The 118,131-nt window shown below is 40.9% G+C and overlaps 1 protein-coding gene across 1 annotated transcript; it reads right to left on the reverse strand.

Moving 5' to 3' along the window:
- Positions 1 to 2,584: 2,584 nt before the first annotated feature.
- On the reverse strand, positions 2,585 to 93,742 carry LOC124550942 (serine/threonine-protein phosphatase PP1-beta catalytic subunit). Its single transcript, XM_047125749.1, has 8 exons — positions 93,592 to 93,742; positions 93,211 to 93,342; positions 92,648 to 92,878; positions 67,212 to 67,388; positions 56,094 to 56,245; positions 44,444 to 44,578; positions 19,097 to 19,205; positions 2,585 to 4,632 (listed from the first exon to the last, which is right to left on the reverse strand). Exons 1-7 carry the CDS (start codon positions 93,641 to 93,643, stop codon positions 19,107 to 19,109), a joined length of 978 nt encoding a protein of 325 aa, XP_046981705.1. The 5' UTR covers positions 93,644 to 93,742; the 3' UTR covers positions 2,585 to 4,632; positions 19,097 to 19,106.
- Positions 93,743 to 118,131: the final 24,389 nt, after the last annotated feature.

The raw sequence follows: 118,131 nt of genomic DNA on the forward strand, positions 1-118,131 counted from the left end.
TGTTTCCAAGTATGTTTTGACCTATTTTGCAATGTAGGATCGAGCGTTATCGTGCTGCAAAATCACTTTATAGTACCTCTCGCTGTATTGCGGCTGTTTGTCTTTCAATGCTCGGATCAAATGCATTAATTGCGTTTGATAATGGCACCTGTGATTGTTCCACCTTGTTTTAATACCTCCTAGTACACGACACTGAGCTAGTCCCACCAAATGCAGAGCATGATCTTGGAGCCATGAATATTCGGTTTGGCCACCAACATGGAAGTATGGCCAGGATATCACCACAATTCTTGGTGTTTAGGGTTATCATAATGAACCCATTTTTTGTACCCAGTCTCAATGTGATGCACAAATCCCTTCCGATTTTGCATGCTCTGTCACTCCCATTAAACATGCCAATTATTCTTGAGTTTGATGCGAGTCTTCACTCAGCAATGTCTCCAATTCTGAATCTTCGAAAATATTCTCTCTTCCACCACTATGCTGGTCTACGATGTTAAAGTCGCCTTTCTTTAAGCATTGAAACCACTCACGACACATTCTTTCACTAATAGCATCCTTACCATACGTACTTGAGAGCATTTGATGAGACTCAGCCACTGCTTTCTTCATACTGAAACAAAACAGTAATCCTTCTCGCAAATGACGAGAATTAGGCTCATAAACTGACACTTTCAATCAAGAACAACTTTATGATGCAGACACAAATCATCTTATGTTTGAATGAGGTTACATTGACCGAGGTCCAAGCTAACTGCCCGACATCTGCGATCTTTTCCTTTCAACCGCTACTTACTGTTGTTGCCACCTATCGGCAAATGGCAGAAGCGAAGTTATACACCTTGTATTATCTAAAAAAGGTTATCTGAATTCCTTAATAAGTTTACCACCAATGTAATTGGAACAGGTAACTGTCTGGGAAGTAGAAATGTTTGACTCAATTTCATACATCATAATCTATGTTTTTGGAACCCTGCAACAGTCCTTCATTACTTAAAGAATGAAATACTGCATCAGTTCTGGAGTTTTTCAAGCTTAGCATGACATCTTTTGAGAATTTAAACACATTGCCAAGTGCTAACATTTACACAGGTATTGTGTGTGGTGTTGCATTTGTGCTGTTATCCGTCTCTTTCACTGAAGTCTTTTTGAGATTGTACGGTTGGCCTACTGTACCACCTCCAATATGCAGAAAAATACACACACACACACACAGTGTCTGTGAAACAAAAAGTACTTAGTAAATGTTTGCACTTGATAATGGGAATAAATTCTCAAAATGTGTCTTGCTAAGCATGAAAAAATATGTAGCTAGTGCAAACAGAAAACATTTGAGCAAAGCAGAGAGAGAAAATGAGTGAACTAGCACTACAAATGACCAAACAATGAAACACACGAGATACGAATTAAACACAAAGGTGCCACAATGATCACAACAATCACGAAGTTGTGCATGCAAGTGGAGAGGGTTTGGAAATGGTTGGGACTGTTCATGATACTTTTATTCAAACAAACCTACTGACTCCCATCAGCCATCACCTTGAGTAGAGCTTGGCAGCAACTGGAGATAGAACATGAATTGCTCCAACTTTTACCAAATTAGCTCTTTTGAGTAAAGTGCCCTAGTACCAAGAAACTTAACTACATAATATCTGAAAATATTACATGAAGGCCAATGCAATGCCAACATAATTTTTTGTCTATATCAGATTTTACTTCACTATCATTTCTTCATAAAGCATACATCGTGGGCAAATTATAAACATGTAAAAAAAAAAAAAAGTAACAGACGGCAGCAAAATGTTAGTTCCAGGAATGTAAAAGCTGGGTTGCACTGCAGTGATGTAATATACATCAAAGTGGTTGTGTGTGTATTAAAATGGTTTTATTTGTGTGTTACAACATGTGAAACATAGGTTTAATTTCTATTTCTATTTTGTGTCAAGCACGTGAGCAACAAAACAGCCTGCTAGTAGCATCTTCGATGCAGCTGCCAGAAATGCTATGCTAGCCACCACCACAGCTTACGTGACAACCAGCTATCACAACAAGATCCTGGATCCTGTCCTGTTCTGTCTCTAGTGTCACATATCTGACTCCACTGTCTTAGTTAAAATTCAATAGTACATATTAAAGTGACTGAAGGACTTTTATTGATCATGTAGTATGTCATGTTGAAACAGTTGACTTCCTAGTCAGTAAAATCTCTGAAAATTTACTATAAAGCATTCTCAGAAAGTAAACTCAATCATCCATGCTACATACACATCAACTAAAGGGAATTATCTTTCCTCTTGCAATGAAATAATGAACCTGCAAATACAGACAAACTGCATTTTTACTTCTTCAATCACAGAATTACTGCACCTCAAAGTTAGGAAGAAGTTATTGTTCTGAGCACAATCATAACGCAAAAATCAAATCTTCAGAAATCCAGTCATCGGGTTGCAGATGGCATATTAAAACAACTGATGTTACAATTGTGCTTTCTGCTGGATTCTTATTACCACACTGAATCAGTGAATATTGTTATATGTATCATATATCTGGAGAGTGGCATACTGGAGATAAAAAAGATCTTATAAACATTGGTTGAAATCTTTATTTGTAACACAAAGGCTAACACTTCTGATCATCATTAATACTAATTGACAAGTTTTAATTATAATTATTTTAAAAGCAGTTTCCAATATCTCTAACTATATGAGGAAATGAAAGCTCTGAATTTAACAAATATGAAATCTAACAAGCTTTTCAATAACTGTAACATGTATTATTTTACAGTGACATTTGTGTCCCGACAAAAATAAATGCAACTTGATGCATCACCAATTACACGGAACCATGCACAACATTTAAAGAAAAATATTTCTCTCAAATGACAAATATAAGCTACAGAAATTGAAAGCCAATACATTAGTAATGAATTCTACGTAAGCACAAACACAAGTGCCCGTTCATTACAGGTAACACACAGACATCTCTCAAAATAGGGAATACTTTCTGGTACCACTAACTAACTCTCACAGAGATGTTGATAAATGCACTGTAAACAGTGAACATAACAAATTTTCTACTACAGAAAACTGTTGCAAAATAAACTGAGAAAACATCACAGTGCGTACAAACATGAAAGTATGATCAGCTTTCTTCAATACTGTTATTTTTAATAAACAGACTTTGCACAACATATGCTACAAAAGTCCAAAATACGATTCAATTCAACTGGCATTATAATAATTCAAGTTCACAACATTTATAACAAAAGCAATTTTCCATCTATCTGATGAAATATGCTGACTTACGTGAGTCCACAAACAACTTCATAAAAAAATCAGACTAATAAAATCTGTTTCAAGACTTACTGTATATACACACATACATAAAAAAATGATCGAACCCGGAAAGAAAGCTGTCTATACACTTTACTTAAATCCCTTATGATCATCATATATTGTAGCATAAAAGATACACCACTTAAAAAGAAAACTTTTAAATGCATTTATATCAATATGTTTCTTTGGTACTCATTATTTTCAAATAGAATGTGCAACAAGCTACTTGCAGCCAGTAAGCAATAACATTTTTGTACTTCTGTTAACACATCAATTAAAATTAAAGTCATCTCTTAGAATGTAAAACTGTATGTTTACACTAACAAAAACAGTATATATTTAACAGCAGCATATGCACATTTTCCCTTCAGTAAAAAATTCAGAGTATCAAAGAAACAAACACATTTAAATCAGCATACTTTGAGAAAAAAAAGCTTTCTTTCAAGTCCTTCCATTTCTGCTTATGGTACAGACCAAGTGTGCCTTGTATTATGTAACTGTCCCACATATGAAACATTTGCCAGAAGGGCAGATGTATGAAATTAAAATATGATTTCCTTTTTAAGGCAACTGGCATGTGCCTCCAGTAAGCAACCAAAAATCAGTTACAGCCTGTTCTAAATGAGTGATTTAAAAAAGGCCAAAAAAACACGGCAAACCTTCAAACCAGCAGCTGTGAAATAGTCTCGTAAATGTCTTTTTGAGGTTTGAAAAGCACACTTAACTGACATTAACATCAAGTCTCCAACATGATTACAATCAACTGGTTTGAGGGTCATTATAATGAAAACATTACAACATTCCACAGCGAACAGAAAAGAAATATATTAATGAACTCCAGGAATATAATGAAAAGAAACTGAAAAGACAGTTAATGAACTGAAATACTGAGAAATAAATAAATAAATAATGTACCAGCCATTTACAGAATAAGTAGAGATTTGAATTTAAAGGTTTTTTTTACATAATTAAATATACATGCAGTTTCTCCAGCACTTTGGCAGCAAACAACTTTGGGCAAAAGAATTCACTTTACAGTTGTCATTCGAGGCTACTCTGTTCCACAGCAAAAGTAAGTAATAAGTAGGAACGGCATGCATCACATGAGAGATGTAATGACTGAAGATGTGATGTATATTCCTGGGATGAAGAATACTTTATAACTTATCTCTACAAACAGTGACAGTATCTTGAATTTGTATAGCAAAATATCATCACAGATTGTAGGGCTGTAGCCAGAAAATAGAAGAAACACACAAGTTCTCTCCACTCTCACACACACTGGATTTTTCAGCACCTGTAAAACACAATTAAGGAGGTGCATTAAATCTGGAAAAAAGAGCATAAAATATTAAAAACACACACAAATATTCATCAATTACAGAATAGTGTTGTTAATATATAAATTTTATGCAGGCCGTATCCCACAGCTTGTCAGTATTTTAAAAGTACCTAGAGCGGCTGTTAACTTAATTCAAACTTCCCATCATCCTCCGGTATCATAAAATTATTTACAACATCCCATTCAGTGGCAGTTTACTCTACATCAAATAAAATGAATCCATCATGCATCACAGCAACTTGCACCATGATTCGAAGTACATGTTAAACTGTAGGTCCATCTGTAGCCAGGAGCGTAAGTCAGTTCAAAGGCTGGAGGAAGGCAATGTCATATTACCTGTAATAGAACTGCATCTGGTGAAGCACTGCAGTGTTAAAATCAATCTCGTGTTTCAAGACAGGTTTACCTTCACTTTTGTGGCCGAGAGTTGTATAGCCTACCCCTCATTTTATTCATTTTGAACATTGAGGAAGAAGTAAATGAAACCATGGAGAGATGTGGAAGAGAGTTAAAGATCAGGAAGGAAAACAATCAACTTCTTGATTTGCTGATGACATTGTAATTCTGTCAAAGATAGCAAAGTACTTGGAAGAGCAGATGAACATACTAGACTGTGTTTTAAAAACAAGTTGTCAGAACAACGGTAATGGAATGTAGTTGAGTTAAATCAGATGAGGGTGTTGAAATTAAATTATGATATGAGTCACTAAAAGTAGTCTATGACTTCTTATTTGGGTAGTGAAATAACTGTGGATGGCCAAAAAGGAGAGGATCTAAAATGCAGACTAGCTACATGAAGTAACACCAAATACAGATTGAAGTATGAGGAATTCTTTTCTGAAGTGGTTTGTGTGGAGTGTAGCCTCGTACAGAACAGAAATGAAATCTGGATGATAAACAGTTCAGATTTAAAAGAATAGAAACTTATAAAATGCATTACAGAAGAAAGTTGAAAATTAAATGGGTAGGTCAAATAACTAAAGAGGCTGTACAGAAAAAAATTGGGGGACGGAGGGAGGGGAGAGAAATTTGTGACAAACTTGACTAAAAAAGGGGCCAGTTGATAGGACACATCCTGATGCATCAAGGAATCATCAATTTGGTAACTCAGGGAAGCCTGGGAGTTAACACTGACATGGAGACCATCAGACCTGTTAATCACTGATTCTGATGAGTCTCCAGTGTGTTCTACAGAGACCTGTCCTGAGTACACAGCTAGTGGCTCTTCATGCAGCGGCCCCTAGTTTCTGTGAAAACTAATGTTGAAGTTTTATAGATACATCCTATCCCCACAATGTCAGTCATGTTTAGACAAAACAAGCGTAGCGCAATGGCTAAGGTTCATGGCATCCTTCGGATCAACCGATCGAATGATGTTTGCTTTTACAGACGTGTAAAAATTTTCCAAATAAATAAATAAAATAATTCAAAATGCTCCCAAATTGTGAAGACAAATAGATAAATATCTTTGAGTGAACATTCCATAAAAATACATTCTTCAATTCTACATCAATTTAGTGACCTGCTTTCACAGGAATGGTCAAATGTGTGTGGTTCATATTGAAGATTACCGAAGAAATAACAATAGTTCTGAATTGAAATGAACTGCATTTTCTGGTACCGACTCTGAAAAATTCATGTGCACGTTTCATGAAAGCTACAGTCTTGCAGGCACATGAATTTTTCAGAATCGGTACCAGAATCTGTGTTTCCGTTGCTTCTATAACAAATACCATCCATAATTCTGTTCTAACACAACAAGTGGTAGCAAGTAAGACGATTGTGTTATCTACTCCATAACAAACAGAACACGTATTATTCAACAAAGTTGGCTGTAATGGTTGATATGTTAATGAAATTATTACTGTGAATATGACTACTTTTGAACAGTTTTGCGTGACATTTACTATTTAATGATATTCTGTAAATTATGTAAAAACTGAAGAAAAAAAGTGTACATGCAAGGTTTGAACCCATACCACTGACATCATAGCTGTGAACCTTAACCACTGCACTACACTCACTTGGTCAAAACTTTCAGGTATTGGAGGTACAATTATTTCAAGATTTATTTTCTTAAAAATTAGAGGCTGTAACATGGAAAGCCACTAGACGTGTACTCATGACAGATTCCTCTACAACATACCTAAGACTCATTGAAACCAGTGATTAACAGGTCTGATGGCCCCCATGTCAATCCCAAAACCAAGCACAGCATGTGTGTGTGACAGGCATGCTGCAAGTGTCCCAAGCTCTAGCTCCACTCTTCTTCCTCCATTCACATGTTTTTCACTTCTTTTTGGGTCTGAAACTCTATGAAATGACCTCTGCATTGTGGTGCCATCATGTGGATGTTCCTCAAAAAATTTCGGTGTTCTCAAAGACAACCCCCACTTATCCAAATCCACTGCACTGACACGTGACATCTTGTTATGCTAGCAGTACATTTTCCAAAAATATGTTAGAGGTTTTGACCAATAGTGACCGAGAAGCTTTTGAATGAACCATCTGAAAATTCAGGTTCTGGAGGAGACATTTTTTAAAGCAAACAGTGATTTTGATTCTGATTTAGACTCTGGCACAAAAACAGCATTATTTCAACATTACCATTCCACTGTTCTACATTACTATGCTTGATATATCAGCTATGTAAGTTATATAGAAGATGTTTTACTGTTGAAAAATCTTCAGATGAGGAATTATGATGGACCACATCTGATGAAAAACCATCATTACCTGAATTCGAAGAAGAAAGTGGATCTATGGCAGAAGTGGAGGACAACAGCAGTCCTTTCAATATTTTTTCAACTTTTCTTACTGAAGCAACAATAAATCACATCAAGGCAGAAACTAACAAATATGCGAAATCCATTACAGAAAAATGAGAAGTTCAAAAAACATGAAACCCACAAGCATTTGGTGCACATTGTGGTATAAACTTCAAGAAATGTATTTTGCTCTTTGTTGTTCTAAGCCATGCGTGTCTCGTAATGAAAAACAAAATATGTGATTACTGGTCTACAAATAACTGTTTCCACACCTTTTGCAGATTCAGTTCTGGCTGGAAATAGATTCTTTGCTATTCTCTAGTGTCTGTATCTACAACTACATGTAAATGACATTGCATAAGATCAGACCTTTCCAGAATAATTTGCTTTCACAGTTTCCAGCAGTGCTTTCAACTGAGGAAGATCATATCAATGATGAAGGTGTGTGTAGATTCAGAGGAAGTTATTTTCCACATGTGTGGTGATTTAAAGACAAGATATGTTTTACACAATTAACTGTACATGGTTGAAGGTCAGTTAAACAGCTCACGTTCACTGCCCCGACTGGCTACCTCAACAAGGGACAGTGACAGATACTACGGTTCACCAGATACTACGGTTAACCAATTTTTTTATTTTCTGTGGGAGAATAAATCCAAGGCTATGGGAATGTATGTGTCGAATCAGAATGGATTTCCTAAACAAGGCATAGCCAACAAAGATAGAGAAAGATGACTGTATATTAATGGGGGAGAAACATTTATTGTGCCTGAAGTGGAGGGACAATAGAGTCTTTCTATGATTGTCAAGTCTTCACGAGATGACGCAAACAGAAGTGAACCCAAAAGACAAAGAACCTGACCTGATACCATTCAAGGCTACAATCTTGGCAAGACTGGTGTAAACAAGAATGGTCAACTCATTTCACTACCTTTTCAAGAAATGGCAAATGACATGGTGAAAAATTATTTTCCAACCTTCTTTATAATGGTGGAGTGAACACTCGTGTCATACTGAAAACCACAAAATAATCAGGACAAATTTTCTTCTGCAACTAAGTTTGCAGTTTGCAAAAAAATGAAGCATACATCAAAACACTGCTACTCCCCTAGATGTATGTAGCAACAGATTTCTAGAAAAGCATTTTGCTGATAGAATTCCTTCCATGGAAAAGAAGAAAGAGAATGCAAAGTTTGCACAGGAAAAGCATAACTGTTCACAGGAAAGTAAAGAAACAGCATTATGCTGCCCTGACTAAAGTTACACCATACATACCAGAGTATTTAAAACTGTACCATACAATGACAAATTCTTGTTAATTGCAGTAATAAGAATCCCCACAGATTTTTTCATAAACATGTACTGAAATTTAAATAAAATTTGTGTGCTATATTTGTAGTAAATTATTTTGTAATTATAATATAAAAGAAGCTTTCTAAATTTAAAAAAATTATCCAAATTTGTACTTAACGTTATGATAATGAATTGTTAAGCACTTTTAAGATATGCAAAAAGGCTTGGGATTCTGTGACATGCATGCTGAAAAGAACCAGGACTCAAAATGCCTACTGCACCAATGCCAATTAAAAGTTAGTTCACATTTAACCCTGGCCAATGCAAAATTCCACAGCACCAACCTCTGTTGAACAAGGCAGTTAGTTAATCACAGTTAAAGTTGATGGAGGTTGGAGGCTAGTTTAGGTTATCATGGCTAGAATGAAGTAAAAGTGTACCATAATAAGGTGGTGGTGCATTTTGATGTTTTAGATGGCACAGAAGACGAAGAAATATTATATCTTGACCATGTAAATTACCACTCCCTGGTGTACTTGTGGAAATGGGAAATACTTTTGCAGATTACAGGGGCAGGAAATTTGAAGAAACACTTTGTCTTTCAAAGGAAACAGTATGGTGATTATTATGTCAAATCAACGAGAGGTTGCCAATGAACAGACTTCTAAAGACATTGAGTGCACAAGCATCTGGTGCATTTAATATAGCTATTGGTGGTAGTGCTAACGTACATAGTACAATGTACAGAATTATCAGTGATGTATTGGGGATCATAGCAGCAAAGTCTCCACAATACATAAAGTTTTGTCCTCCAGCAGAATTTACACTTCGAGATGGATGTTTTCAGAGTACTTGATGGATTTCCTGGAGTCATTGGTACTGTAGACTGTACTCACAGAAGGATTCAGTATATTATGGGGTATAATGTGGAACTTTTCCTACAGTAAGAGAACTTATTTGTCATTTAACTGCCAAACTGTCAACGACCACAATTTAATAATATGGAACACTGTTGTTTTGTGGCCTGTTGTTAGACTGTGTTACTGTATTTGACCACACCTCAAGTTTCTCCCTAACACTACACTCATCCATTTTTTTTGCATTCTAAATTATTTACATTACAGCTGTCAGCTCTAAAAGGACATCGGTTTCAAATTTTGAGAAATTCAGCATCTGTTAGTTGCGCTTCATAGTGCAGTAACAATACCCAAGTTATGATAAACTGAAAAGTGTGACCAAGTACCAAGGTGGTTTTATAGGTAAGTACCACAGACTACAACTATTATTATCTGAGCATGTACAGTACCTTTTTCTAACCTGCGTTAGTGCAGTGCTGAGAAAACTTAATCTCAATTAAGATTTAAATGTGATGACATAACTGTAGGACATCTTGCTTTTTAATTGACATTGGTGCAGTTAGCCCAAAGTGTTAAAACTTACTGGGAGAGATTGGGGGGGGGGGGGGGGGGAGGAGACTACGGTTCTAATACAGAAAGCAGACAAATGGATGTAGGATGCTGTAGTTATATAGAGATGAAGAGGTTGGCACAGGACAGACTACAGTGGAGAGCTGCATCAACATCAGTTGGACTTATGACCAAAACATAATCAGGATGTTTTACTATTTACAGTGACTACCCAAATGGTTAGCATCACCGTTTTTGGTGCAGAAGGACCTGTATTTGATTCCCAGTACCACCTCCAAATTTTTTCTGAGCTAGGGAGGTCTAATGGGGGTCCACTCAGACTCATGAGGCCAAATGAAGAGCTGCTTCAATAAAAAAAAAGGGGGGGGGGTCCTCCATCAGACTTCATCTACTGGCAATATTAGCTGAAGGGATCGATGACATGCTAATCGTGTGTCCCACGGTCATTAGGTAGCTCCTCATACTGCCTCGCAGGCAACTATGAGCCAGTTTTTAGGCCTAAGATCTCATCTGTGAATGGTGTCTGTGTGTCTTATCGATAGTATAATGGATTTTACTACTGACAGCAACAATGCACGATTGTTCTTATTTATTTTTTATGGCACAGTTGAAACACTGTCATGCAAGCAATGTCAATTTTCAAAATTTTATGATATCTGAAGATGATCAGAAGATCAAAACTGGTAGTAAATAAAGAATTATTGCAACAGCAGCTCTTTGCAGTTTTAAAAATAAGGCATTTGCAAACAAATTATTAAAAATTACACCAGGGGACTGCAGAGGGCAGACAGCAGAGGATGGTAGTCAGGCAGAGTGTGTAAAGAGAAGGAAGATTAGCGTACGGAGTACAAGCTCAGGTGAGGAAAGGACGGAGAAGGAAATCGACCATGCCCTTTTCAAAGTAACTGTCCTAGTGATTTACGGACATCACTCAAAACCTAAAGATGGCTGGCCAGAAATGAGCTGTCCACTGTGCCACCTCACTCGGTGTGTGTGTGTGTGTGTGTGTGTGTGTGTGTGTGTGTGTGCGCGCGCATGTGTGTAGCAGGGACAAGATGGGGCAGGGGAGGGAGGGGGGTGGGGTGCAGAGGGGAAGGTAGAACACGCCCGAGTAGGATAGGCAGCAAGCAGAGTATGCTATAGCAATGTGTCACTGGCAGAGCCTGAGGAAGTCAAATGTAGCACGTCAAGTGGAAGAGTGGATTTCGAGGAGCACGAATACAGAATGGAACAGAATAAGAGGAAGAATCTAAACACTGTGGGCATAGATTAATGGAGTGAAGTGAGAGACCTAGGGACAGATTTGGAGGTGGGTATGGGATAGGAGCTAGCAAGTGAGAGCACAAAGGGACTGCAGTGTCAAAGAATTGTAATGATTCCCGTCGATGCAGCTCAAAGAAGCTCATTTGGGGAAGGATCTATGTGGGATGGGTTGTGAAGCAGCCATCTAATGCTAGCAGCATGTACAAAACATTCGCAATTTAATTTCTGCATCAAATCTTTAGCTTTCTACATAATCCTCTGTCTTTATCAGGGATGACTGACTGTCAATGAAATTAATACAGACAAAAAGGGACAAAATTTCATGCATGCTCCTCAAAACACTCGGCAAGAAGCTGGCCACTATTGGAGACAATGGAAAACCTTTGGCCACTCTGTCAGTCATTTCATAAAAATTACCGTCAGAAGAAATAAGTGGTGGTCAAAGCACAACAGAACAACTTCATATTTTCAGGAGGAGAGTTGTCTGTCAATAGGTTCAATGTGTCCTCCATGGAAGTTTTGTAAACAGACAACATCCAGGCTGACAAAAATATTGTTAGGGCAAACTGATTTTCCCAATTTTTCAATGAACATTCAAGACATTTTAATACAATTTTTGCAATGGCCATCTGTGGGTGTTATAAGCCTGGTTAGAAATTTGACTAACCTTTAGCTGGGAGAAACCAATAGCACTAAGAATAGGTTGCAACCTACGACCACCTCCATCGATTTTTGCTGGACTGTAAAGCTGGAGAGGTCTAGCAGCTTCATTTCAAGAGTTCTTCACGACATCGTTAAGTAAACCAGAATTCTTCAGCATCTTTGTAGTGATGGTAAGATGTTCCTGACAAAGACAAAGCCGAATTTTGTCTGAAGCTCCATATTTCATCCCGATTTAGACACACATTGTCATCGCAAAAAATTTCGAGCTCTTATCATTGGTGTACTGTGCTTAACAGTACTTTATGGCATTAGATTGTTAACATCGCTTTTTACTACAGTCTGTCAATGGCCACTTGTTCAAGAGGACAGTCTGCTGGTGACTGTTGCCACACAAGGCTGTGCAGAAGTTACAGCAGATCTGATATATGACACAACTTGTTTCACAGATCTCCGGCAGGGTAGGATACATCTATGATTAGAATGTAAGAGACTTAATAATTATTTTGGTCTCTTATCGGCTGTCGACCACTCAGCACCTCACTACACTGCGACCATTTATCTTTACTCATTCCATAATTAAAATTGAATTACTACAATATAGAATACCAGTATGTCAAAAATAATAAATTCGAAACAGATAGATTTTTGTAACTGCAAAATCCAGCCATAATGAAGTCAAGGGAATGTAACTATTTTAACGCTGATTACCCACAACACACTAAATCTGAGAAAATTAGAAGCAAGAAATGCCATTTATATCATTGGAATGAATTTGGCAGGATCTATATTCACATTCTGGAGGCCACTGTGGACTGCGTACTGGAGGTTCTTAGTACCATTGTCAACTACTCCATGTCCTACTCTATTTGAGTATGAATCAAACAATGAAAAATCCAGGATGGAATGTAACAATATGAGAGAAGGAAAGTTGCTACTCACCATAAAGTAGAGATGCTAAGTCGCAATAAGCACAGTAAAAAGATTCACACAATCATAGCTTTCGGCCATTAAGGCCTTTGCCAGCAACACACACACACACACACACACACACACACACACACACACACACACCCCCACACGTCTGCAGTCTCAGAGAGCTGAAATTACACTGCGAGCAGCAGCACCAGTACATGATGGGAGTGGCGACTGGGTGGGGGTAAGGAGGAGGCTGGGGTGGAGAGGGGGAGGGATGGTATGGTGGGAGTGGCGGACAGTAAAGTGTTGCAGCTTAGATGGAGGGTAGGAGAGAAGGTGCAGAGGGGGAGGGGGTAAGTAACGGAAAGGAGAGGAATAAAAATAAAAATAAATTAAAAGACTGGGTGTGGCAGTGAAATGACGGCTGTGTAGTGCTGGAATGGGAACAGGGTGGGGGCTGGATGGGTGAGGACAGTCACTAACGAACGTTGAGGCCAGGAGGGTTACGTGAACGTAGGATTTATTGCAGGGTAAGTTCCCACCTGCACAATTCAGAAAAGCTGGTGTTGGTGGGAAGGATCCATATGGCACAGGCTGTGAAGCGGTCATTGAGATGAGGAGTATCATGTTTGGCAGCGTGCTCAGCTACAGGGTGATCCACTTGTTTTTTGGCCACAGTTTGTCGGTGGCCATTCGTGTGGACAGACAGCTTGTTGGTTGTCATGCCCACGTAGAATGCAGCACAGTGGTTGCAGCTTAGCTTGTAAATCACATGACTGGTTTCACAGGTAGCCCTGCCTCTGATGGGATAGGTGAGGTAAGTGACTGAACTGGAGTAGATGGTGGAAGGAGGATGTATGGGACAGGTCTTGAATCTAGGTCTATTACAGGGGTATGAGCCATGAGGTAAGGGATTGGGAGCAGGGGTTGTGTAAGGATGGACGAGTATATTGTGTAGGTTCGATGCACGGCAGAATACCATGGTAGGAGGGGTGGGAAGGATAGAAGGTAGGCTATTTCTCATTTCAGGGCATGAAAAGAGGTAATCGAAACCCTGGCGGAGAATGTAATTCAGTTGCTCCAGTCCCGGATGGTACCGAGTTACAAAGGGAATGCTCCTCTGTGGCCGGACTGTGGGACTTTGGTACGCGGTGGGAGACTGGAAAGATAAGGCATGGGAGATTTGTTTTTGTACAAGGCTGGGAGGATAATTACAGTCAGTGAAGGCTTCAGTGAGACCCTCGGTATATTTAGAGAGGGACTGCTCCTCACTGCAGATGCGACGACAACGGGTGGTTAGGCTGTACGGAAGGGACTTCTTAGTATGAAACGGGTGGCAGCTGTCGAAGTGGAGGTATTGCTGGTGGTTAGTAGGTTTGATATGGTCGGAGGTACTGATGTAGCCATCTCTGAGGTGGAGGTCAACATCTAGGAAGGTCGCTTGTAGGGTTGAGTAGGACCAGGTGAAGCAAATGGGAGAGAAGTTGTTGAGATTCTGGAGGAACGTTATTAAGGTATCCCCTCACCTTCAATCCAGATGGCAAAGATGTCATCAGTGAATCTGAACAAGGTGAGGGGTTTAGGATTCTGGGTTTTTAGGAAGGATTCCTCTAGATGGCCCATGAATAGGTTAGCATAGGATGGTGTCATGCGGGATTTGTTTGTAGGTAATGCCTTCAAAGGAGAAGTAATTGTGGGTGAGGATATAGTTGGTCATGGAGACTGGGAAGGAGGTAGTTGTTTTGGAACCCATAGGGATTCTGGAAAGGTAGTGTTCGTTAGCAGTAAGGCCATGGGCATTAGGAATGTTAGTGTACAGGGAGGTGGCATCAATAGTGACAAGCAGGGCACTGTGTGGTAAAGGGAAAGGAACTGTGGGGAGTCAGTCGAGGAAATGGTTTGTATCTTTTATATAAGATGTTAGGTTCCAGGTAATAGGTTGAAAGTGTTGGTCTACGAGAGCAGAGAATCTCTCAGTGGGGGCACAGTAACCGGCCACAATGGGGCGTCCTGGGTGGTTGGGATTATGGACTTAGGAAGCATATAGAAGGTGGGAGTGCGGGAGTGGTAGGGATAAGTAGAGAGATGGACTCTGGGGAGAGGTTCTGGGATGGGCCTAAGGATTTGAGTAGTGACTAGAGATCCTGCTGGATTGCTGGAATGGGATCACTGTGGCATGGTTTGTAGGTGGAAGTATCTGACAGCTGACAGAGTCCTTCTGCCATGTAATCCTTGCAGTTCAAAACTACGGTTATGGAGCATTTGTCTGCAGGTAGGACTATAAGATCGGGATCAGTTTTTAGATGGTGGACTGTGGTTCTTTCTGTGGATGTAAGGTTAGTATGCGTATTAAGGGATTTGGGGAATGATGGTGAGGCAAGGTTCAAGGATAAGAAATTCTGGAAAGTTAACAGGGGGTGGGTATGGAGGAGTGAACTGATTTAGGCAAGGTTCAATATTGGTCTTTGATTGAGTCTGATTGGTTGGGTTGGCGGCAAAAAAGTGTTTCCATTGTAGGGACCGGGAGAAGGAGAGAAGGTCTTTAACTAGTCCTGCATGGTCGAATTTGGGAGTGGGGAAAAAGGTGAGGCCTTTGGAAAGGACTGATATTTCTGTGGCCAGTTACTGTGCCCCCACTGAGAGAATCTCTGCTCTCGTAGACCAACACCTTCAAACTATTACCCGGAACCTATGTTCCTATATAAAAGATACAAACCATTTCCTCGACCGACCCTCCACAGTTCCTTTCCCTTTCCCTTTACCACACTGTGCCCTGCTCGCCAGTATTGGTGCCACCTCCCTGTACACTAACATTCCTAATGCCCATGGCCTTACTGCTAACGAACACTACCTTTCCAGACGCCCTATGGATTCCAAACCAACTACCTCCTTCCCAGTCTCCATGACCAACTATATCCTCACCCACAATTACTTCTCCTTTGAAGGCATTACCTACAAACAAATCCCGCATGACACCATCCTATGCTAACCTATTCATGGGCCATCTAGAGGAATCCTCACCTTGTTCAGATTCACTAATGACATCTTTGCCATCTGGATTGAAGGTGAGGATACCTTATTCACGTTCCTCCAGAACCTCAACAACTTCTCTCCCATTTGCTTCACCTGGTCCTACTCAACCCTACAAGCGACCTTCCTAGATGTTGACCTCCACCTCATAGATGGCTACATCAGTACCTCCGACCATATCAAACCTACTAACCACCAGCAATACCTTCGACAGCTGCCACCCGTTTCATACTAAGAAGTCCCTTCCGTACAGCCTAACCACCCGTGGTCGTCGCATCTGCAGTGAGGAGCAGTCCCTCTCTAAATATACCGAGGGTCCCACTGAAGCCTTCACTGACTGTAATTATCCTCCCAGCCTTGTACAAAAACAAATCTCCCATGCCTTATCTTTCCAGTCTCCCACCACGTACCAAAGTCCCACAGTCCGGCCACATAGGAGCATTCCCCTTGTAACTCGGTACCATCCGGGACTGGAGCAACTGAATTACATCCTCCGCCAGGGTTTTGATTACCTCTTGTCATGCCCTGAAATGAGAAATAGCCTACCCTCTATCCTTCCCACCCCTCCTACCATGGTATTCTGCCGTCCATCGAACCTACACAATATACTCGTCCATCCTTACACAACCCCTGCTCCCAATCCCTTACCTCATGGCTCATACCCCTGTGATAGACCTAGATTCAAGACCTGTTCCATACATCCTCCTTCCACCATCTACTCCAGTTCAGTCACGTACCTCACCTATCCCATCAGAGGCAGGGCTACCTGTGAAACCAGTTATGTGATTTACAAGCTAAGCTGCAACCACTGTGCTGCATTCCACGTAGGCATGACAACCAACAAGCTGTCTGTCCACACGAATGGCCACCGACAAACTGTGGCCAAAAAACAAGTGGACCACCCTGTAGCTGAGCACGCTGCCAAACATGATACTCCTCATCTCAATGACCGCTTCACAGCCTGTGCCATATGGATCCTTCCCACCAACACCAGCTTTTCTGAGTTGTACAGGTGGGAACTTACCCTACAATAAATCCTACGTTCATGTAACCCTCCTGGCCTCAACGTTCATTAGTCACTGTCCTCACCCATCCAGCCCCCACCCTGTTCCCATTCCAGCACTACACAGCCGTCATTTCACTGCCACACCCAGTCTTTTAATTTATTTTTATTTTTATTTCTCTCCTTTCCGTTACTTACCCCCTCCCCCTCCGCACCTTCTCTCCTACCCTCCATCTAAGCTGCAACACTTCACTGTCCACCACTCCCACCATACCATCCCTCCCCCTCCCCACCCCAGCCTCCTCCTTAACCCCACCCAGTCGCCACACCCATCATGCACTGGAGCTGCTGGTTGCAGTGTAGTTTCAGCTGTCAGAGACAGCAGACGTGTGTGCAAGTTGCCCTCGTGCGCGTGCGTGTGTGTGTGTGTGTGTGTGTGTGTGTGTGTGTGTGTACTGCTGACAAAGGCCTGAATGGCCGAAAGCTATGATTGTGTGAATCTTTTTATTGTGCCTATCGCAACTCAGCATCTCTGCTATATGTTGAATAGCAACTTTCCTTCTCTTGTACTGTTCTATTTGAGTATGTAAGGAGGAGCAAAATCACCACCTCTTGATCTGCCCTAATCTCAATTTCATTACTCTTATGAGAGACATACAATGGAGGCAGTAAAATTGTGGACTGACGTTTGGATTGGTAACAACAAAAAAACTTCACCAAGTGGCGATGGTATCTTCTAAGACAACAGTGGAAAAGTGTATTCAGTGTGGTTCTACATACCGCAACATAGAATACTGCCACATTACCAGAATGAATTTTCACTCAGCAGTGGAGTGTGCACTGGTTTGAAACATTCCAACAGATTAAATCTGCATGCTGGACCAAGATTTAAACCTGGGACATATGACTTTTACGAACAAGCACTCTAACGACTGAACCACCCACTTCCTCTTCTGACACATCTGGGAGGTAGGAGAAGAGGTACCGATGGAAGTGAGGCTGTGAGAGCAAATCGTGAATCATGCTCGAATAGCTCAGTCAGCAGTATACTTGCCTGTCTAAGGTAAACGTCACACGTTTGAGTCTTGTCCAGCACACAGTTCTTAATCTATCAAGAAGTTACATTGCCACATTAGATCACCACTCTGCAAAGGGAAAACGGAGAAACTACACAACAGGCACATCCACATCAACAAACCCACACCCAACCCCACCCACACAAATACACAATTCAACAGTTTGTTCCCAATAAGAAAGGAGAGCCTTTACATAAATATTTTCACCACTGACTCAGCTAATTGCTGCAATTTCTCTGTTGTTGACCTTCACTTCTCAGCATTGTTTGTATTTATGCAACAAAAATTTTAGAAATTCACTCAATATTGTCATTGTTTTGAACAAATATGTGAGATTCTGATAAGCATAATTGATTCTCACCAGCAATGATTTTACTAATCCAAGACAGATTGGGGGAACAGCCACTCGGAAGGAAAAAAAAAAAAAAAAAAAAAAAAAAAAAAAAACACACACACCTTCATTTGACCAGTTCAGAAGTTGCTACAGGACATAATTCTCAAGATCAGCTTTTTACAATTAATTATTATACCAAAGACATATTGCCTCACCGTACCCGCCGAATCTGAACTTTCAGTTTCTTTCTAGCTGGTTAGTACTTATTAACTCTGCTTTCTGCTTGTACCCATTCTTTTACATAAGAATTTATTCCATCTTGAGGTCAATGCCTGTGATAAATTCACCCAACTGGCCCTTGCCATCAAACACACAATCACCATTACCATTATATTATATTTGAACAACATGCCCTATGCCAAGAAGTGCTCCACCAATGCATTCTACAACCAGTTTCCCCACAATGGCAGTGATATTCTTAAAAAAAAAAAAAAAAAATTTACGGATCTCATCTGGACCAATGACAAATTACACTGAAACCTTTAATTTACCTAAATTAGTGTCTAAAATGAGAGGGAGTGGTGAATTTAATAACTGTATGCTGGGTATAGTAATAAAGAAATAATTTGTACTAATTCACTACTAACCTGTCACACTTTATTTCTTCTTTGCTGGGTTCCTATGGGGTGTTGCTGGTCGCCCAGAATTCATTCCTGCATACTGGTATTTTGCCTTCTTTTCTGATGGTTTTAAAATCTGGAACAGGAAAATAAGTTCAGCAAGTTAATTTAGTGAGCTATGAGGCACTTCTTTATATCAATATGAATAATTGTTTAGTTCCCACGGAACCACAAAATGGTTATTGCCATGCCTTCACATTACTAGTCTATGTTTTGGTAAAGTGAATGTAAAAAAATGTTGAAATCTGGGGCAAAAGCGTCTAACGGCTACTACAACAGGAATGACTCTAAGAGAGTTGACAGGCTCAAAAAACACAGTTTAATCTCTAGGGTCTAGAAATTTCAGGAAGTTTCTCCCTTAGGTGAAAGACAGGAAACAGGAAAAGAAGGGTAACATGTATATCAGCTGAAGGGCAGGAAATCCACTAGGTATAGGAAAAGATTCAGAAGTAAAAATAGACTGAGAGCCAAGATCTATGTGCTATCAAAACTCAGGCAGAGCATAAAATTATTTGCCCTTCCACAAATCATAAGCACTTGAGAAGCACCACTGTTATTTGTCTTCACTCAAATATGCACTGATCCATCTACATCCTGGATACTCGTGACCTTGAATAAGCATTATTTTAGTAAGTGTTTTGGACCACCTATCTTGCGAGAAATTTCGTTTCTTTTGTGCATGTCATGAGCGAAAAAGTGGACACAGCATATCACCAAGGCACCTAGATTTCCTGCACATGGAGACATCAGCTCATCGGGAAAGTTATTCCCTGAGAACCCTGCCCCACCTCAGATATTTGCTGCAGGCCACAGAATCTTGCCTTGCAAGACAATGGTCGTGATGACACTGGTCAATGGAGACACACAGAAGACATACAGAGCTAAATGAAGAAGGCATATACGTATTGTGAGCTATGTCAAGCCTTTGTTAAAGCCTTGCTACAGTAAAATCTAATACGGAATATCATAACTGGGATAAAATACATGTGCAATACAGAAGCAGTACAAGAATTTATTTTGTAGTAATGGGTGTTTGAGATTTCCAACTGGCGCGGACTTGGCATCTTCAAGAACTGAGTGTGCTGCCTCAAGATAGAGCAACTCAGTCCAGTCAAATAGCTAACGGAGGTTAAGTAACAGTGACCACAAAAGCTTTTGGCCTAAATAGTCCACCTATATACAATTCCGGTATAATGGTAGGTGCATTACATTCCACACCTAATCATTTTGTACACTTCTACAGTCACTCAACAATGACACTTTTCTGCACACTACAGTTTGTCAGCAAATAGTCGCAGACTGCTGCTCACTATCAGTCACATCATCATTAATTTATATAGATAATAAAAGTGGTCCTATCACTCCTCCCTGTGGCACTCCTGATGATACCGTCACCTCTGATCTGTCACTTATGTCTTCGAGCCACTCACCTACCTGGGAACCTATTCCACATGCTTGGCCTTTTGTTAACAGTATGAAGTATGGCACAATGTCAAATGCTTTCTGGAAAGCTAGGAATAGACAATCTGTCTGCCACCATTCATCCACAATTCACAGGATATTGGTGAGGAAAGTGCAATCGGAGTTTTGCACGAGAAAATCTTTTTAATTCTGTGATGAGGCATATACATAAATGACCTTGTGGATGACATCAGGAGTTCACTGAGGCTTTTTGCGGATGATGCTGTGGTATATCGAGAGGTTGTAACAATGGAAAATTGTACTGAAATGCAGGAGGATCTGCAACGAATTGACGCATGGTGCAGGAAATGGCAATTGAATCTCAATGTAGACAAGTGTAATGTGCTGCGAATACATAGAAAGAAAGATCCCTTATTTAGCTACAATATAGCAGGTCATCAACTGGAAGTAGTTAATTCCATGAATTATCTGGGAGTAGGCATTAGGAGTGATTTAAAATGGAATGATCATATAAAGTTGACCGTCGGTAAAGCAGATGCCAGACAGAGATTCATTACAAGAACCCTAAGGAAATGCAATCCGAAAACAAAGGAAGTAGGTTACAGTACGCTTGTTCGCCCAATGCTTGAATACTGCTCAGCAGTGCGGGATCCGTACCAGATAGGGTTGATAGGAGAGAGAGAGAGAGAGAGAGAGAGAGAGAGAGAGAGAGAGAGAGAGAGAAGATCCAACAGAGAGCAGCGCGCTTCGTTACAGGATCATTTAGTAATCGCGAAAGCGTTACGGAGATGATAGATAAACTCCAGTGGAAGACTCTGCAGGAGAGACACTTAGTAGCTCGGTATGGGCTTTTGTTGAAATTTCGAGAACATAATTTCACCGAGAAGTCAGGCAGTATATTGCTCCCTCCTACGTATATTCCGCGAAGAGACCATGAGCATAAAATCAGAGAGATTAGAACCCACACAGAAGCATAACGACAATCCTCCTTTCCACGAACAATATGAGACTGGAATAGAAGGCAGAACCGATAGAGGTACTCAAGGTACCCTCTTCCACACACCGTCAGGTGGCTTGTGGAGTATGGACGTAGATGTAGGTTCATGGACAGGAGCTCTCATAGTTAGAATATGCAGCAAACTGTAATTAAGGATATTAATCTGTGGTTTTGTGGGCCCGTTCTTTTACAGAACTCCCCCCTGTATTTTTTCTGGAGTGACAAGATTTGAGATACAGCCATTCAGAAAAATTTAAATGTAAAGCCTCTGAGAAGGCTATTCCAACTGACAGGTTAAAAGGTTTGCCTATGTCCAGCTAAAGTTAAAAGATTGTTAAAATAAATGAATGCCGTAAGTGTAGATGGCAAGAGAGGTCAAGGAAAGACATTGGAGAATGGAAAAGAGAAGAAGCAGAGTGCGCAACAAACATGACTCTAAACACTAAGGAATGGGGACTGTTCAGATCTGCTACACCTCAAGTTATATTTGGGAAGGATTAAATTAATTAATACAGCAAAGCACAATGGGTATCTCCCTCCAATCAATCACTGCAAGTGACACGATCTAAGAGCAGAAAATTTGTATACAATGTAGTTAGGTCTGCAAAGAAGGCAAGCAGAAAGAGACCACTATTATTAGTTTTTATTTTATTTATTTAATTCCAAGGGAATAATGCGATGAAATTTACTTGGTCATGGAACAAATCAGTACCTAACTTACAGAATGCTGTTTCTAAATTTTCCAAAACAAAAAACTAATAAAAAGAAAAAAGTGTATGAATAAACAATACATTACAAAGGAAAGTTCATAGGTGTTACGAGAAATTGCTGTACAGAGCAGGTATGAGTCATAAGGAAACCTTTCAACTTGGATTTGAATACCAACTGGCTTACGGGAACAAAGGACAAGTTTCAAAGAACACTCTCACTCACTCAATTCAGAAAAGCTGGTTTGGTGGAAAGAATCCAGATGGCACAGGCTGTGAAACAGTCATTGAAGTCAAGCATACAATGCTACATGGCATACTCAGTAACTGGACAGTTAAGCTGTCCCTTGGGCACAGTTTGGTGGTGGCTGTTCCCACAGACAGCCATTTGTTAGTTGCCATGCCCACATAAAATGCCACTTGACCACTAACAAGCTGCCTGTTGGGATGAACAGCTACCACTAAACTGTGCCCAAGAGACAGATGGAACATCCGGTTGCTGAGTATGTCATGTACCAATGTGTGATTGACTTTAATGACTGCTTTACAGCCTGTGCCATCTGAATTATTTCCATCAAACTAGCTTTTCTGAACTGCGCAAATGAGAACTCTCCCTGCAATATATCCTCCTTTCCTGTAACACCTTTGTCTCCTCCTCCTCTTTGTGTTGCGGCCTGTGTAGGACCACAAGCAGCCTCTTTGTGGATTGCATTTTCCTCCTCTTCTCCCAGAACCTCTTCATTCTCTCTCTTTTTCTCTCCCACTCTTCTTCAGAGATCTTCAGTGTCCTTTTCTCCTGGTGACACACTAATCTTTTCCCGTATTATTCTCTGTCATTGATCCCTAGCATATTGGTTGGTGTATATTTGTTCCTCCAATTTTCCTTTCCTTCAACCTTGATCCCCAATTCCAACCAGTCCTTCCAAAGTTCAACAACCCATTTGGTTCCTGTCTTTTCCCTTGTCCTCCCTGCTGTTTCCCACACTCTCTTTGTCATTCTGTCCATACTCATCCTAATTATATGTCCAGCAAACCTTGCCATTTTGAGTCTGATTTTCCCGGACATTCTTCTCATGTTCCAGTACAGTTCTTCCCTTGGTCTTCGCATCCATCTGTCTCCGCCTCTTTTGGGACTTGGTATTTTTCTCTCTTCTTTCTCTAGTTGTTCTGCCATATTTTCCCCAGTGTCATCATCTCAGCAGCATATAATAGTGCATTCCTCACCGTTGCCTCTGTGGATATATTCTTTTTAATGAATATCTCTCTCGTCATGCGGAAGGCTGACATCTTTTTATCCTCTCTCTTATTCCCTTCTTGCTCCTGTTCCTTCCTGTGATAAATTCTCCCAGGTATTTAAATTTGTCTACCATTTGCACTGTGTCTTCTGGTGTTTCCCAGTCTGTCTCAACCTTCATTAATCTTTGTGCCACTCGTCTGCATCTACCCCTTTCCTTGCTCTCACTCCAGCCTCACAGATATGTTCTGTCCCAGCTCACTGGCACAGTCCTTTCCTTTTCTCTGCTTCTCTCTCTTCCCTTCCCCTCCAGCAGCACTGCTCTTCCAATGCTGCACTAGGAGTCCACCGTCCTGACTAACATTCCTGCACACTCCCTCAGGCAGTGATACAGCACCCCTAACTGCTACCATTCATCCACCCCCACCCCACATCTCTTCTGTACTCCCACTACCCACCCCAGCTAACCCAAGCCGAGATTGCTACTCACTACAATATGGCTGCAGCATGCAGAGACAACAGTGGCTGTGTGTGTGTGTGTGTGTGTGGGGGGGGGGGGGGGGGGCACAGCTATTTCCCATTTGAAGTATGCCAATTGTACTGTTTGTACTTAAACATCAACGACAGTAGCATATTTTGACATTGCTTATGGTAAATCTTTGGCAGCTATGTTAAGCCTAGTTTACACAATGATACTGGTTTGTACAGAACTGTGCTACTGGCCACTGCATGCCTGGCACATGTATGCGCAACTCGTTGGCGAAACTAAACATTTTTGGCTTTTTTCCAACTTTGGCGACACTAGCGGCACGAGTACTGAGGCTATATGTGTTGGTAGAGAGTAAACAAACTGAAATTTTAAATGGGGAATGGAGGCCATTGTTTGCTTTTTGGGTATTAATGCTATGCACAGGTATTTGTTGGATTTTAACAACGATGACTACAAAAATGAGCAGCAACTTGTTGCTGCGCTTGAGACTGTTGTACGCAATCTGAACATGGTTTCATAGGTAATACCTGAGATGCACAGCAAAACCCTTTCAATTACAATTAACAGTGTACATACACAAATGAATTAAGAAAAATACAGGCAAGCAAAACATCTAGCTGTGCAACAGCCCATGTCTATGAGGCTAAAATCCTGCGGTCTGAGTTGGTGATTCTTTTTTAAGGAAGATAACTGACAGAAGAAAAGTCTATAAAAAAAAAATCAGGAAACTTGAATTCTTCAATCAATATTAATTTATTTAAAACATTACAGAAGTGCTTCCCATTGACAAACTACAGTACAGATCATTAACATAAATTTTAGAGTCTTCCAGTATAATTTCTTTCAGGAAGCTTTGTGAGTAACCACTAAGTTGATGTCTTTTCTTTATGTAATCAGGAACTCAAACACGGTTCTTTTTTTCCATCCTTTGTCTTGTGCAGCAATTTCATGCAAAAAAGGTTAACTCTGCCACATTTTGTACAGCTGCCAAAACTTTCATTTTACACACATGACTACGGCACTCACAAAATGATGAATCATAAGTGTACAATGGTCACACCACGTCTACAGACAGATACGAAACTACTTGTGTGCAACTCATTGTGCGGAACAAGTGGAGCAAGCGTGTGTCATCATTTAAACGAGCTTTTACGTTCACACTGTCATTTGATTATTTCAGATTCATAATGTTGTGTACTTTTTAAAATGGCACACTGTCACATGCTGTTTTGTAACATGTGCTGCAGGAAACAAGCATAACTATTACTCACAATTTTGATGTCTGTATAATAATAAATGTGCCACGACAGTTGAACTTTTGGTGTTTCAGTAAGAGACAGTGAATTTTCAAATTGTTATTTACAGCATATTTATTAATGATGTAGGAGAAAACTTGAAAATGGCTACAAAAACCAAAATTGGTTGTGTGACCATAAAAGGCCTAAACAAATATCACAAATCAAGCAATGGAAAATCCTGGATGGAATGTAACAATATTAGAGAAGGAAAGTTACTACTCACCATACAGCGGAGATGCTGAGTCGTGATAGGCACAACAAAAATATTCACACAATTATAGCTTTCGGCCATTAAGGCCTTTGCCAGCAATAGATGCAGACACGCAGACACACACACACACACACACACACACACACACACACACACACACACACACACCTTGCAGACGTGTGTGCAAGTTGTGTTTGCGTGTGCGCGCGCTTGTGTGTCTAATTGCTGACAAAGGCCTTAATGGCCAAAAGCTATAATTGTGTGAATCTTTTTGTTGTGCCTATTGTGTTGGTGTTGTTTTGGTTTTAGGGCGCAAAACTGCTATGGTCATTAGCGCCCGGTCCGTGACTTAGGAAACAGTAAAAAACCGAAATTGAAAACCAGCAGCAATGGGAACGAAAGTCATAGAAGTGGAGAAACTAAAAGCTGAAGGAAGGCTTAAAAATCCACTACAGAAAGGGGTTGGTTGTCCCCAAAAAAAAGCTTCAAATGACTGACGTCATTTCACTGGCACTAATAAACTTGAGAACGCGGTCGGCTGAGCGCGTGTCATCTGCTAAAATCGACGATATATCAGGCGATAGCTGTAGACGGGAGCGTAACGGATTAAAATAGGGGCACTCAATTAAAAGGTGTCTTACCGTCCACAGCTGAGAGCAGTGGGGACAGAGTGGGGGAGGATCGCCGCTTAAAAGATGTCGATGGCTAAAAAGACAGTGCCCTATCCGGAGTCTAGTTAAAAGTACCTCCTCCTGACGACGCGTTCGGGAGGAAGAGGTCCAAGCACAAGGAAGAGCTTTCACGTCCCACAATTTATTATGGGTAAGTGTCGACCAATGCGTGTGCCATAAATGAACAACACGTCGACATAAAACACTCCGTAGATCGGCGAAGGGAATCGATTGAATAGCTGGCCGAGGAAGAGAGACTGCAGCCTTGGCTGCAATATCGGCCGCCTCATTTCCACAGATACCAACGTGTCCCGGGAGCCAGAGGAACGCCACCGAGACGCCCCCCAGGTGGAGCAAGCGCAGACAGTCCTGAATCCGGTGGACCAGAGGGTGCACAGGATAAAGAGCTTGGAGACTGAGGAGAGAGCTGAGAGAATCTGAGCAGATAACGTACTGTATCCGCTGATGGCGGCGGATGTAGTGGACAGCCTGGAGAACAGCGTAAAGCTCCGCAGTATAAACCGAACACTGGTCGGGAAGCCGAAAGTGTATTGGGGTGTCGCCAACAATATAGGCACTCCCAACACCTAACGATGTTTTCGAGCCGTCGGTGTAAATAAATGTGGCGTCCGTCATTTGTGCACATACAGCAGCAAATGCCCGATGATAAACAGGTGAAGGGGTACCATCCTTGGGAAATCGACAAAGGTCACGGAGCAGGCAGATCTGGGGACGGAGCCAAGGCGGTGCTGTACCCCAAGTTGTCAAGAAGGTTTTAGGAAAGCGGAAGGAAAGAGAATGGAGCAGTTGACGGAAGCGGACTCCCGGTGGTGGTAGGGAGGAGGGGCAGCCTGCTTACCCCACATCAAAGGAGGCGTCGAAAAAAAGGTCATGGGCTGGATTAGCAGGCATGGAAGACAGATGGCTAGCATAACGACTCAGAAGGACTGCTCGCCGATTGGACAGCAGAGGTTCAGCAGTCTCAGCATAAAGGCTTTCCACAGGGCTGGTGTAAAAAGCTCCAGACACTAAACGTAATCCACGGTGGTGGATAGAGTCGAGACGCCGAAGAATAGACGGCCGAGCAGAGGAGTAGACTATGCTTCCATAGCCCAATTTTGAGCGCACTAAGGCGCGATAGAGGCGGAGAAGGACCACTCGGTCCGCTCCCCAGGAGGTACCAGTCAGGACACGGAGGGTGTTAAGGGATCGCAGACAGCGAGCCGAAAGATAGGAAATGTGGGAGGACCAGCACAGTTTTCTGTCAAACATAAGACCCAAGAATTTAGCGACGTTTGAAAACGGAAGGTTGACAGGACCTAGATGTAATTAGGGTGGAAGAAACTCCTTACATCACCAAAAATTAACACAAACGGTCTTACTGGGAGAAAAACGGAAGCCGGTTTCGATGCTCAAAGAGTGGAGGCGATCGAGACATCCTTGAAGACTTCGTTCAAGAAGGCTGGTCCGTTGAGAGCTGTAGTAGATTGCAAAATCGTCCACAAAGAGGGAGCCCGAGACATCAGGAAGGAGACAATCCATAATTGGATTTATAGCTATGGCAAACAGTACAACACTCAGCACGGAGCCCTGGGGTACCCTGTTTTCTTGGGAGAAAGTACGGGAGAGAGTAGTGTTCACCCGCACCCTAAATGAGCGCTTTGCCATAAATTTGCGAAGAAAAAGGGGCAGCCGACCTCGAAAGCCCCAAGAGAACAGTGTGCGGAGGATGCCTGTCCTCCAACAGGTATCGTATGCTCTCTCCAGACCAAAAAATATTGCTACTGTTTGGCGTTTCCGGAGAAAATTGTTCATGATATAAGTGGAGAGAGCAACAAGATGGTCAACTGCAGAACGATGCTTTCGGAATCCGCATTGGGCAGGTGTTAAAAGACTGCGGGATTCCAGCCACCACGCTAAACGGTAATTCACCATACGCTCCAAAACCTTACAGACACTACTCGTGAGAGAAATGGGGCGATAGCTAGAGGGGAGATGTTTGTCCTTTCCAGGTTTCGGAACAGGAACGACGATAGCTTCCCGCCATCGTCTGGGAAAAGTACTGTCGGTCCAAATTCGATTATAAAGGCGAAGGAGGTAACGCAGACTATGGGTTGATAAATGCAGCAACATTTGGACGTGGATACCATCCGGTCCTGGGGCGGAGGAGCGAGAAGAAGAGAGTGCATGTTGGAGTTCCTGCATGGAGAAACCAGTATTGTAGCTTTCGCGATTTTGAGAGGAGAAAGCAAGAGGTCGCACTTCCGCTGCACGTTTCTTCGGGAGAAACGCTGGCGGGTAATTTGAAGAGCTCGAAATCTCAGCAAAGAGCTGACCCAACGAGTTAGAAATTGCGACGGGGTCCACTAATGTGTCATGCGCGACAGTGAGCCCAGAGACCAGGGAGAAACTAGGCGTGCCTGAGAACCGTCGAAGCCGACTCTAGACTTCCGAGGAGGGAGTGAAGGTGTTAAATAAGCTAATAAAGAATTTCCAGCTTGCTTTCTTGCTATCACGGATGACACGACGGCATCGCGCTCGGAACTGCTTATAGCGGATACAGTTGGCCAAAGTAGGATGGTGGCGGAAAACGCGGAGAGCACGTCGCCGCTCACGTATTGCATCACGGCATGTCTCGTTCCACCAAGGAACTGGGGGGCGCCGGGGCAATTCGGAGGTGCGTGGTATTGAATGTTCTGCAGCTGTAAGAATAACGTCGGTAATATGTGTGATCTCATCGTCGACGCTGGGAAAGTGACGGTCATCGAATGTCGCTAGAGACGAAAAAAGTGTCCAATCAGCTTGGGCAAACTTCCAGCGTCGCGGGCGCATGTAGGGCAGTTGAGGCTGCAGTCTAAGGACACACGGAAAGTGGTCACTCAAGTGTGTATCATCAAGGGCGAACCATTCGAAGCGCCGAGCTAGCGGAACAGTACCGACCGCAAGGTCCAAATGAGATAAACTTGTCGTGGAGGCAGACAAAAATATAGGGACCCCAGTGTTGAGGCAAACTAGATCTGCTTGGTGGAAGACGTCTAGCAATAGTGAGCCACGTGGACAAGGATGTGGAGATCCCCGAAGCGGGTGGTGGGCATTGAAGTCCCCAACCAGCAAATATGGGGATGGAAGCTGACCAAGAAGATGAAGGAGATCAGCTCGTGCCATCGGTGTGGACGATGGAATGTATACAGTACAAAGAGAGAACGTGTATCCGGAAAGGGAAAGACGGACGGCGACAGCTTGGAAGGAAGTGTTTAAATGGATTGGGTGATAATGGAGAGTTTCATGGAGAAGAATCATGAGTCCTCCATGTGCTGGAGTGCCTTCAACAGAGGGGAAATCATATCGGACGGACTGGAAATGAGGGAGAACAAAGCGGTCATGGGGCCGCAGCTTTGTTTCCTGAAGACAGAAGATGACCGGCGAGTAGGATCGTAAGAGGATCGACAATTCATCCCGATTGGCTCGAATACCGCGGATATTCCAGTGGATAATGGACATAGGGTGAACAGAAAATGGAGGAATGTGGCCAAGGTCGCTGTCAACTCAACGACTGCTCAGAGCTTGCAACCGACAGCATGGAATGGCATTCAGCCGAAGGCAGAAGATCCTGATCCATAGGTTGGTCAGGAGCAGCCCCTGCCACCAGCGATCGGCCGGTTGATCGGCCGCCAGCAGTGCGCCTCGGCGACAGAAGACGGCCGAGGGCGATTTCCGCCAGGTGGTGCTGTAGATGAGACACGCCTTGGCGGAGAAGGAGAGGAACTGGGTTTCTTTGTAGCCTTCTTGGAAGTATGATGTTTAGAGGAAGGAGGAACCGATGGTTGGGAAGTTGCGGTACGTAAAAACTCTTCACGAGTATGCTCTTTTTTCGAAGTCTTGGTGTCTGACTTTTGGGCTCGAGATTTAGCAGAACTCGACGAAGGGTGAGCCAGAGAGTGGGCAGGCGAAAGTGGTGAGGTTGAACGGGCGATCTTTGCACTGGCCGATCTGACGACCGTGGCACTAAAGGTGAGGTCGCAAGTCTGCGTGGCCGCCTCCTTTGTTGGCCGAGGAGAAGCAAGGACAGTGCTGTATTTTCCTGTCTGAGGCATGGTGGGTTGTTGACTGGTGAATAATTTTCGAGCAGCAAAGGTCGACACCTTTTCCATTACTCTAATTTCCTGGATGAGCTTTTCGTCCTTAAAAACGGGAAAATCTTGAGAGGAAGCAGCGTGGTAACCCATACAGTTGATGCAGTGAGGGGATGGAGGTGGACAAGCACCCTCATGGGCATCCTTGCCACACGTAACACATTTGGCCGGATTGGAACAGGACTGGCTGGTGTGATTGAACCGCTGACACTGATAGCAACACGTAGGGTTTGGGACATAAGGGCGAACGGAAATTATCTCATAGCCTGCTTTGATTTTCGATGGGAGTTGAACTTTGTCAAATGTCAAGAAGACAGTGCGGGTTGGAATGATGTTCATGTCAACCCTTTTCATAACCCTATGAACAGCCGTTACGCCCTGGTCAGACAGGTAGTGCTGAATTTCTTCGTCAGACAATCCATCGAGGGAGCGTGTATATACGACTCCATGTGAGGAATTTAAAGTACGGTGCGGTTCCACCCGGACAGGGAAGGCGTGTAGTAGTGAGGTACGCAGCAATTTTTGTGCCTGGAAGGCACTGACTGTTTCTAACAACAGGGTGCCATTCCGTAATCTGGAACAAGACTTTACAGGACCTGCAATTGCGTCGACACCTTTCTGAATAATGAAAGGGTTGACCATGGAGAAGTCGTGACCTTCGTCAAACCGAGAAACAACAAAGAACTGTGGCAACGATGGAAGAACTGTCTGTGGCTGAGACTCATTGTGAGCAGACATAGTGGAAGGTCAGGAAACCAATGCGGAAGAATCCCCCATGATTACCGGCGTCTCCAATGGCGCGCTCATCCCTTGTGGGGGCCCTCTCTGAGGGCACTCCCGCCTTAGGTGATTTGTTCACACCTCAGGTCACACCTCCCGACAAACGGACGGAGGGACCAATCGGCACTTTCGTAAGGTATCAGCTCGGGTAATCACCCCTCCCTGGGCCTGGCCGTTACCAGGGGGTGGGTACGTACGTGTCCCACCTGTCTACCCGGGGCGGGGAATTACGCGTTACCCCATCACCGGCTACGCATGGAAGTGCGTGGGTCGGCCTTCAGACGCGCACAGGGAGGAAAAAAGAGAAAGGGAAAGGAAAGAAGAGCCGTCTCAAACGCCGCAGCGGAGAAAAGGGCAAAGAGAAGAGGGAAGGAAAAGAGAAGGACGAAGACTTGCAAGTGTAGAAAGCAAGGAATTTGTAACAGTTTCGAGCGTCCGTCTCCGGACGTAGGCACAAACCATACTCCCAGGGGGGGAGAAAGGGAAGGAAAGAGCCAGGGGTGAGGGGTGAGGGGGGGGGGGGTGAAGATGGGGGACGGGGAAGGATGCAGAAAGGGAAGGTATGCAGCCCAGAAAGGAAGGAGGGCCACATTAGCTCGGGGTCCCGTGCTCGCTACACATGTATCCACAAAAGAGTTGTGGACCCCCTGGGGGGGGGGGGGGGGTGTGCCTATTGTGACTCAGTCTCCTCGCTATATGGTGAGTAGCAACTTTCTTTCTCAAATAAATAATATAGCGTAAGTGGGAAAAGTCACCTTCATTATTCTTACATAAGATATAGGACGTGTACGGAAGTCTCCAGATGTACATCGCTCAGTGTTACGAAGCTGCCAGCTACTTGAGTTTAGGACGTAATTTTTGCTAGTAAAGCAAGCTCCTGATAATCTAGGTGCAGATTATCCAGTTTGCACATTATCCATGGATAAGCTATTTCTTCTTCTTGTAGCATTGTTATGATGTCTTTGCAAGTATATTAAAGAAAGCACTGGATTTCATGATTTGTCTAGGTTGATTTAAATCTGTTAATTAAATCTTTTACCAAAAAAATTCAACTGCTGCTTTCACCACCAAGTTCCACAAAGATAGATTCCGTGCTACAATTTCAACACATTCATACTGCACTAAATGGCCGGTGTCAATGCAATTTTCTGCCACAGCCGATTTAATGGACTGATTTAATGGACTGTAAGACTCGGGTGTACCTATTGTGTTTGACACATCTTTCCTGAACAGTACAAATCGTTTGCACAATATACAGAAGGCCAAACTTGCAGGGCATCTTTTAAACCCCTGCCTCGTGGAGCATCAAGTCATCTTTGACAAAACAAATTAACTTTGTGTTTGACACTTTTTTTAATAAACTCCTAAACACATTGCTCAGTTAATAATGACACCAATAACATAACATTGATCAACACCATAGCAAAAATATTAAATTTAACAATATTATTGGAAAGGAAAGTTGCTACTCACCACATAGGAAATATTTCGGCCACCAAGGTCTTCGTCAAAAATAGATGACTGATGCACACACATGCACGCACTCACAAACAAATGCAACTCACACACACTACTGCTGTCTCTGGCAACTGAAGCCACACTGTGTGTGTGTGTGTGTGTGTGTGTGTGTGTGTGTGTGTGTGTGTGTGTTGCTGCACTCCGGAAATTTAAAGATTCAATTACCGTATTTACTCGAATCTAAGCCGCACTTTTTTTCCGGTTTTTGTAACCCAAAAAACCACGTGCGGCTTAGAATCGAGTGCAAAGTATGTAGAAGTTCTGAAAAATGTTGGTAGGTGCCGCCACGACTAACTTCTGCCGTCTAATATATGTAGCTTGTAGCACTGGACAGGCATGCTTTGCAGGCACAAAGATAAATACTGGCGTCAAAACCTATCTATTAAAAGAAAAGGTAGAAGAATGTAAACATTATGCCGCGTATTCTTTCGTGTTTGCTGCTATCTCATTTAAATCCTGTCTGCGTAATAAACTACGAAACTAGAGTGAGACAACAGCAAACGCGGAAGAATATACATATTATGTAATGTTTATATTCGTATTATTCTTATGCTGAATAGTGATACAGTCATAAATGAAGCACGAATCTAGGATGACTAACATCTGTGCAGAATGTAATGTACTAAAGAGGCGTCTGCAAATATTTTCAAACGGAGAAAAATTTTCGCTAAAGTCTCGTTCGGAACAAATTCTATCATACGCCGTCTATTATTTGGTTCTTGTTGATCATTATCAAAGAAAGCAGCAGTGTAAGTAACAACAAATAGCAGTCTCTTGCCGTTGTTTCGGTTAGAGACAATTCCTCTCTTTTATTTTATTGTAAGCGGCGGCAGCGCGCACAAAAGCGAGCCATGCTGTGAGCGGCGACAGGCCGTAAACACGCACTATCAGAATGCGACAAACAATGCACAACTCAGTACAGTTATGCATTTTCAGCTTAGAGTGACGCAAACACCTATAACAAAGAAAACGGCACTTATCAGGTCAAAGCAAAATAAGCAATCGATTCAAACCAGACGAAGCACGTGAAAAAGGAACGGTACCCGTATAAATACGGACGGAGCACCTGACGTATAGCAATGGCTACCTGGTAAAGCTTAAGTGCTAAGCTTACGACTCGAACCAAACTACTGTAGCTGTATTGTGATTCATTCGACCTAAATTGTGTCTCGTGTTACAATGGACCACCTTTGTTTCCATTTGGAGGTACGGCCTAAAACTTTTCTCTCCCCTCGAATTTAGAGTCTCAAATTTCACGTGCGGCTTAGATTCGGAAAATTTTTTTTTCCTTTATTTCGTTCTCATTTTTCAGGTGCAGCTTAGATTCGAGTGCGGCTTAGATTCGAGTAAATAAGGTATTACATAATAAAAACATCAGGGCGCATATCCACAGATGAAGGCTTGTCGAATTTTTAAATGAATAAAAAATTGAGTACTGATGTATTATTATATCCCGAATAAATATTAACATTTAAATACATTATTATGCATGTGACTCGCGTTTCACTGCCATTAGACGATGTAGGCCCCAATCCCACCATCTGACATCCCAAAATATTTTCCCCATTCGCTCTTCAGGAAAATGTCTTCAGTAGATTTCCTATCTATATATTTGTCTAGCTCTTTCCCAAGAAGCCAAAGGTCAATAATATCAAACCATCTGCTCTTGGTGAGTAGCACTTAGGAGGTGGGCTTCCAAAAGTGTCATTGAAACAAAGGAAGGTAAAGTAGTTCTAACAGCAATAATACCCCTCGCAATATCAGTTTTCTCTGCACCCCCATCCATACGTAATACACATCCATGCACGTATGAAATCTCCAAAGTCTTATCCACACTGTATTCCTCAAAACTTTGTAGTTCAGTTTCTATTTTACAGTCTGCTGATAACGGTGTAGATAGTTCATGTAGAAACATCTGACTTAGAGAAATATTCAAAATTAACAATTTGTGAAACCCACATGCACTGTTAAAATCTGACCCCTCTGGATAAGTATGTGTTTTGGGATCAATATACCTTATTTGAAAGCCTCCATTCCATCTTTATAAAAACCATCTTATCTTTTCTGAGAACCGTGTAATTCAAAATTGGTGCCCTCTTAAGTATTCTAGAGTGTGTCAACCTCAAAATGTAATAATACATTCAAAAATCCAATCACTGTCTTATAGTAATATTTCTGTTTTCCTTGAATAGTATTTTAGTTTATTAAGTATTTCAATTAAGACAATCTGAGTTGGTTGAAAAATATCAACAAGCTTTGGAAACCCTGTATGCATTCTAACTTCCGTCCGGTAAAACAAAACCATCATATGCACCTATCTGGGGCATGAAGCCAACTTCTACCTTTGTCAGATAAGTTCCAGGACAAGTTTAAAAGAAAAAGAAATAGAAAATTGCACTTGCCAAATACTGATCCTAGGATCCTACTGAAATAGCCCCTTGGTTATCTATACACAGTTGTCAACATTTCTGGAGATCTTTAAAGCAATCAGGGAAACTTTCAACTGCAATGCTTGTCAGATCATTTGTCACAGCCTGTTGAATGTAAGTGATATCTTGGTGGGGAGGCTTGCGTGCCTCACCGATACAGATGGCCGTACCGTAGGTGCAACCACAATGGAGGGGTATCTGTTGAGAGGCCACACAAACATGTGGTTCCTGAAGAGGGGCAGCAGCCTTTTCAGTAGTTGCAGGGGCAACAGTCTGGATGATTGACTGATCTGGCCTTGTAACAATAACCAAAACGGCCTTGCTGTGCTGGTACTGCGAACGGCTGAAAGCAAGGGGAAACTACAGCCGTAATTTTTCCCGAGGACATGCAGACATGCAGCTTTACTGTATGATTAAATGATGATGGCGTCCTCTTGGATAAAATATTCCGGAGGTAAAATAGTCCCCCATTCGGATCTCCGGGCGGGGACTACTCAAGAGGACGTCGCTATCAGGAGAAAGAAAACTGGCGTTCTACGGATCGGAGTGTGGAATGTCAGATCCCTTAATCGGGCAGGTAGATTAGAAAATCTAAAAAGGGAAATGGATAGGTTAAAGTTAGATATAGTGGGAATTAGTGAAGTTCGGTGGCAGGAGGAACAAGACTTTTGGTCAGGTGATTACAGGGTTATAAATACAAAATCAAATAGGGAGTAGGTTTAATAATGAATAAAAAAATAGGAGTGCGGGTTAGCCACTACAAAAAGCATAGTGAACGCATTATTGTGGCCAAGATAGACACAAAGCCCATGCCAACTACAGTAGTACAGGTTTATATGCCAACTAGCTCTGCAGATGATGAAGAAATTGATGAAATGTATGACGAGATAAAAGAAATTATTCAGGTAGTGAAGGGAGACGAAAATTTAATAGTCATGGGTGACTAGAATTCGGTAGTAGGAAAAGGGAGAGAAGGAAACATAGTAGGTGAATATGGATTGGGGGGAAGAAATGAAAGAGGAAGCCGCCTTGTAGAATTTTACACAGAGCATAACTTAATCATAGCTAACACTTGGTTCAAGAATCATAAAAGAAGGTTGTATACATGGAAGAATCCTGGAGATACTAAAAAGTATCAGATAGATTATATAATGGTAAGACAGAGATTTAGGAACCAGGTTTTAAATTGTAAGACATTTCCAGGGGCAGATGTGGATTCTGACCACAATCTATTGGTTATGAACTGCAGATTGAAACTGAAGAAACTGCAAAAAGGTCGGAATTTAAGGAGATGGGACCTGGATAAACTGAAAGAACCAGAAGTTGTAGAGAGTTTCAGGGAGAGCATAAGGGAAAAATTGACAGGAATGGGGGAAAGAAATACAGTAGAAGAAGAGTGGGTAGCTCTGAGGGATGAAGTAGTGAAGGCAGCAGAGGATCAAGTAGGTAAAAAGACGAGGGCTAATAGAAATCCTTGGGTAACAGAAGAAATATTGAATTTAATTGATGAAAGGAGAAAATATAAAAATGCAGTAAATAAAGCAGGCAAAAAGGAATACAAACGTCTCAAAAATGAGATTGACAGGAAGTGCAAAATGGCTAAGCAGGGATGGCTAGAGGACAAATGTAAGGATGTAGAGGCCTGTCTCACTAGGGGTAAGATAGATACTGCCTACAGGAAAATTAAAGAGACCTTTGGAGAGAAGAGAACCACTTGTATGAATATCAAGAGCCCAGATGGCAACCCAGTTCTAAGCAAAGAAGGGAAAGCAGAAAGGTGGAAGGAGTATATAGAGGGTTTATACAAGGGCGATGTACTTGAGGACAATATTATGGAAATGGAAGAGGATGTAGATGAAGACGAAATGGGAGATAAGATACTGCGTGAAGAGTTTGACAGAGCTCTGAAAGACCTGAGTCGAAACAAGGCCCCGGGAGTAGACAACATTCCATTAGAACTACTGATGGCCTTGGGAGAGCCAGTCATGACAAAACTCTACCATCTGGTGAGCAAGATGTATGAGACAGGCGAAATACCCTCTGACTTCAAGAAGAATATAATAATTCCAATCCCAAAGAAAGCAGGTGTTGACAGATGTGAAAATTACCGAACTATCAGTTTAATAAGTCACAGTTGCAAAATACTAACGCGAATTCTTTACAGACAAATGGAAAAACTGGTAGAAGCCGACCTCGGGGAAGATCAGTTTGGATTCCGTAGAAATGTTGGGGCACGTGAGGCAATACTGACCCTACGACTTATCTTAGAAGAAAGATTAAGAAAAGGCAAACCTACGTTTCTAGCATTTGTAGACTTAGAGAAAGCTTTTGACAATGTTAACTGGAATACTCTCTTTCAAATTCTGAAGGTGGCAGGGGTAAAATACAGGGAGCGGAAGGCTATATACAATTTGTACAGAAACCAGATGACAGTTATAAGAGCCGAGGGGCATGAAAGGGAAACAGTGGTTGGGAAAGGAGTGAGACAGGGTTGTAGCCTTTCCCCGATGTTATTCAATCTGTATATTGAGCAAGCAATAAAGGATACAAAAGAAAAATTCGGAGTAGGTATTAAAATTCATGGAGAAGAAGTAAAAACTTTGAGGTTTGCCGATGACATTGTAATTCTATGAGAGACAGCAAAGGACTTGGAAGAGCAGTTGAACGGAATGGACAGTGTCTTGAAAGGAGGATATAAGATGAACATCAACAAAAGCAAAACGAGGATAATGGAATGTAGTCAAATTAAATCGGGTGATGCTGAGGGAATTAGATTAGGAAATGAGACACTTAAAGTAGTAAAGGAGTTTTGCTATTTAGGGAGTAAAATAACTGATGATGGTCGAAGTAGAGAGGATATAAAATGTAGACTGGCAATGGCAAGGAAATCGTTTCTGAAGAAGAGAAATTTGCTAACATCGAGTATAGATTTAATTGTCAGGAAGTCGTTTCTGAAAGTATTTGTATGGAGTGTAGCCATGTATGGAAGTGAAACATGAACGATAACTAGTTTGGACAAGAAGAGAATAGAAGCTTTCGAAATGTGGTGCTACAGAAGAATGCTGAAGATAAGGTGGGTAGATCACCTAACTAATGAGGAGGTACTGAATAGGATTGGGGAGAAGAGAAGTTTGTGGCACAACTTGACTAGAAGAAAGGATCAGTTGGTAGGACATGTTTTGAGGCATCAAGGGATCACAAATTTAGCATTGGAGGGCAGCGTGGAGGGTAAAAATCGTAGAGGGAGACCAAGAGATGAATGCACTAAGCAGATTCTGAAGGATGTAGGTTGCAGTAGGTACTGGGAGATGAAGAAGCTTACACAGGATAGAGTAGCATGGAGAGCTGCATCAAACCAGTCTCAGGACTGAAGATCACAACAACAACATCTCAATGAAGCTTTCCTTACAATCACATTTTCACTTGTGGAAATAAGAAAATCGCAAGACGAGAGGTAGGGCGAATATGGTTGATGTGGGACGACGTAACAGTATGTCTGGCCAGATACTCGACTCACCAAGCGGTGGCAGAATACACACACAAAAGGAGGTTGTAATTAGGTAAGCTTTTGGAACCAGTGGCTCCTCCTTCAGGCAGGAGGGTGAAGGGGAAGGAAGAAGGGTGAAGGGAAAGGGCTGGAGAGCTCTAGGAAAATGGGTAGATTTCAGGAAAGTGATCCAGAACAGCAGATCAGGGAAGACTTACCGCATGGGATGAGAAGGAAAGACTGATTGCTGGGGACTGCATCAGACGAGATTTGAAAACCTGAGAGCTTAAAAGTGGAAGACAGGGTAATACGCAGGTCAGAGATTACTGCATGAGTTAATAAGAGTGAGAAGGTAAGTGTATTGTACATAACAGAGGTGGAAGGGGGGCTGTGAAAAATAGACGGGTAAGATGATGAAAGATGTAGAAAACTAAAACTTTTAAAACTTTTCTTCACTCCAGATACTCAATAACAGGTAAAGCAGTATCGGATCTTGCATGTGATGCAGTAGTAACCAGCCCTCAGAATGGTACAAATCAGGACGGCAATGTTGAATTGCTCGTCATAAATGTTTCAAGACTTCGATGCAAAGAGGTTGGCTCACTGCTTGACATAGAGGAACATACTCATGGTGAACTAATCCTTTACTATCAAAGAGTGCTATCACAATGTCCTTGTTCTTGAAGGTTGTCAGACTTTTTTCAAGGCTTGTGATCCAGGTCTCCACCATTCAGCACTTTGATGCTATTGAGGGTCATACTGGTAGCACCAACTTACATCTCCAGCAATAATCTTTGACAAATGTGGGATAACATCTGGGTCTATACAATGGTTCAGCAGAAATTCTTCATTTATCCTCTTTCTGTTCATCTTTTAGTGTGTGAGGGACGACTTCCACATTAAGTTTCTGTTTCTCTAAATCTTCGTGTAAGATCTTATGACACACATCACAATTCAAATTAAGTTGTTCTGATATTGCATGCACAGTTACACGATGGTCTTCTTGCAATAACTGCCTTACATATTCCACATCTGAATCGGTATGTGCCGTAGACAGGTGACCAGCTCTGGGATCTTTTTGCACTGAAGCTTCACCTTTATGAAAACTTTTGTGCCACTCAAAAACATGACTTCTTGAAAGTGCCTTGCCTGCATATACTTGCTTAATCACTGCCCACATTTCACTAGGGGTTTCCCCAAGCTTAACACAGAACTTAATTTTCACTCTTTGCTCACAATCAGCATCTATTTTATCTAGTGTGTTACTAAGCACAACCCTCCCACCAAGTGAATTTGGCAGAAACATGGCCAAGATAATTTCAAGGATGTGTGGATACCATATAACATACAAACATTCGTTCCTTTTTAGTACCGTAAACTCGAAGGGTGGGTGGGTGGGGGGGGCCCTGTCCTGAAGCTTTTCTGACAAAAGGAGTATCAATCAAAACAGTGTCTTTGCTTAGTGTGTAACTGTACTTTGTACTTTTTTTGTTTTTCAAGTTACTATCTAAAGTGCAATAGGTTATTATTGTAAAATTTTATAATTGTCCTGTGCGCATCTTTAAATTGGTGTTCTGCACAAAGCAACAGTCAGTGGCCAGCATCAGTGTGTGAAGTTCCAAGTGAATTCAAGCCTAATACTCAGCATTTAAACATTGGTGTCAGGTAGACAGTAGCCAACATTCTAAGACCATAATCACGACGTAACTTGTTCGTCAGTTTGTTTGTGTAGTCAGTCCATAAGCATCAATTAAGTATAAATACCACATAATGTATCGTACCAATCACTATTATTTTCAAGTCGGCAAGCACTCAGCACTCAATTTGTAAAGTTCTCTATTAGTGAACTGTGGGTATGCTTTTATAGTCACTTTGATACTGAGTTGGGGCCTAACACAATCATTGTGTAATGCTCTGTATCACCAATGAATAACCGAACTGTGGAAATTAGTCCTCTGTATGGAACTGGTGCTCTATGTAGACAAAACATTATCCCCACTTATGTAATCTCACTGATCTGTTGTGTGAATTATATGAATCATTTTGAGTGACCACATTAATGCACACCTATAAGTGTGCTGTGTACAATTATTTTACTAAATCACTTCAAAATCCTTCCAATTGCCAAAAGAGCTTTGCAAAGAAAACTATTGAGAAACATAACTTGTAGGTCAGTAAGTTTGCAATATACACTGTGTTTTTTAAATAGCAGGAAAAATATATTTTGGATTATTTGTGTCTGATTACCTGCAAAGTCTAGGGTCTGTAATAACCTGGTTAATCAAGCCTCTGCTGTACTATTATAAGGTTTAAATTTTGAGGACGTCATCTCAATAAGTTTAGATATACTGAACTGAAATATGGTGAATAGTTGTTCCTGTGTTTGTGGGAAAAGTGATCTGACAAACAACTGAAACTCTGGTGCATCCGAAAGTCATTCAACAGATTTCAGACTGGCATTTTTGGCGGGCTCATCTGACACATACACTGCCCCTTATCACGTTGACATCAGCTTTATCACCCCAACACATGAATATTGTTAGTAAAAACTTCATCACTCTGTGGGACACAAACTGCTCTCTACACAAGTATTAATTTTTCCACCAATCAAATCCAATGACTTCAAAAATATAAAAAGCTTGACAAAGCACCTCACCACTTCCACCGAGTATCACTTCTGGGGTAAACTTTGGAAATAAAGATCACAGTTTTAAGAAATTCAGAAACTAAATCTACGTAATACTGTCATATAACAAAATTAGAATTTGATGCATACACAGTCCCTGGCCAAATTATTAGATGCACTGCACATTTTAAATGTTATTTGTAATAATTGCATGTTGAGTACTATATTGAAAAATTTATGACAGTTATTCAGGGCACTTATTATATTGTTGAATTTTGTTATCTATTGTTGCTACATGACATTGGATTGTTGACTTATTGTAGGTCTCAATGTGCAGAGTACATCATACAGGAAAGGAACTGTTCAGTGGCATTCTCGCTTGTAACTGGTGTAATACTTTGTTCGCTTTGATTATCAACTTCGTAATATCAAAACCACAATTGATTGTTTAACAGTCAGATATTACTAACTGTTACCTTTACAAATGGGTAGAAGAAGGGACATTTCACCTCATAAAAAAGTTGAGGTCAAAGCCCCCATTAATATGAAAATGTATTCCAATCGGGAAATTTTACAAAATTTGGAAATGTCAGAAGCTCGCGTGAGGCGCAAAAAGAATAAAATTGATTTAGGTGAAGAAGTGAGCCCCAGAAGGAAGAATAAATGTGGAAGAAAACCAATTTGCATCCCAAGCTCAGAAAGATTTCTCGAAATAATTTGCCTAGAAAACAGATTTGAAACAACAAAACAGATAAAATCTCAACGAAGAGGCTAATGTGAATGCAACTGAACACACTGTTCATAGAAAGTTGAATGATACTGTTTTCAAGACTTGTCGACCCACTAGAAAACCAAAGTTAACAGTCACAAAGAAACGATGTGTCTGAAGTGGGCTAAACAGTGGTGTGATAAGGATGTGGTCTTCTGGGGATCGGCAATTTAACTTTAAAATTATTTATGATATTATATAACCTATGTAAATTTATTCATAGTATATTAATTATGTGCTATGGGAACCAGGATGGCTCTGTCCTATGCCAACCTCTTCATGGGCCGCATGGAAGAGGCTTTCCTGAACACCCAACAGCTGCTTCCCCTGGCCTGGTATAGGTTTATAGATAACATCTTTGTGGTCTGGACTCGTGGTGAAGAAACACTCCTTAATTTCCTCCATAACCTCAACTCCTTTTTGAATCTGAATTTCAACTAGTCCCTCTCCAAAACCCAAGCTTCCTGGATGTTGACCTTCATCTTGTTGAAGCTTACATCCACACCTCTGTCCACATCAAACCCACAAACAGCAGTACCTTCACTTTGATAGCTGCCATCCATTCCACATCAAATGCTCCCTTCCCTACAGCCTAGGTATTTGTGGCAAACGTATCTGCTCCAGTGACTAATCCCTCAACACCAATAACCTGACCAGTGATTTCCTCTCCCGCAACTATCCTGCAGACCTTGTCCACAAACAGATCTCCCGAGCAATACATTCCTGCCCGTCCAACAACAATGTTCCTACCCCCAGACCACACAAAAGCATCCCCCTTGTCATCCAATATTATCCTGGCCTCGAATACATCAACAAATTACTCCATCAGAGATATGACTTTCTCAAGTCAAGCCCTGAAATGACATCATCCCTTGACAATATTCTCCCCACACCACCCAGATTTGCCTTTCGTCGGCCCCCTAACCTCCGTAACATCCTTGTCAAACCCTACAATATTCCCCGACCACCTTCTCTACCCAGCAGTTCCTACCCCTGTAACACACCCCGCTGCAAAATCTGCCCCATGCATCCCCCCCCCCCCCCCAACCACCTACTCCAGCCCCACTACTGGTAAAACATACACAATTCAAGGCAGTGCCACATGTGAAACAAAACATGTCATTTATCAGCTGACATGCCTGCACTGCACAGCCTTTTAAATTGGTATGAAGACAACTAAACTGGCCGAGTGCATGAGCGGGCACAGACGAACTGTCCGCCTAGGAGATGTCCAATACCCAGTAGTAGAGCATGGCCTCCAGCATAACTCTAGGGACCCAGGAACCTGCTACACCGCACTTGCTATTTGGCTTCTCCCACCCAACACCAGTCCCTCGGAACTGCGGAGGTGGGAACTTGCACTTCAACACATCCTTTCATCCCGCCATCCCTCTGGACTGAACCTATGTTAACTAACCTCACTCCCATTTACTCTTCAATCTTCTCCTCTTTCCCTGTCCTCTTTAGCCATTCACGCATCTTTTCATACTACACAGTTGTGTTTATATTTATATTATATACCTCTTTACTTCTGTATGCATCCTCTTTGGTTTGTAGCTGGCACAGTACTTCCCTCTGACACCCATGCCTCCATCTTCACTATCCTCCCTGTTTACCTTTCCCCTGTTGCTTCATAACCTGGGTTATGAGTAACTGAATCCACTTTCCCTCATTCCCCTTTTTTCCCCTCTCTCCTCCATGATGAAGGAACAAAGATCCGAAAGCTAGGATACGTAAATTTTCTGTTCTGTTTGTGTATCTATCGGCTGTACTGAGCTGAGCTGAGGTAAGTACTGGCCAGCCCCTCTATCTCTTTGTTAGTATTTGTTTCACATCTTTATATGAGATTTTCCATTAATCATTTAATTATGTTTCTTGATTTTTACAGGTATGCTTCAGTGATGAAAGCACGTTTGAAGTTCTAACAAACAAATCTCAGTATGTGCACCATCAAACAGGAGAAAAATTTCATACCAACTGCGTTATTCAGACCGTAAAACATACAAAGTGATTTGGTCTGTCATCTGTGGCAAGGGTACAGGACGTCTTTACGTGGTTGATGGCATAATGAGGCAAGACCAGTACCAAGAATGGATCAGGACACAGTACAGTCCTGCATCGACAGCCATGTCATATTAAGGCTCTCATAGCTACAAAAGGTGGCTCAACGAAATATCAAAAGTAATGTTTTCACTTTCACAATATTTTTTGTTGTAATTATTGAAATAAAATATTTTCAACAAATACATTTTATTTCTTTGTTTTATCACCTTAGTTGTGAAGTACGCTACACACAATAATTTTATCACACTTTGTGTGTTGGAAAAAATCATTAGACATAAATCAAAATTTGCTTAAAAACTGTAGTGCATCTAATAAATCGGCCAGGGACTGTATATTAAACTTAACTCTAAAAATACAGGACCGTAATTTTACTACAAGTGCAAGGCAGATTTTCCATTCTTGCAACAACTGCAAGAGGCGGGGGCAACATTTATTTGTTCTTACACAAACGCTAATGGTAATTATTATGCCTATTTACCTGGAAAGAACACATGAGCGTTTCATCAACTGACATCATCCCACCAGCATTGTCAAATTCACCACAATAGTTTGGTGCAGAAAACAGTGTTACCAGCTGCCTCTTCGCAAAGAACTCATAGCCGTCCTCCACAACCTAAAACAAACTTTAACGTGAATCTGAAAATATTGTTAAAAGTAATTAACATTAATGCAAATATATGGTAATGTGAAGGCCTTGGTGGAATATACATAATTTCAAGAGTACAGGTAACAAACCTGTCAAACATTTGAGGAACTGGATCATCGATATGCATTTAAACTAGACAAAATGTTGCTAGCTTTCAGACAAATCCTGCCTCAGAGCTGCAGAATAGGATACATTGTCAGTTGGGACCATACAGTGAAACTGAGTGCAACAACCCAAGGTTAAGTTTCTTTTGCCTGAGTTTACTCACTTAACGAATCGCTCAGTAACACTTTTTGTTCAATATTTGCATAATTCTCTGCAGTTACCAGGGGTGCAGGGGGGGGGGGGAGGGGGGTTGCTTTTTACTGTATTTAACAATTACTTCTATTTTTTTGTCCTTTGGATAGTTATGAAAATATTTGGCACCCTTTTTTCACAAAAATATGTACATTCTGAGAACTATTCATCCATGTATTCTTACATTCAACTTAAACAATATCACATAAAAATAATAATTATTGGCAATATAAGTTATATTGTACAATATTAAATTGAACTATTGAAATTAGTATTTCAGTCATTTCATAACTTCATTTTTAGAGTATCTGAATCGAATTTGGCCGCTCCTGGACACTGACATTGAAACAAGGTAAGTTGAAATTATCTTTTTCTGTTTTCTACCACACTTTATTATAATAAATATTTAGATCATTGCTATAAACATGTTATACAAACAATACACAATGCTAATAATTCATCTTCATAAAGCTGCTCAACAGTAGAATGGCTATTAGAAGGTGTATGAGCATGTGTGTATTCCACAGCTCACTGTCCAGTGGCACTAGACATCCTTTGGTATTTTGTATGCCCCTGAGAGGTGGCAGGGTGTCAACAGCCTGTGATGTGTGCAAGCCTTGTGTACACACTATAATCCAGGCATTTGCTCCACACGAAAGGGCATAGGCCCAGCAAAATTAAAGTTCCTGATTTGCTTCTAAAGTATCTTTCTCCACTAAGAAACATTCATTCTTAAGGTTTTATTGTTGAAAATCACTATGAATTCACTGGGGTAAGCAGTATGCAGCACACCCTTCTAGTTCGGTAAAATCATGTAGTACTAGAGCTGCTGAATACTAAAGGTCTCCTTGTCACAGGAAAGTGTCCGCCAACACCGTCTCTGATGCGATCTGTCATCCCTAGACATTTGATACGTGGAGACAAACGTCCTGTATATTAAGATCTTGTGGATAACATTGAAAGCCCTATGAGGCTGTTTGTGGATGACACAGTGGGAAATTTTACTGACACAAAACTGTAACAAAGTGTGGAGAACTGATGTAAAGCCATAATGACTCATTAAGGTTGGATTCTATTATTGCTGATACATCACTGAAAATACTAATAAACCAAAAATGTGTAGAAGTAACCACCTGCAGCAATATACAAGGGAACATATTGTGGTGGTGGGGGGGGGGGGGGGGGGGGGGGGGGGATGGCAAAGAGGTTTAAGAATCTTAAAAAAAGGTAATGTACCAGCAAAAGAGGTAAGCTTACAAAACCACAACAGATTCTTGGGAATTGTTAATCAGTTTGACACCCTTTCTTTACGCGTACTATTAATAGATGTGTGGATGGATATGTGTGTGTGTGCGAGTGTATACCCGTCCTTTTTCCCCCCTAATGTAAGTCTTTCCGCTCCCGGGATTGGAATGACTCCTTACCCTCTCCCTTAAAACCCACATCCTTTCGTCTTTCCCTCTCCTTCCCTCTTTCCTGATGAGGCAACAGTCTGTTGCGAAAGCTTGAATTTTGTGTGTATGTTTGTGTTTGTTTGTGTGTCTGTCGACCTGCCAGCACTTTCATTTGGTAAGTCACATCATCTTTGTTTTTAGATATCTATTAATAGATCACATAGAAATATTGATCTAAGAGTGGTGTATTTGCTTAAGGATTAGTTTAATAATTGCAAGTGTGTGTTATGGAGATACTCACTAAACTCTGGTATTAGATGCTACAGGAGAGGTGCTGTACATCACAGAGAGATTTACAGTTAAAATTCCACAACTCTACAGCTCAAAAAGAGTAAGGCAAGATATTACTTCTTCCCATGTGAATCTCAAGATATGACAATGAGGAAGAATTCAGATAAATTACAGCTCTTACAGAGGCTTGCTGACAGTCACTCTTTCCAGACATAATTCAAAGCAAACTATATAAATCCTACCTGCCAAAATCATTTCCTCTATACACACTGCAGACAAAACCTGTGTTCTAGAGGTAGGGGTGCTACGATGTATTTTTATGTTTTCTGATCAGCTGTATAGGTACTTTCACTTCTGAAGGTACACTATCGAATTCAGAAGTATTCAGACATGCCTATTTTACACGAAACTAACTATAAGGTGTCACGTGATGCAGATTCACCAGTATAAAAGGAGACAGGAGTATTGTGTCATCAATAAGGATGCAATTACAGCTTAACGGGTAGGTTAGAAGAGCTCAACGACTTCAAACATGGATTAGTCATTCATGTCACCTTAGTACAAGTCGATCAGGGACATTTCAACCCTTCTAAAGTCCCCTGTTTGGCTGCTGGTGATGTGATTGTGAAGTGGAAATGTGAAAGAACAACCACGGCAAAACCACACCCAGGCACACTTCATGTACCGACAAACAAGGACTATCTATCAATGCATATGCTGATTGTAAAACATCACATCAGTGGAAGAAATTACACAAGTGGAGTGCAGGACAACCAACCCTTCAGTCAACAGTCAGCAATTATAGTAAGATGGCAGCAACATTGTCAAGCTATCCTACGACCTTTACTGAAAAACAGTAACTAGATTGTAATTATCTAATCAATCGCTCAGTGACCATAGCAGCAACAAAACAGCAGATGACAAGAGAAGGCTGTAGTGCTGAACTTGCTTCCAAAACGGTTTCACTGCAGAAGGCTGTAAGGTGGTTCCTCCTCTTGCTTACTGCACGAATGCAGAAATGCCAGCAATCAAGATCAGTGACCATGGGGAAACAAATAAAACTGTTCAACACTGGAAAGACAACAGGACCAGGTGAGATACCTCTGAGGTTCTACGGACATAATGTGGAAGAACATGCTCCCAATCTAGTAGTAGTTTGTTGTAGGTCACTGGAGCAAAGAAGGGTACCTACGAATTGGAAAAAAGCACTTTCACGTTTTCAAGAAAGGCCATCTGACAGACATAATTCTAGGTCTGTACTGCCGACATAAATTTGTTCTAGAATTATGGAACAGGTTTTATCTTCAAACATTATGACATTCCTAGATAACAAAAATTTCCTCTATAAAAATCAACACTGCATCCGGAAACAAGACAGGTTGCAAAATTCAGTTCACTCTGTTTGGCCATAGGCATCTGGTTGATGCCATATTTCTTTATTTCTGGAAGACATTAAATACAGTTCTGCACAGTCATTTAGTGAAGAAAACATGAGTTTACCGAATACTGGACAGAATCTGTGATTGGATACCGGCCTTCCCTACAAATATAACTTAACAAAAACAACAAATGTAAAGGTAATTTTGGGAGTACCTCAAGGGTTTGTTTAGGTTATTATAGTTCAGTGTCGGATAGACCACCAGAGACAGAGCACCTCGTGTTCCTGCTGCTAATAAGGCGAGTGCACCATTCGTTATATATTTTTACGAGCTTCCAACAGAAGTGACTGCAGTAATGGATAGGAACTGTGACTGCTGTGTACAGAATCGAGCTGAGTTGGCGACCCTTTGCTCACCGCTCCAGGCTGCATTGACTTCCTTCACACAGCTTGACGCTACTGCCAAGGGGTAGCACTGTGGGAGGTTGGATGCGAGGGACGTCCCACTGTCCCCCCAATTGGTCCACTGCTGGGGCCGCCCCGGGTACGGCCTGCACCAAGGTTGATCCCTCACCCATAGTTGAGTAGGAGATCATTCCAAAGTCTGGCCGTCAGCGAAAAACTTCCCAAAGGGACGATCGTAGGGCCTCCCCGGTTTGTTTGACGAACAGGTTTCGGATGTTATCTGTGACTGACGATGTCTGAGCCAGAGGCAATTATCCACCCTGTTCCAGATGAAGCTTGTCGGCCCGCAAGGTCTGGGCATTCACAGTGGGTAGGTTTGCTGTAGTTGGAATCGCCAACATTAGGAGCATAATGGGGCCCCTTAGGAACGTGGCTGCCAAGGAGGAGAAGGAAGCCAGGGTGCATTCCGGGGGGAGTCATTCCGGATGTGGAAAGGGTGCTTCCGTATGCCACGAAGAGTACAGGGTGCAGCCAACTGGCTAACTGCAGGTGGTGGCTCATGTCGGTACCAATGACGTGTGTTGCTTTGGATCGGAGGAGATTCTCTCTCATTTCGGGTGGCTAGCAGAAATGGTAAAGACCACCAGTCTTGCTTGCAAGATTACGGCGGAGTTCACCGTCTGCGGCATTGTTGATAGAACTGACTGTGGTCCTTTGGTGCAGAGCTGGGTGGAGGGTCTGTATCAGAGGCTCAGGAGATTCTGTGACTGTGTAGGCTGCAGATTCCTTGACGAGCACCATCGGGTGGTGGGTTTCCAGGTTCTGCTTAATAGGTCAGGAGTCCACTACATACAGGAAGCAGCTACATGGGGACGGGGTGTGTATGGAAGAGACTGGGCAGTTTTTTTAGGTTAGAGGGTCTCAGGGAACCACAGACAGGGCATCCGTCTAAAAGGGGAGAGGTAAAACACAGTCAGTTAGTTGTAGAAACGAACAGTATTGTAGTTGTAAATTGTCGAAGCTATGTTGGGAAAGAACCAGAGCTCCAAGCCCTAATAGAAAGCAATGAAGCTCAAATAGTTACAGCTACAGAAAGCTGGCTAAAGCCAGAAATGCCGGCTGCGGTGGTCTCGCGGTTCTAGGCGCGCCATCCGGAACCGCGCGACTGCTACGGTCGCAGGTTCGAATCCTGCTTCGGGTATGGATGTGTGTGATGTCCTTAGGTTAGTTAGGTTTAAGTAGTTCTGAGTTCTAGGGGACTGATGACCACAGCTGTTAAGTCCCATAGTGCTCAGAGCCATTTGAACCAAAGCCAGAAATAAGTTCAGCCGAAATTTTTTCAAATGATCTAACAGTGTTCAGAAAGGATAGATTAAATACAGTTGGTGGTGGAGTATTTATTGCTGTCAGAAGTAGTTTGCCTTGTAGTGAAACTGAAATGATAGTTCCTGGTAAATAGTATGGGTAGAGGTTATACTTGAAAAATCGGACTGAACTATTAATTGAATTGTTTCAGTTAACCCTGAACATAACAAAACATAACATTGTGTATAAATAGTTAACTACACTATACTGTTACACTATAGCTCCCTACTTAGCAATCATATACAACCGCTCGCTCACCGATAGATCTGTACCTGCAGATTGGAAAATTGCGCAGGTCGCACCAGTGTTTAAGAAGGGTAGTAGGAGTAATCCATCGAACTACAGACCTATATCATTGACGTCTGTTTGCAGTAGGGTTTCGGAGCATATACTGTATTCAAACATTATGAATCACCTCGAAGGGAACGATCTATTGATACGTAATCAGCTTGGTTTAAGAAAACATCGTTCTTGTGCAACGCAGCTAGCTCTTTATTCGCACGAAGTAATGGTTGCTATCGCCAGGGGATCTCAAGTTGATTCCGTATTTCTAGATTTACGGAAAGTTTTTGACACCATTCCTCACGAGCGACTTCTAATCAAGCTGCGGGCCTATGGGGTATCGTCTCAGTTGTGCAACTGGATTCATATTTCCTGTCAGGAAGGTCGCAGTTCATAGTAATAGACGGCAAATCATCGAGTAAAACTGAAGTGATATCAGGTGTTCCCCAGGGAAGTGTCCTGGGACCTCTGCTGTTCCTGATCTATATAAATGACCTGGGTGACAATCTGAGCAGTTCTCTTAGGTTGTTCGCAGATGATGCTGTAATTTACCGTCTAGTAAGATCAGCTGAAGACCAGTATCAGCTGCAAAGCAATTTAGAAAAGATTGCTGTACCGTGTGGCAGGTGGCAGTTGACGCTAAATAACGAAAAGTGTGAGGTGATCCACATGAGTTCCAAAAGAAATCCGTTACTCGATAAATAGTACAATTCTCAAGGCTGTCAATTCAACTAAGTACCTGGGTGTTAAAATTACAAACAACTTCAGTTGGAAATACCACATAGATAATATTGTGGGGACGGTGAGCCAAAGGTTGCGTTTCATTGGCAGGACACTTAGAATATGCAACAAGTCCACTAAAGAGACACCTTACACTACACTCGTTTGTCCTCTGTTAGAATATTGCTGCGCAGTGTGGGATCCTTACTAGGTGGTATTGACGGAGGACATCGAAAGGGTGCAAAAAAGGGCAGCTCGTTTTGTATTATCACGTAATAGGGGAGAGAGTGTGGCAGATATGATACATGAGTTGGGATGGAAGTCATTAAAGCAAAGACGTTTTTCGTCGCGGTGAGATCTATTTACGAAATTTCTCTTCCGAATGCGAAAATATTTTGTTGAGCCCCACCTACATACGTAGGAATGGTCATCAAAATAAAATAAGAGAAATCAGAGCTAGAACAGAAAGGTTTAGGTGTTCGTTTTTCCAGCGCGCTGTTCAGGAGTGGAATGGTAGAAAGATAGTACGATTGTGGATCGATGAACCCTCTGCCAAGCATTTAAATGTGAATTGCAAAGCAATCATGCAGATGTAGATATAGACAACAAATCACTGGAACCTAGAATAACCATCCAGTACTACCTTAAGTCGAATGACTGTACAAAATAAATAGAAAAAGCTGACACAAGTGACGAAATGCAAACATAAATTTACAATAAGGAAATATAATTCATCCATGAAAGACATGGCTTAAAAACACTTGTTCAACCGATTCTCGAGTGTTATTGATTAGTCTGGGCCCTATACCGAGTAGCATTAACAAGAGATATAGGGAAGAGCCGACGGGAAAAGTGCATTTTGTCATGGGATCATTTGCTCAGCAGGACAATGTTACAGAAATGCTCAATGACCTCCAGTGGCAGACACTACAAGAGATCTGTATATCACAGAGAGGGTCACTGTTGCTACTTTCAGTGCTTTGATTCCAAAAAGAGTTGGGCAACCTATTTTTTCCCCACATACATCTAGTGAAATGATCAGGGTGTGAAAATCAGAAATCATACAGAGCCATACCGACAATCCTTTTTCCCCACGAGCCATTCGTGAACCAAACAGGAAAGGGGTAAAAAGATAGCGGTTGTAGATGTGCCCTGCACCACACACCATAAAGTGGCTTGCAGAAAACATTTTAGTAGAAGGATGAGAACACATAGCATCTAGACACTAAGAAATCCAATTATTAAAGCCTGGATTTTTATGTAATTACATATTCTTTTCTTCCATACCTACACACATGGAAAAAAGTGTAAACGTTCGCAAGTTATGTTGCCGTGACTGATATTTCATTTTATTATTATAGTTTGCTACAGTGACAAATTTGTATATATTTTAACTTTATGCTACATAAAATTACATATTCCTTTATTACTGTTCATATTTCCTCACATTCTAAGTGCCTCTCTCTTGGCACAATATCAGAATCCAACCTACTCAAAGTTTAACACAGGAAGCAAATTATCTCTAAAAATCACTTTCCAGTGCAATAAAATGTGGATAACTGCACTTTGAGTTGGATTGTGAAGGATGTGCTTCTGTTTGATTTTCTGACATCCAGAATTTCAATTCTCAAAAGGAAAGCTGATAAAGCAAAGATACTGTGTGTAGTTTTGTCAGCCATTATTGTGTGTAGAGAAGGGCTTTGTGAGCTGTCAAGACTGGCAGTGGGGCAAACAAAAGACTGTCCCGCCAAAGTTTTCCGATTACTCGCAGCTTCTATCTATTCAGAGCTAGGGAGTGTACGCACCAAGTAAACTCTGTGAAATAGTACTTCCTAAGAGATAACTGTGTGTTCATGATGCCTCTTGTTGTATCAAAAACTACTGCCTACCACTATGTATATTATGATCTTGGGTTACATCAGACAACACTTCGCTACTGATGAAGGGATTGTTCTATTTTATAGTGTGCAATTAGCATATTGGCTGCTCTATAAAGAGTCAACTTCAATAACACTGTGTGGTCATGCACACGCAAAGGACAATTCAGTTGAATTGTCTAAGAAGTAAATATTATTGACACACATGCAAAAGACTCCAAACTCCATAAATATCTTTTTCCACGTTATGTGCTCTGCTACCTTCCTCTGAACATTTCACGGTACAAACTTTTAGTTTCTTCAGATTGCCAATGAATCGAAATTATGGAGAAACTCTTTAGATTTTTGCTATCAGGAGACTCAAAAATGCACTGCATCATTCAAGTAACCACCACATATTCATAGCTATCAACGAAACTGGCAAATGTCAACATTTCATTTGTAATCTCACTGCTGGCAAACTTGACACAGAAGATTCCTCAAAGCCATTGATTTCCTGCAAAATGTTGGAACACACATCATTCAACAGTATCTTGTTGTGAGAATAATATTCTCAAACTGCTGGACTGAGGAAATGCAAGAAGAACAAGTTCTTTCACACATTTGGATGCTGTAGCCTACATACTGAAGATGGCAACTGCCCTACACCTATTTTATTCATATTCAATCCACTTCAAATGAGTGGCTCATGCACTGCAATGTATTGCAGAAGATGTGTACACAGCTATCCAGAAATAAAATAATTTCATACAGCATGAACTGTTTCTCAAAACCCCAAGACAATTTCTACTGAACCTAGTACTACCACCTGAGTGTGTTCTATTGGTTTTTATAATGAACATTTTAAAGTCTTGAAATATGCGACTGATTCTTTTACAAAAGAATCTTCAGTTTGAGTGAGAGGGGCAAAAAATACTTTCACCGAACATAAAATAAAAAGAATACTTTCACTGAACCTAAAATTAAAAAAATTCTTTGGTGTATGTCCTTAGCAATTTTAGCTACCTTACCAGCAGGATTAAAGAATTAGTATTGGACTAAAGAATTAGAATCTATCAGGTTGTCATCGCAGAAATTGTTAGAAATTATTGAGCGTGTTCAAAGCTGACTGACATTAAGGATAACATTGGGTAGAGGGTGGTGAATGAATTTGATGCCGTTTTGCTACTACCTGTAATATCTTCAATGGTGAAAAGACTACAATCCTTGACCTCTATCTGTAAATATTTCATGTCCTAAAATTTGCACAGTCAATACCTTATGATGTGAGGAGACTATTTTCCACCCGTAGAAACACTGTTTGTGATCAGTGACATTCTCTCACTCCAGAGAACTTTGAGAAGTAACTGGTCATCCACCGTGTTTTAAAATGAAAGTTAAGATAGCGTAGATTAGTAATTTCGGAGGACATGAACACTTTAGTAAATAAATGTGACCAAAAATAGTTTATTTTAATAGCACAATGTAAACTTTCAAAATACAAAATAAATAATGTAAAATGTTCCTTCTTGATGCACAGGAGGTGGACAAAAATATGGAAATAATGAAAACACAAAACAGTACCATATGTAACAGGAGTACAAAAACTGTTGGCATTCAAAAGGACTTCCAATCACCTCAGAATGGATAAATAGAAGTGCCATACAGTATTCACAGGAATCATTTATCATTCTTCCTGAAAAATAGTGGCAGGTTAAGGTAATGATGACTGAAGTGAATACCAATCACACAATTTTGTTTCCAAAGTAGACCACAAAGGCTCAGTAATACTGAGCCACGGTGACTTAATCAGGGGAGATGCAACAATTCATCCTCATGCTCAGAAAATAAGTCCTCGATGATGCGATCTTGGAACACAGCATCACCAGGGGGGACAAATATTGTATCATGGGACAGACCTGATCAGCCAAAATGGTCTCATATTCTTTGACAGTAATGGGACTTGCAGATTACTCATGGAGTGTGGGAAATATCACAATACATCTCCCCAAAACATCACCAAACCCCCACCATGCAAGCTTGGTAGCAAGCAGTATGCATCGCAGTCTCGGGATGATGCACGCCAGACAAACTCTGCCGTAAGCTCAAAACTGTGTGCAATAAGACTCATCTGACCAAACAATGTACTTACATTGCTCCAAAGACCAGGTTTTATGGCTCCAGGACCACATTTTCCTTTTATGGACATTAGAAACACTGTTGAGTCTTCGGAAATCCAGCTTTTACTGTAATTTCCAGCTTATGGGGCTGTCTTCGTGTTGTTTTGGTGCTGACTGACAGAATTTGCGGGTGCCACATTAAGTTCTGCAGCTCTTACTTTTTGTCACAACTCTCTTCAATGAACATCTGTCATGATCACTTGACACGCACTTCCAACCTCATTGTGAATTAGCAGATGATGTTTTTCCACTTCCCCTGTGTCTCTTGAAACACCAAACACTTCCATTACCTTGGTTACGGAAGCACCCACCATAAAAGAACCAACAATTTGTCTGTGTTTGATTCCCTTAGCTTGAACATAATGAAACAAAAAATACGCAGAACACAGTTCTGACAATCGCAACATACTGAAGGCATTGCACAGGTGCTGTTCATAGTCAACTACAACAGTGCCACCCAAGAGATTGGCTGTCATTTGCATTCAGGTTTCTCACAGTGTTTCCATATATTTGTCCATCCCCTCTCACACATAATTTTGTGTTTGATACATTTAACCCTTTCAGACCTGATTTTTTTTCTGCAGGAAGAAAAAATCCGTATGCTCCCATGCTCTTAGGTGATTTTTTAAATGATTTTAGAAGCATGATTTATACAAATATATGCACCTGTTTACTAAATATACTTTGTACATGAGGCTTCTTTTTATGGGCTAAAATAATTTTTAAATATTCACTGTTGTAATAAATTCACTGAACATTCAATAATTACCATGCAAAATAACAATAACATCAAATTATTCAGCAGACTATGACTAGCAACCACTATCATGTATTCCAACAGTCACAAGCTGCTCCACACTGCTTCATTCCCTTTTATTGTGACGCACAACAGGTGGCAGCACCTGTGCACCGTGAACAGATTGAACATTCGCATACATGTAAATCAGGTTTCGAATGAAGAAAAATGTTTCTGTTGCATGTAGGATAAAAAAAAAGTAATGTACATAATTGTAGGCAGTGCGTCAGTAAGGGTTACATGCTTATTAAGATAGTATTGTAAATTATCGTGTAACGTTTCACTTTTTTCTTTATACAAATATGTTGCACGTTAATATTGCATAAAATCTGAGCTATTAGTCACCACTAATGATTCCAGTCATTTTAACTCTGTTGCACAAAAAATAATATTTTAAGAGCAACTTTGGTTACACGCTAATAGAATCACCATAACTGCCCAAGTGTTAGGTGATCACCAGAGACAGTCCTTACTTTTGGGACGCACCTCTACTGTCAGTGTACAAGCAAACATCTTACCTGATGTGCACGGCAGATGAGGTCGAGATCGTGTCTGTTCAGGAACTTGCTCACAACATCTGCACCAAATGTGAATGACACTCCTCTATCGTTTTCTCCCCATCCTTGGACATCTTTGTCGGGATCAGACCACAGAAGATCACAGAGAAGACCTGCAAGAAGAAACATCACTTGCTTACAATGGAAATTAGAGAATCAGTTCTTCACTTCCCAAAGATAAGTCAGCAAAGCATGTCATATGCCACTCAGTAATAGCTGAGTTAAGTCTAGTAGTTTACAAACCTTTTTCAATTAAGGATACAGGGTACTTTTGCAGCTCAAAACTATGTAAAAAAATCAACACCTATTTCTTTCAGGCACTGTTTATAATGTGTATGTTTTACAGATTCTTTTTGTTGGTATCAGGTAATGCAGCACACTTTCTAAACAAATTAGAAGTATTTTGAATATTTTTGAACCTGCTTAGGGTTATTAAAAAAATTACAAAGAAATTGATGCAATTTTTTTCCAGAATGCTGCTTCAAATTGAGGTACCATTTAATCCAATGTTATACATCTGAAGGAGACCAAATTTTTACCAGATACGCACGACATGATGGCTGATGTACTAGACCTATTTAATTCCATATACACTCCTGGAAATGGAAAAAAGAACACATTGACACCGGCGTGTCAGACCCACCATACTTGCTCCGGACACTGCGAGAGGGCTGTACAAGCAATGATCACACGCACGGCACAGCGGACACACCAGGAACCGCAGTGTTGGCCGTCGAATGGCGCTAGCTGCGCAGCATTTGTGCACCGCCGCCGTCAGTGTCAGGCAGTTTGCCGTGGCATACGGAGCTCCATCGCAGTCTTTATCACTGGTAGCATGCCGCGACAGCGTGGACGTGAACCGTATGTGCAGTTGACGGACTTTGAGCGAGGGCGTATAGTGGGCATGCGGGAGGCCGGGTGGACGTACCGCCGAATTGCTCAACACGTGGGGCGTGAGGTCTCCACAGTACACCGATGTTGTCGCCAGTGGTCGGCGGAAGGTGCATGTGCCCGTCGACCTGGGACCGGACCGCAGCGACGCACGGATGCACGCCAAGACCGTAGGATCCTACGCAGTGCCGTAGGGGACCGCACCGCCACTTCCCAGCAAATTAGGGACACTGTTGCTCCTGGGGTATCGGCAAGGACCATTCGCAACCGTCTCCATGAAGCTGGGCTACGGTCCCGCACACCGTTAGGCCGTCTTCCGCTCACGCCCCAGCATCGTGCAGCCCGCCTCCAGTGGTGTCGCGACAGGCGTGAATGGAGGGACGAATGGAGATGTGTCGTCTTCAGCGATGAGAGTCGCTTCTGCCTTGGTGCCAATGAAGGTCGTATGCGTGTTTGGCACCTTGCAGGTGAGCGCCACAATCGGGACTGCATACGACCGAGGCACACAGGGCCAACACCCGGCATCATGGTGTGGGGAGCGATCTCCTACACTGGCCGTACACCACTGGTGATCGTCGAGGGGACACTGAATAGTGCACGGTACATCGAAACCGTCATCGAACCCATCGTTCTACCATTCCTAGACCGGCAAGGGAACTTGCTGTTCCAACAGGACAATGCACGTCCGCATGTATCCCGTGCCACCCAACGTGCTCTAGAAGGTGTAAGTCAACTACCCTGGCCAGCAAGATCTCCGGATCTGTCCCCCATTGAGCATGTTTGGGACTGGATGAAGCGTCGTCTCACGCGGTCTGCACGTCCAGCACGAACGCTGGTCCAACTGAGGCGCCAGGTGGAAATGGCATGGCAAGCCGTTCCACAGGACTACATCCAGCATCTCTACAATCGTCTCCATGGGAGAATTGCAGCCTGCATTGCTGCGAAAGGTGGATATACACTGTACTAGTGCCGACATTGTGCATGCTCTGTTGCCTGTGTCTATCTGCCTGTGGTTCTGTCAGTGTGATCATGTGATGTATCTGACCCGAGGAATGTGTCAATAAAGTTTCCCCTTCCTGGGACAATGAATTCACGGTGTTCTTATTTCAATTTCCAGGAGTGTATTATGTGCATTACAAGGATAAAAAATATCACATCTTACACTTTAATTTTATAATTTTTTTTCCTAATAAAAATGTATTTTTTTCTATAATTTAGTTGATTCTGCAATAAAGCTTAGGTCAACTATGTAAGTAGGGACTATTGCAACATGCAGAAAAACTTAGAGCAAATTAGGAAATATTTGTACCCGAATTGTGAAAAATACAACTTGCGGGAAATTGCGAACAAATGTATGAGGCCAATTAAACTGTGCCTCAGAACATTTCTGAAACTTCATCCTGCAGCACTATCTTCATCTTCTAGCTTCCTCTTGGCAGTCCTTTTAGCACTTCTTGTTTCTTTGGTAACATGAAGAGCGAATCTTTCAGCTTCATGCGCCTGTTGTCTGTCACATGCAAGCAACTGATCTTCCATATTAGAGCCACATTTTATTCTTAAATTTCTCAGGACTTCGAAACCTTCCTATCATTCCATTACTGAAACATATCACTGCATCTAGTATACCAACTTTTAAAGTATTTAGTCCTACAAAAACATTCTTGGGTAATCTTTCCCATACGCAATGGCTGAAACTTTCATTTGTATTCCGAGAGCCCCCCTTGAAGACATTTACTAAGCAAAACAGGGTCACTCAGGTCTCTAAAAACTGGTTTTATTTCATTCATAACAGACTTAGGAAGAGAATACTTATTATGGTATATTTGACCCCTTTCTTTTGCTTAGATCTGCTCCTTTGGGGCAAAGTCCGTGAACAGGGTGGCCATCTATGGACAACTTATGAAAACTGGTGGGCCATACAGTTTTTCTCATTGCTGTAACATCATTCAGAGGTGCAGTTCATCTAATAACCAGTCCATAGTAACTCTGAAGGAGTTTCTGTCAATCTGCCTCGGCCAGACGGAGATTTTCCATCAGATAGCAACTTTCCTTTCATTTCTCTTCATAGCTTCCTCAATCTAGCACCCATCCTCTTTTGCACATGTCCATAACACTTCAGTTTTGTTACCAAGGTATCACCATAAACATTGAACTCGTTAACTTTATTGAAAACTTTTGAGTCCCCATCGCCTAGGTACTTTGTATATCATAAATGGGCACCAACCTCTGAAATAATTTTAGAGTTCCATCACACTCCATACATCCATTGTAACCATCGTAACTCTTAGAACACTGATGCTCAATGTCCTTCAGTGTTGCCATGGCAGGTGAGGAAGTACTTAGATAAGCACTAAACATCAACAACTTTTCCACTCTCCAGAGAAGTAGCACTTACAACACCATTCATGAAATGATGTCTTAGACATTGCCATGTCCTAACAAGTGCAACAGCAATGTCCCTGGTTTCACTAATATTTACAGTTTCTTCTACTGAACGTTTCATAGATGCTTTACACACAACCGTCAAGGCACCTAGAAGTATTTTTACGTACTTGCTGAACCTACTGGGAGGAGGAGGAGGGTCCATCAAACCACAAAACGTTTGAGCAGCCTTTTTCCCTTTTCCTATTGCATGCATTGCATACAGTAAATTCAAATAATGAATTATGCACAATGTTCGAACTCATTTTCGAGGTAGATTTATTGCAGGATCCACACAGAACAACTAATTTTGATGCTAAACCCTTCCTGCAACTTTGTTGTTCAGTTATTTCCAGACAGCCTACAACATCACATTGTTTACATTTTGCAACTTCCTTTATCAAAGAAGATAAGATACCCACAACAACAACAACAACAAATCCACTACAAACAGCGTCACTGTTAATGCAAAAATTTGAATCACCAGGAGGCATGCCATGTGGGAGTTTCTTTCCTGAAGAACTGATACATAGGTTACTTTCAATAGTGTGGCTTGCTTTGTTTGTGAACTCGTTACCACAGAATTTCCTTTTATTGAATTTCTTGATGCATGGCATAGTTCGTATTTATTGCTCACTAAAGGATATGTACCTCCACAAATATATGTACCACTTGGGCAACAAACATTCAGTAACACATGAACACACTGCTTCAGCAAAACAAAAGTAAATACTAGCAAAGATAATCATTTACAGACACTAGAAACCTGCACTGTTACCAACATATACAATGTATCATTCATAAAATAACTGCAAATAAAGTTCACAGTTCTTTTAGAAATAATACTGGTTTCTGTAATAGAAATAAAGGTGGCATGGTGCCATACATTACTGTAACTTTGGTATATATAGGTCATTTTTCATTTGAAACCCTGTAATGTATATATCAATGTAATCAGGAAAGACAATAGAATTTAATAAAGTCATAAAAAATTCAATTTTTCCACCATTTATAAGTATCCTGTATCCTTAATATCAATCGATTGAAAATAAATCTGAAATAATACTGCGGCAAAAGATGTACCTATGTACCATTATATGGGGCCATCCAGAATGAACCTCAATAAGGCTATAAATAACACTGCAATAGTTATAGCAAATTTATCAGAAAAATCCTATTGCCTTCATAGTACTTCTCCCACAACCATCAGTCAACCGTAACGAGTTGAAAAATCTTGCAGTGTAAAATTCTGCTGCCCGAGTTTACAGCCTGCCTGTAACAGCATCTAACGGTTCTTGATTGGAGTCAAAATATTGGGAGCCAAGCCAGTTTTTCACATGTGTGAAGAGGTGGACATTACTTTGAACCAATGTCTGGGATGTGTGTTCAAAAACAATGTGTGTGTTTTCCAACCAAGTTGTGGCTAAGCACAGCATGCAAAAATACACCACTAGTAGGCAAAGAAACCGTGTCACTTATTATGAATGGTTCTTCCGCATTCTTTTTATGTCCCATAGCATGATTCAGAACTGGCTGGCCTTTCATGCTCCATAAACTACAAGAAAAAGATTTCTTTAGCATCCCAAAAAATGGTAACCATACCTGTTCTGGTTATCACCTCGGCAGACTCCAATTTCTTCACCCTGCATCACTGATTGCAATCATCTCTCTGCATTATCAAAGGAAATCCGCATCTCGTCAATGGCCACAAGTTTAGTTCAGTAGGCCTTCTTCTGGATCATAACAACAAAGAAAGTTCAGAGAAGCCATTGTATGATGAATTCTATGGTTCTCTGAAAGGAGTTTTGGAACCCCGTGAGTACAGAACTACTGTACCTTAGCTAGTTAGCCACAATGCCACACAAAACACTGAGGAATCTGTGGGATATCACATGACAGTTCCAATATTGTGGAATGCCAGTTTTCAATCTTTTTGCCATATTTCATACCAGTTAATTGGCTGCAGACAGCCTTCTTGTCGGCATGATCATCACTGCTCTCGGACAAATAACACCACTGACACAGAAGACCTAATTCTTCAGGTCACCAAAGATGGTGAAAGATCCAGGCTGCTGCAGTGTTTCCCAACCAAACTGCTGAGGCAAAGTCTTCATTTGATTGGCAATGCAGGTACAGGGGTTATCACGCAACTGGATGATTCCATCTGACAGCACTCCAGAAGACCAAGAGCAAACAGGAAAGCCAACAGTGGAGACATCCCGTATCTCCACCTCCAAAGAAATCCAAAGCTCTTCACATAAGCTTCTGTAAAGTCATGATGACCTCCTCCTACTGCAGGGGCCTTCTGCTCGTCCAGTTCCTAAAGTGTGGAACCACAATCAATGCGCAACAACGCGAAGACTCTTTGCAGAAATTGTGAATTATCATCTTGTTGTGTGATAATGCCTGACCTCACCCTACCAATCAGGTGAATGCTACACTTCTTCAGCAATTGGGTTGGGAAACACTGACACCCTCCATACCCCACAGTTCTTTCACCACATGATTTTCATCTCTCTGACAACCTGAAAAAAGGCATGCATGGATCTCTGTCAGATGAGGACATGCAAGAGTGGGTGTGGTCAGCAACTGACCATGTTCTGTGAAACAGGAATGGACTGCACCATCTTCCAGTGGGTTAAATTTCTTAAAGCATGGGGCGACTACTTATTGAATGGAACAATTCCATAGGCCTGTTGCAGCAGGTGTTCAGTTTTCATTTGACTACTCCTTATATGCTGAACTATTGACAGAAAAAGCCACGCAAATACAGACATAGAACATAGATCATTTTCATTTTCAGAATATATGAGATGCAACTGTACTGCCTGGAAGTGGGGCTCTAGTCTGTAAGGGAAAACACTGAACAACAAAACAATTTCTCATCTCACAAGGAGCTAGAACAAGCAGAATGGAAGGAGTAAATGTAACAATTTATCATGGAATTGAGTGGTCAATAGGCCCATAAACCAGATAAGAAACCTTGCTAAGCTTCAGACAATGTTGTTGTTGCAGCCGTATTGTTATCCATCCATGGATCACTTCGACAAGGATCCTGGAAAGGCTGAAGTATTAAAATTTAAGAACAAGGTAGTAACATAATTCATACACACATGGGGGCGTGTAAGTTTTGTACTTCGAGTTCTACAAGATATAGTAGGTATAGTGTATTTTTATCTGTTCTAAGAACCTTTTTCTATTTCTACCAGATACTCTGATAATCATGGCTGGTAATTTAAGTGACATCCGGACATAAATGGACAGAACAGTTCTATACAGCTCTGCTATCAATTCACAATCAATTGAATTGGGTCTATCTTAATGCGTCAGAGTGGTCAACCAGTGAGAGATACCATCAATGCAAATGATGGTTATAGTTGTGCAAGATTTCACCCAATGCCCAATGAAACCCTAAAGGAGAGCCTGTGTTGAGTTTGACATTTCCCACACATCCTCTGATCATCTAGTGCAATATTTAGGTTTGCATGTGTATCAGCCAAGATTACTTCATGGACTGCTAGAGGATGATCTGGATCACGGTTTAGAATTCTGCAAGATGCTTTTGAATGGAGAAATGCAAAGTGATGGCATAATTCTAAAAACTTGTTGGTCTGATGAAGTGAATTTTAAAATGTCAGGCACTGTTGACAGGCATAACAGTGTACACTACATCACAGAAAACTGCCATGCTATAATTGAAAAATTAACTTGGGGTTACAATTTGGGCATGCTTTCCATGCCAAGGGATCAATGAGCCTATTTTCTTTCCAAGTAACTGTTACCTACGGTGCCTCTCTCAACATGCTGCGTGATACTGGTATTCCACCATTACATCTACAGCAGGGTAATGAATAGTTCTACTTCCATTAAGACAGAACTACTCCCCACCAGGCTTTAAAGACTGTAACAGTGTGTTGGTTTTTTGACAACAAATTACTCAGTAGGTGGATAGGGCGATGAGGGCCATTTGTATGTGCATAACAATCACCAGACCTTAATGCAACAGACTTTTTCTCTAGTGATGTTATCAAAAACTCTATTGCCATATTTAGACTCAATAATAGGAACACTAGAAAACTGTACAATTATTTTACATAGAGAATTAATCAAGGCTCCATATTTGTATTGTAAGCATGGGCCTTTCCTTTGTATTTGCCTGCCCTTATATGCAATGAAAACAGCTGACATTTATAGGAATAAATATTCCGTTATGAATAATTACATGATTACTTAAACCCTACCATTTCAAATTGTATGGCACTGCTATTTGTCATGGTCTGTTCTCTCACTCTCCAGAACATTTGGGAAAAGCAGATGAACTAATTCTAGCACCAAAAAACCCTATCCTGTCATAATGTGCTCACATCATAAAGAGCATGTGATAAATAAGCCTTTATAACATAGCTAACAAGCTGATATTTAAACCCCAAATGGCAACATAAAATTAGCCAAATGTCATTTCATTTATTTTCTGCAGGGCAGTTAACAATCCGAGTACCAAGCACCATATTTTATGACTTGTCTGCTAAAGAACCAGCTGTTAGGCATTTGCAAGACTTAAGTGTTACTGTACTCAGTGACCAGAATCCAACATTGGATCTGACAGGTTAACAGCTCTGCAAGCAAACTGCACAAATACACAACACTGCATTGCTAAGTTAATACTAAACATCAGCACCATGACGCTTGTAACATTTTAGCATACATTAGCACAGTTGTGTGAAGCTGTCAGTGTACTTGACAACATACACAATCCAACCTTTCGCAATCTTCTGAATGCAGAAACTTATTACGCAAAAACACACTTCTATGAATTGAGAGCTTTGACAAATTCCATTTTTAAGATGCAGAAAATATACAATATGGAAGACTATTTCATTATAAATCACTCTTGTGTTGGAATTAATAAGTCACATCTCTAGCATTGTGAAACAAAGTAAAAAAATCTGGGATTTCAGGGTAGTCAATGTGGAAAGAAAGTGCCCACACAGAAGAACAGTATCAATGTGCCCAAACTGCAATTTACAGTGACGTATCAAATGTGATTCTCTTATGAACAGCAAGATAGATTATGCATTCAGACAGGATCTTTCTAGCTTCCACTATGATACCAACCATCTTCTGATTTTTGAACTTGTAGCCAAATTAACATATTTGAAGACTCTACAATCCAGATATTATACACTGGATAGTCTATCACACCTGGACAACCAACAAACTGCATTTGGGGTTTATCCAAAAGCTCAGACTGGCATGAAGTAATAGCATTACTGTGAAGGGCCTCACCAGTCTGATTAAAAACATGAAGATTTGTTTCATAGCAGTTTCTGGTTAAACCCATCAGCTATTGCTGGTCAGTGCTGTGAACGACTGCACCAGTTTTCCAGTTTCTGGGGATCAGGAACCATTCTCCAGCACGGAGATATTGGCCTGTCTTCCTTTAAACCAGCTGATGGTCCAATCTGATACGGCTGCTTTCAAAAGCATGTAATTTCCACAGGATGGTCATGTTTTCATGGCTGATAGTACCTGCAGAAAGCAGTACCTTACTGCTATGAGCCTTACCACGAAATGGGTCACTTAAGAACTTATATTCTGCCCTCGAGAAGATTGGTCAAAATATCTGCATATTAAATAATTTCACAGAGCAGGTTAGGAGCACATCACATTGAGTCTGCTAATAGTTCTTGCAACACTAGGAAGGAGTTGTGAGCCCTATGGGGTGTAGCTGAAGTTTAAAAAGTTTTGTGTGTATGAAGTCTGGACCGAGTGACACTCAGTGATCAATATAGTTATTTCTTGACTCTTGTGAGAAAGGGAATGACTTATAGAGGGAACTTTCACTAGGTGACCAGAAGTCTCATATCAGAAGGTAGAGATATCGATTAGCTGCATATATGTTTGATAACAACAAGGTGGCCTTTGGCAAGGTATTATAGAAGACAATAAATTCGAATGTTCCGTTGGAAACCTGATGAGTTTTATATGTGTCCTTCCCTCTTTTACTTTTAGACTGTTATCCAGTTTAGTTTATGGATGAGTTACTGGAAACTGGTTAGAGATGACGTAATGACCGACTAGGATAGTTTTTTTCCAATCCAGCAGTCAATTCCTTGTCTGGTACTGGCAGATGCAAAGCTGTGAGGACGGGTCATGAGTTGTGCTTCGGTAGCTAACTTGGTAGACCTGCCCGCAAAAGGCAAAAGGTCCCAAGTAAGTGTCTCAGTCCGGCACACAGTTTTAATCTGCCAGGAAGTTTTGGTTGTATTTTGTTTTAACAAGTCTTTAAGACAAAAGCATGCTGCTGACTTGATCTACACTACATGGTTACACTTGGTTATTTCCAAACACTCTATATGCTCCCACCACACACACTATGCCTTCCATAAATTTTCACAAATCACTGGCACACCAGCAACAGTAAGTTACATCCATATTACTTCTCAAATGTGCTACGTTATTGACAAACCATTATTCTTTGATTGGCACTGCAACTTTACACATTCTGCAAGTCCTAAATGTGATATAACATACGCTGAAGCACCAAAGAAACTTGTATATGAATGCATATTCAAATGGAGACACGTAAAGAGCCAGAATACAGTGCTGCAGTCAGCAATGCCTATATATGAGAAAAAGTGTCTGGTGCAGTCGTTAGATCAGTTACTGCTACTACAATAGCAGGTTATCCAGATTTACGTGAGTTTAAATGTGGTGTTTTAGTCGGCGCACAAGCAATGGGCACAGCATCTCCAAGGTAGTGATGAAGTGGGGATTTTCCTGTATGGCCATTTCACAAGTGCGCCATGAATATCAGGCACATGGTAAAACATCAAATCTGTGACACTGCTGCAGCTGGAAAAGATCCTGCAAGAACACGACGATCGACGACTCAAGAGAATAGTTCAATGTGACAGAAGTGCAACCCTTCCGCAAATTGCTGCAGATTTCAATGCTAGGTCATCACCAAGTGTCGGCATGCGAACCATTCAACGAAAGATCATCGATATGGGCTTTCGAAGCCGGAGGCCCTCTCGTGTACCCTTGATGACTGCACAACACAAAGCTTTACACCTCGCCTGGGCCCGTCAACAATGACATTGGACTGTTGATAACTGGAAACATGTTGCCAGGTTGGATAAGTCTCATTTCAAATTCTATCGGGCAGATTCTATGATAAAACACTGTGTCCTGCTGCGCGAAGAAGTCAATAAATACCTGTTGCGCATCCTCATCCAACAGGAATCGCCGACCTTTTTAAGACCTTTTTTCAGGGATGAATGATGTGATAATTGCAGGGGAGAGAAACCAGGACTACTGGGCAAGTGTTTGAGTATCTACCACTTTAACAGGATGAAACTACCCTCCCAGATCGAACGGCAGCATCTTTCGAATCGCAATGGTATTTTTTTGACAGGCGTACTGCTCCGTACACAGTCTTCATTCTCCAATGGATGTCTAGCAGCATCTGTATACGACAGTAGCCAAGAAAAGAATAACAGCACATTGGCCCTGTTTGGACATACTTGGTAATAAAGTCACCATAGTTCACATTTCTGCGTTTACTGCCTACATTTCAGAAGGACATGCCACACTAATGCCTTGCCTTCATGTCAGTGCTTATGCACTCTCACATTGCAGTCATGCTATGCCGCACATACACTGCAGTAACACCCTCAAACGGAAATTTTCTGATTGGCCCTTACAGAAAAACACTTCCACAGAGTGTAAGTTATTAATTTTTAGTTATTAATTATGAGTTCTTACCTGTGTCTGGAACATCAGTGGGTCTCATTATACGGCGAATCTGTTCCATGCCTTGAAGATCTGGACTTAGTCCTCCATGACAACAGAAAATCTTCTCATCAATGATTGCTGCTATTGGCAAACAATTGAAGCAGTCTGTAAATGTTTTCCACAGTTTGATGTTGTACCGCCGTTTACCTGTATCAAAATGTAACATTCATTATTGTTGTAAAATTACATTATTGTATGCATAAGAATCGAGAGAGAGAGAGAGAGAGAGAGAGAGAGCGAGAACACAAGTACACAAGAGTACCTAAGTTCTTTCCTTGGGGAGGACAGAGAAAGATATCAGGGAGCAAGAGGCGACCGTAGTAGTCGTGCGGTTCTGGACTGAGCGCCTGAACCGCTGAACCACCGCGGCCGGCGGCCAAACGAAGATTAACCTTTTTTGGACACCTCTACTGAATTGGTGGAAATAGACAAACAAAACAAATACTCCTATATTTCTGGAAGAAGAAATTGACAATAGCATGGATTGCAGAAGTAGAGAAAGCTCTAGAAAGAAACATCAAAGAATCAGAAATAGCAGAAAGAAATCATTTTAAAAATAAAATACTAAATCTGGAAGGCTTTCAAAGCAGAAGAAATAAAAAATCATGAACAACATGGACAGAAGAAAGGAAGAGACTTCATGAGGAGAAAATGAGGGAATACTGGAAAAATAGGAAACAAAAACAAAGGAAGAAGAGGAACTGTTGAAGTTGTTAACATGATCCCAGTTGGTCAATACTATTGTAAAAAACAGTATACAGTACACTGTCGACAGCCATCTGAATTAGTATGTCAACTGCAACTAAAAATGAAGAAAATGTTTTGTGCTGTTTGGAAATATTTTTCATTCAAAGGGTTGGACTGCCTAAATCAAAACAAAACTGGATGAAGTTCCCGCAGCACCACTGAAGACCATTTACTTTTCAATTAATGAATTTAAATGTGGTTGGACAGCACTGAAGACTAACTGAGCTCTGGGCTTCCAAGTAAGGTCATCACAAAGGGAACCAGTGACAAAATTCATGGCACGGTGATGCAAGACTAACGAGTAAAAATTCACAAGACCACTCAGGGTATGTACAGATTTTTCAGAGGATAAAATTCATGATCTTTTCATGACTTTTTCATTACCTCTTTAGTTTCAATCAGGACTTCCCAAAAATAATGTGTGGTACAACGGCAAAGACATTTTTTATGAATCTGAAAGCCAACTGAAAAGAAAGCTGAATATAGTAATTCTTATCTTACTCAAACTGTATGTCAGCAGGAATAATTTAACATGTATGACCTGTAATATACCACTCATCAAATGCAATAAATATATTAAACTCTCACATACGACGGGGTATGACTATTTACAGATATACTTATCATATCAATTAAAATACAAATTGTTTTACCATAGTAATGCAGAGAAAAAATAATTATCCTTAAGACAGTTTTACAATAATGAAGGCGCAAAATTTATGTCAAATGTTAAACTTCACAGTAAACGATTCAGTGTTTAAATTCCTTAGCTAAAACTTGAAATTTCAACATCTAAAACTTCAGCTGCTGCTTTTGCCTTTTGAGTAATCAGTCTATCTTATTTTTGAGCTCCTTTTTAAGTGTTGTTCTTTTAAGACTGACAGCTTTACTGTATGGTTAAATGATGATGGCATCCTCTTGGGTAAAATATTCCGGAGGTAAAATAGTCCCCCATTCGGATCTCCGGGCGGGGACTACTCAGGAGGACGTCGTTATCAGGAGAAAGAAAACTGGCGTTCTACGGATCGGAGCGTGGAATGTCAGATCCCTTAATCGGGCAGGCAGGTTAGAAAATTTAGAAAGGGAAATAGATAGGTTAAAGTTAGATATAGTGGGAATTGGTGAAGTTCGGTGGCAGGAGGAATAAGACTTTTGGTCAGGCGATTACAGGGTTATAAATACAAAATCAAATAGGGGTAATGCAGGAGTAGGTTTAATAATGAATAAAACAATAGGAGTGCGGGTAAGCTACTACAAACAGCATAGTGAGCGCATTACTGTGGCCAAGATAGACACGAAGCCTATGCCTACTACAGTAGTACAAGTTTATATGCCAACTAGCTCTGCAGATGACGAAGAAATTGAAGAAATGTATGATGAGATAAAAGAAATTATTCAGGTAGTGAAGGGAGACGAAAATTTAATAGTCATGGGTGACTGGAATTCGGTAGTAGGAAAAGGGAGAGAAGGAAACGTAGTAGGTGAATATGGATTGGGGGGAAGAAATGAAAGAGGAAGCCGCCTGGTAGAATTTTGCACAGAGCACAACTTAACCATAGCAAACACTTGGTTCAAGAATCATAAAAGAAGGTTGTATACATGGAAGAAGCCTGGAGATACTGACAGGTTTCAGATAGATTATATAATGGTAAAACAGAGATTTAGGAACCAGGTTTTAAATTGTAAGACATTTCCAGGGGGCAGATGTGGACTCTGACCACAATCTATTGGTTATGAAGTGTAGATTAAAACTGAAGAAACTGCAAAAAGGTGGGAATTTAAGGAGATAGGACATGGATAAACTGAAAGAACCAGAGGTTGTACAGAGTTTCAGGGAGAGCATAAGGGAACAATTGACAAGACTGGGGGAAAGAAATACAGTAGAAGAAGAATGGGTAGCTCTGAGGGATGAAATAGTGAAGGCAGCAGAGGATCCAGTAGGTAAAAAGACGACGGCTAATAGAAATCCTTGGGTAACAGAAGAAATATTGAATTTAAATGATGAAAGGAGAAAATATAAAAATGCAGTAAATGAAGCAGGCAAAAGGGAATACAAATGTCTCAAAAATGAGATCAACAGGAAGTGGAAAATGGCTAAGCAGGGATAGCTAGATGGCAAATATAAGGATATAGAGGCATATATCACTAGGGGTAAGATAGATACTGCCTACAGGAAAATTAAAGAGACCTCTGGAGAAAAGAGAACCACTTGTATGAATATCAAGAGCTCAGATGGAAACCCAGTTCTAAGCAAAGAAAGGAAAGCAGAAAGGTGGAAGGAGTATATAGAGGGTCTATACAAGGGCGATGTACTTTAGGACAGTATTGTGGAAATGGAAGAGGATGTAGACGAAGATGAAATGGGAGATACGATACTGCGTGAAGAGTTTGATAGAGCACTGAAAGACCCGAGTCAGAACAAGGCCCCGGGAGTAGACAACATCCCATTAGAACTAATGACAGCCTTGGGAGAAACAGGCCTAACAAAACTCTACCATCTAGTGAGCAAGATTTATAAGACAGGCAAAATACCCTCAGACTTCAAGAAGAATATAACAACTCCAATCGCAAAGAAAGCAGGTGTTGACAGATGTGAAAATTAGCAAACTATCAGTTTAATAATTCATAGCTCCAAAATACTAAAATGAATTCTTTACAGACGAATGGAAAAACTGGTAGAAGCCGACCTCGGGGAAGATTAGTTTGGATTCCGTAGAAATATTGGAACACGTGAGGCAATAGTTACCCTACGACTTACCTTAGAGGAAAGATTAAGGAAAGGCTAACCTACATTTCTAGCATTTGTAGACTTAGAGAAAGCTTTTGATAATGTTGACTGGAATACACTCTTTCAAATTCTGAACGTGGCAGGGGTAAAATACAGGGAGCGAAAGGCTATTTACAATTTGTACAGAAACCAGATGCCAGTTGTAAGAGTCGAGGGACATGAAAGGGAAGCAGTGGTTGGGAAGGGAGTGAGACAGGGTTGTAGATTCTCCCCAATGTTATTAAATCTGTATATTGAGCAAGCAGTGAAGGAAACAAAAGAAATTCAGAGTAGGAATTCAAATCAATGGAGGAGAAATAAAAACGTTGAGGTTCGTCGATGACATTGTAATTCTGTCAGGGACACTAAAGGACTTTGAAGAGCAGCTGAATGGAATCGACAGTGTCTTGAAAGGAGGATATAAGATGAACATCACCAAAAGCAAACCGAGAGTAATGGAATGTAGCCGAATTAAATCGGGTGGTGCTGCGGGAATTAGTTTAGGAAATGAGACACTTGAAGTAGTAAATGAGTTTTGCTATTTGGGGAGCACAGTAACTGATGATGGTCGAAGTAGAGAGGATATAAAATGTAGACTGGCAATGGCAGGGAAAGTGTTTCTGAAGAAGGGAAATTTGTTAACATCAAGTATAGATTTAAGTGTCAGGAAGTCGTTTCTGAAAGTATTTGTATGGAGTGTAGCCATGTATGGAAGTGAAACATGGACGATAACTAGTTTGGACAAGAAGAGAATAGAAGCTTTCGAAGTGTGATGCTACAGAAGAATGCTGAAGATTAGATGGTAGATAATATAACTAATGAGGAGGTATTGAATAGAACTGGGGAGAAGAGGAGTTTGTGGCACAACTTGACTAGAAGAAGGGATTGGTTGGTCAGACACGTTCTGAGGCATCAAGGGATCACCAATTTAGTATTAGAGGGCAGCGTGGAGGGTAAAAATCGTAGAGGGAGACCAAGAGATGAATACACTAACCAGATTCAGAAGGATGTAGGTTGCAGTAGGTACTGTGAGATGAAGAAGCTCGCACAGGATAGAGTAGCATGGAGAGTTGCATCAAACCAGTCTCAGGACTGAAGACCACAACAACAACATCAGATTTCTTATTTCTTTCAATGATGCATTCTTCACAGCTAGTAGTACTGATTTTGTGATGTCCAAATTCAGTAGTCTCTCACAAACCACTTAACGACTTTATTTCATTTCTGCAACAATTTTATCTTCTTCCAAGTTTTCAGCTAAAACTTCTTTGTTAACAGAAAAGCCTCTTTCAACTGTAGCATTTCCATGCAACATGCATATCAGCTTCTGCACGAACTTGATGAAGTCATGGTTTGCACTTTGCACTAAATTCAATAGAAAGTGATCAAGTTTGTCCTCCTCAGGATTGAAGTGTTCAGTTGTTTTTCAGAATATTCACAAAATTTAAAGCATTCTCTCTTCACCATGTCAACTGTTGATGGAGTCATATGTTTTTTGACACGAATTCTTCCAGCACAATTGGCACTCAAGACTTTCTCAAAAAGGAATTCTGAATAATTTTGGCTGATAAACATGAGCCACCTTTGACTATCTTTAATATCGAAGGACACTTCTCAGCAATTTTTAGAAACACACACTCTAAAATACCTGTGCGCTTATTTCTGGAAATGAGGATACACTTTTCCGAGCAGTTGTTGCTAGCAGTATTGGCACCAGATCCAATATATAATGACTTGCTTTGTGACTACATACTTTGTAACAATAACAGCAGGTAATTTGTCGCCATTTCCATAACAGTTTTCTTTATGAACCAAGAAGCAATGCTATACATTAAACTGAGCAAATCTTTGTTCAAAATGTGGAAGAGAGTCATTTGACTAATACTTAGTTAAAAACTCATCAAGGTCAACTGATAATGACATAAGAAAATCAGGTCTTGCACAAAGAAATTTATCTTCTAACTGAAACTTATGTTTTTCAAAGTTTCTACTTTCAGGTGGTCTTTTTGTACTTCAGCAACATACTTCTTCAAATGTGGAATAAATCCCAGTGCTCTCTTCGCGAGTTCAATATTCTCAGCCCATCTTATAGAACAAAATTTGTGAAAAAACTTGGAAAACCCACTGATATTTGAGAAGGTTGCCCTCCTTGAAGGAAAATTCCTCGAAGTACCATAAGAAATTCATGAACATTCTAACCACTTTTACTATGAGCAGTTTTCAGAGCTCTGTTCACCACATGAAGTGGGCAAATGCCACAATGAAACATTTATGGTTATTTTCTTCAGCTTATTAAAAACGCTTGCAAATCATGCAACATCTCTACATTCAAATTTTGCTCAACCATTGAAATTTAAATTATTTTCTTAGGTGACAAATTTAAACCATTCAAACTGTCCAGGAAACTTTACATCATAAGATGTGTGTGTCCCTTTTGGACAATTATGTTTAAACTCTCATAACATGACACACAAAAGAATCCAATTTCCCTGACTGTTGGCTAGGAGGTTCTGAAAACGAGGGCCAAGACCATAAGTCATTCTATATAACAACTTACCCTTGGATAGCTATTATTTTGGCAATCATGATGTCGGGAAACAATTTCTATTATGTTTCCAGAACTTCCAACTGAAGAATGAGACATGGCTTTATTCATAGCTCATATATTTTCAGATTTTACTGTCTCATCAATGACTAAAAACTGTTTCAATAGGTTTGTTTTGGAACTCTCTTCAACTGAAGTTCTAGAGGTTGAGCCAAGAGCAAGTGGTGGTAATTCATTACTGCCATTCAAATTGTTCAGAAGAAACTTGTGACTGTGCAGGCACTGTATTTATTACAGCAAAAGACAACTTTTTTGTTGCCTTGAAACTAATAAGTGAATCAATGCTGAGTGTCTTTCCTCTTCCATACATATTTTTTTTACACATGAAATACCACTGTCACTGATGTCAAAGTCACACTTGCACAAAATGCTCGATAGATACCAAGTTATAGTCTGTGAATAGTACTAATAGGGCACAGGAAACATTTTGGCTGGCAAGGAATCTATTTTACCCTGATCGTCCTTAATACCATTAAAATGAGACTAAAATTACAATAGTTTTATATTTACTAATGAAAATCTTTAAGGACGTGCCTTTCCAAAAAGATAGTGATTAAAGAGACTTAAACAGAACTGGGAGCAGACAGAATTAAAGAAACAGCTGCTCTAACTGATAATGATCCAGCAACAGATGAAATGGCAGCAGTGTCATCAGCAGAGCTACAATTTATACATCATTTCCACTAGGTATACACACCACATTTAGCTCAATGAAGCCACAGCCTCAAATTTCTCCATCCACATCTGCCCCTCAAGGTTGAAAACTACGGTAACAGAGGCTTTGCTAAGACGGCTTGCACATATGAACACTACACATAAAGCCTTTTAAGAGTTTTGGTGAATCTTTATACATGGCTTTTTTATTAAATGAATTGCTAGATAAAGCATTTTTGGGGGGTAGCTCCAATTTCCTACAACAGTCTAGAACCACAACTGACTGACGAAACAAATTCATGACAATCGACTCAATTTTATTATCTTATTACTTTTAGGACCACCTGTCCATTTTTCCCTTACTTTTTCATGACTTTCATGACCTGTACGCTCAACTGAGCAAGTGCATAATATCCTGCATGGAGTACTGGCTATGAAGAAGCTGTGTACAAGGTGGGTGCCATGATCATTCAGTCGATCAAAAGTGTATCCATCATAACATTTCAACAAAACATTTGGTGATGTTTAGTAATAAACTTTCTGCACTAATTTTTGATTGTTGATGGAACTTGGATCCATCATTATACACTAGAGTAAAAACAGCCATAAAAACAATGGCAAAAGGCTGGTGAAAGTGCACTGAAGAAGGCATAGAGCATTTTGTCAGCTGGTAAGGCAATGGCCATTTTTTTTGGGGGATCCCGAGGAATAACCCATATTTTGTGTAAAGAAACATGTTAAAGTGACACGTTCCACATCATCACAAAATGTTGTATTCATGATCTATGGAACAAGGTATGTGTATATAAAAAAAGCAAGTCACAACTGGAGCTTACATGCTTCATTCTTGGATGGTTGAAACTTACACTGGCTGAAAAAAAAAAAAAAAGACAAAATTTGGCATGCAAAAACAAACTCTTTCACCAGGACAGCCCACACATCAGCAATAACAATGGCAGAAGTGCATGAATTGGGCTTTCAACAGCTTCCTCATCCACCCGGAGAAATTTTCATCAAATGAAAAAGTAACAAATGGTTCAAATGGCTCTGAGCACTATGGGACTTAACAGCTGTGGTCATCAGTCCCCTAGAACTTAGGACTACTTAAACCTAACTAACCTAAGGACATCACACACATCCATGCCCGAGGCAGGATTCGAACCTGCGACCGTAGCAGTCGCGCGGTTCCGGACTGCGCGCCTAGAACCGCGAGACCACCGCGGCCAGCGAAAAAGTAACAATTGCAGTCAATGAAGTATTTAGCAGAGTTTGACAGAACCTATTTTTCCAGTGGGATGAAAAATCTGTAGGACTGCTGGGCCATGTGTATGAAACAAAAACTTTTTCTTGCTTTTTTTACCAGATTTATCAAACCACCCTCATTTATCCAAGAGGATAATACCACATCATTTTAAGATTGAGAGGGGACATTCATCTGTGACTGGCATTTACGCTTCTGAAGATGGTAGAGATGAAGAAAGTGGTATCTTCTATGAACAATTTCAGCAACTTCTCAACTAGCAAAATAAACAAGACCATTTTCATAGTCAGACCGGAATACTTGTTTGCAAAACACCAATTCAACAGGTAGTGGGAATACACACTCACTCACACACACACACACACACACACACTCACACACACACACACACACACACACACACACACACACACACACAAAACAAAAAAATACAACAAAAATTACCAAAAGCTTAGACTTCTCTGCCTTTTACTCCCTAAAAGATAACCAATACCTTCTCTTGAAAGGAAGAAGTTAATAAATATATATGAAGAGCAGGAGGAACTAGATCCACTATTGATCATGCAATTGATAACTCCATATTAGCACCACAACTGACACATGTTTTTGTAGGATTTGATATTGCTTTGATCACTTCATGATATGCTCTAAAATTCACATTTATGCCAGATGGAGAAAAAATGAGACAGAAAAGTAGTCTTAAAGGTATCAAAAATACAAGGTATCCCTTAATATAAATGGTGAGTATTAGATAACTTTAACAGCCAAGACTAGCTGATAACTACTGCAAGTGCAAGAGATTCAACTGAACAAGAATGGTAAACCATTAAAAATGCAGTTTTGAAAACATAACGAGGCCCTTGCCAAAAAGAAACAATATACAGAAGAAAGAAAGGCTCAAAAATTTTGGATGAAGAGATACAGCAAGCAGTGAAAGAAAACAAGCATGTAATATATACCTACAATAACAATCTGAAGATCATGTCCAGATATATCATAGGAAAAGAAATACAGCTAGGAATATAACTAGTAAAAAGCAATAGGGATCATGGCACTGTTTCATTAACGAAATTGAAAATGGCATTCGTAGATGACAGTCAGTATCACATTAAGTAATAAGACACATTAACCCAAATGAGAAAGATAGAGCCAAAATAAATACAATACCTTTACAACAAAGGGAACAGCATTGTAAAAATTCTCTGGATCGGCGATTCAGCCATGAAGGAATACTCTGAGAAATGCCCGATCAACAGAAATAGAGACTTCACCAAAATAAATTAATTGCATTCAACAGTGTAAAAACTGAAGAACAGGAAAGCAACAGGGGCAGATGCAATAAATAACAAACTGTTTCAATACAGGAGTATTTTAGTGAAGGAACACATGCACCATCTCATTATTCTATGTTGAACTGTAGGTCAGGTACCTAAGGAGTGGAACTTTCTCCTTTTTCAGGAAAAGCAGCAGAAGCCAGCCAAACAACCAGAAGGGAATTAGCCCCATTAACACAGACTATAAAATCTATAGTACTGTCTTAAACAATAGATTGTGTCCTATCTCTGATATACACTCCTGGAAATTGAAATAAGAACACCGTGAATTCATTGTCCCAGGAAGGGGAAACTTTATTGACACATTCCTCGGGTCAGATACATCACATGATCACACTGACAGAACCACAGGCACATAGCCACAGGCAACAGAGCATGCACAATGTCGGCACTAGTACAGTGTATATCCACCTTTCGCAGCAATGCAGGCTGCAATTCTCCCATGGAGACGATTGTAGAGATGCTGGATGTAGTCCTGTGGAACGGCTTGCCATGCCATTTCCACCTGGCGCCTCAGTTGGACCAGCGTTCGTGCTGGACGTGCAGACCGCGTGAGACGGCACTTCATCCAGTCCCAAACATGCTCAATGGGGGACAGATCCGGAGATCTTGCTGGCCAGGGTAGTTGACTTACACCTTCTAGAGCACGTTGGGTGGCACGGGATACATGCGGACGTGCATTGTCCTGTTGGAACAGCAAGTTCCCTTGCCGGTCTAGGAATGGTAGAACGATGGGTTCGATGACGGTTTGGGTGTACCGTGCACTATTCAGTGTCCCCTCGACGATCACCAGTGGTGTACGGCCAGTGTAGGAGATCGCTCCCCACACCATGATGCCGGGTGTTGGCCCTGTGTGCCTCGGTCGTATGCAGTCCTGATTGTGGCGCTCACCTGCACGGCGCCAAACACGCATACGACCATCATTGGCACCAAGGCAGAAGCGACTCTCATCGCTGAAGACGACACGTCTCCATTCGTCCCTCCATTCACGCCTGTCGCGACACCACTGGAGGCGGGCTGCACGATGTTGGGGCGTGAGCGGATGACGGCCTAATGGTGTGCGGGACCATAGCCCAGCTTCATGGAGACGGTTGCGAATGGTCCTCGCCAATACCCCAGGAGCAACAGTGTCCCTAATTTGCTGGGAAGTGGCGGTGCGGTCCCCTATGGCACTGCGTAGGATCCTACGGTCTTGGCGTGCATCCGTGCGTCGCTGCGGTCCGGTCCCAGGTCGACGGGCACGTGCACCTTCCGCCGACCACTGGCGACAACATCGATGTACTGTGGAGACCTCACGCCCCACGTGTTGAGCAATTCGGCGGTACGTCCACACGGCCTCCCGCATGCCCACTATACGCCCTCGCTCAAAGTCCGTCAACTGCACATACGGTTCACGTCCACGCTGTCGCGGCATGCTACCAGTGTTAAAGACTGCGATGGAGCTCCGTATGCCACGGCAAACTGGCTGACACTGACGGCGGCGGTGCACAAATGCTGCGCAGCTAGCGCCATTCGACGGCCAACACCGCGGTTCCTGGTGTGTCCGCTGTGCCGTGCGTGTGATCATTGCTTGTACAGCCCTCTCGCAGTGTCCGGAGCAAGTATGGTGGGTCTGACACACCGGTGTCAATGTGTTCTTTTTTCCATTTCCAGGAGTGTAACTTTATTGGAAGAGCAAACAGGTTTTAGAAAAGGACAATCTTCCACAGTTGGTGTTGTATATAAAACTACTGGTAGAAAAAAGGAAAACAATTAACTTAATGGTGCACACAACTTTCGTAGATTATGGAAAAGCTTTTAAAAAGTCAGTAGACATCTGTTTTGGCAGATTATGGAAAAGAGGCTTCCTAACACATTTAACTCTGTTAAACCTCTTACAGGTACAAAAATTATAATTTAATATGGATATAACTTTTCTAAACAACACTGAGTTAAACAAGATGTGACCCGTCTCCGGCACTCTAATACCTACATGGATGACCTAGAGCTTGGGAACAAAGTATTGTCTATGGCATGAAGATCAACAGTGAAATGTTTTAATCCCACAATATACACAAATGATCAAATAATAACAGAAAATAACAATCTTCAAAGAGCCATCTATCATCTTAATTTGTTGGCTTCTCAATATAAAATGAAAATCTCAACTAATTACACAAAAGTTATGGAATTCAAGGGAAAGCTTTATACCTGAAATTGCAATAAATAATGTAGCACCAGAACAGATAACCCACTTCCAGTATCCAGTGTAGGATGAAATTTTAACCATGAAATTGATAAGAAAACCCCTAAAATTAAATGTAATCCGTGGGAGATGTAGAAATATGTTACAAAAGCAAGTCACTAAAGAGAAGCAGATGAAGTTTTACAAAGTCGTGGCAATAACTACTATGCTCTATGGACCTGAAACCGGGTTTCCCGCGCAAAAGGATATGAGCAAAATCCAGGCTGCAGAAATGAGATTTCTCTGTAGAATTAAAAGGTGCACCAGAGAAGATCGCTTCAGAAATTAAGATATCAGGAATGAATTACAAGTTGATTCAGTGCACAAGAAAATAGATCTGAATAAAAAAAAAGGCCAAAACCTGCAGATAGTGCGCCTGAAAATAGACTTCCAAAGCAAGTTCCTAACTACAGACCTACAGGGACAAGACAGAGGGAAACCATGGAAGAGATGGCCGAGCCCTATGGACCAGAACAGATGAAATCCCTTAATTCATTAAGAGGTGGGAGGAGAGGACTGAGGGAGGAGGAGGAGGAGGAGGACTTCACTGTGTCATTACCAGGGGGGTTCTCTCCCCTTGTAACTTGCAACTGTCAATCTTTGCAGCATGCAAATACAGAATCCATTTACTTTGAGGCTTTCTTCTTCCTTGTTAAAACTACCGTCATGTTCATTAATTTCTATGGCTTCCCTGAACAAACAGGTGAAGTAGCTTTTCTCCAAGGACTGGTGTGCCAGCGACCCTTATTGCGTTCTCGGTCTCTCTCAATGTACGCTCAGCCACGACTTATTTGTTAACCTTTCCCAACTTGCAATATCTTTTATGTTCGATGATGTTGGCTGGCACTAATGGACTGTCCTGTACAGCAACACAGACTTTTCTCATATGTTCACTGTATGTGGTGTACTCCCGGCATTGCAAGTGGATTGGTTGGTTGGTTGTTTGGGGGAAGAGACCAAACAGCGAGGTCATCTGTCTCATCGGATTAGGGAAGGACGGGGAAGGAAGTCGGCCGTGCCCTTTCAGAGGAACCATCCCGGCATTTGCCTAGAGCGATTTAGGGAAATCCTGGAAAACCTGAATCAGGATGGCCGGACGTGTGATTGAACCGTCGTCCTCCCGAATGCGAGTCCAGTGTGCCAACCACTGCGCCACCTCACTCGGTGCAAGTGGATTCTTTGCTGATATAACATATTCTTGATCTTCATGGTTTGTAAATATCAGAAGACTCAATGCTGTGCTAGCATGATTAAATCTGAAAGCAGCCTTTTCACTTTCTTTTCTTTTGCATCACAAAAACTGGCTAGCAGTAGTCAATAATAATGGTCTGTTTCATGATCATTTAAACTTTGATCAACCATTATGTAGGGCAAAATTACAGGAATCTGAAGCAGATTCACCACCTTAAGACTTTGCTTCTCCTTCGAGGCTTCTTTGTTTAATTTCAAGGCAATATTTCCACCTTGAAAATCACTTGTCTGCAGCACCAAAGTATTTCTTTCCATGTAAAGATAGGCTTCCGCGGCCATTATCACAGTAAATAAAATTCTTCTGGGTTTGAGGCCACATTGTCAATTATAAAATTCCGAAGTTTTGGCAACTACTGCAAGACACATTCCTCAGAGTGTATTGCTAACTGCTGAACGAGCAGTAGTTTGGTTACTTATATACTATGGAGGAGTGGTGTCATTGGATTCAAGGTTGAGGAGGAAGGGTATTAGGTGTTCTTTTATTGGTCTTTGCATTGCGTGTTGTCATTGGCGGAAATAGGAAAGATTCAACTGTCAAGTTTCATGCCGCCGGAGTTTACGAAATTGGGTGTGAATGTGGACTGGCATATGTAGGTGACACTGGGCATCCAATAAGCACAAGGTTATCTCAACACAAGAGATATATTCATCTCAAACAATCCAACAAATCAGCGGTGGCAGAACACCAGGAACAGTGTAGGACGAAGATCGAATTTCGAGGGGCCCGCGCACTGGCAAAACAGCCATTTAGTTTGAGGAGGAAGATTAGAGAGGCTACAAAAATAGCCAAGCAACTTTACAACATGAATAGAGAGGACGGGTACCATCTAAAGCATCTTGGCTGCCAGCAGTGACAGCTTTGCGGAAGGACAGCTCTTGCAAAGCAAGAGGCGCGTGGTAGGCCACAGTGGCAGAGGGTACACAGATTGCTGAGGCACCCTAGTCGATACTAGGCAAATAGTAAACAACGATACGTTGCAGTCACTGCCCAGTTCCTATTCACCGATTTCCAACAATGGCGAGCAATAAAGGAAATTCCAATGGAGAACTCCTATTCACGCCAATGACAACACGCAATGCAAAGACCAAAAAAAGAACACCTAATACCCTTCCTCCTCACCCTCATATACAATGACAGCACTCCTCCGTAGTACATAAGTAACCAAACTAGTGCTCATTCAGCAGTTAGCAGTACACCCTGAGGAAGGCATCTGCCAATAATCACTGAAATGCCAGAATTTTATAAATGACAATGCAGCCCAAACCCAGAAGAATTTTGTTGTCTTTCTTTCCATATTAAAGGAAGTGAAATGTTGCACTTCGGACTTCCATAATTGGGCTGGAAAGTGGTAAACATCCACTTGGCTTTATTAGAAACTCCACTTGGCATTATTAAAAACCACCCATAACGACATTTGTAAAGTTCACTGGTTTTTTTTACTAGTTTCATCCTTTTTTTGCCCTCCTACATCCCTTTCAAAAGCACTTACAGAACATCCATGTTTATTCTCTTCTTTCATCCATCACCTGATTGCTCAATCAGGTACACCACACACACATGCTAAACTCTCTTTCGTATCAATATTCTGCACACGATTAATAATTTTTAGGTTATCACTCACAAAAAATGCTTTACACACAGAGATACACAATGTCTGTTCAAAGGATTCCGGAACTCTGTCCACAAATTTTTTTTACGTTTACCTTTTACTTACTGTGCATAGTCTCCTTTGAAGTACTCTCTTCCACAACTGATACACCGCTCCCAACGCTGTTTCCACTTCTTGAAGCAGTCTTCATACACCTCTTGCTGGATCGTGTGAAGCGTCATCTGCGAATTTTCTTTTATTTGGTCTATTGTTGCAGATCTTCACCCTTTCAATGAGGTTTTCAACTTTGGAAATAAAAAATGTCCACAGAGGCCAGGTCTAAGAGGATGGAGAATGATGCAGCAGTGATTTCATTCTTTGTGCAATAGTCAGGCACCAACAGGAATGAATGAGTGGATGCGTTGTGATGCAAGGGCCACGAATTGTCTCGCCACATTTCTGGCCATTTCCTTCTCACAGTCTCTCGCAGGTGTTGCAACATGTCCCATTAGTACTATTGATTAACAGTTTGCCCCTGTGGCACCAATTCATGATGAACTCATCCTTCCAAGTCAAAGAAAACTATCAGCATGGCTTTGACATTTAACCCGACCTGAGCTTTTTTGGTTTTGGAGGACCTTTACTGACCCATTGTGACGAACATTGGCCTCAACATCATAACCACAGACACATCTCATCATCAGTTATGATCTCTTAAGGAACATCTCATTCTCATTTGCACGATCCAAAAGATTTTCACACATTCCGAAGCAAAGGTCTTTCTAGTCTAGACTCATGAGCCATGGAACAAACTTGGCAGCAACATGATGCATTCCAAGATGCTGTGTCACGGTTTCATGAGACGATCCAATTGACTTCTGCAATTTCTCTGACAGCCATTCTTCTATTGGCACGCACAATTTCGTTGACGTTCCTGACATGAGCATCATCATAGGCGTCTAAGGGCATCCTGAACAAGTGTCATCCTTAACTTCCATCTGGTCATTTTTAAATCGTGTGAACCACTCTTAACTAGGAGTACGACTTGAGCATTCATCACCATAGGCTTCCTGATCCATTTTGTGTGTCTCTGTAAAGTTGTTCTTGAGTTTCACACAAAATTTAATGCAGACACATTGCTCCTCTAACTCTGCCACCTCGAAATTCACAAACTGTGCGACACAATGTTGTACTCAATACAACACTGAATAACAACAGACATACAACAATGAAACTTCAAGCAGTTACACCTTAAACACAGGCATGTGCAAGGATGCCAACCACATTTCGTACCAACACACCATTGGTGCAAAATTGTGAATGGTCCAGAATTTTCTGAACAGACCTCATATATAGACTCTTAATGAATAGTGCAACATGTGCATTGTGGTCACACTCATTTCAATTATCGTCAACCATTGCTACATAATAACTTTGTTGTCTACATCACAATGACAACCATGAGATGTGTTTTCCAGTTATCTCCAGCGACAGCCTTGGTATAATGATAAACCCAAGGTTGAATTTAGTGACACCTCTCCCCATCAGTTATAGTCTTCAGATCCTGACGGTTGCAGGTGTAAATGTTGCAACAGATATGCTGCACACCAACTGTAGCGAGATTTTTGCACTGTGCTGTATCAAAATCTGCAGTTTATTGTTCTTCTACTGTATGCGGATGGTGTGTGTGCGCGCACGCGCGCGTGTGTGTGTGCATTCAAAATTTCAACAACTTGAGAAGTCTACTGTGTTCATTTCTTGTCCTTGCCTACTATCAATGAAGTTCTCAGTCAAATGTATACTTTTTGCAATGCTAAAATCATGTTCCTTTGAATTATTCTCTAAGTTTTCATCTTATTACAGCTCTCACATTATATTCACATAAAGAAACTGGACTGCAACTTTTATGTCACTTGATGCAAACTACAATTAGCACAGCATCACCCACTGTGCAACAACAGTTCATTAACACATGTGAAATCCAAATGTACATCTGCTTACACACTGCAAAGCACTGAAGTGCATGGCAGAGGGTACTTGTCACTGTACCACATATTACTGTTCCTTCCCATTTCATTTTTGTACAGAGAAGGGAAGAATGACTGTCTAAACACACCTCTGTGCAAATTCTAATTAGTCTACACTTGTCTTTGTGGTCCCTGTGGAAGCAACACATGGGGAACTGAAGTATACTTCAAGAGCCTTCACAAAATAGCTTAATTCAGCCATGTAAATGCTGAGGTTGTGTACATTTACAAGCCTATTAAGTCTACATGACAACATATGCACCGATGATAGCTATGTATACTGTAGCTGAATTTGAACAATGCTCTCCTGTGGGTCAGCCAAGCCTGTGCCTATTACTGCAGCTGTTCTTCATATATGTTCAGCATCTCCTGTCACTCCTGCTTGTTTGGGCCCTACACACTTGACAAATGTCCTAAGTTGGAACACACAAGTCACTTGTGAGCAGTCCTGTTGCTGCAGTTGTGAGAGACCACTTTTGAGGTGATACAGGGTATTTTGTTCAAGTTTACATCCAAGTCTCTGGCTGTCAGTGACTTCTATGTGAGGGGTATACAGGATGGTCCATTGATTGTGACTGGGCCAAATATCTCACAAAATAACTACAAACAATGAAAAAACTACAAAGAACAAAACTTGTCTAGCTTGAAGGGGGAAACCAGACGGCATTATGGTTGGCCCGCTAGATGGCGCTACTATAGGTCAAATGGATATCAACTGCGTTTATTATTACATACTCGTGTAGTACGTAAAGAAATATGAATGTTTTAGTTGGACCACTTTTTTCGCTTTGTGATAGATGGCGCTGTAATAGTCACAAACGTATGGCTCACGAGTGGGTTTTTAAATTAAAATACAGAACGTAGGTACGTTCGAACATTTTATTTTGGATGTTCCAATGTGATATGTGCACCTTTGTGAACTTATCATTTCTGAGAACACATGCTGTTACAGCGTTATTACCTGTAAATACCACATTAATGCAATAAATGCTCAAGATGATGTCCGTCAACCTTAATGCATTTCAAAAAATGTGCAACGACATTCCTCTCAACAGCAAGTAGGCCGCCTTCCGTAATGTTCGCACATGCATTGATAATGCGCTTTCGTCAGGCGTTGTCAGTGGATCACGGTAGCAAATATCCTTCAACTTTCCCCACAGAAAGAAACACGGGGACGTCAGATCCGCTGAATGCGCGGGCCATGATGCTTCGATGACCAATCTACCTGTCATGAAATATGCTATTCAATACTGCTTCAACCGCATGCGAGCTATGTGCCGGACATCCTCATGTTGGAAGTACATTGCCATTCTGTCATGCAGTGAAACATCTTGTAGTAACATCGGTAGAACATTACATGGGAAATCAGCACACACTGCACCATTTAGATTGCCATCGATAAAATGAGGGCCAATTATCCTTCCTACCATAATGCCGCACCATACATTAACCCGACAAGGTCGCTGATGTTCCACTTGTCGCAGCCATCGTGGATTTTCTGTTGCCCAATAGTGGATATTATGCTGGTTTACGTTACCGCTGTTGGTGAATGACGCTTCGTCGCGAAATAGAATGCATGCAAAAAATCTGTCATCATCCCGAAATTTCTCTCGTGCCCAGTGGCAGAACTGTACATGGTGTTCAAAGTTGTTGCCCTGCAATTCCCGGTGCATAGGAATATGGTACGGGTGCAATCAATGTTGATGTAGCATTCTCAACACCAACGTTTTTGAGATTCCCGATTCTCGCGCAATTTGTCTGCTACTGATGTGCGGATTAGCCGTGACAGCAGCTAAAACACCTACTTGGGCATCATTTGTTGCAGGTAGTGGTTGACGTTTCACATGTGGCTGAACACTTCCTGTTCCTGTTTCCTTAAATAACTTAACTATCTCGCAAACGGTCCGGACACTTTGATGATGTCGTCCAGGATACCGAGCAGCACACGTCAGTTGGGCATTTTGATCACAATAGCCATACATCAACACGATATTGACCTTTTTCGCAATTGGTAAACGGTTCATTTTAACATGGGTAATGTACCATGAAGCAAATACCGTCTGCACTGGCGGAATGTTAACGTGATACCACATACTTACACGTTTGTGACTATTACAGCGCCATCTATCACAAAGCGAAAAAAGTGGTCCAACTAAAACATTCATATTTCTTTACGTACTACACGAATATGTAATAAAAAAATCGGGGTTCCTATTTTAAAAATGCAGTTGATAACCGTTTGACCTATGGCAGCACTATCTAGCGGGCCGACCATAGCGCCATCTGGTTTCCCCCTTCAAGCTAGACAAGTTTCATTCTTTGTAGTTTTTTCGTTTGATACTTATTTCGTGAGATATTTGGCCCAGCTACTATCAATGGACCACCCTGTATTAATAATATTCTGTCTTCAGTCATAATATTTTTGTTTATTAATTACTACCCAATGCATTTCAGAGCTACAACATTATTTTCATGGATGTAACCCCCGATTATATTTATACAATCCTCAAAAATGGACAGTAAGTAGAATATAAAAATGTTGGGACTGACGACAGAGTATTATTATTTAATATTTCCCTAACCTAGGATTAAAACATTCTACATTAAGTGTTTTTTTCAGCAGTATTAGCAATTTAACCTCCTGAAGGTAGGCACTGGCTAGATATCATGCCAATTCCTAATTTTAACTTGTTATACACAGACTGACCAACAGCATCATACCAAAAACGCTATACATTCTTCCTAAAATACTTTGTCATGAAATACTCCTGATTTTGAAATTTAATACTAGATGTAGCTCCCCATATTATTGTAAGCAAGCAACAAACCTATTATTAAATGAATAAAAGTGAGTATTTAAGTTACATCCAGGTACATACAAGGGACGGACTAAACTGTGACCTTCTGATGTCAGTGATTTCTGCGAATACTTCTCAGCAATGGTGTTTCTACGTTGCAATTTGTCACAATTTCAAATCATAATTAATGAATTCACAGTTTGTATTCCTCTGCACTCTATCACAGCTATTTCTGTGATAATCACAGTAGACAAAATTTATACTTGTCTACAGGAAAAAACATCACCTCAACAAAACAGTCAGTAGTAAGAACATTTTATATTTGTTCTTCCTTTGGCTTTAATTTTCTATTAATGGACCAGGTTTACAAACATTAATAGCATGATGTTGAGGCTCATAAGAAATTGACACATAGTACTGCAAGAGTTCACATTTAGAATACAGATTCTGACAATTTTCTTTTTTTTTTTTTTTCACTGGTATATGAACCGAATTTTTAGCCACACGATACAGCAATAATTCAAAATAGCACTGACAGTAGAAATGGAGAAGTTGCGACAGCGTCTTTAAACAGTCGTCATCATGAAAAGGAAAGTTAGAAACTAAGTTTGAGAGAGGTCGTTTATTACCAAGTGTGAAACCTCGCAACTCAATAGCTGTCAACCATAAATATTGGAAGTTGTACACTGAATTACTGTGCTAGTATTTAGTAACGGCAGGAAAGTTTAATAATCTTCGTGATTTTCCATATGCAGCACCTAGTTCAATTACCGTCTACTCAACATACCCATTCACATCTAAGGCAGATAATTGTGAAGATTCCAGATAATTCTTGAACTCTCAACTTAAAAGAGCCATAACTGGTTAAATATAGAGTGCAAAATGAATACTGGAACAGTGCTGTCATTTAAGCCAATATGCAATTTGAAAAGGATTATAAAGTGAAAAATGTAAGAGCAACTGAATAACAGAAATTCCATTCTCCCCTTGTTCTAGGTATAGTTATTTTCTGCCAAATAGTTATCGATAAAGACTTTGTAGAGTGTCCTATTGGATTATCTCTGTCCTCTGCCCCCTCCCTCCCCCCCTCCCTTTCCCTCAAATCTGGGTTGTGATGCCAGACTAAACTGTAGCGTAGCCCAAGGTCCAGCTAGGATGGAAGGTTGTGCATTTTAAGGTTGATGATGTACAAGTGAAAACAGAGGAAGGTACTAATCTTCCAGTTAATAGATGACACTGGTGATAGATAAATGCTGTACTTGACAATACACACAAAAGTTTGGACTATGTGTGTATTGTAGCATTAAAAAATGCTATCTGTCTTGTGAATACACTGTTGTTAAGCATTTGGTAAGCGTTACATAGTGGACCACTGGTTGCATTTTTAGCAGTTTATGTACAATATATGCAGATTATATCAAAATACTCATCAGAGCCTTGTCCATTACCTAATATACGTATATTTTCTGAAATTATCTTGCAGTTTGTTTTTACAGTAAAAGGCATGTTAAGTGGGTTTAAATGTGGCATCAATGCAAACATCAGGCTATACTACAGGGTCTATCTATTAGCACAACCTTTATTTGGCATTCACATTCATTGGCTTCAATAATTCTCAACCGATTTATCAACTTTCAACTTAACCTTGACCACAGGCTTTGGTGGGAAGGCAGGTAGAGATGGTGTCCAATATCACACTCCAGCCAAACATATCAGTCCTCCGTCTAGGTAGGGCACCAACTATAAAATTTTTCTCACACCATATTAGCTTCTTGGTTCATTTATTTGACCATAAGTAAGTTGGTTATATGTCCATAGCGTAAGGCAAAAGGTTGTCAGAAAGAAGTACGAATTTCAGTGAATTGATGACACATGGCAATGAATGTTAAATGCTACTTTCTCAGTTGCTATTTCCGACCTTTACTTGTGACTTGTCAATGATATCACAGCCAGCAAGACACAAATGTTCACAGGAAGAAATAAAAAATTTGGCAAATAGATGGCACACAGCGTGAATGTTAAATGCTGCTTGTGACATTTGGTTGCGACTGAAATTAGTCAGATTCTGTAAAGTTATTGTGATATCTGTGACTTCTCAGTCATTGTGATTTGTAACAGATACCAGATTTCTTGCCCATCCTTACTTAATACATGAGGGGAAATGCAAGGGAGAGAAACTTATGGAACTATGCTACCTCAGCAAGATATTGATATGTAATGCTGACGACACTGTCTGAAATTTATTAAATGTAGAAGGTATGTTCACAAAGTAAGTGAACTAGATTTTTATATTTTTTTGGATAAGCATATTTGAAAAAATTACAGGATGTCATTGATACACTTGTTGAACTTTTACACACAATCACCATCTTTATCAGCTTCTTTATGCTCTTCTCAGAGAACTCACCCGTGAGCTCCTTTCCCCTTCAGAACCTCTTGCTGCACCCACTCGCCGGTTCAAAACTTACTTCCACTGATCTGTGCCATCAGGGAGGTGAAAAGATGTTAACCTGAAGGCATCAAGTCACGCGAATAAGTGTGGTGGTTCAAAACATCGCAATCAAATGAGTTCAAGAGCACTCGGTGCCTAAGGCTGTAAGAGGATGGATGTTGTTGTGCAACAAACACATCAGCATCCCCCTATTTTGTTTTGAATGCTCCTCCTGAGTTCTTTTAGGGCCTCACAATATCATTGTTTTGAATTTTTTGACAGTCGGAGAATTGGTGTGATGCCACTATCACAATAGAGCCCAAAAAATCCAGGATTACAGAAGTGTTCCATTCCACCCATCTGATTTGACCCATGACGTCACCAATATGGCGGAAATGACCATTCTCAACATCTCCAATATGGCACCTATGACTTCATTACATAAATGACAACAAACACGAAAATACATTCAAAACCAACAAACACATCTCTCTCCAAAAATATAATCAAAGTAATGGGACCAGTGCAGAAAATTGGGGGTCTTTGAATGGGGACAAACTAAATATAAACACACACAAACATACACCATGATCCCAAACCACACAAAACAATGACATAAAAACACAAAATTCCCAAATTCCGCTACACTTACAATATCGACAGGAACTGGTCACTTCCCTCCACCTACATAGCTCAACCGCGATTGTCGATCCCACAAATTAAGAAACCAACTACTCCAAAAATTATAATCACACCACAGCTATCGATATCAAAAACCACCACCTAAACCAACAAAAATTGTAATCAGGTACTTCCCTTGACATATATAGGTTAACAGCAGCTCACAATACCAAAAAAACACAGCTACAATGTCACACTGGAATCAGACACTTCCCTTGACCTATATAGGTCAACAACAGTCATGATACCAAAACACGCATAGCTACGATGACAAATTGGAATCAGTCACTTCCCATGACCTATACAGCTCAGATACAACAGACGATACAAAAAAAATTGAAATCGAGTACTTCCCCTAAATACATAAATCAACCACAAGTGCCGATACCAAAACATCAACCACCAACACATGCAGTAAATAACACCGACCCAACAACACATAAAAACCCCACCCGATCACAAAAAAAACTACTACTACTACTTACCACATAAAAGTTCCAGCGCTACACACTAATCCCCAACTCACATATTCTGCTTGCATGCACCGCATTTCACTATCTCCATCACAAGTCCAAAAAGTTGCAGAAATTTAATGACGGACAACATGTCATCCCCCATTTCAGCCCACAGACATGCACTATTATACTTAGAAGTCATATCCATACCCAACAAAAGAGGCCCCAAATTGAATTAAACGACTTACCATGCGACAAACAGCTAACCATTAACATCAAACGACACCGCAATAACAAACACAACGGAAACTTAATTCTTAACTCACCGACACTAATTTCCATTCTTCTATAACAGTCACGACCGATAAATGCACACTTCAAGCACAGACACCCACATGAACCCAATACATCACATAGCACGCGGACCATACACACACCACCAGAGGACACCACCAACCGCAACAAGACGAAATCTGCAAACACAACACACTCAAACCAAACTCCACACCATCATGACGTCACACAACACAACACCCTTATGTCCCGGGTCAAATCTGACAGGTGGAATCGGATGCCTCAGTTGACCAAAAAATCCATGTCTTCCAGTTCAAGTTTCTCCAGAAACTTGCAGGTAGTACTGATCTAATTTTTCTTGTGGTGACTTGTCAGCTGTTTTGAGACCCATCTTGTACACAGTTTAAGTATCCCAACAATTCTGTGAGTGCCTCATAAGAAAGTCCTGGGAAACTGTGAAAACATCAGAGAAATTTCTTTCACTATCAATCAATGGTCTTCAAGAACATTTTCTTCTATTTTTTGCACCAATTCATCAGCCAACGTGGGATGTTACTGGGCTACTCCTCTCTTCGTACGAAAATTTGTTCTGCCTCCACTAAACTTCCTACACTGCTTAAAAACATTCTTTCTGTTCATAACACGTTCATTTGATTTGCAAATACATTTCAGTGGCTATTATTCTTTCTGCAAGTATGAAGCAGATCACAGCACTTGGTTCCGACTTGGCGGGACCTCAATGACATCTTTCATGCAACTAGAAGACTACATCAGTTTACATACTACTGTGTTCCTGCAAAGCTCGTTCGTCAGGGAATCCCCTATACCAGTAAAAAAAAAAAAAGGGGTCACTGTACACTTATTTTTTGAACATGCCTCTTAATTACACAGATTTACAGAAATTGTGATTTCTATGTATGAAGCAAATACTTTTTTCCTCTTGCAAAAATGTTTCCTTCAACTTCACATATCAAACCTTCATACTTAAATGGGACTTTTAAAGTGGGAATTGCTTGTGATGATAAAACTTCTACCTACATTATCTGTAAGTATTTTTAGAGACTTTAGTAACACGATATGTCGAGAGGACGTATCCTGAAAAAGTTGTACCGAGGTACCTACAAGAGTTGCACTTGCACGCAGTAGTGAAACATTGGCAAAATGTCAAGCCAAATTGGATGCAACCAATATCTATACTCTGGACATCAACAACTGCTTGCATTGTTTGTGTAGTATTTATTTTATTTTCTGCATTTGCAGTTTTCCTTGGGATCTAAATGACAATAAATGAAAGAATGAATGAATAATAAGCTATTCTTTATTTAAATGAAAGTTATGATGACAGACTGAACTTTAGTTTGGTGCCTAGTTGGATACACTGCACTACCTATAGTTATGTTTGCAGACTCACTGAAAATCTCAATTTTTCCATAATGGTCTAGCATTTTTAACTTTGTACAAGGTCTGAAGACATTAGTAATAATCTCCTTACACAAAAAAAAACACATTGCTAAAGAAATCTAAATACTTTGATAATTAAAACACACAATTGTCATAGTAATCAAATTGCGTATTTGATGCTGATGAATAGTTACATGGTTAATAGCATTACTGGCCAAAGAAAGATGGTTGAATTGTAGGCTAATCCTTATCACTTCCACATGAAACTTTTACAACTAGCCCAGTGAAAAAACTGCCTTCCACTCAAGTGTGATTTACAGATAGATTTTAGAACAAATTTCAAAGATGTGCTGATTTTGATCCTTCCAACTACATACTAAAATTTAATTTGCTTAATACAACAAATTTCTTACATGTTCATCAACAGCTCTCTGTAGGCCACTATCGAACAGGAATTTCATGAATATTAACAGGCTTTCACTCCTGACAAAAATACAATGATCAACAGGTAAAGCACCTTATATGACTTAGAGCTAAAGTGGCAACTACAGAATAGTTTATCAAGTTGCTATTTAATCATCTAAAAATCAAACCACTTTCAAATTACAGGCATTCATAGAGAGAAGTATCACACAGGCAACTTCAGCTTGTCTAGATTACTAACTGACAGGTCAAAAATTGCAGAAACCATACTAAAAAAACTATATACTACATACAACTTCAATTCCATGCTAGCCATTCAATACATCTACTTCCAGATAGAAGCCAAGTTCAAAAGAAAATACCAATGCAACGATATAAGTAATTACTACATCGTGCAAAATGAAAAAAGCTACGTATGATAGCAGCTAATTCTATGTCTAGCAAGAAATTTATAAAATACTTACATTCATCATAGAAACCATATATCCTGTTAATACTGGCACATTCGTGATTGCCACGCAGAAGGAAAAAATTTTCTGGATATTTTATTTTGTATGCAAGCAGAAGACATATAGTCTCTAAACTCTGTTTGCCACGATCTACATAATCACCCAGAAATAAGTAGTTTGCCTCTGGTGGGAAACCGCCATACTCAAAAAGCCGCAGGAGATCTGTATACTGCCCGTGGATGTCACCTGAAGCATAAACGGAAAGGAGCTGAAGTTTCTGAACTTCCCGGTTCGTGAGTATCAAATCTGGTGCATATATACGTTATTAGGTATTGTCAATAAAATCTACTATCCTTGAATGCTAAAACACAGAAGTGCATAACTATCGATGGTTTCACTTAATTCCAACACAAGCAAAGGTCTGGCACAAAAAGTTTCCTTTGTTCGCATCTGTATGGAAACATTTTCTTTTTTAGTATAGTTTTATTTTAACAGTTCTTTAATTTCAAAAACTACGACGCACTGTGCACCGCATATAATTTCAACGACTGATCCAATCACGATAGATCGTAAATTACCACAAATTTTGAGGGGAGCCTCTAGCTCCAACAAAATTGGCTGCTGAAGGAAGATTTCTCTTGATTTCAAGCACAGTCCGCGCACTTCTGCTTCGGACATCTGCACGGACTTTCCTGGGCGACATCCTCTTACTGCAAAACAAAACGTACATTGAGTTAAAACAGTGGACTACTGCTTACAGGCTTCTGTAAAGGGTTCCCGCACCCGCTATTAAGCTAAACTACTTTGCCTGCGATAAGATTCTCAAGATTTTGACATTTGACAGATACGCCCATTTCACCTGAGCAGTACAATTTCCGGCAAATGCATAACTCGGAGACAACATCTATTACACAGGATCTACATCCGATGGAAGATTTGCATGTAGTAATAAACGTTACCTTCAAGAAGCCTTTGTATAAGGCTGTCTACGTTTAAATCGATGTCAGCCATTTTGGTACTGCTCGCTGCAGCTCGAAGTGCACGTAAAAGATTCGTATCAAAGTTCTTCAAAAGATATGTCTCAAGGCAACTGGCTAGCGTAGTATCATAGAAAGGCACTTGCCTTTGGGGGGCAGCTCGGCTCGAAACGAGACCAACCAATAGCATTTCTAGGTAGCTACAGCCAATAGGATTGCTTCGTTTCAGATGAACCTGGCGTCGACATTTGTATCTTTGGTGTTTACATAACAGCTAGTATAAACGAGGCTTCGCGGCTGTACAATCACAGTCGATTTGATGAGTGCCATTGTTGAGAATTCTGTGTTTTGTTAAGGTTTCGCTTTTGCAACTTAAGCGTTCGATAAGGTATATGTTCCGATTAAAAACATGCAAGTACTACAGCTGTAGTGCTGAGCAAACCTGTAGTTTTCTCGAAAAACAATGAACCTGGGAAGAAGCATTAAGAAGAAGGCCGATAACGAATGTAGCGAGCGAAGCGAATGAAGTGATGCCAGTGCTAAATGTTTGTTTAAGAGATTAGATTACATGATAAGTGTAAGGTTTTCGATGAAATTATTCGCATGTAAGACACTTGTATTTACGTCCAAATGCTTTTGTTTCCATTATGTGCCGTATTGTATACACCCCTTCAGAAAGCGACTTGTGTATATCATTGTACAAAGTCATTGAAAGATTAATAAATATTATTTGTAAAAAAAACAGAGGCCGATCTCTAGTAATATTGAAGACATCCAAAGCATTGCAGTACCATTGGTGACAAGTATGCTGCCTCACGAGTCTCATGAAAATACTGAAAAACCTGGGGCAGGCGGTTGAAAAAAAACTCAAGCTATCCCCCAAGAGCCTTCGTACAGAATTGCAAGAAGCAGTAGTCAGAATACTTGAGGAATCTGCGAAAAGACTGTAGTCCTCTGTGTATCGCTCCAGTAGGGATGATGAAAACATCAGATTAATTAGAATGTGCACAGAGATATTCTAGCGGGCATTCTCCCCTCCTTCCATACGGGAATGGAACGGGAAGAGACCTACATTGTACAATAGGAAGTACCCCCTGTCATACAGATATAGATGCAGATTTTCATATGTCCACGAAGGGAAGTAATTCTACTGCGACGGAACTATATCCCAGGAAACTATATATTCTGTAACTGAAATTTATTTCTTCACGCTTCGAAAGAGGAAAATCGCTACACTTCTTTCGGCATCAATAAGGGTGTGTTTCACAATATAGAACCCACTTACAACACTCTATAAACTACCTATTGCATCATCAAAATGTATTGCAGTGAATCTTGAAACTTGATGTTATTTTGTAGGATATTTCACAAGCTCACCGATATGTAATTCAAATGTTTTGCATCTCCACTAATACTCTGTGGAGTAGTGTCAGACATTCGCAGGTCACTTGAGAGAAATACATTAAAACTTGCATTTGGGGTGGAACTGGTGAAGAAGACCAAAAATAAGAGATAATTGTGCTATATAGGGGAGTTCTTACAACAATACGTATACATTTAGACATGGAGAGAGCAAAAAGTAAAAGGGAGATTGGTGTAGCATCCATGAGTTCCCTCATCGCTGATATAGTTTGATTTCCGTAGCTGTATTATTTAGAGAAACTGACGAAGAGAGGACCAGAAACCATTACAGTGATTTTTTGTGAATGACGGTAGTACTGTCTTCATACTGCAAATCAGATGTTGTCAGAAAGAGATACTCTGATAACAATTCTATTGGGGAAACAGCTAATCACAAAAAGCCCTGCCTCTGCAAGAACAAGACACTGAATGAGAAATAAAATCTGCACACAAAAACTGTTGTATCAAAATAATTACTTATTTGAAAATAATCTCCACAGAGCAGCCAGTTAAAAGTTTTCAGCTGCACTGATGCTTACAACATAACCACAGTTTCCATTGCAGTTATTTGTGATACCACTATATCTATCTATCTATCCATCTACCCATCCATCCCACAGTGTGTACAGCCGGTTACATCGAAGATGTGTGGCAAGTCTCCTGTAACTAGGCAGAGACGCAGCATCGCTCTGTCAGGCAGCTAAAGAATGTGGCATCAGGGATGCTATGAATAGGAGGCTCTGTGCCCCCACCCCTGCCACCCAGCAGTAGAGAGTTTGGCTACAGAATTCAGCAGACCTGTGTATTGGGTCTCAGACAGCTACAGCCAAACTCAATGTAGTCTGATGCTGGACACCACAGGGCTGTCCTGTGAGCATTGCTGATCTTTGTCAAGTCGTCACACGTTCTGCTAACTGCAGCCGAGCCTGATTCCAGGGAAACTGTGTTGCCATCAGCTGGCCACCACCACAGCGCATCAGCTCAATGCCTTTTAGCCGTCTATATCGTCTTCAGACATGGCTTCCACTGCTGTGCCAGGTAAAAGATGCTTTGAGTCAACATCAGATTGCACTCACTGTATGAGATCATGAAAATGTGTCTCCTCCAGCTTGACACAAAAATAAAGAGTTTTACCCCAGCTAGATCATGGGTAGGCAACTGGATGCCCACGGGCCAGATCCAGCCCGTGGTCGATTTCAATCCACAGCGCAGACAATATCTCGATATCTGCAGGAGAGGATAAGGCACTCACACTGTACTCCACCCGGGACGCATTTTCGGGTATTCCTGCTGACATTGGGCTAGGCTCGGCACAGGTTTGCAGCTCATGATGCAGACCAGTGAATGTCTTGCTTAAAGAATTGACCAGACAAGAATGCTGCCTGGTGATACGCCCCAGACCGTGGCGGACAGCTGGTGTTCACTAGGCAAGGGATGCCACGCAGGCAAGAGCTGCCCTCAGCGACTGGCTGTTGCTGCATCAGCTGTCACTATGGAAGTAGCCAATATCCCATTAACACCTTGCATCTGTAGTGCGGTAAAGAGCTGCCACCCAATGCTGGTGCAGCATAGCAGTCAAAGGCACACGTTATTTACGGCCTACATCTACGCTACACATTGGTAGAGCACGAATGCTTGTAGTAGGCAACAATGCGACTAAACTTACAGAGTGCCCATGAAATGTGCTGACTTCAACAACAGCCACAGGTCCCACTGAACAAACTAGTTCTCTGTTGTCAGTTCGCACGTAAAGTTCTGTGCTAGTTATGTCTTAATTTCATGCAGTGTCCCTGTCAAGTTTACTCACAAAATGTCTGGCGTTAATGTTGTCAATTCCAGGAGAAATGGACTGAGAATTACTCCTTCATGATGCACAACAATAAAGCTGTTTGTTGTGTAGTGAATCATTGCCTGTTGTGAAAGAATATAACATGAAAAGACACTTTTCTGTTAAATACACTGCTCAACAACAGCTTACAGGGCAACTGCGGAAAGACAAAATTAAGTCATTAATTTTCAATTTGGACATGCAACAACAAATGTTAGCCAAACCGAGGACACAGTGGGTTTTCATGCAATCTCCTTTGTCTCCTTTTCCTCTTTAAAATTTTTATTTTGGGTTATGAGTTATTATGATGTATTGGAAGGAACAAAAATGCCAATTTATAGCACAGCGTGAAAATAAACATCTGAAGTGGGGTGTCGGGTATTGTCACAGTCATGGACAACAAAATTCCACCTAATTCACTGGGCAAGCTGCTGTCAAGCCAGGTGAGTTTCCTTTTGGCTGTATGGTCGTAGTTGCTATATTCACACTAGATCAAAATTCAGTGTTGTTTTTTTCTAACAAGGGCCTTTTGCTATGATAGTGACACTGTGGTGTGTAGTAATAAGTATAGATAAATAAGTGAACAGTGTATCTTGTGGCACCATCTGGTTAGAAAAAACACAACAGCTTACAGACAAGGCCTTGAGCCTTATGACTTTTCTTGTTTTTATAGCAGTTTTGTTCGTATCCTAATTTAAGGTGAAATCAAACAGTGGAAACACCAGGCTGGAAAATAAACAATATAAAGAAAATATAGATTGCTACTCACCATAAAGATGACTCATTGACTTTCAGACAGGCACTAGCTTTTGGCCAAAGCCTTCTTTATAAAAGGAAACACACTTACAGTCATTCACACAAGGAAGCGCACACATGACCACCATCTCGGACCGGAACGCAACTGTCACGTAGAACGGAGGTGGCAATCTGGGGGTGGCAAGGAAGGAGAATGGATAGCAGGGTAGGAGTGGGGAGAGAGAAGAGCACTGTCTGGCAGAGTGTCCAGGAATTAGACTGCCAACAGACACTGTGTCAAGAGGCTATGGGGAAAGAGGAGCACAAAAGGAGAGAAGTGGGGAAAGGGAAAGACAGGTAGATGCTTTGGCATAGGATGGCACACAAAGAGGGTGATGGGGTGAGAATAGGAGAGAGTGGATAGTACAGAGGAGTTGGAAAGTGTGGGGAGAGTAAATTACTGTAGGTTGAGGCCAGGATGATTTTGGGAGAAGAGAATGTGTTGTAAGGATAACTAACATCTGTACATTTCGGAAAGGCTCGTGGAGGAAGGGTGGACCGACATGGTTTGGGTAATGAAGCAGCCATTGAAATCAATGTTATGTTCAGCTACATGTTGTGCCACAAGGTGATCTACTTTGCTCTCGGCCACAGTTTGGTGGTGGCCTTTCATTCTTGTGAACAGCTGGTTGCTAGTCATACAAATGTAAAAAGCTGGGCAACAATTGCATCAGAGCTGGCATATGACATGGCAGCTTCCACAGGTGGCCCAGCCTCTGATAGGGGAGGATAAGCCTGTGAAAGGACAGGAACAGGAAGTGGTGGGTGGGTGAATTGGGTAGGTCTTGCACCTGGGTCTTCCACAGGGATGTGGTCCATGTGGCAATGGGTTGGGGTTTGGAGTGGCACAGGGATGGACTAGCGCGTTGTGGAAGTTGGTTGGGCAACGGTACAGCACTTGAGGAGGGTTGGGAAGGATCTTGGGTAGGATGTTCCTCTTTTCAGGGCAGGATGATAGGTAATCAAAACGACACAGCCTATTTTAGTAAGAGCTGTGGTGAAGAAATCATTCATAAACAGGTTTACTGTGTACTCAGGAAGGAAATCATTACAATCTATAAAACACTTTGATAGCATATGATTAACAAATTTTAAACATTACCTTTTTGGTCTTTTTTGTAAAACAGTAAATTTTAAAATGTCTATTTCCATAGTTTTTTAATAACTTCCCTTAACAGTTTAATTAAAGTGATAAGTCTATAACAGATACAGAAAATCCATAATAGCTGGTAGCCATACTATTGGCTTCTCAGCACCCCAACTACTTTACTCCTTTGAGTATTTATATTCCATCGTCAACTTCCCACTACCAAAGCTGGTGCTGAGACAGACATCTCATTCAGGTGAAATGGGCAAGCTCGGATACGCAAATGATAAATATTTCAAAACAAACACGCATAATACACAGGACTGAAGATATTTACATTCTGTAAATAAGAAAGGGTTACACGCTTGAATGTTGTTTGTGGGATCGTTTTATGTCTCGCATTAGAAAGAATTGTGTGTGCAAGCCTACACCTGTCTTCGACAATGGGAGGATCGTGGCCTGTTGAGACTATGCTTTATCGTTCCATGATTTGGCTGTTTGTGTTGCTGAAAACCACATGACTCTCTTGGAAATATGGAATCAATGGGTTCAGGAGAGCCATACTCAATACCTAGCAGGATCCTAATGGCACTACGAGACTAGCACATTACAGGACAGACATTACCATCACTAGGCCATGCAGGATTGTACAGTTGTATTGTGTACCTTTACTTAGGAAGTGGGCATGTTTGCAACGACACAAATATCCACGAGTGAGGTGGAGGGAGGGGGCAAGGGGGTCTATCGGGCCCCAAATGCCACTTGCACATGGGTGCCAAATGGTCTCCAAGACAAGCAAGATTTTCAAAAAAATATATTGTGTTGTTGTTGTGTTGTTGTTGTTGTGGTCTTCAGTCCTGAGACTGGTTTGATGCAGCTCTCCATGCTACTCTATCCTGTGTAAGCTTCTTCATCTCCCAGTACCTACTGCAACCTACATCCTTTTGAATCTGCTTAGTGTATTCACCTCTTGGTCTCCCTCTACGATTTTTACCCTCCACGCTGACCTCCAATACAAAATTGGTGATCCCTTGATGCCTCAGAACATGTCCTACCAACCGATCCCTTCGTCTGGTCAAGTTGTGCCACAAACTCCTCCCTAATTCCATTCAGTACCTCCTCATTAGTTACGTAATCTACCCATCTAATCTTCAGCATTCTTCTGTAGCACCACATTTTGAAAACTTCAATTCTCTTCTTGTCCAAACTATTTATCGTCCATGTTTCACTTCCATATATGGCCACACTGCATATGAACACTTTCACAAATGAATTCCTGATACTTAAATGTATATCCGATGTTACCAAATTTCTCTTCTTCAGAAACGCTTTCCTTGCCATTGCCAATCTACATTTTATATCTTCTCTACTTCGACCATCATCAGTTATTTTGCTCCCCAAATAGCAAAGCTCCTTTACTGCTTTAAGTGTCTCATTTCCTAATCTAATTCCTTCAGCATCACCCGACTTAATTCGACTACATTCCATTATCCTCATTTTGCTTTTGTTGATGTTCATCATATATCCTCCTTTCAAGACACTATCCATTCCATTCAACTGCTCTTCCAAGTCGTTTGCTATCTCTGACAGAACTACAATGGCATCGGCAAGCCTCAAAGTTTTTATTTCTTCTCCATGGATTTTAATACCTACTCCAAATTTTTCTTTTCATTCCTTCACTGCTTGCTCAATATGCAGATTGAATAACATTGGGGAGAGGCTACAACCCTGTCTAACTCCCTTCCCAAACACTGCTTCCCTTTCATGCCCCTCAACTCTTATAACTGTCATCTGGTTTCTGTACAAATTGTAAATAGCCTTTCGCTCTCTGTATTTTACCCCTGCCACCTTCAGAATTTGAAAGAGAGTATTCCAATCAACACTGTCAAAAGCTTTCTCTAAGTCTACAAATGCTAGAAATGTAGGTTTGCCTTTCCTTAATCTATCTTCTAAGATAAGTCGTAGGGTCAGTACTGCCTCACGTGTTCCAATATTTCTACGGAATCCAAACTGATCTTCCCTGATGTCGGCTTCTACCAGTTTTTCCATTCATCTGTAAAGAATTCGCATTAGTATTTTGCAGCTGTGATTTATTAAACTGATTTTTCGGTAATTTTCACATCTGTCAACACCTGCTTTCTTTGGGATTGGAATTATTATGTTCTTCTTGAAGTCTGAGGGTATTTCGCCTGTCTCATACATCTTGCTCACCAGATGGTAGAGTTTTGTCAGGACTGGCTCTCCCAAGGCCGTCAGTAGTTCTAAAGGAATGTTGTCTACTCCTGGGCCTTGTTTTGACTCAGGTCTTTCAGTGCTCTGTCAAACTCTTCACGCAGTATCGTATCTCCCATTTCATCTTCATCTACATCCTCTTCCATTTCCATAATATTGTCCTCAAGTACAATGCCCTTGTATAGACCCTCTATATACTCCTTCCACCTTTCTGCTTTACCTTCTTTGCTTAGAACTGGGTTTCCATCTGAGCTCTTGATATTCATACAAGTGGTTCTTTTTTCTCCAAAGGTCTCTCTAATTTTCCTGTAGGCAGTATCTATCTTACCTCTAGTGAGATAAGCCTCTACAGACTTACATTTGTCCTCTAGCCATCCCTGCTTAGCCATTTTGCACTTCCTGTCGATCTCGTTTTTGAGACGTTTGTATTCCTTTTTGCCTGCTTCATTTACTGCATTTTTATATTTTCTCCTTTCATCAATTAAATTCAATTTTTCTTCTGTTACCCAAGGATTTCTACTAGCCATTGTCTTTTTACCTACTTGATCTTCTGCTGCCTTCGCTACTTCGTCCCTCAAAGCTACCCATTCTTCTTCTACTGTATTTCTTTCCCCCATTCCTGTCAATTGTTCCCTTATGCTCTCCCTGAAACTCTGTACAACCTCTGGTTCTTTCAGTTTATCCAGGTCCCATCTCCTTCAGTTCCCACCTTTTTGCAGTTTCTTCAGTTTTAATCTACAGGTCATAACCAATAGATTGTGGTCAGAGTCCACATCTGCCCCTGGAAATGTCTTACAATTTAAAACCTGGTTCCTAAATCTCTGTCTTACATTATATAATGTATCTGATACCTTTTAGTATCTCCAGGGTTCTTCCATGTATACAACCTTCTTTCATGATTCTTAAACCAAGTGTTAGTTATGATTATGTTGTGCTCTGTGCAAAATTCTACCAGGCGGCTTCCTCTTTCATTTCTTAGCCCCAATCCATATTCACCTACTATGTTTCCTTCTCTCCCTTTTCCTACACTCGAATTCCAGTCACTCATGACTATTAAATTTTCGTCTCCCTTCATAATCTGAATAATTTCTTTTATTTCATCATACATTTCTTCAATTTCTTCGTCATCTGCAGAGCTAGTTGGCATATAAACTTGTACTACTGTAGTCGGAGTGGGCTTCGTGTCTATCTTGGCCACAATAATGCTTACACTATGCTGTTTGTAGCAGCTTACCCACACTCCTATTTTTTTTATTCGTTATTAAACCGACTCATGTGTTACCCCTATTTGTTTTTGTATTTATAACCCTGTATTCACCTGACCAAAAGTCTTGTTCCTCCTGCCACCGAACTCCACTAATTCCTACTATATCTAACTTTAACCTATCCATTTCCCTTTTTAAATTTTCTAACCTACCTGCTCGATTAAGGGATCTGACATTCCACGCTCCGATCCGTAGAACGCCAGTTTGCTTTCTCCTGATAACAGCGTCTTCCTGAGTAGTCCCCGCCCGGAGATCCGAATGGGGTACTATTTTACCTCCGGAATATTTTACCCAAGAGGACGCCATCATCATTTAACCATACAGTAAAGCTGCATGCCCTCGGGAAAAATTACGGCTGTAGTTTCCCCTTGTTTTCAGCCGTTTGCAGTACCAGCAAAGCAAGGCCGTTTTGGTTAGTGTTGTAAGGCCATATCAATCAATCATCCAGACTGTCGCCCCTGCAACCACTGAAAAGGCTGCTGCCCCTCTTAAGGAACCACACGTTTGTCTGGCCTCTCAACAGATACCCCTCCATTGTGGTTGCACCTACGGTACAGCTATCTGTATCGCTGAGGCACACAAGCCTCCCCACCAATGGCAAGGTCCATGGTTCTTTGGGGGGGAGGGGGGATATATTATTATTAGAGTAAATTCTATACATTAGATTACTATACGTGTTTCTGGAGGGGGCAGGATGCCAATAAAGTGTAGTGCCATAACCGGCAGGGAGAGGAGGTGCCAATAAAGTGTTGCGCCCTGGGTGCCAATGGGGGCTGCCAATAGAGAGTCATGCCCCGGGGGCCATTTATGTTTGTTACGCCACTAGTATACAGAAAGACAGTGCTACAAGTCCCTCACATCACAGGCTCTCAGCACAGCAATCGTTGTTGTGAATGCTCATGATGCAGCAGCAGAGAAAGGCACGCCAATAGGGTGCACTCGACAGAAGTGGCCCTATGTTGTCTTTTCAGACAAATCCTGGTTCTGCCTACAGCATCTTGATAGACATCTCCAAGAAGAATAAACATCATCATATTGCATTTATTACTGTTACCAGGGGCCATTAGGTGCACTTAACTGTCACCTCCAGCTCACATAACTGATAATTTGAACAGTTAGTGTTATGTTCTCAATGAATACATATTGATTGCACTGCCCTGACCTAGATCTATATGTAGTGTATTTGACTGTTGTCCTGGGTAGCAGATTTCTAGACTCTCACCCATTGAAAACATCTGGTCACGGATTGTTGCTTGCCAACCACTAAAGTCGATGTACTCTGCCATAGAGTTGGGAAGGCGTGGAATAACTTACTCATATCTTTCAATAAATGATGTATACAGCCAACTGGTTGCATAAAATTTACTGTAATAAGCCTTGACCAGGTTTCAGTACCACTAGGGTTATCACCTTCACAAGGAATACAGCCATGAACTCATGCTAAGTTGAAATTTTAAGCATTGTTATGAGTTATCTACCATTCAAGTTCAATTCAATTTGATGCCTGGCCTGCTTAGAGCCATTGCTCCTGCCAGAGATGGCACCTCTGTATATTATATTTTGTACCTTGTATATCCCCAAATCACCTACAAATGTAATTGTGTATTCTTCCTTCTATACTGTATATGCACAATTAATGCAGTGTTCAGTCACATTAATGTTACCACCAGTGATAGGCGTGAATAACACTTTTTGCAGCATGAACCACTTCGAGATGTGCTGGAAAAGAATCAGTGAGGTTCTGGATGGTGCCGACATGCCGACCCCAGTGTTGTGGCCAGCTGCACTAGGTTCCTCGGTTGAGGCTCCATGGTGCAAACTGCCTGATCAAGATAGTTCCACAAATTCTCAGATGGATTTAAATCTGGTGTATTTGGTGGCCAGGGGAGTACGATAAACTCATTCTGGTGTTCTTCAGACCATGCACATACACTGCGAGCTGTGTGACAGCTGCAGTGTCCTACTGGTACATACCATCTCACCAAAAATTGTGTGTAGGGGTGGATGTGGTCCCCAGGGATAGATGCATACTACTCTTGATCCATTGTGTCTTCCAGAATGACAAGATCACCCAGGGAATGATGCAAAAATATTCCCCAGGCCGTAATGCTCCCTCCTTGTTTGCTTTCACACATTTCACACTGTACAGCTTTCATTGTCCATGAGCAGCCATGAACTAGATGCCTGCTGTAGAGAGCCATACGCAGCAACGTCGGCTGAACAGTCACTGAGGAGACACTGTTGGTAGTCCCTTGGTTCATCTGGGTGGTCAGTTGCTCAACAGTTGCACATCTGTTCACCCATAGTCACCTCTGCAGCCATGTTCATCCTTGTTATCTACGGCCCGTTGTGCACCGCAGTTGTCTCAGCACGAGTTCTGAATAGCCCCATTTTGCCATGGATGATATACTTGAACCATGGTGGCATGCAAACAATTTAAAATCTTAGCTGTTGCAGAAATACTTCTACCCTTGGCCCAAAAGCCAATAATCATGCCCTTTTGGATGTCAGATAAATCAATCCATCGCTGCATTACAGTGACTGCACTGTTTCCAGTGTTGCCCTCCTCCCAACATGCTTTATATTTATGTACACTCCACTGTTAGTGCTGCCACCTGTTGTCTGTAATTGGTTACTGCACATTGACATTGAACATAATTGGTGGAGACATCAGTGTGACTGGGCCATGTAAAATTTCATCATTTGCTAGACATCCTGGTGTTGCAATTATAATGGTTAGCAGTGTAGTTACATCATCCTCCATTGAATGTGTTGGTAGCAATGGTGGTGGATAAATTATAAGTATTTATAGGTAAGTATCAATTTGTGTATTGCTCTTTCTACAATCTCATCTATTATTTTAGAGTGTGTCACCACAACAAGCAGGCTGCTTGATGGGCTCGCATACACTGATCAGTCAGAAAATTATGACCACCTATCTTGTAGCTCCCCCCCCCATGAACCATGGACCTTGCCGTTGGTGGGGAGGCTTGCGTGCCTCAGCGATACAGATGGCCGTACCGTAGGTGCAACCACAACGGAGGGGTATCTGTTGAGAGGCCAGACAAACGTGTGGTTCCTGAAGAGGGGCAGCAGCCTTTTCAGTAGTTGCAGGGGCAACAGTCTGGATGATTGACTGATCTGGCCTTGTAACAATAACCAAAACGGCCTTGCTGTGCTGGTACTGCAAACGGCTGAAAGCAAGGGGAAACTACAGCCGTAATTTTTCTCGAGGGCATGCAGCTTTACTGTATGGTTAAATGATGATGGTGTCCTCTTGGGTAAAATATTCCGGAGGTAAAATAGTCCCCCATTCGAATCTCCGGGCGGGGACTACTCAAGAGGACGTTGTTATCAGGAGAAAGGTAACTGGCGTTCTACGGATTGGAGCGTGGAATGTCAGATCCCTTAATCGGGCAGGTAGGTTAGAAAATTTAAAAAGGGAAATGGAAAGGTTAAAGTTAGATATAGTGGGAATAAGTTCGGTGGCAGGAGGAACAAGACTTTTGGTCAGGTGAATACAGGGTTATAAATACAAAATCAAATAGAGGTAATGCAGGAGTAGGTTTAATAATTAATAAAAAAATAGGCATGCGGGTAAGCTACTACAAACAGCATAGTGTAAGCATTATTGTGGCCAAGATAGACACGAAGCCCACGCCTACTACAGTAGTACAAGTTTATATACCAACTAGTTCTGCAGATGATGAAGAAATTGATGAAATGTATGAGGATATAAAATAAATTATTCAGATAGTGAAGGAAGACGAAAATTTCATAGTTATGGGTGACTGGAATTCGAGTGTAGGAGAAGGGAGAGAAGGAAACATAGGAGGTGAATATGGATTGGGGCTAAGAGATGAAAGAGGAAGCCATCTGGTAGAGTTTTGCACAGAGCATAACTTAATCATAGCTAACACTTGGTTCAAGAATCATAAAAGAAGGTTGTATACATGTAAGAATCCCAGAGATACTAAAAAGTATCAGATAGATTATATAATGGTAAGACAGAGATTTAGGAGCCAGGTTTTAAATTGTAAGATATTTCCAGGGGCAGATGTGGACTCTGACCGCAATCTATTAGTTATGAACTGTAGATTAAACTGAAGAAACTGCAAAAAGGTGTGGATTTAAGGAGATGGGACCTGGATAAGTACAGAGTTTCAGGGAGAGCGTAAGGGAACAATTGACAGCAGTGGGGGAAAGAAGTACAGTAGAAGAAGAATGGGTAGCTCTGAGGGATAAAGTAGTGAAGGCAGCAGAGGATCAAGTAGGTAAAAAGACAATGGCTAGTAGAAATCCTTGGGTAACAGAAGAAATATTGAATTTAATTGATGAAAGGAGAAAATATAAAAATGCAGTAAATGAAGCAGGCCAAAAGGAATACAAACGTCTCAAAAATGAGATCGACAGGAAGTGCAAAATGGCTAAGCAGGCATGGCTAGAGGACAAATGTAAGGTTGTAGAGGCTTATCTCACTAGGGGTAAGATAGATACTGCCTACAGGAAAATTAGAGAGACCTTTGGAGAAAAGAGAACCACTTGTACGAATATCAAGAGCTCAGATGGAAACCCAGTTCTAACCAAAAAAGGGAAAGCAGAAAGACGGAAGGAGTATATAGAGGGTCTATACAAGGGCGATGTACTTGAGGACAATAGTATAGAAATGGGAGAGAATGTAGACGAAGGCTAAATAGGAGATACGATACTGCGTGAAGAGTTTGACAGAGCACTGAAGGACCTGAGCCGAAACAAGGCCCTGGGAGTAGACAACATTCCATTAGAACTACTGACAGCCTTGGGAGAGCCAGTCCTGACAAAACTCTACCATCTGGTGAGGAAGATGTATGAGGCAGGTGAAGTACCCTCAGACTTCAAGAAGAATATAATAATTCCAATCCCAAAGAAAGCAGGTGTTGACAGATGTGAAAATTACCGAACTATCAGTTTAATAAGTCACAGCTGCAAAATACTAACGCTAATTCTTTGCAGATGAATGGAAAAACTGGTAGAAGCCGACATCGGGGAAGATCAGTTTGGATTCCGTAGAAATATTGGAACATGTGAGGCAATACTGACCTTACGACTTATCTTAGAAAAAAGACTAAGGAAAGGCAAACCTATGTTTCTAGAATTTGTAGACTTAGAGAAAGCTTTTGACAATGTTGACTGGAATACTTTCTTCCAAATTCTAAAGGTGGCAGGGTTAAAACACAGGGAGCGAAAGGCTATTTACAATTTGTACAGAAACCAGATGGCAGTTATAAGAGTCAAAGGGCATGAAAGGGAAGCAGTGGTTGGGAAGGGAGTGAGACAGGGTTGTAGCCTCTCCCCAATGTTATTCAATTTGTATATTGAGCAAGCAGTAAAGGAAACAAAATAAAAATTCGGAGTAGGTATTAAAATCCATGGAGAAGAAATAAAAGCTTTGATGTTCGCCGATGACATTGTAATTCTGTCAGAGACAGCAAAGGACTTGGAAAAGCAATTGAATGGAACGGACATTGTCTTGAAAGGAGGATATAACATGAACATCAACAAAAGCAAAACAAGGATAATGGAATGTAGTCGAATTAAGTCAGGTGATGCTGAGAGAATTATATTATGAAATGAGACACTTAAAGTAGTAAAGGAGTTTTGCTATTTGGGGAGAAAAATAACTGATGATGGTCGAAGTGGAGAGGATATCAAATCTAGACTGGCAATGGCAAGGAAAGCGTTTCTGAAGAAGAGAAATTTGTTAACATCGAGTATAGATTTAAGTGTCAGGAAGTCATTTCTGAAAGTATTTGTATGGAGTGTAGCCATGTATGGAAGTGAAACATGGACGATAAATAGTTTGGACAAGAAGAGAATAGAAGTTTTCAAAATGTGGTGCTACAGAAGAGTGTTGAATATTAGTTGGGTAGATCACACAGCTAATGAGGAAGTATTGAATAGAATTGTGGAGAAGAGGAGTTTGTGGCACAACTGGACGAGAAGAAGGGACCGGTTGGTAGGACATGTTCTGAGGCATCAAGGGGTCACAAATTTAGCATTGGAGGGCAGCGTGGAGGGTAAAAATCGTAGAGGGAGACCAAGAGATGAATACACTAACCAGATTCAGAAGGGTACAGGTTGCAGTAGGTACTGGGAGATGAAGAAACTTGCACAGGATAGGGTAGCACGGACAGCTGCATCAAACCAGTCTCAGGACTGAAGACCAGAACAACAACAAAAACAACATCATCATCATCTTATAGCTGGTATGCCCACCTTTGTCATAGCCAACAGTGGCAACACATTGTGGCATGGAAGCAATGACACCTTGCTAATTCGCTGGATGGGGTTGGCATCACATCTGTACACACATCATAAATTCGGGGAGGGAGATGATGATCTCTGACGCCATATCTCAAATGTGATCGATTGGGTTCAGATCTGGTGAGTTGGGGGACCTGCACATCAAGTGGAATTCACCACTCTGTTCCTCGAACCACTCCATCACACTCTCGTTCTTGTGGCATGGCACATTATCGTGTTAAAAAGTGCCACTGCTCTCAGTAAGGACTCGTGGATGCCCATGTGAATGTTCCCCAGGGCATAATGGAGCCACCGCCAGCTTGTCTCCGTGTCTCAGTACAGGTGGCAAAGAACTGTTCCCTGGAAGATGGTGGATTTGCACCCTCCTATTGTCATGACAAAGAAGGTGTTGGGATTTGTCAGACCGTGCAACACACTGCCACTGCACCAGCGTCCAGTGCCACTGGTCACCTGCCCATTTCAGTAGTAGTTGCCGATGTTGTCGTGTTATCATTGGCATAAGCACGGGTCGTCGGCTGTGGATGCACCGTCTGTCTGGTGTGAGAATTGGCAATTGACCCCAAATAATGAAAAGTGTGAGGTCATCCACAAAAGTGCTAAAAGGAATCCGTTAAACCTTGGTTACACAATAAATCAGTCAAATCTAAAGGCCATAAATTCAGCTAAATACCTAGGAATTACAGTTTCGTACAACTTATATTCGAAGGAGCACATAGAACACGTTATGGGGAAGGCAAACAAAAGATGGCATTTTATTGCCAAAACACTTATATAAAATGTAGCAGGTCTGCTAAAAAGACGGCATACACTACACTTGTCCATTCTCTTCCGAAGTACTGGTGCGCAGTCTGGGATCCTTACCAGATAGGATTTTATTATTGCAAAATCGGGGAGAGAGTACCATTGACATGATACAGGATTTGGGGTGGACACCATTAAAGCAAAAGTGATTTTCGTTGCGGTGACATCTTCTCAAGAAATTTCAATCACCAACTTTCTCCTCCGAATGTGAAAATATTTTGTTGGTTCCAACTTACATAGGGAGAAACCATGATAATAAAATAAGGGAAATCAGAGCTCACACAGAAAAATATAGGTGTTCATTTTTTCCAGCACTGAGAATTATTGTGAAGGTGGTTCGATGAATCCTCTGCCAGGCACTTAAGTGTGTTTTCAGAGTATCCACGTAGATGTAGATTAGGGTGCAGCCTGCAACCTCTGACATCTGTGATGAGGGTGGCCACGCAACCCCACGACATCTGGACGTGGTTTCAACTTGGTTTCTCCATGTGTTTAAAACACTCACCACAGCACCCACTTCAAACCCCCCCCCCCCCCCCCCCCAACATGTCATGCAGTTTCTGAAATGCTCGTGCTGAGCCTCTGGGCCATCACAATCTTCCCTGCGTCAGACACAGATAATCGATTGGATTTCTCGTTCTACATACAGACAGCATGCTCACTGATAGATACTACACTCATCATGCGTGTATCTGACAAGCAGTCATTCCTCACCAAGTGATGTTGCTATCACCAGGATGGGTTTATATCAATAGTATGTCAGTGGTTGTAATGTTCTGGCTGATCAGTGCACAAGCAAGCCACATAAAGCTGCTCTTGGGAGGAACAGCCCTGCCTCATGTCAACTCGTGATTTTTCAGTGTGTGTTATTGTAATTTATTTATCATCACTGCAGTGTACATTATGGGGGGTCTGCAGTCTCCTGAAATTAGATGTTAGGTCACTGGAGATCAATGAAACCCATGGAAGACACACTGTTTCTCAAATAGAACTGAAGAAAAAAAACTACAACCAACCATGTTTTTAAGGAATGATTCATTTCACCATAACCATTATGCAAATATGTAAGAGCTTTTGTAAACAGGAAAATCACAAATATTCTGTTATATTATTAAAAAACTAAAAACTTCTCCCGAACAGGCCATGAAGGCCCAACGGTACTGACCAGCCACCGTGTCATCCTCAGCCCACAGGCATCACTGGATGTGAGTATGGAGGGGCATGTGGTCAGCACATCGCTCTCCCTGTTATATTATCGGACAATAAGAAATTTGTACAAAAAATCTTTGTTGTTGTCTGATGTGTCCAGGCCTGAAACTAGATGACATGAAATAAATCATTCTTTCAAAAAGTGTGACCGGTTGTAGTTTTTCATCAGTGATGTTTACAAAAACAGTCACAGTGTTCTCAAATCATAATATGTGAAATAACACAGTTCCTCTTTTATCGGACTTGGTTTAACACAATGGGCAGCATTACATTACAAGTGAAATTGCACCCTATTGCCATTATAGTGTATCAGTGACTTCAAAATTTTCAGCAAAAACACAAGTGTGAGGATAGAAACTATAAATAAGTGGTGTGGGAAACCTGCAGAATCTAGTGTTCAAAAATTCTAAAGTAATGAACTACTTTCTCTGTGCTTGCAGCTGTATTGGTTAGTTTGTACATCATTTCAGGTGCTTTGTAGATTTCAGCAGCATTGCATAACAGCTGCTTGGTTGTTTTTCTGTACTCGAGGTAAGAATGTCTACATTTCACAATCATTTCATAGGCTTGTCCTTAATGTGTGCAATGCCTGGATCAGTCGTTGGTATCAGATGTGGTCTCTGCAGCGCACAATCTGCTCTGGATAGTTATCACACTGTTTATTTCTCAAAGATCAGTGCTTCCAATCTTGACCAGAATATGTGGAAGATGAACAGCTGATATGTCACTTTTCAGATGTCCTTTTTCCACAGTTTTGGTAAGCACAATAATATTAACTGAGACCCCAAAGAAGAATGCAAGGCATATGTTTATTTCATCAGTTCACATTCCGCTTGTGCAAAAATCTCCTGCTAGTAACACTATGGCACCGCCTATCAAGTTATAGTTACTTTAATTTTCTGCAGAGTACTGCTCAAAACTTCTAGTGGGTTTGCAATATTGCCTAAATGAAGGGGAAGCTGTCGTCAACCTGAACATCAGTCGGAACTCCATAATGTGCTGCGAGATGGATTCCTACTGAGGGTGGTATGCTCTTGCCTCGCTCTGACCTGTTAGCCGATTATTGTTGAACTTACAATGTAACATTGACTCAGAACCATGATGTAACTTCACATACACAAACCACTGCCAGAGGTGAAAGAAGTGAAAAGTGACAAAATAATGCCTTGGCTGACTGAGGATTGAACCATAGGTAAAGGATGTCTCGTGTGCCACGAGCTTCACTTCGAAAGTATGGCATACACTGTGATGTAAAATGTGTTCATATCCTTCCAAATTTAGTATTTTCTTACATGCAATAAGAGGACCACACACTAATCACAGAAAACACCCCCATATTTTAAGAGCACCTGCTCCACTGCACATGATGACAGGCAATGTTCTCTAGCCATTCATTCACTAAATCCAGACCCTACTGTTGGACTACCACATTGTATAGAGCGATGCATCACTCCAAATCACTAGTTTCCAGGGGCATCAACTTTACACTACCTCAAATGTCGCTTAACATTAACTGCAGAAATTTGTGATTTACGGAGAACTGTTTACCCATTGTCACACGGTCTGCATGTTAACTGGACTGCTGGCAGTACTGGTCAATAATCTGCAGCAGAACTAAAATCACAATCATTTTCTTCACGACAATCAAAGTAAGCTACGTTATAACTATCACTGGTTACCTGAAACTACCCTCACGCAAGCTAAACAAGCTGCCATGTTACTAACCGATGAGCAGTCTTCCTTTGGCATTTGGTTGCAGATTATAGACAACACTGGCATATTCCAAATTGAAAAAGAACGATATGCAGAAAAATGAAAGCAAATAAAGTCAGTACGATGACAAAACTGACGTGGCATAGAATTAAAAAAAAAAAAAAAAAAAAAAAATGGTATTTTCATTTAGTTAATTGGTTGAAATGCAATCAAAATCTTGTGATTCAACATACAAATTAAAAAAAAAAAGAAGTTCTCTACAGTTGACACATTCTGAAACCACGACCTTTCACATATGAAGTAAATGTGCTAACCACTGCACTAAGCCACAAGACTGGAATAGCCCTCATATTTATGGTTGTCATGGGTTCAGTTGCAGTGATGAACTGCACACTTCAAATATCCAGCTTCTTATAATGTCGTACAAAGATTATCTAATGTAAGCCAGTCTCTGAAATTACGATAACTGTATATGTGGCGATGAATCATGTCTTCTGCGGAAGTATCCAGTATTATTTGGTTAGCACTGTGTATGGAATGTGTGTATTTCATAAGCATCATTTTGAGTGTGCACAATGTTTTCAGTGTGGTTATCCCTGACCCAGGATCCAAACACATCAAGAAATAATGCCGCACAAGGAAGTGAAACTGAAATGACCAACTGTTGCAGTAGTTTGGGAATGGCGAATAGTTCGCACGTGGCATTGAGCGCTCTGATTGGAGGAAACCAGGCAACAACATGTGAATTTTAACTGAATTATAGTGGTCAATTTCACATTACACAGGGATGTCTGGATACTTTTGATCAGATATTGTATAATGTTGTTCATATAGATCAGACAATGTTCCTGTTAAATCTAAAATCTTTATGATCATCATAAATTACATCAGTCTCCATGGTACACAGATTGTCGTGTGTGCATTGTATAAGATAGTAAAACAATAAATGGAATACAGCTGACCACTCTGTAAAATACATATAAATGTTCTATCATTTGTATGTGAAGTGCAATGTCACTTGTCTTAGCAGCCACACTTCCAGGTCATTACCATAATGTTTGTTAGATGTGTAGTTTGATGTTCCATGAACCATTTCATGATGCATCCTAATATGGACTAAGCAGGATGTATACGACCCAGGACAACTGGGAGAAAAAAGGGAATTTTTTAGAATTCCGGGAATTTTTCATTGTTTAGCTAAATTTTCTGGTAAGAACAGATACTCTATCAAAGGACATTACTGTATCCCCTCTACAACAGAATAATGGTGCAGCAATAAAACATGAATGAAAGAAAAAACGAAAATAAAGCTTAAATTGCAAATGAAATGCGCCATATATATATATAAAAAAAGAGTGCTCGTACAAGCGTCTGACAACAGCAAAATGTGTCAAAGACTTTAGGAAGACTATGCAATGCTTCATAATAAAAAACTGCCTCCGATGAGCGTGACGTCATAACTGTTTATATTAGATTCATTTGAGCAGTTACAAGCGGCCTCATTAGCTTGCGCAGTTAGTCGCGTATGAGTAGTATCTTCTCCTGCTTCTGGCTACAGAAATGTGGCTGTTGGCTGTGTAGGCAGTAGCAGTAAGCAGCAACATGCTACCCGTAGAAATTGGGACATCACACAAATTATGGAAGAATGACGATTCCAAATTTATAGAAACATTTCGTACTACTACTTTTCGATCTCATGCTTGAGAAACTGGAGCGTATGAATGAAATGTGAAACTATTTTCTAACACAAAGCTTTTTGTAAACCAAATAAGCCTTTCATATTGGTACTTCGTGAATCATATTCTGTCGTGTTATAAAAGTGGCCATTGTTGCCAAAAAAAGTCTCGCTTATTTGGTGTGTGTTACAGCTGCTGAAATATTAGAAAGACCTATTTTGTTTTATCTAGCAGACTGTGACAAAATAGACGTAGTCAGATCGATAAACCACACCAGTCTTGGGTACTATTTGTATTAACAGCTTTTCCCGTATTAGACAACGACATTTTGATTTTTCATGTAGCAAAACGTTTGACGAACTTTGATGAGGTAATAGATTCTTTTGCAGAAAGGAAAGCACGCTATTTAAAGCTGTCGCCGGATTAGAGAGAAGAAAACACTAGGGCTTAGAGATTGAAGAAATGTTTGTCTTGCTTGTCTCTTATCTTTAATGATTTTATGTATCATATATTTAATTTTATGTCACACAGAACAGCAAGTTATTAGCTAATATGCAATAAAGAGTGAAAATTTTCTGAAGAGTTCTTGTTGTCCTGGTTACAAATAATCCTATTCAGTATTAACTGCGAGATTTTTTTAAAGAGGGGCAGGATGTCAAACCGGCCGACAGGGAAGCAGGAGAGGCACCACAGGACATTTTAATCTGTACTGTCCTGAATATAGTTTGATGACATCCATTACAAAATATACACGTTTGAGTTCCACAGAGCGAAATACAGTGACGTGAGGTAGAAGAATGCTGTGTGAAGAGCGTGGCACTGCACTTTGGAACACGTAAGACCAAATAACATGCCTTACATTTCCTCGAAGATATATGTGTTTTTTTTTAAAGCAGACTCTTCAGAAAGATGTGCGCTACAAAATGAACATATTTTTGTAAAGCCGTTTCCTTTTAAATTTTTGACGTCCTGTCTCAAATGGCCAAGCGATGAGTGGCAGGAAGGGGCAGGGGGAGGAGCTAGTCTCCATGTGATCCGTGTTTACATTGTGTGATTTTGCTGTTTCCTCTTCGTTTACTGCTCTCACGTCAAATGAAAACAAAATAGATTTCTTTGCCTGGGAGCTATCGAATGAACACATTCACATAATTACGGAAGGCTAAAATATGTTATTAGTTTCAGATTTTATTTTATTTCCAACTGTCTGACAGTCAAGCATTAATTGCCTTGCAGAACAATGAAGTTAATATTTGTCAGTTTGCTTAAGAAATTTGCCTTTTCTTAGTCTTTCCCGCTGAGACAGTCAATTGATTTGAAACGAAGCGTTTATTTCCACACTATTGGCTAGTTTCAACCGTCCGCTGTATTTCAAGAGCACGTTTTCGTATTCTAGCACGTGTGGCATTGCTATAATAAAGAACCAAACATGAGGTAATACAGTAATGGTACTCCAAGAAAATTTACATCCCGAAAACGACAGTGAAAAGCTTAATATCAGGTCAAGGCCTACTTCATTGGGAATCTGGACGTATGAATGTGCACTTTAAGGCGAAAAGCTTTTTAATATGGTTCACGAAATTCCGACGGTCTTTGAGTATCCTCTGATGTCTTGTTTCTTTTATGACATAATGTAAGATCTTTTAATGTCTTACACGTACGAACATAAGGCCTTCGTACGTCATCGTAGCTGCGCAAGCGCGGTGACGCCTCATATCTGGTGCTCTCTGGAAACTACTGCAAGAATCTATTTCTGACAGGTCGCAGGAAAATATTGCAAATTGTGGAATGAAAAGCGTTATTTTCAAAATAAATTTCCTTTTCCACAAGATGAACTATTTTCGAGAATTTACGATGAATTTCTTAAATCACATAGCGTTTGACTCTCGTTTAAAAATCAACTCTTTCATGACTAGCTATTTAGAAGAATTTCGAGCCCAGAACATCAGAGATTTATGTCGGCATTAAAAAAAAAAATTTTAAAAAAAATATGGCCACATTTGTGTGTATCTTAAAGTGTAACACGCGCAAAAAAGATGAACATTATTTGTGAAAGCTTAGCTTCTCTTGTGGCTTATTATTCTTCGAGAGAAATATTATATGTGAAAACTTTGCTTTTCTTGTAGCAACATTGTGTATGTTAATTTAAACTATTAACTTTTCCTGTTCTGTGTTTTTCTCGCTACTTAACTGTGATGTTGCTGTTGGCTGACTACATCACGTGTCCTATGCTCTGAATATCCGCTGTCATCGGCTGAAGAGATCACGTGACATTAGCTATGACTGGCTTCCAAAAGCGCATGGAAACCTCGATTCCAATGCTTCGGAAAGTAACATGCGGTATCTGATGGAATTCAAATTTACACTTTCGCAATACGAAAATATGCAGCGTAGATGTTGCTGCACATCAAAGATCTTTCCAAAACTTGTTTTTCTTCACCTGTGTCTTACATTCTCTTTTATCTTACTGTTGACACCCGTCTTAATCTGTTACTGAGCGGCAGCTGAAGACCTTGCTGTCGTGCGCCCTTAAAACCCTCTCCATCTATCCATCCATCATCTTTTTCGTAAGTGCCGGGAAATTCTACACCCCTGTATGAAACCATAACAATTCAAATGACTGATAAGTTTTAAAGTTCCGAAGGAGAGTATACTGTCACTTATCAAGGAAAAAGTGTATTTTCACCCAAGAGAAAGTATATTTTTAACCGGAAAATACAGGAATTTTTTTTCCTTGTCCGCGTATACATCCTGATGGAGTCATTTTACATTCGAATAATAGATCAAATTGTAAACATGGCTACACGCTGACCATTGTTTTAATATACAGATGTAAGTTAGTAATTTCTACCCACCAGTAGAATAATAATAGAAATTCTTCTGCAGAGTGGGAGGAATTGTCAAGGAGATTTTTTTTTTTTTACCATTTTATATGAATGGTTCGGCCCAAGTGACCAAAATTTTTGTTTGCAGCATTGTGCACCTCTTTTTGTTCTAAAGACAAACTTAATGTGGTGTGACGAATGTCATTTTTTTTTTTTTTTCTTCTGGTGTTGTAATTATGCACATCATTGTTCCTTTTGAACTGCAGTGGATTATTTACAACAAACTTCATGAGGGAATAAATGTACTGTGAAGCAGTAGTCCAAGTGTCCAATTACTTAAATGGATGTCTACAAGATGGTAGCAGGTGAGCATTCTGAATTATTTTTACATCACTTTTTGACCAATGAAGACTTTCTTCCTTAAAGATGAGTTAGCCCATAACATTAATCCACGTGACATTATTGAATGAAGATATGTAAAATATGTCAACTTACTGATATGTCTCTCACCAAGATTTGCAAAGATTCTAAGTACAAATAATGTTGAAGTCCGCGGACGTATATAAGGGGGGGGGGATCCGGACCCATCCCCACCCTTCCTTAGTTTACACAAAAAAACGCCAATATTAGAAGAATACCCGCTTTTGAAACCCGTGCATAAAAATAGTCGCGCACTGCGCTTGGTTGACGTAGTGACAAGCCATGGAGGACTGCAAAAAATAGCTGTGCTCTGCAGCGGGTTGTCTACCCCCACCCTCACTATGTGTCCAATGGAAGTGAGTGCAATCTTGCCAACTGTAGCGGAATTCCGCAAAAGACATTTCATGCCAAGAACAACTACCGTTATGTTTACGATATTTAGACAGCTCATCTGGAAAGTCGATTATCAGGGAGGATTTTCTTGACTTTATCTACGTGGAAGATGTTTCAGCGCAAGCATTGGCAAACTCGATCATAACACATCTCTTATCTTATAACTTGGATGTGGACAAATTGATAGGGCAAGGCTTTGATGGCGCTGCTGTAATGAGCGGCCGGTTACGAGGCATGAGAACAATAATTGCAGAACAATATCCGAGAGCACAATTTGTACACTGTGTGGCACACGTTCTTAATTTAGTTCTTACGCATTCATGTGGAATACCTATGATACGGAACTGTATTGGAACAATAAAAAGTATAGTAAAATTTTTCGACAATCTCCACTTCGGGACAACCTTTTGAAGAAAATTTCAGATCAAACTGACTCATCTCATTCAACGCTAATCTCCCTTTGTGAGAAGCGGTGGACCGAAAAGCATGTGGCTGTTGAGAGATTTGCAGAAATGCTTCCTGTAGTACGTGCAACACTTGAGGCCCTCCAAGACGCTGCTCATAGGGATGTCGCCAC

This window comes from Schistocerca americana, chromosome 9 (genome assembly GCF_021461395.2).
Source record: "Schistocerca americana isolate TAMUIC-IGC-003095 chromosome 9, iqSchAmer2.1, whole genome shotgun sequence".
Taxonomy (NCBI): domain Eukaryota; kingdom Metazoa; phylum Arthropoda; class Insecta; order Orthoptera; family Acrididae; genus Schistocerca; species Schistocerca americana.

What these genes read in the sequence shown, in the direction of transcription:
- LOC124550942 (XM_047125749.1), bottom strand. Translation starts at nt 93,643, where the DNA reads ATGGCTGACATCGATTTAAACGTAGACAGCCTTATACAAAGGCTTCTT. An exon ending in GGCTCCCCTCAAAATTTGTG is followed by an intron (nt 92,879 to 93,210) that starts GTAATTTACGAT and finishes TTTATGCTTCAG; the next exon opens with GTGACATCCACGGGCAGTAT. An exon ending in TCATCTGCCGTGCACATCAG is followed by an intron (nt 44,579 to 56,093) that starts GTAAGATGTTTG and finishes AGTTTGTTTTAG; the next exon opens with GTTGTGGAGGACGGCTATGA.